General features: G+C 40.1%; 11 protein-coding genes and 1 long non-coding RNA gene across 12 annotated transcripts; 2 read left to right on the top strand and 10 right to left on the bottom strand.

The window, feature by feature from the left end:
• Nucleotides 1-6,000: 6,000 nt before the first annotated feature.
• On the bottom strand, nucleotides 6,001-9,754 carry LOC109985791 (extracellular calcium-sensing receptor-like). Its single transcript, XM_020636196.2, has 9 exons — nucleotides 9,645-9,754; nucleotides 9,058-9,352; nucleotides 8,820-8,906; nucleotides 8,373-8,642; nucleotides 8,042-8,248; nucleotides 7,687-7,962; nucleotides 7,215-7,442; nucleotides 6,985-7,108; nucleotides 6,001-6,914 (listed from the first exon to the last, which is right to left on the bottom strand). Exons 1-9 carry the CDS (start codon nucleotides 9,752-9,754, stop codon nucleotides 6,001-6,003), a joined length of 2,511 nt encoding a protein of 836 aa, XP_020491852.2.
• An 8,119-nt stretch (nucleotides 9,755-17,873) lies between these two features.
• Nucleotides 17,874-23,657, bottom strand: LOC109985790 (extracellular calcium-sensing receptor-like). The gene is made up of 11 exons (XM_020636195.2): nucleotides 23,636-23,657; nucleotides 23,043-23,070; nucleotides 22,079-22,222; nucleotides 21,497-21,791; nucleotides 21,261-21,347; nucleotides 20,823-21,092; nucleotides 20,202-20,408; nucleotides 19,848-20,123; nucleotides 19,078-19,305; nucleotides 18,865-18,988; nucleotides 17,874-18,787 (listed from the first exon to the last, which is right to left on the bottom strand). The coding sequence occupies exons 3-11, from the start codon at nucleotides 22,186-22,188 to the stop codon at nucleotides 17,874-17,876; spliced, it is 2,511 nt and encodes an 836-aa protein (XP_020491851.2). The 5' UTR covers nucleotides 22,189-22,222; nucleotides 23,043-23,070; nucleotides 23,636-23,657.
• Nucleotides 23,658-27,780: 4,123 nt separating this feature from the next.
• On the bottom strand, nucleotides 27,781-31,544 carry LOC109985731 (extracellular calcium-sensing receptor-like). The gene is made up of 8 exons (XM_065960250.1): nucleotides 31,263-31,544; nucleotides 31,025-31,111; nucleotides 30,578-30,847; nucleotides 30,247-30,453; nucleotides 29,892-30,167; nucleotides 29,420-29,629; nucleotides 29,190-29,313; nucleotides 27,781-29,119 (listed from the first exon to the last, which is right to left on the bottom strand). Exons 1-8 carry the CDS (start codon nucleotides 31,521-31,523, stop codon nucleotides 28,206-28,208), a joined length of 2,349 nt encoding a protein of 782 aa, XP_065816322.1. The 5' UTR covers nucleotides 31,524-31,544; the 3' UTR covers nucleotides 27,781-28,205.
• Nucleotides 31,545-35,291: 3,747 nt separating this feature from the next.
• Nucleotides 35,292-47,920, top strand: LOC109985748 (extracellular calcium-sensing receptor-like). Its single transcript, XM_065960535.1, has 20 exons — nucleotides 35,292-35,457; nucleotides 35,608-35,741; nucleotides 35,912-36,064; nucleotides 36,149-36,349; nucleotides 36,572-36,736; nucleotides 36,893-37,087; nucleotides 37,189-37,319; nucleotides 37,467-37,563; nucleotides 37,689-37,812; nucleotides 37,959-38,431; nucleotides 38,542-38,622; nucleotides 38,803-39,147; nucleotides 42,149-42,324; nucleotides 42,468-42,816; nucleotides 43,344-43,631; nucleotides 44,544-45,095; nucleotides 45,195-45,416; nucleotides 46,716-46,839; nucleotides 46,940-47,412; nucleotides 47,498-47,920. Exons 1-20 carry the CDS (start codon nucleotides 35,292-35,294, stop codon nucleotides 47,918-47,920), a joined length of 4,872 nt encoding a protein of 1,623 aa, XP_065816607.1.
• An 838-nt stretch (nucleotides 47,921-48,758) lies between these two features.
• On the bottom strand, nucleotides 48,759-52,645 carry LOC136180471 (extracellular calcium-sensing receptor-like). Its single transcript, XM_065960249.1, has 6 exons — nucleotides 52,542-52,645; nucleotides 52,123-52,399; nucleotides 51,181-52,005; nucleotides 50,858-51,079; nucleotides 50,615-50,738; nucleotides 48,759-49,975 (listed from the first exon to the last, which is right to left on the bottom strand). Exons 1-6 carry the CDS (start codon nucleotides 52,628-52,630, stop codon nucleotides 49,077-49,079), a joined length of 2,436 nt encoding a protein of 811 aa, XP_065816321.1. The 5' UTR covers nucleotides 52,631-52,645; the 3' UTR covers nucleotides 48,759-49,076.
• Nucleotides 52,646-54,211: 1,566 nt separating this feature from the next.
• On the bottom strand, nucleotides 54,212-57,523 carry LOC136180472 (uncharacterized). Its single transcript, XR_010667121.1, has 5 exons — nucleotides 57,340-57,523; nucleotides 56,664-56,811; nucleotides 56,429-56,509; nucleotides 55,779-55,836; nucleotides 54,212-55,684 (listed from the first exon to the last, which is right to left on the bottom strand). It is a non-coding gene; the product is annotated as an uncharacterized lncRNA (long non-coding RNA).
• A 7,373-nt stretch (nucleotides 57,524-64,896) lies between these two features.
• LOC109985747 (extracellular calcium-sensing receptor-like) lies at nucleotides 64,897-68,237 on the bottom strand. Its single transcript, XM_065960252.1, has 6 exons — nucleotides 68,037-68,237; nucleotides 67,644-67,932; nucleotides 66,694-67,506; nucleotides 66,385-66,612; nucleotides 66,096-66,222; nucleotides 64,897-65,943 (listed from the first exon to the last, which is right to left on the bottom strand). The coding sequence occupies exons 1-6, from the start codon at nucleotides 68,234-68,236 to the stop codon at nucleotides 65,024-65,026; spliced, it is 2,577 nt and encodes an 858-aa protein (XP_065816324.1). The 5' UTR covers nucleotide 68,237; the 3' UTR covers nucleotides 64,897-65,023.
• Nucleotides 68,238-68,396: 159 nt separating this feature from the next.
• Nucleotides 68,397-72,178, bottom strand: LOC109985801 (extracellular calcium-sensing receptor-like). Its single transcript, XM_020636208.3, has 6 exons — nucleotides 71,997-72,178; nucleotides 71,501-71,798; nucleotides 70,561-71,346; nucleotides 70,201-70,428; nucleotides 69,918-70,041; nucleotides 68,397-69,590 (listed from the first exon to the last, which is right to left on the bottom strand). Exons 1-6 carry the CDS (start codon nucleotides 72,098-72,100, stop codon nucleotides 68,677-68,679), a joined length of 2,454 nt encoding a protein of 817 aa, XP_020491864.1. The 5' UTR covers nucleotides 72,101-72,178; the 3' UTR covers nucleotides 68,397-68,676.
• Nucleotides 72,179-73,538: 1,360 nt separating this feature from the next.
• LOC109985746 (extracellular calcium-sensing receptor-like) lies at nucleotides 73,539-77,187 on the bottom strand. The gene is made up of 5 exons (XM_065960251.1): nucleotides 76,982-77,187; nucleotides 76,551-76,836; nucleotides 75,561-76,385; nucleotides 75,211-75,441; nucleotides 73,539-74,987 (listed from the first exon to the last, which is right to left on the bottom strand). Exons 1-5 carry the CDS (start codon nucleotides 77,185-77,187, stop codon nucleotides 73,818-73,820), a joined length of 2,718 nt encoding a protein of 905 aa, XP_065816323.1. The 3' UTR covers nucleotides 73,539-73,817.
• A 715-nt stretch (nucleotides 77,188-77,902) lies between these two features.
• LOC109985745 (extracellular calcium-sensing receptor-like) lies at nucleotides 77,903-81,164 on the bottom strand. Its single transcript, XM_020636146.2, has 6 exons — nucleotides 81,013-81,164; nucleotides 80,631-80,919; nucleotides 79,544-80,353; nucleotides 79,228-79,455; nucleotides 78,901-79,024; nucleotides 77,903-78,801 (listed from the first exon to the last, which is right to left on the bottom strand). The coding sequence occupies exons 1-6, from the start codon at nucleotides 81,147-81,149 to the stop codon at nucleotides 77,903-77,905; spliced, it is 2,487 nt and encodes an 828-aa protein (XP_020491802.2). The 5' UTR covers nucleotides 81,150-81,164.
• A 1,069-nt stretch (nucleotides 81,165-82,233) lies between these two features.
• Nucleotides 82,234-87,362, bottom strand: LOC109985744 (extracellular calcium-sensing receptor-like). The gene is made up of 6 exons (XM_029277785.2): nucleotides 85,301-87,362; nucleotides 84,927-85,215; nucleotides 84,095-84,838; nucleotides 83,786-84,013; nucleotides 83,568-83,691; nucleotides 82,234-83,410 (listed from the first exon to the last, which is right to left on the bottom strand). The coding sequence occupies exons 1-6, from the start codon at nucleotides 85,522-85,524 to the stop codon at nucleotides 82,491-82,493; spliced, it is 2,529 nt and encodes an 842-aa protein (XP_029133618.2). The 5' UTR covers nucleotides 85,525-87,362; the 3' UTR covers nucleotides 82,234-82,490.
• An 8,419-nt stretch (nucleotides 87,363-95,781) lies between these two features.
• LOC109985743 (extracellular calcium-sensing receptor-like) lies at nucleotides 95,782-100,708 on the top strand. Its single transcript, XM_020636143.2, has 10 exons — nucleotides 95,782-96,387; nucleotides 96,535-96,838; nucleotides 97,053-97,139; nucleotides 97,236-97,343; nucleotides 97,480-97,646; nucleotides 97,802-98,279; nucleotides 98,392-98,622; nucleotides 98,733-98,856; nucleotides 98,933-99,405; nucleotides 99,485-100,708. The coding sequence occupies exons 1-10, from the start codon at nucleotides 96,119-96,121 to the stop codon at nucleotides 99,923-99,925; spliced, it is 2,682 nt and encodes an 893-aa protein (XP_020491799.2). The 5' UTR covers nucleotides 95,782-96,118; the 3' UTR covers nucleotides 99,926-100,708.
• The last annotated feature ends 13,486 nt before the right edge of the window (nucleotides 100,709-114,194 follow it).

The raw sequence follows: 114,194 nt of genomic DNA on the forward strand, positions 1-114,194 counted from the left end.
AGTAGTCCAGGTGTGAAGTGATGAAGGCGTGAATCAGGGTCTCTGCGACAGGGTTGGGGAGTGAGGACCGGAGTTGAGAGATGTTTTTGAGGTGGAAGAAGGCGGATTTGGTGATGGACTTAATGTGGGATTTAAAAGAGAGGGTGGAGTCCAAGATGACGCCAAGGTTACGAACCTTGGGTGAAGGGTGGATGGAGCAGTCGTCCACAATGAGGAGGAGATCTCCAACCTTCCTGAGCAGTGCCTTGTGGGCCACAACCATGAGCTCAGTCTTGCTGAGCTTCCTCCTCAGCTCTCTCTGCACAGTCTTCATCTCAGTGATGAGTTGGATGAGATAGCGGGGAAGGCTGCTGGACAGACCTGGCAAACCCAAACGTTCAGTGCGGGTGAACTGGGACCGTCTGACAGAGAACCCTGTCCATGGGGTCTTCAACTCCCACCTCCGGAGGAATTTCTCTTTTATCCCAGGGGAGGGAAATGGAGTCCGAGTTGTCATTATTCAAAGCCTCCATTGTGGAAGCAGAGGCTAGGAGTTGCGGTCAGAAGACCGTTTGTGGCTGTCGTGGCGGCTACCTAAGAACCCGCTGGTGGACACCAGTTGTGAAGGAAGCCCAGGGGTCTCTGGAATCAGCTGAGAGGTATAGGGTGGTTCAGAGGGCTGTGGCTTCAGTGGTTGTGGAAGCAAAAACCCGGGTGTGGGAGGAGTTCAGGGAGGCTCTGGAGAAGGACTTTCGGTTGGCATCAAGGTGATTCTGGCAAACCGTTCGACGGCTCAGGGAGGGAAAACGCATTTACAGGAGGAAGATGGAGGAACAGCTGTCAGCGGAGTCTGGAAGGGCCTGGAAACCATTTCAGGTCACAAGAACTCCAACACTGAACTGGTTAGGGATCAGGAAAGGGTGAATGACCTGAACACTGACCAGGTCATCTGCAGCACAGGGGCCCTACAGGGGACCGTCTTGGCTCCCTTCCTTTTCACCCTGTACACTGCAGACTTCTCCCATAAGACACCTAACTGTCACCTGCAGAAGTTCTCTGATGACTCTGCCATTGTTGGCCTCATCACTGATGGGGACAAGGGGGAGTACAGAGAACTCAAGCTGGACTTTGTGGACTGGTGCCAACGGAACTGCCTCCAGATCAACCAAAGAGCTGGTGGTGGACTTCCGCAGGCGCAGACCTACTTCTCCCACTTCTCCCACTTCTCCCACACCGGTGAACATCCAGGGAAAGGACATTGAGATAGTGGACTCTTATAAGTACCTGGGTGTTCACCTGAACAATAAGCTGGACTGGACTGATAACACACAAGCTCTCTACAAGAAAGGCCAGAGCAGACTTCATCTGCTGAGGAGACTCAGGTCCTTTGGTGTGCAGGGAGCACTCCTGAGGACTTTTTAGGACTCTGTGGTGGCATCAGCCATCCTGTACGGAGTGGTCTGCTGGAGCAGCAGCACTAGGGCTGCAGACAGGAACAGACTTAACAAACTAGTGAAGAAGGCCAGCTCTGTCCTGGGCTGACCCCTGGACCCTGTTGAGGTAGTGGGAGACAGAAGGATGACGGCAAAGCTATCATCCCTGATGGAGAACGTTTCTCACCCCCTGCATGGAACTGTAACAGCTCTGGGCAGCTCCTTCAGCAGCAGGCTTCACCACCCGCGGTGTCAGAAGGAGAGATACTGCAGGTCCTTCCTTCCTAGACTCTGTGCAATAATAATGTTATATTATTAGATTAGATTTACTTTTATTGATCCCCGCAAGGGGAAATTTCAGTTTTTACACTCTGTAAGTCATGAAAACACACATATGCAGAAGCAGGATCCTATGGACATGCACTAATGGAGAGAAGCCAGAGTGACGAAGCAGCAACCCGCTCCTGAGCTGATGGTGGGGAGGGGATTTGCTGCCTTGCTCAAGGGCACCTCTGCAGTGCTCAGGAGGTGATCTGGCACCTCTCCAGCTACCAGACCAACTTCCATATTTTGTCCGCACCGGGACTTGAACTGATGACTCTCCGGATCCCAAACCAAATTTCCCCATTGCGGGATAAATAAAGGATTATCTTATCTTATCTTAGCTCCAGCTCCTCCCTAGCCCCATTTAACCAAGGAGTACCGCAAGGTTCTTTGCTTGGCCCTCTTCTCTTCACTATCTACATGCTCCCCCTCGGTCTGATAATCCGCCAACATGGTCTCAATTTCCACTCCTACGCCGATGACACACAACTTTACCTCAGCACCCTTCCTTTTACAGTCCCTTAAGTACTTGGTAAATACCTGGTAAATATAGGGTAAGAACAGTAAATCACTGGGTAAGTTACAAACAAGGAGGTAAATACTTAGAAACGACATCTGAATTACTTGAAAACAGTCCCTTGTGTACTGGGTAAATACGAGGCAATTTAGGTCTAGTACATAATTCATCAGGGGTGGAGAACTGTTAACTCGGACTGGGGGCATCTTTGGGAGGTGGAAAGAATACTTTGTGGAAGGAACTTTACTTGAACGAGGTTACTGAGGCGGCTGGAAAGCTCCTCAGTGGCAGGGCGCAAGGTCTGGATGAGATTCCCCCCGAGATGCTAAAGGCTCTGGATATTGTTGGGCTGTCTTGGCTAACATGCCTCTTCAATGTTGCGTGGAAGTCTGGGACAGTGCTTGTGGAGTAGCATACCGGTGGTTCAGAATCAGAATCAGCTTTATTGGCCAGGTATGCTTAAACACACAAGGAATTTTAATTTGGTAAATGTGCGCTCTTTGTACAATGGTATTACATTAAATATCAACAATAAACACAAAAATAAACAAATAAGCAAAGACTAATATGTACAAGGCTAAATAGGATAATATAAGATAATAGTGCAGTGGTGAGTAGTGCAAAGATGCCGAAGTAAACATGAGGTAGTTTTTACAGTATTTAAATTAAAAAGTGTGCGTATATGATAATTTAAATTAAATAATATATGTATATTCTGCTAGGAGAATTGTAACATTGTATATGTTCATTCACAGTGACAGTTTTGTTCCAGGGTTATTTCACAGCGACAGGTCTGACACTCTGTGACTGTTTAGCGTACATCAAAGTGACAGCCTGGGGGAAGAAACTGTTCTTATGACAGGTTGTTTTTGCGTACAGTGATCTGTAACGCCTGCCAGAGGGGAGGAGTTTGAAAAGTTTGTGCCCAGGAAGTGAGGGGTCTGCAGTGATACTACCTGCCAGTTTCCTGGCCTGGGACCAGTACAAGTCCTGGATGGGGGGCAGGTCGACACCAATTATTTTTTCTGCAGTCCTGATTGTCCATTGCAGTCTGTGTCTGTCCAGTTTGGTTGCAGAACCAAACCAGAGAGTAATAGAGGTGCACAGAACAGACTGGATTATGGACGTGTAGAACATGATCAGCAGCTCCTGGGGCAGGTTGAACTTCCTTAGCTGACGCAGGAAGTACATCCTCTGCTGGGCCTTCTTTTTGATTGTGTCTATGTGGGAGGTCCACTTCAGGTCAAGGGAGATTGTGGAACCCAGGAACCTGGAAGACTCCACAGTAGACACTGAAGTCCACTGTCATCTCCACAGTCTTGAGCGGGTTCAGCTCCAGATGGTTCTGACTGCACCAGAGAGCCAGCTGTTCCACCTCCCATCTGTAAGCAGACTCATCTCCGTTCTGGATGAGACAGATGACGGTGGTGTCGTCTGCGAATTTCAGGAGTTTCACAGAAGGATCCCCTGAGGTGCAGTCACTGGTGTAGGGGGAGAAGAGCAGTGGGGAGAGAACACACCCCTGGGGGGCGGCAGTGTTAATGGTCCGGGTGCTGGATGTGATGCTTCCCAGCCTCACCTGCTGCCTCCTGTCAGTCAGGAAGTTGGTGATCCACTGACAGGTGGAGGTCGGAACTGTGAGCTTGGTGAGCTTTACAGTACAGGATGTCCGAGATGATGGTGTTGGAGGCCAAGCTGAAGTCCACAAACAGGATCCTAGCGTAGGTCCCTGGAGAGTCGAGGTGATGCAGGATGTAGTTCAGTCCCATGTTGACTGCATCATCCACCGACCTGTTTGCTGCAGGGGGTCCAGCAGGGGACCTGTGATGTCCTTCAGGTGGCTCAACACCAGTCTCTCAAAGGACTTGAGGTCTGAGGCAATGGTTCTCTGCCAGAAAACAGTGGATTGCTCTCTTCGTGTGGAGCGTGAGTCCTTGGCCCAAGTGAAGGAGTTTAAGTATCTCGGGTCTTGTTCACGAGTGAGGGTGTGGTTGAAGGTCAAGGTCAAGATCAAGGTTTCTTTATTCGTCTCCCTAGGGAGAAATTTGTCTCGGATACTGGGAAATTTCTGCATGGACAATACATCAAAACAATATAAACACAGTAATTACAAATGTGCAAAAACATTAGCTTATTGCTGCTACAGTTTACCCAAGCGTCTACTTAAGTATCCGTACATATACACACACACACACACACACACACACACGCACACACGCACACACACACACACACACACACGCACACACGCACACACGCACACACACACACACACACACACACACACAGACACACACACACACACGCACACACACACACGCACACACACACACACGCACACACACACACACACGCACACACACACTCCTACAATCAGAGGCGCATGCACATGCACACTGTGCACATGTACACATGCCACTCTTACCCTTACGGTTTCATACATGGCTACAGTTACCGGTACATTGGGGGCCTACTGTTTTTCTGTTCATCCTCTATTATTTGCTCATTAATGAACTTAACTGAGAAAGGAACTAATGAGTTTTTGAAGCGATTGTGTTTACATAGAGGAACCCTGTACCTTCTCCCTGAGTTCAACAAAACATATTCGGAGTGCAATAAATGGGAAGTGTTCGATGAAATGCCATTGGCCTGTGTGATGGTAGCCTGCTCAAAAATATCCTGGGGGGCAAGAGGGGCACACATTCCCATGATCTTGCCTGCTGTCTTAACCAGGCTGAGGATCTGAGCTTTATATTTTACTGTTAGAATACCAAACCAGCTGTTGATACCATACCGTAAAATGGACTCTATTGTTGCTCTGTAAAAAATATTATTATAAATATTATTATATATTTTTACATACACCAGTTGAACGTGAGATAGACAGACTGATTGGCTCAGCATCGGCAGCAATGCAGGCATTGTGCTGGACCGTTGTGGTGAAGAGGGAGCTAAGTCTGAAAGCCAAGCTCTGAATTTAACGGTCTATCTTAATTTTTACCCATACCTATGGTCATTAGCTATCGGTAGTGACCGAAAGAATAAGATCGCAGATACAAGTGGCCAAAATCAGCTTTCTCTGGAAGGTGGCTGGGCTCAGCTCTTAGCCTGGAGAGAAGGAAGTCTGGTCCGACTTACTAAATGCGACCATTTGTTCTACTGTGGAGAAGCCTAAGTGTCTCCTATGATAAATTTCTATCATCATCTATGATGTTACAGTGGTTATATTGAAACATCAGAAGGCATGAAAGATGATGTAGCAGCATATTCATTTAATTATATTTTACCACACAGTTACAGTTCATAGTAATATTGCATTAAAAACACTCGATGTCCTTCTTTGGGATCAATTATGGGAGTTACATAAAAAGATGAATGTTAAGGGGGATTTTGTCATGGCTATTTTTAACAGTAGGGGCTCACATTGGGACCTAACGTGTTGTTTTGTACCAAGACATCTGTGCAAATAAATGGATTGTACGGTAGAACATGTTCAGCAGGGGATTCATGTGGCACCATTCATTTTGAGGTTTTTTCCCTGAAACTGCAGTGTTGTGTGATCAGATAGTGTACTGAAGAGCAGGAAAAGTTGGAAAACGGGTGTATGCATTGGTATAATATATTCAAGACAAACTACTGTCATGCCAAGTAAAAAGTAATCCTGTATTGTTTAGTGGTGTTAGGGTTATGTATTGAGTTTATGTATTGTTGTGTTTTTGAACAAATCAGTGTCCCTTACACAGTGTTTTATGACTTTGTAGCACCTTTTCCCATGATTGCTTTCTTTGTGTTCCTTTCTGGTCTCAGTAGGATTATGTAACATTTGGGTCCAAACAGTGCCACCAACAGACCAAAACTGGAGGAAAGAATGGCAAATACCTCTACTGCATCTGCATATTTCCCTGGTGAGTTGACATATGCAGGGACAAAGGCAACCCACACAGCACCAAAAATAAGCATACTGAAAGTGATGAGTTTGGCCTCATTGAAGTTGTCAGGGAGATTCCTTGCCAGAAATGCAAGCAGGAAGCTGAGGATTGCCAGCAAGCCAATATAACCAAGTAATACTGCAAACCCAACTGTAGACCCCACTACACACTCATAAACTATTTTGTCATTGTGATAAAGAGTGTTTTTATGAGGTGTCGGCGAGGAAGTCACAAGCCAAGCAATGCAAATTGCTGCTTGAACAGATGTTAGAACCAGGACTGTCCCCCTCTGTTGCATGGCACCAAACCACTTGAGAACAGCCCCACTTCCTGGCTTGGAGGCCTTGAACACAGCAAGAACCACCATAGTTTTCACCAGAATACATGAGACACAAAGCACAAAGACAATCCCAAATCCTGCATGTCTCAACTGGCACGTCCATAGTCTGGGGCGGCCGATAAACAGCAGTGAACACAGGAAACATAGTTTAAGTGACACTAGGAGGAGGAAACTCAGTTCGGAATTGTTGGCTCGAACCATGGGTGTGCTGCGATGATGGATGAAGATTATCAGGACGACAGCACAGAGAAATGTGCCCAGCAACGATGTGGTTGTCAAGCAGATACCCAAAGGCTCATGATAAGAGAGAAACTCGGTTTTCTTAGGAACACAGTGGTCATGCCGGTCGTTTGACCAATAGTCCTCTGGACAACTGATGCATTCCATAGAGTCTAGGGAAACAAGTGAGTTATTGTCCTTCATATTCAACATGTCTTTAAAATATTGAACATAAACACCAACCAGTCTCATTGCTGATTTTTCCCTCAGAACAAGGAACACAGTCGAAACAGCACTCAGGCTCCCCTTTCTTTCTTGCCATGCGAGTACCTGGAGCACAGCTCTCACTGCATACTGAGCGAGGTGGCTGTATGGGGGGAAAAAAATCTTTAATTCTACAAGACTGCTATAGTGACTTTCAATAGGCCTAAAAGGGAAAGGTTTTAGAAAAATAAACAGACAACAGAAATTACCTCTTTAGGTTTAAAGTTCCAGAATATTTTATTTTCATCAATTGTGAGTTCTTCTCCTTTGGAGAGTGACCTCTTAACCTCTCCCACACCATGAACTTTAGTTCTGCCATCAGGGAGCCACTGCCAGTTCATGATATCATAGATTGGCAAGGCATCACCATTTTCATTAAATGAAACATTATCACCAAATGACGTGGTGAAGTTGACCTTCTGTAAATAATGAACAAGCTACAAATGGGAAAAGACAAAGAAACTTGTTTCTGCATCCCCTATTAAAATACATATTAAATAATAAAGAAAAGAAAGAAATAAAGTTTTAAAATTCTATATGTATTTCTTAGTGTTCGGATGTCAGGCATAATTCTTTACCATTAGTATTTTTTTAACATCAACTTTCTGTGATTTAAATCCCCAAATTTGTAGTAGATTATAATTCAGTGAAGGTTTTATGAATACTAAATTTGTATCACACCTGCCATGGCTCCATTCTTTGTAAACTGGCACAGCCGTCCCCACTGAAAGGCCCTGTTCCTGGCACACAGCGCAGCATATCATCCAGGGCATATGCCAGAGCATACACAGCCTTGTACACATTGTACTCTGGCCTGAGCTCTGACGTATCCAATAACTCTGTCCCTGCACTCTCTAGATCTTCCTGCCCAGTGCATAATTCTCCCTCCGCTTCAATCCAACTTGCCGGAGCGGGTGCAAATGCACACTGAAATGTGTACTCCCAGAAATGCTTCACCTGAGAAAGAAAATACTTTTTATTTTTACATGAAATGAACTCGAAATTTGAGTGCTGAAACAAGGAAAAGGGTCATTACTAAGCTATTTCCATAGCTGTTGTTGTAGTTTTGGTCAGGACGTATTTGTAGGAGGAATTCCCTGAGACCTGGTATTTCTCCTCGACGGATGGCGATTCCCAGTGTGCCATCCAAGTAAGGCATGAGATGCGGGGTCTGGAGCACAGTGGATGCTGTCCAGGCTTCACTTGCCATCCACTGCCGGCCGGTCACATTTTGCCTCACAACCTTAAAATTTCACCATAGTGAAAATGATAATTCACATTGACATACAACTGAGTATTATGCAAGTAAATGAGCATTTAGATTTTAGTTTAATCATATCATCAAGCAAATATGTAATACTTCTTACCTCTTCCATAAGATGAATCATGTGAATCTCATGTGCAAAAACAATGACCACACGGGCTGTAGATGTTTTAATCAAATTCACAATCCTTCTAAGTTCTGTTGGGTCATTGCCCCAGGGCAGAATCTCTGTGTAGGCCAGACAACCTTGACCAGACTGTGCCAAGTCTGACTGGAAGGAGCGGGCAGCATGAAGTCCATAGTCATCATCACTGACCAGAAGGCCTACCCAATTCCAGCTGAAGTGGTTTAGAATCTGGATCATAGCACGCACCTGATTATATTGATAGAATAATGGAATTTATATACAGTATATAGTTCAGTTCTTGGCATAAAAACAAAAAGATAGATGCTTCATAAAATCCACATAAATTTACTAAATACACAAAAAAGCCCTTATGCAATGCAAGTAAATATGTACCAAAGTCTGTGCTTTGCTGATTCAATGTACCTGGAAAGTATCACTTGGAATTGTTCTAAAGAAGGATGGAAAGCGTTTTCGATCACTCAGGCAGGGACATGTGGCAAAGTAACTCACCTGTGAATGAAAAGTGAATGCACAAGGGATTTTCATTTTCATGTAGACTAGTCAATAATTAAAGACACTAAATCTGAAATTTTCTTGAAATAGAGCACATGAAAATATCCTCAGTTGGCACGTTGAAAAAGAGAGAATATATCAAACTTACAATGGGCAATTGGAATAAACCTATCACATCAGACGTGGCAATAGTAAAAGTTGAATATGAATCACCAACAATCCCCAAGACTGGATTGGACCCCACACAGGTCTCATCCAAAAGAATCTGCTCCTCTTGACCACTGGCCAGTGACAGAGAAGCACGAAATGCTATTCCAAGTGTGGCACAGTTGTCATAAAGACTGTATCCCAGAGTAACATTAGGTAGCAGGTTGGGGTTTTTGTTGATCTCATTTATAGCAAATGCCATGGTTTGAGCATGCCTGAATCCTAGAATATCAAAGCTAACACACAGAATGGCACCATTAACAAAAAGCAAATTATACATATCCCTCATCATCATCATCCGTGCATGAGAACCTGGTAAAACATACACCAAACAGGCAGGCATTTGTTACTTTCAACCATCTGTAAACCTTGGTAAAAAAATTAATGAACACATTTTAACACACTTTATATTCATACTTTATACATGTCATTTATTGAGCAGTTCCTTTAACATCACATCTCACCTAAATACATAGGTTATAGAAGAATAAATGAAACAATTACATGATGTGAATTTGTACAACTCACCCTTGGCACCTCGGCTGATTAGGCTCAGAGGTGAAGGAAAGCTCAGGAAAGATGGATGAGTAGTGGACCTCAAACAGTCCACCAAGAACAACATCGCCCTCCATGTGCATACCAATGAGATTAAATTTTTTCCGTAATTTACAAAGTGGGGAAAAAGAGTGAATTACAGGTAGAAAGAAAGAAGAAGAGAACATCAAAACCAATGGGAGTATGTTAGCAAATGCACCCATAGCTTGTCTCCTCCTTCGACCAGTTTTCTATCCGTTTGCACATCACTTTATTTTATACATGGAACTATGTCATCCCCTTTCATTTAACGTCACCATTTGTTTAATTTGTCAAACCAACCAGTTTTGCAGGATGTTGTAGAGGGAGGACCAATGTCAAATTTTGTTTATATATAATATATTTTTATTTATTAAAATATACTGTATGTATAGAAGATTGCTTCTGTATCTTTAATAAATTCTAAATGGATTTGATCGTTATAGCTTAAGATATCAGTATCCAATTGTTATGTGCTTTCCTGGTAGCAAGTGGTCAAGCACATGATGTTTTTACGAGTGTCATTGGGAAAAAGTATAAAGTTTTGTGATGGGATAATCTCATGTATTTTAAGTGACGACAGTCATCTTAAATACCGTATTTTCCGCACTATAAGGCGCACTTAAAAGCCTTTAATTTTCTCAAAAAACGACAGTGCGCCTTATAATCCGGAGCGCCTTATATATGGATCAATTGGTTAATTGGTTGATCCATACTGGTTGTACACGGCGCTCAGCGACACTGACTCGGATAATGACGAGAGGGAGCCGGGCATGTTGGATGCCGTACTCGCCCAACTGTTCAATTCGGACACTGAAGAAGAAGATTTCGAGGGATTCGTGGACGGGGAATGAACTGAAAAAGTGAGCTTTAGGTGTTATACGTAACTGAACAATGTTGAGTTATGCACTAACACAGGGGTGCCCAACCTTTTTTGAACCAAGATCTACTTTTAAAGTTACCAGTCTGCCGAGATCTACCAGTCCACATAGTGAGCCATAGCCTTTACCAACAGCCTACAAACGCATTTAATACTCACACAACAAACAGAAAATAATAAATGAGAGTTCTGTAAAAAATAATGCAGACTACAGACTACAGCAGGCTGCTGTGAGATGATTTTGCTTTTGTTAAATTAGCTGCAGACACGGTGAGAGTGAACGGAGTAAAGTCCAACCGACTGTTTGACCGGGTCACGTGTGTTCCCACCTCGGTCCGTACGGATCACGGATCAACTGTGTGCTGTAGCACTAAAAGTAAAAAGGTTCGCGTGGTGGCTGGCGCTCCAGTGCAAGTGTGTGTGTGTGTGTGTGTGTGTGTGTGTGTGTGTGTGTGTGTGTGTGTGTGTGTGTGGGTGTGTGTGTGTGTGTGTGTGTGTGTGCACGTGTGCGTTTGCGTTTGCGCTGTTTGTTGGTGTGTCTCGTCCCCCGCGATGCTCACAGTCATGACAGCAGAGAGGAGCAGAGAAAAGTAGCTGCAGCTTCATCAAATGCGCTTAATACTCGTAGCATAGTTTCTATATATGACTTTTTGGTAAAACATTTACCCCCCCGGTTTTACCTGCACGTCATTGCGCATGCCTGCACTCTCTCTTGCGCGCGCTCTCTCTCTCTCTCTATCTCCGCCGCTCGCTCTCTCATGCACGCAGCAATTTCATGAATAAATGAAAAATTAATTACACACAGGTCGGAAGTATACTTGGGTTCCCAACACAGGTATCGTGTGTGGGAAACAGTGCAATGAGATGAAATTGAAATCACTTTTCTATTTTACAATTGTATTTTATATTGACAAAACATCTCGCAATCGACTGAGAATCAGTCAGCGATCTACCTGTCGATCGCGATCGACTGTTTGGGCACCCCTGCACTAACGTTTGACTTAGCGGTATCAGACTGTGTTTCTTTCACGTGTTTACAACTGAACAAGGCTGGGAGATATTGTGAATATGCACATTAACGTTTGAACAACGTTGAGTTATTGTGAATGCACTACGTATAAAACTACGTTTTGGGAGTTAAGAGAAACGTCAAAGAAATAATTTATTATTTGGGGAAATCGTCTTATGTACTTTTGTTTTTGTAGTTTTATACGTTACGTTTTATACGTATTTATATTTATATATTCACAATATCTCCCAGCCTTGTTCAGTTGTAAACACGTTCTATTCTATGCGCCTTATAATCCGGTGCGCCCTATATATGAAAACAGTTCTAAAATAGGCCATTCATTGAAGGTGCGCCTTATAATCCGGTGCGCCTTATAGTGCGGAAAATACGGTAATTGAGACCAAATATCAGCAATGTTCAGCAAGACCGATCAATAAGCGTAAAACGTAGCACAAACTAACCTTGAAGTCCAGTAGGTGGGAGCAGTATACCAAGGCATTCTGTACTGACTCTAATTTCAGAAAGACTGGCAAGTAAATACTTACATTAGTATGTTTTTTTTTTAAATACTAGCAAAATACTGAGTATTTTTGCTAATACAAATCTAATTCATCAGGGTGTTAGGTGTTTCATTTAAACTCCTAAAATTATAAAATGACTGTGATTCTCACAAAATCTTTGAATTGTCTCTTTGGTTATCCGGTTTATAGTCCCTGGCACCTGGTAGATTTAGATTAAGCATTGGGTTTAAGAGTTTTGTTTAGCAACCGACTTATCAAACCAGTGTGATTAAAGGAAAGATACACGATACCATCCTTGATTGGTACCATCCTCTATTTCAACCCTGCTCAGAACAAGCTATTTCTGTGTCTATGGCGTTAAATGCAAGTGAGCTGTGTCTGACCACGCCCCTCTAGATTTGTTTGGGTGGCTTGGGCTCTCTTGCACCATGCCCTGTTGTTTACAGTGAGAAGGCTAATTCAAAGGGTAAACAACAAGCTGTGGGAGTGTCATCTACCTGGGGGAGGGGTTACTTCCCTTTTTGATGTCACAAATGGGAAAATCTCACAACAATCTGTTTGAGCACACATTTTCAGAAAATTGGAGTAGTCAAAAGACAGAGAGGGCGTACTTTTCTTGTAACAAGGGGGTTTGACTAGGGACACATATTACTGTTCAAAAAACATTGTAAAGTGTATTTGTATAATATTTGATCTTTAACCATGGAAATAGAAACTGGCTACAGATTGAAAAGTATATGAAAACAGTTAAAGTGAATGATACAACTGAGCTGTCTGGAACTTTTTTGAAGTAAAATGAGTCATTAAAAGGCACAGATTTGTTGTTTATTTCCATCACTCACTAGACACTACGGTGGATCAACTAAGGTGACAAAATGGCATGCGATTATTTGTATTAAATTATTCTAATAATAATAATAAGAACTTAGATTTATATAGCGCCTTTCATGAAACCCAAGGACGCTTTACAAAGTGTGTGTGTGTGTGTGTGTGTGTGTGTGTGTGTGTGTGTGGGGGGGGGGGTGTTTGAGGAGGTTTTTAAAGATGACCAGGGATGCAGCAGTGTGGATTTCGGTGGGGAGAGAGTTCCAGAGGGTGGGGGCTGAGGCACTGAAGGCTCTGTCACCAAAAGATCGCAGTTTGGTGTGGGGGGTGGAGAGCTGGCCTGTGACTGAGAACCGCAGCTGTCGGGACGGGGTGTAGGGATGGAGGAGGTCGGTGAGGTACGGTGATGCTAGACCATGGAGAGATTTGTAGGTGAGTAGGAGGAGTTTATATTGAATGCGGGACTTGATCGGGAGCCAGTGGAGGTTAATGAGGGTGGGGGTGATGTACTGCCAGGGCTTGGTGCGTGTAAGGACCCTGGCAGCGGAGTTTTGGATATATTGGAGTCTGTTCAGGGCAGTGTTTGGTAGCCCGAACAGAACTCCATTGCAGTAGTCCAGGTGTGAAGTGATGAAGGCGTGAATGAGGGTCTCTGCGACAGGGTCAGGGAGTGAGGACCGGAGTCGAGAGATGTTTTTGAGGTGGAAGAAGGCGGATTTGGTGATGGACTTAATGTGGGATTTAAAAGAGAGGGTGGAGTCCAAGATGACGCCAAGGTTACGAACCTTGGGTGAAGGGTGGATGGAGCAGTCGTCCACAATGAGGAGGAGATCTCCAACCTTCCTGAGCAGTGCCTTGTGGGCCACAACCATGAGCTCAGTCTTGCTGCTGTTAAGTTTGAGGACATCCAGGTTTTGATGTCCTGCAGGCAGTTGACTAGTGACTGGGGGGGGAGCATAGTGGAAGGAAGGGTGCTGAGGTAAAGTTGTGTGTCATCGGCGTAGGAGTGGAAATTGAGACCATGTTGGCGGATTATCAGACCGAGGGGGAGCATGTAGATAGTGAAGAGAAGAGGGCCAAGCAAAGAACCTTGCGGTACTCCTTGGTTAAATGGGGCTAGGGAGGAGCTGGAGCTAAGATAAGATAAGATAATCCTTTATTTATCCCGCAATGGGGAAATTTGGTTTGGGATCCGGAGAGTCGTCAGTTCAAGTCCCGGTGCGGACAAAATATGGAAGTTGGTCTGGTAGCTGGAGAGGTGCCAGATCACCTCCTGAGCACTGCAGAGGTGCCCTTGAGCAAGGCACCAAATCCCCTCCCCAACATCAGCTCAGGAGCACCCGCTGTGAGCTGCTTAGTCACTCTGGCTTCTCTCCATTAGTGCATGTCCATAGGATCCTGTTTCTGCATGTGTGTGTGTATTTCGGCCTATGTGTGTGTTCATGACTTACAGAGTGTAAAAACTGAAATTTCCCCTTGTGGGGATCAATAAAAGTAAATCTAATCTAATAATATAACATTATTATTGCACAGAGTCTAGGAAGGAAGGACCTGCGGTATCTCTCCTTCTGACACCGCGGGTGGTGAAGCCTGCTGCTGAAGGAGCTGCCCAGAGCTGTTACAGTTCCATGCAGGGGGTGAGAAACGTTCTCCATCAGGGATGATAGCTTTGCCGTCATCCTTCTGTCTCCCACCACCTCAACAGGGTCCAGGGGTCAGCCCAGGACAGAGCTGGCCTTCTTCACTAGTTTGTTAAGTCTGTTCCTGTCTGCAGCCCTAGTGCTGCTGCTCCAGCAGACCACTCCGTACAGGATGGCTGATGCCACCACAGAGTCCTAAAAAGTCCTCAGGAGTGCTCCCTGCACACCAAAGGACCTGAGTCTCCTCAGCAGATGAAGTCTGCTCTGGCCTTTCTTGTAGAGAGTTTGTGTGTTATCAGTCCAGTCCAGCTTATTGTTCAGGTGAACACCCAGGTACTTATAAGAGTCCACTATCTCAATGTCCTTTCCCTGGATGTTCACCGGTGTGGGAGAAGTGGGAGAAGTGGGAGAAGTGGGAGAAGTAGGTCTGCGCCTGCGGAAGTCCACCACCAGCTCTTTGGTTTTACCCGTGTTGATCTGGAGGCAGTTCCGTTGGCACCAGTCCACAAAGTCCAGCTTGAGTTCTCTGTACTCCCCCTCGTCCCCATCAGTGATGAGGCCAACAATGGCAGAGTCATCAGAGAACTTCTGCAGGTGACAGTTAGGTGTCTTATGGGAGAAGTCTGCAGTGTACAGGGTGAAAAGAAGGGAGCCAAGACGGTCCCCTGTGGGGCCCCTGTGCTGCAGATGACCTGGTCAGTGTTCAGGTCATTCACCCATTTCTGATTCCTAACCAGTTCAGTGTTGGAGTCCTTGTGACCTGAAATGGTTTCCAGGCCCTTCCAGACTCCGCTGACAGCTGTTCCTCCATCTTCCTCCTGTAAATGCGTTTTCCCTCCCTGAGCCGTCGAACGGTTTGCCAGAATCACCTTGATGCCAACCGAAAGTCCTTCTCCAGAGCCTCCCTGAACTCCTCCCACACCCGGGTTTTTGCTTCCACAACCACTGAAGCCACAGCCCTCTGAGCCACCCTATACCTCTCAGCTGATTCCAGAGACCCCTGGGCTTCCTTCACAACTGGTGTCCACCAGGTAGCCGCCACGACAGCCACAAACGGTCTTCTGACCGCAACTCCTAGCCTCTGCTTCCACAATGGAGGCTTTGAATAATGACAACTCGGACTCCATTTCCCTCCCCTGGGCTTCCTCCTCAGCTCTCTCTGCACAGTCTTCATCTCCTCCTTGTCTCCTGACTTAAAAGCCCTCTTTTTGTCCTTGAGGAGGACCTTTATTTCAGGAGTAATCCACGGTTTGCTGTTGGCAAAACAACGTACAGTCCTGGTGGGTATGGTGTGATCCACAGAGAAATTAATATAGTCTGTAATGCAGTGTGTGAGACTGTCAATGTTCTCCCCATGGTCATCACAGAACACTTCCCACACAGTTGTCTCAAAACAGTCCTCGGGGAGAACGGGGACACCTGGAGGCGGGTGACTGGGAGGAAAGGCCTGCCCGATCTGAACCCGAGTGGTGTTTGGTTGTTGTCGCTAGTCATGGATTGGCCATAATGAACACCATATTCGAACATAGGAATGTTGATAAGTGTATCTTGTACCAGAGCACCCTAGGCCAAAGATCGATGATTGACCTTGTAGTTGTTTTATCAGATCTGCGGTTGTTTGTTCTGGAGAGGAACAGGGCTTTTAACTGATCACCAACTGGTGATGAGTTGGATGAAATAGCGGGGAAGGCTGCTGGACAGACCTGGCAAACCCAAACGTGTAGTGCGGGTGAACTGGGACCGTCTGACAGAGAACCCTGTCCATGGGGTCTTCAACTCCCACCTCCGGAGGAATTTCTCTTTTATCCCAGGGAAGGGAAAGCAGGGTTGCCCCAGGCTGTTATTAGCAGGGGTGGAGAACTGCTAACCCGGACTGGAGACACCGTGGGCTGTGGAAGGAATACTTTGAGGAACTCCTGAATCCAGACTACACGTCCTCTGAAGAGGAGGCAGAGAAAAGATCAGGGGGAAGCCCTACCACTAACCTTGGCAGAGGTCACTGAGGCAGTTAGAAAGTTCCCTTTAGAGGTCTTCCGGGCACGCCCAACTGGGAGTAGACTCTGGGGCAGGCCCAGAATACGCTGGAGGGATTATATATCCCCTCTAGCCTGGGAACTCCTGGAAATCCTCCAGGAGGAGCTGGAAACGTTGCTAGGGGAGAGGGAAGTCTGGGTTGCTGCTGCCACCGCAACAATGATTCAAGCTTTTTGCCAGGTGTTAAACTATTCTACAAGATCTTGGATAGTTGCGACAATGTCCACACCATCCTGCAAGATCTTTTCTCTTTAGTTGGGCACTCCAAAGATATGAGGATGAAGACAGGGATAGCCATATTTGGTACTGTAGAGTGACCATACATTCAGATGACTGGACATAGTCGAGCCCCAGAAAGAGTCTGGCCAAGTATTACATCATACTATACGTGTACTGTTAATGACATTTCTCCTTAATCAAGTAATAAATATTATTTTTAGTCTCTTGAGTCCTTCTTCTTATTGTCAAGCTTCATGAAAATGTCACTGTATAATAGAACAGCATTATATGTTTTGGAAACACTTTTTCTGCCAAGAAGACAATTTCTAATGTGAAAATATTGAAGGTGTGACTCCATTTTGGCAAAAACATCAAATTCCTCAAACTGACATCCTAGATCTTAACTAAAAATCCATGGTGTGTAATAGAAGCATGCAAAAATAGATGCATATTAGAATTTTATCAAGTGTAATTGGTTATAGACTGAGGTACTGACACCACAATGTGACCATGTATTCTACTGTGGAGAAGCCTAAGTGTCTCCTATGAAAATGTTCTATTAGCATCAATGATGTTACAGTGATTATATTTAAAAGTCAAAAGTCATGAAAGATAATGAAGCAGCATGTTCATTTAATCATATTTTAGGACACAGTTATGGTTAATAATAATATTGTATCAAAAACAGTGGATGTCCATCCTTGGGATCTATTATTGCAGTTACATAAAAAGATTAATGTTGAGGGTGATTTTGACATGGCTGTTTTTAACAGCGGTGCTCACACGGGTTATGGAGAAACCCTAGGAGTGTGATATGATCTGAACTAATGTGTTGGTTTGTAACTCAACTTCTGTACAAATAATGGATTATATGGTAGAACATGTTCAGCAAGGGATTCATGTGGCACCATTCAATTTGTGGTTATTTCCTCTAAACTGCAGTGTTGTATGATCAGATGGTCTCCTGAAGAGGATATGTAAGAAAAACTACTGTCATACCAAGAAAAAAAATTACCCTTATTGTTGTGTTTATGTAAAGATTTTGTACACAGTGTTTTATGACTTTGTAGCACCTCTCCCCATGATTGCTTTCTTTGTGTTCCTCTCTGGTCTTAGTAGGATTATGAAACATTTGGGTCCAAACAGTGCCACCAACAGACCAAAACTGGAGGCAAGGATGGCAAATACCTCTACTGCATCTGAATATTTCCCTGGTGAGTTGACATAGGCAGGGACAAAGGCCCCCCACACAGCACAGAAAATAAGCATACTGAAAGTGATGAGTTTGGCCTCATTGAAGTTGTCAGGAAGATTCCTTGCCAGAAATGCAAGCAGGAAGCTGAGGATTGCCAATACGCCAATATAGCCAAGTAATACTGCAAACCCAACTGTAGACCCCACTACACACTCATAAACTATTTTGTCATTGTGATAAAGAGTGTTTTTATGAGGTGTTGGCGGGGAAGTCACAAGCCAAGCAGTGCAAATTGCTGCTTGAACAGATGTTAGAACCAGGACTGTCCCTCTCTGTTGCATGGCACCAAACCACTTGAGAACAGCGCCACCTCCTGGCTTGGAGTCTTTGAACACAGCAAGAACAACCATAGTCTTTACCAAAATACATGAGACACAAAGCACAAAGATAATCCCAAATCCCGCATGTCTTAATTTGCACGTCCATAGTCTGGGGCGGCCGATAAACAGAAGTGAACACAGGAAACATAGTTTAAGTGACACTAGGAGGAGGAAACTCAGTTCGGAATTGTTGGCTCGAACCATGGGTGTGCTGCGATGATGGATGAAGATTATCAGGACGACAGCACAGAGAAATGTGCCCAGCAACGATGTGGTTGTCAAGCAGATACCCAAAGGCTCATGATAAGAGAGAAACTCGGTTTTCTTAGGAACACAGTGGTCATGCCGGTCGTTTGACCAATAGTCCTCTGGACAACTGATGCATTCCATAGAGTCTAGGGAAACAAGTGAGTTATTGCCATTCATATTCAACATACAGTATGTCTCAAAAATATTGAACATAAACACCAACCAGTCTCATTGCTGATTTTTCCCTCAGAACAAGGAACACAGTCGAAACAGCACTCAGGTTGCCCTTTCTTTCTTGCCATGCGAGTACCTGGAGCACAGCTCTCACTGCATACTGAGCGAGGTGGCTGTGTTGGTAAAAAGTATCTTTAATTCTAGAATACTGCTATAATGACTTTCATTAGGCCTAAAAGGGAAAGGTTTCGAAATAAATTACCTCTTTGGGTTCGAAGTTCCAGAATATTTTGTTTTCATCAATTGTGAGTTCTTCTCCTTTGGGGTGTGACCTCTTAACCTCTCCCACACCATGAACTTTAGTTTTGACATCAGGGAGCCAATGCCAGTTCATGATATCATAGATTGGCAAGACATCACCCTTGTCATCAAATGAAACAATATCACCAAATGATGTGGTGAAGTTGACCTTTTGTAAATAATGAACAAGCTACAAATGGGAAAAGACAAAGAAAAATCAGTACAACAAACTATTTTAAAAGAGTAAACATTTTCAAGTTACTTGGTCTGCATCACCATTAAAACATATTACAACGTTTGTATTTGAATGCAAGTTGTAAAAGTCTACATCCACTTTTCTTGTGTCAAACAAAACATTTAATCAAAAACAACATAATACTTAAACAAATGTTTAATTAATTGATGAAAAGGATAGATTATTATGAAGTTGTTCCACGGTACTTTAACTTGTACAGTAGGCCTAATTCAGGAAAAGAGTCACTTCATGTTTTACTTGCGGCTGTTATTGATACGAACTTACATTTCTAGTGGACATTGAAAAATATATTTCAGAAAGGAATAAAAGTCTATATCCACTTGTTATTGTATTTTTGTAAATGTTTTTAAGCCAGACATTATTCTTTACTATTATTATTATTTTTTTTACAAGAACTTTCTGTGATTTCAAACGCCACATGTTGTGGTACATCATGGTGCAATGCAGGTTTTATGATGACTAAACTTGCATCACACCTGCCAAGGCTCCATTCTTTGCAAACTGGCACAGCTGTGACCACTGAAAGGTCCTGTTCCTGGCACACAGCGTAGCATATTATCTAGGGCATGCCCCAGCGCATACACAGCCTTGTACACATTGTAGTCTGGCCTCAGCTCTGACGTATCCAACAACTCTGTCCCTGCACTCTCTAGATCTTCCTGCCCAGTGCATAATGCTCCGTCCGCTTCAATCCAACCTGCCGGAGCGGGTCCAATTGTGCACTGAAATGTGTACTCCCAAAACTGCTTCACCTGGGGAAGAAAATCAAAAAAATTTAAAATGACATAAATTTGAAATTTGAGTGCCGAGATGAAGATAAGGGTCATTACTATGCTATTTCCATAGCTGTTGTTGTAGTTTTGGTCAGGACGTATTTGTAGGAGGAATTCCCTGAGACCTGGTATTTCTCCTCGCCGGATAGCGATTCCCAGTGTGCCACGCAGGTAAGGCATGAGATGCGGGGCCTGGAGCACAGTGGATGCTGTCCAGGCTTCACTTGCCATCCACTGCCGGCCGGTCACATTTTGCCTCACAACCTGTGAATTGCACCATACTGAAAATAATAATTCACATTGACAAGCAACTGAATGTTACGCAAGTATCTAAGCATATATATATATTAGTTTAATAAAATCATTAAAGGACAGTTTTAAACCACTGTCATATTGATTTTCTTTTGGTTAAAGAAATTCAATAAATTAATCATAATAAAATAATCATAATCAAAATTTACAGTAGTAACTGGCACTAACATTTAATAGCTAAACGGTCAAATTGTAAAACAGTCATTAATGCAAATATCTGTTTTATGCATACAAGTGAATATATACATGTTTTACATTCAATCATCAAAACTTTTATCTGCAAAAAGTAGTAACTCTATTCTTACCAGAGAAAATATATCACACTCTTTAAATATATTAATCTATTTTTATATGAATATTTCTAACCTCTTCCATTAGGTGAACCATGTGAATCTCATGGGAAAAAACAATGACCACACGGGCTGTGGATCTTTTAATCAAATTCACAATCCTTCTAAGATCCATGGGGTCATTGTCCCAGGGCAGAATCTCTGTGTAGGCCAGACAACCTTGACCAGACTGTGCCAAGTCTGATTGGAAGGAGCGGGCAACATGAAGCCCGTAGTCATCATCACTGACCAGAAGGCCTACCCAAGTCCAGCTGAAGTGGTTTAGAATCTGGATCATAGCACGCACCTAATTATAGAGACAAAATAATGGAATTCATATAAATAGTTCAATGTTTGGGATAAAAAAAAATTATATCCTTCATCAAATCCACATAAATTCACTAAATACACCTACTGCTCTTATGCAATGCAAATAAATATGTACCAAAGTCTGTGCTTTGCTGTTCTAGTGTACCTGGAAAGTATCACTTGGAATTGTTCTAAAGAAGGATGGAAAACGTTTTCGATCACTCAGGCAGGGACATGTGGCATAGTAACTCACCTGTGGAAGAAAAGTGAACGCAAAAGCAGGTTTTCATTTTCATTCAGGCTGGTAAACCATGACACTAAATCTGCAATTTTCATTAAAATAGAGCACATGAAAATATTCTCAGTTGGCACGTTGAAAAAGAGAGAATATATCAAACTTACAATGGGCAATTGGAATAAACCTATCACATCAGACGTGGCAATAGTAAAAGTTGAATATGAATCACCAACAATCCCCAAGACTGGATTGGACCCCACACAGGTCTCATCCAAAAGAATCTGCTCCTCTTGACCACTGGCCAGTGACAGAGAAGCACGTAATGCTATTCCAAGTGTGGCACAGTTGTCATAAAGACTGTATCCCAGAGTAACATTAGGTAGCAGGTTGGGGTTTTTGTTGATCTCATTTATAGCAAATGCCATGGTTTGAGCACGCCTGAATCCTAGAATATCAAAGCTAACACACAGAATGGCACCATTAACAAAAAGCAAAATTACAGATATCCATAATCATCATCCGTGCATGAGAACCTGGTAAAACATACACCAAACAGGCAGGCATTTGTTACTTTGAACCATCTGTAAACCTTGGTAAAAAAAAAAGAAGCATTTTAACACACTTTTTATTTATACTTAAAACATGTCATGTACTGAGCAGTTCCTTTAACATCACATCTCACTTAAATATATAGGTCATAGAAGAATAAATGAAACAATTCTATGATGTGAATTTGTACAACTCACCCATGGCACCTCGGCTGATTAGGCTTAGAGGTGAAGGAAAGCTCAGGAAATACGGATGAGTAGTGGACCTTAAACAGTCCACCAAGAACAACATCGCCCTCCATGTGCATACCATTGAAATTAAATTTATTTCGTAATTTACAAAGTGGGGAAAAAGAGTGCATCACAGGTAGAAAGAAAGAAGAAGAGAACATCAAAACCAATGGGAGTATGTTAGCAAATGCACCCATAGCTTGTCTCCTCCTTCGACCAGTTTTCTATCCGTTTGCACATCACTTTATTTTATACATGGAACTATGTCATCCCCTTTCCTTTAACGTCACCATTTGTTTAATTTGTCACACTAACCAGTTTTGCAGGATGTTGTAGAAGGAGGACCAATGTCAAAATTGATTAAACTGCACAATAATATATCAAGATTGATTCTGTATCTTTAATAAATTCTAAACTGATTTGATCCTTATGGCTTGAGATATTAATATCCACTTCCTACAATTCTACAATTCACTTAGCAGACGCTTTCTATGTGCTTTCATTGTATCAAGAGGTCAAGCATATGATGTTTTTACAAGTTTTATTGTTAAACAGTACAGAGTTGTGATGGGAAAATGTCATGTGTTTTTAATGATGTTAGTCCTCTAAAAAAGTGAGACCGAACATCAGCAATCTACAGCAAGACTCTTTAAGAAGCATTTATAGCACAAACTAACTTTAAAGTCCAGTAGGTGGTAGAAGTATTCCAAGGCATTCCATACTGACGTCTCCAATTTCAGAATGACTGGTTAGTAAATACTCACAGTAGTATGATTTATTTTTATAGCAAAATGTTGAGATTTACTTTTGCTGTAACCCTTCCTTTTACAGTCCCTTAAGTACTTGGTAAATACCTGGTAAATATAGGGTAAGAACAGTAAATCACTGGGTAAGTTACAAACAAGGAGGTAAATACTTAGAAACGACATCTGAATTACTTGAAAACAGTCCCTTGTGTACTGGGTAAATACGAGGCAATTTAGGTCTAGTACATAATTTACTGTTCAGTAATTCAGCTGTGGTTTCTAAAAAATCACATCCCTGTTTCTAACTGTAATTACCCAGTATTTTACTTTTCTTACCCTATATTTACCTGGTATTTATCCAGTACTTAAGGGAAAACAGGACTTGCCCCAGGCTGTAATCAGCAGGGGTAGAGAACTGTTAACTCGGACTGGGGGCATCTTTGGGAGGTGGAAAGAATACTTTGAGGAAGGAACTTTACTTGAACGAGGTTACTGAGGCGGTTGGAAAGCTCCTCAGTGGCAAGGCGCAAGGTCTGGATGAGATTCCCCCCGAGATGCTAAAGGCTCTGGATATTGTTGGGCTGTCTTGGCTGACATGCCTCTTCAATGTTGCGTGGAAGTCTGGGACAGTGCTTGTGGAGTAGCATACCGGTGGTTCAGAATCAGAATCAGAATCAGCTTTATTGGCCAGGTATGCTTAAACACACAAGGAATTTTAATTTGGTAAACTGTGCTCTCTTTGTACAATGGTATAACATTAAATATCAACAATAAACACAAAAATAAACAAATAAGCAAAGACTAATATGTACAAGGCTAAATAGGATAATATAAGATAATAGTGCAGTGGTGAGTAGTGCAAAGATGCCGAAGTAAACATGAGGTAGTTTTTACAGTATTTAAATTGAAAAGTGTGCGTATATGATAATTTAAATTAAATAATATATGTATATTCTGCTAGGAGAATTGTAACATTGTATATGTTCATTCACAGTGACAGTTTTGTTCCAGGGTTATTTCACAGCGACAGGTCTGACACTCTGTGACTGTTTAGCGTACATCAAAGTGACAGCCTGGGGGAAGAAACTGTTCTTATGACAGGTTGTTTTTGCGTACAGTGATCTGTAACGCCTGCCAGAGGGGAGGAGTTTGAAAAGTTTGTGCCCAGGAAGTGAGGGGTCTGCAGTGATACTACCTGCCAGTTTCCTGGCCTGGGACCAGTACAAGTCCTGGATGGGGGCAGGTCGACACCAATTATTTTTTCTGCAGTCCTGATTGTCCGTTGCAGTCTGTGTCTGTCCAGTTTGGTTGCAGAACCAAACCAGAGAGTGATAGAGGTGCACAGAACAGACTGGATTATGGACGTGTAGAACATGATCAGCAGCTCCTGGGGCAGGTTGAACTTCCTTAGCTGACGCAGGAAGTACATCCTCTGCTGAGCCTTATTTCTGATTGTGTCTATGTGGGAGGTCCACTTCAGGTCAAGGGAGATTGTGGATCCCAGGAACCTGAAAGATTCCACAGTAGACACTGAAGTCCACTGTCATCTCCACAGTCTTGAGCGGGTTCAGCTCCAGATGGTTCTGACTGCACCAGCAAGCCAGCTGTTCCACCTCCCATCTGTAAGCAGACTCATCTCCGTTCTGGATGAGACAGATGACGGTGGTGTCGTCTGCGAATTTCAGGAGTTTCACAGAAGGATCCCCTGAGGTGCAGTCATTGGTGTAGAGGGAGAAGAGCAGTGGGGAGAGAAAACACCCCTGGGGGGCGGCAGTGCTAATGGTCCGGGTGCTGGATGTGATGCTTCCCAGCCTCACCTGCTGCCTCCTGTCAGTCAGGAAGTTGGTGATCCACTGACAGGTGGAGGCCGGAACTGTGAGCTTGGTGAGCTTTACAGTGCAGGATGTCCGAGATGATGGTGTTGGAGGCCAAGCTGAAGTCCACAAACAGGATCCTAGCGTAGGTCCCTGGAGAGTCGAGGTGATGCAGGATGTAGTTCAGTCCCATGTTGACTGCATCATCCACCGACCTGTTTGCCCGGTAGGCAAACTGCATGGGGTCCAGCAGGGGGCCTGTGATGTCCTTCAGGTGGCTCAACACCAGTCTCTCAAAGGACTTGTAGTCATTAAGTCCTGTGATGGCGGGTTTCTTCTGGACTGGAATGGTGGTGGAGCTTTTGAAGAACGAGGGCACTTCACACTCCAGCGATGTGTTGAAGATCTTTATGAAGATGGGGGCCAGGAGGGGGACACACCGTCTGGTCCTGGAGCCTTTCTGATCTTTTGCTTATTGAAGAGCTGGCTCACATCCCTTTCACAGATCTTCAGTGCAGTGGGGGGTCAGTGGGGAGGGGTTTTGTGGGGGGGAGCAGGTAGATCAGAGTCTGAGTGTTGGGATGGTGTTGATGGGCTGTTTGATGGGTGTGAAGACCTGCAGTAGAAGCTGTTGAGGTCTTCAGCCAGTCTATTGTTACTGGCAGGGTGGGTCTCCTGTAGCTTGTTACTTCTCCAGCAGGCCTTTCCAAACTTCTGAAGGGTCGTTAGCTGAGAAGCTTTGTTTTAACTTCTCAGTGTAGCTCCTCTTAGCTACCCTGCTCGCCTTTGTCAGTTTGTTTCTGGCCTGCTTGAACAGGTCCTGGTCCTCACTCCTGTAGGCCTCCTCCTTGGCCTGACGCAGCTTCCTTAGATGACGTGTAATCCAGGGCTTGTTGTTTTTGTATGTGCAGAAGGTCTTGGTCTGCACACACATGTCCTCATAGAAGCTGATGTATGATATCACAGTGTCAGTGAGTTCATTGAGATTTTCTGATGCAGTTTCAAAAACACTCCAATCAGTGCAATCGGTTTGCAGTTTATGAAAAAACTCTCCAGATTTGGGCTACATGACTGCTTCAACACTGTGACATCTGTACACCAACCTTCGTTTATGTAGAAGCATACGCCGCCTCCCCACATCTTCCCAAAAAGCTCCTTTATGCGGTCCGCTCTGAGGAGCTGAAAGTCCGGTAGGTGAAGTGAGCTGTATGGGATGTGTTCACTGAGCCAGGTTTCAATGAAACACAGGGTGGCGGATCTGCAAAAGTCAGAGTTTCTGGTATTTAGGAGCAGCAGTTCGTCCATCTTGTTAGCAAGGGAGCGGACATTCGCCAGATGGATGGATGGGAGCGCATTGTGTAATCCCCGCTGCCTCAGTTTAACGAGCGCACTTGCTCGCTTTCCCCTTCTGCAGCTTCTCCGGCAAATTCCATAGAAAGCTGCACCTCCTCCGGCAAGAATCTTCCTCTGTGGGAATATGGGGCCCCAGGCCCGTTGTTACGAGCCATCTGATCCCTGTATGGCCAAAGTGGGAGCTGTGTTGGCATCCTTGGCACAAAAGTTGGCACACTCACAGTCCGTGTTGGCCTTTGCCAATGATACAATCTCTGCTTTTTCCAGTTGATGTGGTTTTTATGGCTTCCTCATGCTGGGGCCTCCAGCAGGTATTGGGGTGGTTTGCAGCTGAGTACGAAGAGGCCGGGATAAGGGGCACCACCTCTAGGTCTGAGGCAATGGTTCTCTGCCAGAAAACAGTGGATTGCTCTCTTCGTGTGGAGAGTGAGTCCTTGGCCCAAGTGAAGGAGTTTAAGTATCTCGGGTCTTGTTCACGAGTGAGGGTATGGTTGAAGGTCAAGGTCAAGATCAAGGTTTCTTTATTCGTCTCCCTAGGGAGAAATTTGTCTCGGATACTGGGAAATTTCTGCATGGACAATACATCAAAACAATATAAACACAGTAATTACAAATGTGCAAAAACATTAGCTTATTGCTGCTACAGTTTACCCAAGCGTCTACTTAAGTATCCGTACATATATATACACACACACACACACACACACACACACACACACACACACACACACACACACTCCTACAATCAGAGGCGCATGCACATGCACACTGTGCACATGTACACATGCCACTCTTACTCTTAAGGTTTCATACATGGCTACAGTTACCGGTACATTGGGGGCCTACTGTTTTTCTGTTCATCCTCTATTATTTGCTCATTAATGAACTTAACTGAGAAAGGAACTAATGAGTTTTTGAAGTGGTTGTGTTTACATAGAGGAACCCTGTACCTTCTCCCTGAGTTCAACAAAACATATTCGGAGTGCAATAAATGGGAAGTGTTCGATGAAATGCCATTGGCCTGTGTGATGGTAGCCTGCTCAAAAATATCCTGGCGGGCAAGAGGGGCACACATTCCCATGATCTTGCCTGCTGTCTTAACCAGGCTGAGGATCTGAGCTTTATATTTTACTGTTAGAATACCAAACCAGCTGTTGATACCATACCGTAAAATGGACTCTATTGTTGCTCTGTAAAAAATATTATTATAAATATTATTATATATTTTTACATACACCAGTTGAACGTGAGATAGACAGACTGATTGGCTCAGCATCGGCAGCAATGCAGGCATTGTGCTGGACCGTTGTGGTGAAGAGGGAGCTAAGTCTGAAAGCCAAGCTCTGAATTTAACGGTCTATCTTAATTTCTACCCATACCTATGGTCATTAGCTATAGGTAGTGACCGAAAGAATAAGATTGCAGATACAAGTGGCCAAAATCAGCTTTCTCTGGAAGGTGGCTGGGCTCAGCTCTTAGCCTGGAGAGAAGGAAGTCTGGTCCGACTTACTGCGCTTGCTGCCACCGCGACCCGAGTTTGGATAAGCAGAAAAAGATGGATGGATGGATGACAACATGAGACCATTTGTTCTACTGTGGAGAAGCCTAAGTGTCTCCTATGATAAATTTCTATCATCATCTATGATGTTACAGTGGTTATATTGAAACATCAGAAGGCATGAAAGATGATGTAGCAGCATATTCATTTAATTATATTTTACCACACAGTTACAGTTCATAGTAATATTGCATTAAAAACACTCGATGTCCTTCTTTGGGATCAATTATGGGAGTTACATAAAAAGATGAATGTTGAGGGGAATTTTGTCATGGCTATTTTTAACAGTAGGGGCTCACATTGGGACCTAATGTGTTGTTTTGTACCAAGACATCTGGGCAAATAAATGGATTGTACGGTAGAACATGTTCAGCAGGGGATTCATGTGGCACCATTCATTTTGAGGTTTTTTCCCCGAAACTGCAGTGTTGTGTGATCAGATAGTGTACTGAAGAGCAGGAAAAGTTGGAAAACGGGTGTATGCATTGGTATAATATATCCAAGACAAACTACTGTCATGCCAAGTAAAAAGTAATCCTGTATTGTTTAGTGGTGTTAGGGTTATGTATTGAGTTTATGTATTGTTGTGTTTTTGAACAAATCAGTGTCCCTTACACAGTGTTTTATGACTTTGTAGCACCTTTTCCCATGATTGCTTTCTTTGTGTTCCTCTCTGGTCTCAGTAGGATTATGTAACATTTGGGTCCAAACAGTGCCACCAACAGACCAAAACTGGAGGAAAGAATGGCAAATACCTCTACTGCATCTGCATATTTCCCTGGTGAGTTGACATATGCAGGGACAAAGGCAACCCACACAGCACCAAAAATAAGCATACTGAAAGTGATGAGTTTGGCCTCATTGAAGTTGTCAGGGAGATTCCTTGCCAGAAATGCAAGCAGGAAGCTGAGGATTGCCAGCAAGCCAATATAACCAAGTAATACTGCAAACCCAACTGTAGACCCCACTACACACTCATAAACTATTTTGTCATTGTGATAAAGAGTGTTTTTATGAGGTGTCGGCGAGGAAGTCACAAGCCAAGCAATGCAAATTGCTGCTTGAACAGATGTTAGAACCAGGACTGTCCCCCTCTGTTGCATGGCACCAAACCACTTGAGAACAGCCCCACTTCCTGGCTTGGAGGCCTTGAACACAGCAAGAACCACCATAGTTTTCACCAGAATACATGAGACACAAAGCACAAAGACAATCCCAAATCCTGCATGTCTCAACTGGCACGTCCATAGTCTGGGGCGGCCGATAAACAGCAGTGAACACAGGAAACATAGTTTAAGTGACACTAGGAGGAGGAAACTCAGTTCGGAATTGTTGGCTCGAACCATGGGTGTGCTGCGATGATGGATGAAGATTATCAGGACGACAGCACAGAGAAATGTGCCCAGCAACGATGTGGTTGTCAAGCAGATACCCAAAGGCTCATGATAAGAGAGAAACTCGGTTTTCTTAGGAACACAGTGGTCATGCCGGTCGTTTGACCAATAGTCCTCCGGACAACTGATGCATTCCATAGAGTCTAGGGAAACAAGTGTGTTATTGTCCTTCATATTCAACATGTCTTTAAAATATTGAACATAAACACCAACCAGTCTCATTGCTGATTTTTCCCTCAGAACAAGGAACACAGTCGAAACAGCACTCAGGCTCCCCTTTCTTTCTTGCCATGCGAGTACCTGGAGCACAGCTCTCACTGCATACTGAGCGAGGTGGCTGTGTGGGGGGAAAAAAATCTTTAATTCTACAAGACTGCTATAGTGACTTTCAATAGGCCTAAAAGGGAAAGGTTTTAGAAAAATAAACAGACAACAGAAATTACCTCTTTAGGTTCAAAGTTCCAGAATATTTTATTTTCATCAATTGTGAGTTCTTCTCCTTTTGAGAGTGACCTCTTAACCTCTCCCACACCATGAACTTTAGTTCTGCCATCAGGGAGCCACTGCCAGTTCATGATATCATAGATTGGCAAGGCATCACCATTTTCATTAAATGACACATTATCACCAAATGACGTGGTGAAGTTGACCTTCTGTAAATAATGAACAAGCTACAAATGGGAAAAGACAAAGAAACTTGTTTCTGCATCCCCTATTAAAATACATATTAAATAATAAAGAAAAGAAATAAATAAAGTTTTAAAATTCTATATGTATTTCTTAGTGTTCAGATGTCAGGCATAATTCTTAACCATTAGTATTTTTTTAACATCAACTTTCTGTGATTTAAATCCCGAAATTTGTAGTAGATTATAATTCAGTGAAGGTTTTATGAATACTAAATTTGTATCACACCTGCCATGGCTCCATTCTTTGTAAACTGGCACAGCCGTCCCCACTGAAAGGCCCTGTTCCTGGCACACAGCGCAGCATATCATCCAGGGCATATGCCAGAGCATACACAGCCTTGTACACATTGTACTCTGGCCTGAGCTCTGACATATCCAATAACTCTGTCCCTGCACTCTCTAGATCTTCCTGCCCAGTGCATAATTCTCCCTCCGCTTCAATCCAACCTGCCGGAGCGGGTGCAAATGCACACTGAAATGTGTACTCCCAAAACTGCTTCACCTGAGAAAGAAAATACTTTTTTTTTTTACATGAAATGAACTCGAAATTTGAGTGCTGAAACAAGGAAAAGGGTCATTACTATGCTATTTCCATAGCTGTTGTTGTAGTTTTGGTCAGGACGTATTTGTAGGAGGAATTCCCTGAGCCCTGGTATTTCTCCTCGACGGATGGCGATTCCCAGTGTGCCACCCAAGTAAGGCATGAGATGCGGGGTCTGGAGCACAGTGGATGCTGTCCAGGCTTCACTTGCCATCCACTGCCGGCCGGTCACATTTTGCCTCACAACCTTAAAATTTCACCATAGTGAAAATGATAATTCACATTGACAAGCAACTGAGTATTATGCAAGTAAATGAGCATTTAGATTTTAGTTTAATCATATCATCAAGCAAATATGTAATACTTCTTACCTCTTCCATAAGATGAATCATGTGAATCTCATGTGCAAAAACAATGACCACACGGGCTGTGGATGTTTTAATCAAATTCACAATCCTTTTAAGTTCTGTTGGGTCATTGCCCCAGGGCAGAATCTCTGTGTAGGCCAGACAACCTTGACCAGACTGTGCCAAGTCTGACTGGAAGGAGCGGGCAGCATTAAGTCCATAGTCATCATCACTGACCAGAAGGCCTACCCAATTCCAGCTGAAGTGGTTTAGAATCTGGATCATAGCACGCACCTAAGTATATTGATAGAATAATGGAATTTATATACAGTATATAGTTCAGTTCTTGGCATAAAAACAAAAAGATAGATGCTTCATAAAATCCACATAAATTTACTAAATACACAAAAAAGCCCTTATGCAATGCAAGTAAATATGTACCAAAGTCTGTGCTTTGCTGATTCAATGTACCTGGAAAGTATCACTTGGAATTGTTCTAAAGAAGGATGGAAAGCGTTTTCGATCACTCAGGCAGGGACATGTGGCAAAGTAACTCACCTGTGAATGAAAAGTGAATGCACAAGGGATTTTCACTTTCATGTAGACTAGTCAATAATTAAAGACACTAAATCTGAATTTTTTTTAAAATAGAGCACATGAAAATATCCTCAGTTGGCATGTTGAAAAAGAGAGAATATATCAAACTTACAATGGGCAATTGGAATAAACCTATCACATCAGACGTGGCAATAGTAAAAGTTGAATATGAATCACCAACAATCCCCAAGACTGGATTGGACCCCACACAGGTCTCATCCAAAAGAATCTGCTCCTCTTGACCACTGGCCAGTGACAGAGAAGCACGAAATGCTATTCCAAGTGTGGCACAGTTGTCATAAAGACTGTATCCCAGAGTAACATTAGGTAGCAGGTTGGGGTTTTTGTTGATCTCATTTATAGCAAATGCCATGGTGTGAGCATGCCTGAATCCTAGAATATCAAAGCTAACACACAGAATGGCACCATTAACAAAAAGCAAATTATACATATCCCTCATCATCATCATCCGTGCATGAGAACCTGGTAAAACATACACCAAACAGGTAGGCATTTGTTACTTTGAACCATCTGTAAACCTTGGTAAAAAAATTAATGAACGCATTTTAACACACTTTATATTCATACTTTATACATGTCATTTATTGAGCAGTTCCTTTAACATCACATCTCACCTAAATACATAGGTTATAGAAGAATAAATGAAACAATTATATGATGTGAATTTGTACAACTCACCCTTGGCACCTCGGCTGATTAGGCTCAGAGGTGAAGGAAAGCTCAGGAAAGATGGATGAGTAGTGGACCTCAAACAGTCCACCAAGAACAACATCGCCCTCCATGTGCATACCATTGAGATTAAATTTTTTCCGTAATTTACAAAGTGGGGAAAAAGAGTGCACCAAAGGCAGAAAGATGGAAATAGAGAACAACATCAAAACACATGAGAGTATGATAGCAAATGCACCCATAGCTTGTCTCCTCCTTCGTCCAGTTTACTATCTGTTGGCACATCACTTTATTTTATACATGGAACTGTGTCATCCCCTTTCATTTAACGTCACCATTTGTTTAATTTGTCAAACCAACCAGTTTTGCAGGATTTTGTAGAGGGAGGACCAATGTCAAATTTTATTTCATTTCATAATATTATAATATATCAAGATTGTATCTGTACATTCTAAATGGATTTGATTGTTATAGCTTAAGATATTAATATCCCCTTCTTATCTGCTTTCATGGTATCAAGTGGTCGAGCACATGATGTTTTCATTAGTGTCATTGGGAAAAAGTACAAAGTTTTGTGATGGGATAATCTCATGTATTTTAAGTGATGACAGTCATCTTAAATAAGTGAGACCAAACATCAGCCATGCTCTGCAAGACCAATCAATAAGCATACGTAGCACAAACTAACCTTGACGTCCAGTAGGTGGTAGCAGTATACCAAGGCATTCTGTACTGACTCTAATTTCAGAATGACTTGCAAGTAAATACTTACATTGGTATGATATATTATTAAATACTAGCAAAATACCAAGATTTACTGTTGAGGTTAAGATTAAGATTTACTTTCATGTTTTTATACTCTGTAAGTCATGCAACACACACAAATATACACTGAAATATACACGTCAGAGTGATGGAGCTGCCCACAGCGGGCGCTCGTGAGCTGGTGGTGTGAGGGATGTTTGGTGTTTCATTTAAACTCCTAAAATTATAAAATGCCTGTGACTCTCACAAAATCTTTGAATTGTCTCTTTGGTTATCCGGTTTATAGTCCCAGGCACCTGGTTGTAGATTTAGATTAAGCATTGGGTTTAAGAGTTTTGTTTAGCAACCGACTCATCCAACCAGTGTGATTAAAGGAACGATACAGGATACCATACTTGATTGGTCAACTGTCAGACCAGCTTCAAATGAGCAAGGGCCCAACATTATTATGTCTTTTTAAAATTATTTGTAATGTTTTTTTCTTTTGCACAACCCAGGGCACTTTCATACAACATTTGTTTTTTGTATAATTCTAATGAGTGGTGGTCATATTACCGCAACTTATATCACTTTAATTTATTATTACAATTATCATTGTAACAACCATCGTTATTGGCCCCCAATTGGCCAAATATTTAACTATAGGTTACCAAATGATATGTTAGGATATGATACCATATCATAAGATACTACGGTATATGACATTACATTACCGTTACAAAACGGTACAATATGAAACGATACAATTAGGGCTGTTAAACAGTTTTATTTTTTATTGCAATTAATTGTCATCACATTTATGTTATTATCCATTATTTTGCATTTCAAACAGTTTTTATATGCTCTTATGTTGTACTTTATACCGTCTTAAATTTGGTTTACTTTGTGTTTGGAGAAAACTTTAATTTTGAAAGAAATGAGGAACTTCTGTAGACCAAAAGCAATGACATTAACTTTAAGGTCACATATTGTACTCCTTTTCAGCAAGTTTAAATAAGTCTCAGTGCTCTGAATCTGTATTTTATCATGCCTATAAACCCTTTATTTCAGTCCTGCTAAGAACAGGCTGTTTCTGTGTCTATAACTGTAAATGCAAGTGAGCTGTGTGTGACCACGCCCCTCTCTGGAAGAGTTGGGGGGGCTTGGGCTCTCTTGCATCATGCCCTATTGTTTACAGCGAGAAGGCAGACTCAGAGGGCAAAACAAACACCAAGCTGTGGGAGTGTCACCCACCTGGGAGAGGGGTTACTGCCCTTTGTGATGTCACAAAGTGGAAAATCATTTTCTGAAAAGTGGAGCAGGCATGTACTGTACTTTTCTTGTAATTGGGAGGTTTGAACATGGACAAAGGACACATTTACAAAGGACACTGTTTGAAAAACATGGCAAAGTGTACTTTGCATAATATGTGACCTGTAACCATGGAAATAGAAACTGGAAATAGAAACTGTCTACAGATTGAAAAGTAAATGAAAACAGCTAAAGTGAATTGGTAAAGGGTAAAACATTTGATGTTCACGAGGTGCAGGAGGAGTACTTTTCACCCTCAACTGAGCTGTCTGGAACTTTTTTGAAGTAAAATGAGCCATTAAAAGGCACAGATGTGTTGTCTATTTCCATCACTCACTACACATGGTGGATCAACTAAGGTGCGCTGAAAGGGACAAACTGGCACGCGATTAATTTGATTCAATTAATCGATGCATACATTTCAGACCTTAATATTTTGTTGAACATGTTGTCATTTTTCAGGGAGATCTTATTATTTAATTTCCCTGTAGATAATATGTCTAAACATGACAACCCAAACCCTTCTTAGTAGTTACCCTGTCTATTATAATTTAGTAGGAAATTATAGTAATGTCAGAATTAACCATGGAGGAGGTTAAAATCGTTTTTTTCTCCTAGTCATCTCTGGCGAGACTGTTCATGTGTCTTTTCATGTGTGTCCTCTCCTGCTTGCTTTTGCTTTTCATTGTGATTGGTTCAACTGCTGATGACTCATATGAATTTTGAAATGAGGCAAGCATCTGAGTTTTTAAATAATGTATTTCATTGGCCTTTCAAAGACTATGTTGGAGAACATTCTTCTCCAGCAGCACAGATAGCCTTTATGGGGTCAGTATGGAGGACACTGCCTTCTCCCTTACTGTTAATTTTGACATTATTTATTTTAATTTTTCTTGTTTTCTGTGATAGTACTCAGAGTGTGAGCGAAAGGAAAGAACTATATTTGAAGAGAAGTGTGGTGAGGGAAGAGGAGTCTGTATCAGCAAGACTGGGAGGTTTGAGTGATGTTGATTCTATCTCATCTCAGTGTATCAAACTTAGCTACAGTGAGCCTCCCGCCCTGCAGTCTGAAGGGGATGTTGTGATTGGAGCGTTTTTTCCTCTACATTTTCTGGCCCCGCAGCCACAACACAGCTACCAAAGAAAACCTCAGCTCACACCTTGCAGCGGGTGAGGGTATTCTTGATATCTTGTTTAGTCATACATTAAAAATATAAAAAAAATGAGTGACTATTACCCCCTTACTTTGATTTGATCAAAATGTTGTTCATAATCTGTTGACATGGTCAGATTTGGATTATTCTGATTTGATTCTTTCCATCTTGTGATGAATTATAATGACTACATCGAACTTTATTGGATTTTCTGCAGCTTTGACTTCAGAGCATTCCGCTGGATGATGACTATGGTGTTTGCCGTGGAGGAAATTAACAATAATTCAAGCTTGTTGCCGGGTGTTAAACTAGGCTACAGGATCTTGGACAGTTGCGACAATGTTCACACCAGTCTGCAAGCTCTTTTCTCTTTAGTTGGGCACTCCAAAGATATGCTCAGTGACATTGGTGCTAGAAAAGAGGGGGTAAAGACTACAGAACAAAAGAGGCAGAAAATAATTGTCACCACAATGAAGAATAGAGACACTGAAATAAGTACAACAAAGACAGACATGCTTGAAAACAACAGAAATGACAGATGGGAAAATGTGACTGCAGAGAAAATGTATGATGCAAAATCTGAAACATCCTCGTGTATGGCTGATTCTCCTGTGCCGGTTGTGATAGGCCTGGCGTCCTCTTCTCCTACAAGAGCTGTGGCTCAAACTCTTGGCCCTTTCAATATACCACTGGTAAGACGGGAATTGAAACAAATACAGTAATGATGCACAGTATTATAGTTTTCACAGGCTGCCTTTCCTTCAAAATGTGTGTGATAAGCCACACAACAATGTTGGAAATGTTTTTTAAATGTTTTTGAGTTATGTCTCATCTCTGATGAAGTAAATTTGTTTCCCTATAGGTGAGTTATTTTGCCACTTGTACCTGTCTCACTGACAAACACATGTACCCGTCATTCTTGCGCACTGTCCCAAATGATCTCTTTCAAGTTAGAGGTCTTGTTCAGCTCGTCACCTTCCTCAGTTGGCTCTGGGTGGGCACAGTAGGGACCCCGGTGAGATAAAGAGCTTTGAATGATCATTCAAAGTTGGTTAAACACATAAGCATCATTTACAAGTCTTTTCTCTATATATTCCAGGATGACTACAGTCAATATGGTATCCAGGCTTTTTCTACTCAGTTTAAACAACAAGGTGGGTGTTTGGCATTTCATTTGACCATCCCCAAATCACCCACAGCTGCTGAGATTCAAGAATTTGCAGACACGCTGCAGAGCTCAACCACACAGGTAGTGGTGGTCTTTGCAACTGAGGGACAGTTGGTGGATTTGTTCTTAGAAGTAAGCGCTCTGCAACTCAGTAAATGTTTATGACTATGTATTTATTGAAGATCATTATATAAAGAGTAGATATCTGTTGGATTTCTCAACCTTACTTTATTTAAATCTTACTTATTTTTCCAGTTGGCTGATAGAAATGTGACAGGGATCCAGTGGGTAGCGAGTGAGGCCTGGGTGACTGCTACCCTACTGACCTCTCCACACTTCCACCCTCTCCTAGAGGGCACACTCGGGTTCTCCTTTCCTGGAGTCAGGATCCCTGACTTGGAGGAATTCCTGTTAAATGTCCACCCCTCTCCCAAGCCCGGGATGGAATTGGTCAACATGTTCTGGGAAGAGTTGTTTGGCTGCAGGCTAGAGTTTAGAGATGGCAGATCTAAAGACAATGTCGCAGACACAATGGATATGTTTGTGGAATTGCATGCTCTTGATAACAAATCTGACTTTCAAAACATCTCTTTGCCTCTGGTAGGTCAGATTGTTGAGAACACAAGTTCATTCAAAGAATTGGTTGATAAAAACTATGAAGATGCAAATGAAAAGCCTATATGTAGTGGGTCAGAGGATCTGAGGTACACTGAAAGTAGTTACACTGATGTTTCTCAGGTCAGAATATCTTATAATGTGTATAAAGCTGTATATGCCATTGCCCATGCTCTGCACACATTATTGAACTGCGATTCTGAAGGAAAGAAACAGGGAATGTGTGAGAAACATATATTCTTTACTTCAAAGCAGGTACGATTTACAACTATATACAACTTAATATTTGATTTCCCTTGTTTCTCATGTTGTGCATTATTTTTACCTGATGTTTTTTTCTTCATCCTTCAATGCAGTTGCTTCATCATCTGCAGACAGTGAATTTCACCAACCAGTTTGAGGAAAAAGTTTATTTTGACTCCAATGGAGAGCCGGTCCCTCTCTACGACATCATAAACTGGCAGAAAGACAGCACAGGTGAAATCAGGTAGAATAATGTTTCCAGACACAACAGTAAAATGTCCAATTTAAACATTATGCATGATTTTTGACATTTTAAGCAGTCTGGGCATAGGGCTAACTGTGACACAAACTGTATCATGGCCCAGTGGTTTAAATGTTATGTTGTGGTTAGATTTGTCAAGGTGGGGAGCTATGATGGTTCAGCTCCTTTGAGACAACAGTTGCAGCTTGAGCAGTTCATGATTGTATGGACAAAAGGACAATCACAGGTGGGACGAATAAATTATTGACTATCTCTTCATATTCTAAAGAATCTCACCAAATGTAACCTGTGATAAATAATCAAAATCCCTGTTATTTTTCCTTCTTTAAAGCAATTTTCTTTTCTGTTCAGGTGCCTATATCTCAGTGTAGTGCTCCATGTAGACCGGGCAGCAGGCAGGCCAGACGGGCAGGGGAGCCCCACTGCTGCTTTGATTGTTTGCCGTGTGCAGAAGGAGAGTTCAGCAACCAAACTGGTAACGAATAAATGTTTTCTTCATATCCCCTACTGCTTTTAGAAGCAAAATGCTATTAATACCACATAAATGTTGTACAGTGAGAAGTCATCAAAGGATTTTGTGTGAAGGCAAACATTGGGTGTGTCCACATTCTGTCTCTAAAGGTTCCACTGAGTGTACTAAATGTCCAGAGTACTACTGGTCTGACAAAGACAAGGTCAAATGTGTGGCTGGGGTGGAAGATTTCCTGTCTTTTAATGACACCATGGGCATCATCCTGGTCGCACTCACACTTCTGGGTGTTGTCTCAACCACCATCATCACCACTGTCTTTCACCAATTTCGTTTCACACCAATCGTCAAGGCCAACAACTCGGAGATAAGTTTCTTGCTTCTCGTGTCACTCAAGCTCTGCTTCTTGTGTTCTCTGGTGTTCATTGGCCAGCCATCTGTATGGACATGTAGGCTACGCCAGGCAGCATTTGGCATCAGCTTTGTCCTCTGTCTGTCCTGCCTCTTTGTTAAAACCATTGTGGTTCTCTTGGCCTTCCGTGCTAATCTACCTGGTTCCAGGGCTCTGAAACAGTTTGGTCCCTCTCAACAGAGGACGCTGATCCTCTGCACCACAACTCCTCAGGTTGGAGGGCTGTAGAATTTCCATTGTCACCAACTTTAAACATAACTTTTGACTATCATAAGTAATTTTGTGCTTTTTAAAAAGAGCGTATCCTTCTCTATTGGCAACAGGTTTGTCTCTGTGCTGGCTGGCTCTTGTGTGCACCTCCCTTCCCATTCAGAAACCCAACATATCAAGCTGCAACTGGCAAAGTAAGAATAGCACTGTACTGCAGTGTTTTTTTTAATACCATTAGAGGACACCAAAGTCTGGAATGTACAAATTTAACTTTAACTTTAACACAATTACATAACATTTGTTATTCCACACCTTGATGCAAACTGTACACTATCTTTTTTCATTTGTACTCTTGTATTGTTTAACATAATCAGATTGTGTTGGAGTGTAAGGAACCATGGCCCCCAGGATTTTATCTCGTCCTTGGCTACATCGGACTACTGGCCTTCCTCTGCCTCCTTTTGGCATACCTTGGACGCAAACTGCCAGATACCTTCAATGAGGCAAAGCTCATCACTTTTAGCATGCTTATCTTCTGGGCTGTGTGGATCTCTTTCATCCCAGCTTATGTCAGCTCTCCTGGGAAGTTCACTGTTGCTGTTGAAGTATTTGCTATATTAGCCTCCAGTTTTGGACTGTTGTTATGTATATTTGTGCCTAAATGTTACATCATTTTACTGATGCCTGAAAAAAACATCAAGAAAGGCATTATAGGAAGATATAAAAGATGAACTGGGCATTAAGGTTGTATCTGGTTATTTGAATCAATATGTTAAAATGTGAAATAAAATGGATTGCCACATAAAACACGCTTTTGTGTCTTGATTATGACACTATTTTTGGAACAGTGTCAGACTGAAACTAACCCCTTTGATAACGATTAACTACTGACACGGTTGGGTATCTTCCCTTTTATACTGCATAGTGTCTCTAAATAAAACTTTAGTCGGCAAGACATTTTTTTTTTTTTTTTTTAATCTTTTAAGTACTAGAACAACAAAAAAGTGTTCTTGCTTCCCTATACAGGTAATGGACAATTCAGAGTCCTTGTATGGGAAATCCTACTTGACAATATTTCTGTAGTACTTTTCTCCTGAAGACTTTGTCAATTATGAGTAGGGACTATGAGCAGAGGCATGAAGGCTCCCCCGGTGACTCATCATCCATCTACTGCAGCTTAAAAAAATTGGCTATAATGACTGGCCTTGATGCACCTAATTACCAATTGATCCTATTTTTTCTTAGATCCTGAAAGACAGGGACTTTCCGTGTCAAGCAGGATTGCTCTGACGTCCTAACACTGATTAATAATTGATCCTATTTTTTCTTGGATCATGAAAGATAGGGACTTTCCGTGTCAAGCAGGATTGCTCTGACGTCCTAACACTGAAGTCCAGGACCAACCTTTTGAAAGACCTCGGCCCTTTGCTGCATGACATCCCCAACTCTCTCTCACATTTCCTGTCTTTCTTAAGATGCCCCTTCTTATCAAGTCAAAAATGGACCAAAAATAACTTTACAAAAACCCACAATAGTCAATCAATCTTTATTTGTATAACAATAAATGTTATCTTGAGATACCTTACAAAAAGCAGGTGAAATACCGCACTGATTGTTATATAATATACAAAAGAGAAGGTAAAAATAATGGGAAAAATCAATAAACCTTAACAGGTGAACAATGCAGTGTACAGTGACATGGTGGTTATAGGGCTGCTGCCTCATAGTGAGATGGATCCAGGGTTTGAACCCCATATCGGTTTTTTCCCTTTGTAGCTAGAATGTTCTGCCTTTCTCAGTGTGTAATTCTGGACCATGTTTTTGAATGACAATGAATTGGAAACTAAATAAAAAGGGACATTCTGCAAGGCATTCCAGTGGTGTGGTGATTACATGTGACAAAGTGGGTGAGATGCTCTTTTCTTATTCAACACTTTGTCACTTAAATCTTCATTTATTATCAAATCATATTATTCTTTACAGTTGTGTATTTTGCTGTAATGTATTATTGCTTGTGTAACATTGCAGCCCTTACTATCTTGTTTGTCTGTGTTACATTTCACATCACAGTCTTGATTTAGTTTACTCGTTTTTATTTAGTCTGGAAGTAAAAAATATCATAGTTCATCTCTTATCCATACTTATCTTTGTTTGTTTCATTGTTCAGTTCACCATGTGGTCCAAGGCAACTAGAGGGGCTAGTCCAGCACTTCCTGGGTATTTATCAGGTTTATGATGTCATCACTGACATCACTGGGGCAGACCATCAGAAGGGGTTTGTTTCTGATAAATGTTTTCTTTCTAATCATTTCTTTCAGATTTAAGTTATAGGTATAATATAATTTTATTTTATTTTATTTAGTTGAGTAAATGATGCGATGTTAATGTAAGGGTTGCTATTGATTTTTTCGCTTTTAGAGAAAAGTGAAACCCCCTATGTGAGTTGTGCTGAATCCAGCTGCGGCCATTTTGTAAATGCGGCCATCTATAAAGCCGGGAGGCATTTGGTCCTGCAGGAGGAGAGGTGAGGACGTGTTGCCTTTAACACGAGCCTTAGTATGATTTAACTATGAGATATTTTCTTTATTTCCATTGAACTTTTTTTTTTTTTTTTATTAAGTTAACACGTGTTTGTTTAATTACTGTAATTAAATACTCAGCTCTTGGAAAAATGTCATCTGCTGAGTTGCCTTTCTACACCTTCCTAACACACGTGCTAAACTACTTTACAAAACTTCTCACAAACACATGTAGTCTGGAATATGTTTTTGAATAAGCTTCATGAACTGAAATATAAAAAGGCAAGCAATGCAAGGCAGCACAGTGGTTAGAACTGCCACCTGACATGAACTTAAATATTTTAATGGTGTGCATTGATTTGTGGATGTTTTTCAGTTAAAAAAAACAATCATAAAACTGTAAAGTATTGGCTTTAAAGTTCCAAAACACACCCATAGAGCGTCCTGCCTCCATCACATCAACCTAAGGTAAATGACTAGTTTTCTTTAGATTAAATGCTAGTTATTTCAAAAACACTAATACATGTGTACATGAATTAAAAGTTATTTATCATGAAGGTCCAGGGTTTTAATCCAGTGTAGGCAGAGGGAGAGAAGAGAGAGCGAAAGAAGAGAAGATGAAAGGGGAATTAAAAAAAGGTTTTTATCAGAAATGGATAGATCAGAAATGTCAGTAAATTACAGACTTCACTTATTCAGTGAGAATGAGCTGCTTTAAACGCTGATGTTAGGGTTTATTCCTAATTTACCAGAGACCCCCTTGTTATAAGAATCCCAGGGGAATAGTGCTCATGGCTCTGATACTTGAACACAATAATCCACATTGCTGGTTGAGTAAAGCTTCAGTACTGACTGACATTTGAGTAAATAATTAATTGTTCAACACAGGCCTGCCTAAAGTATCAATTCTCTCATCTTGAAGTGTATCGTTATAGAAAGCTTTGTACACTCTATCCAAGCCACCTAAGGTGTTACCTGTTATGATGTTACAACTATTGTACCTGGGCGTTTCCTTTGCCATCCATAGCAGTATTTAAACCAGCCGTATCCTGAAGTATCATAGTCATTTTTACATCACATGAAAGGTCAGATTCTGTGTTTAGCCTTTGAAATATTCAACATTACTGAGTTGTAGATTTTTCTCCAACCTGACACAGCAATGGCTATGCTCTCTATCCTTTTTTTACTTTCTCTTTTTAAGGGAAACTGTGTCTCAACTGCTGCTCTGGACGACTGTGTTTTCTTAGGGAAAGAAGAAAAAAACAGTCTGTATGAAGATGGAGATGTAGTTATAGGGGGCTTGTTCCCTCTACACTACAGCTCTGTATCCTCTGTTCCGACTTACAAAGCAGAACCAACACCAACTATGTACAAATAGTAGGTGACCTTTTGAATGTATTTGATAGCCCTAGGCCTGTGTGCAATGCATGGTGTGACATTTTCTTGTATTTCTGTTTAGGTTGTTTTTGTATACCTAAATATGTTTTCAGATGAACAGCCTTTCAATTCTGCACATGTAGTTTCAGCTCTCGTGCCTTGCGCTGGATGCAGACCATGACATTTGCAATCACAGAGATAAATGAGCGCAGTGACCTACTCCCACAGCTCAAGCTGGGTTTCCACATCCGTGACAGCAGTGATGACATACCCGTGTCTCTAAGAGCATCCCTGCTGCTGGTGAACGGCCAGCCAGAGAGAGGTTCCACAGCTGAGAATGTGACAGGAAACAAAAATCTCAAACAAAACCTTGGTGCTAATTTAGGCTGTTCCGCTGTACAAAGGACTGTGTCCTCAGTAATCATAGGTGATGCTGCCTCTGGAGTGTCTATGGCACTGTTAAGAAGCCTGGGTTCTTTCCATATTCCTCTGGTGAGACTGTCTGACTGTTTGAGCACTGCTGTTGAGATAATACCAGGGATATGTGTTTCTGTCATGTTTGATAAGTCTTTTACATTTCCTATATATGCTTGAGTTCTGAATAATTGTTGTACAGTGAAAAGAAAAGCCCCATTTCAATGCTTTTAAGTTTTATTTTTTTATAAAGCAGGTCTTACTGCTCAAACATTCTCTAAAGAAGTATGATTATTCTCAACGCAGAGAGAAATGTTTAATTTTTTAATTAAAAAATGAAATTGCTAAATTTTCTTTGCACTCATGAAATGTGTTTTTAAACTGGATGGCAAATTTAAAGTGCTTTATTTTTAAAGGAACCAGTATAATGCGTATTGTACAACAAAAGGCCGTTTTTACAGCTGATAGTTAGGCTTTTAGCTTCCCCACCTCTTAAATGCCCTCCTTTAAGTTCTAAAAAATGTTGGGTTTTTTTGGGTGTAATGCGTCGCTTGTTTAAAGGCCACAGTGTACTAGAGGTTAACTATTGTTTGTTTTAATACCAGGTGAGCTATTTCGCATCCTGCAGCTGCCTGAGTAACCAAAGGGAGTTCCCCACATTCATGCGCACAATGCCTAGCGATGCCTTCCAGATCAAAGCACTTGCCCGGCTGGTTAGTTATTTTGGCTGGACTTGGGTGGGAGTCATCGGTGTGGAGTCAGATTACGCTCGCTTTGCCATTGAGCTCTTTCTGCAGGAATCGGTGCAGTACGGTGTGTGTGCTGCCTACACTCACTTTTACCCTGTAACCCTTAATCAGCAGGCTTTAGATGAGCTTCTGGATGTGATTCAGGTAACTGAGTCATTATAGATTTTTGTGTGGAATGAATTGAGTTTGTGGTGTTGGATTAAGATAGTAAAAGAAAGCAAAGGCAAGAGGGTTTAGAGGGGAGCAAACAATGACATCTGGGGTCTCCATATATACACATGCAATGTAATTTAGTTCTAAACAACTATATTACCCTATTAATGATCACATTTTAACTTAAATCGTCTTTGTGTCATCAACAATCTAATCAAGGAATTAGAAATGTATTAAAACTTAAGAAAATAAATTTCTCAAATCCAACTTAATTTTATATCACTAACAGTATGTGATGTTTAAACCACTCATCACAAACACAGCACAACATGTAACGTAATGATATTGATTTCATTCATTCTTATTTGTAATATTTTGCATTACACTAAAACGATCAAAGCTTTTTAAGTAGGTCAGTAGAATGCTTAGCATTGAAATACAATAAACTATATCCTGATACCACTAGTATTAAACAACTAAATTCCAACTAAATCTGAAACATTTCAGACTGATACACTGGATTGTATTAACAAGTAATTGTTTATATGTCAAAAATATATTTCATCACTTTTGTATTTACATATTTTATTTATTTGTTTATTTGACATGGACATACAGTCACATTGGTGCTGTAACATTTAACCATGCACAAGTCCCAGATGCACTGCTCTGAGTGTTTTTAGCAAAATGCTAATTTGCAACACCTGTTCCATCCCCCTGACAATGTGACCATTCATTTACTGATTCAGTACTGCATTTAAGTGCTATAATCTTACAGGTGCTTGAATCTACTATGAATCACATTTAATGGAATGTTAGAGAGATCAACATACCATCATTTTATTAAAGATTTGAAAATAGCTTAAATATTTTATTAACCATACCCACATTTTCTCTGTTTAGATGGCGTCCTCAAAGGTCATCATTAACTTTTCTGGTGAGTCAGAACTTCAGGGTATTCTGGCAGCAGTCCAGCGCCGGAATATAACCGGTCTGCAGTGGATTGCCAGTGAGGCTTGGGCCACTGCCTCATCTCTCTGGGAAAAGTTTGGAGAGCTCCTGATGGGAACACTGGGATTTGCCATCCGTAGAGCTGATGTGATTCCAGGGCTGAAACAACACCTCACCAGTCTCAGAACACCATATATTCAGAAATCAGCCTTTTTAGCAGAGTTCTGGGAAGAGCTGTTTAACTGTCGGCTGAACGGGTCAGTGAACAGCCATTCTCATGGGGGTGACAACTACCTCAACAGATTTCCATGTAAAGGGACGGAGGATTTAAGTGAAGTTTACTCTCCTTATTCTGATGTGACACAGCTGAGAGTGTCCTTTAATGTCTACAAGGCGGTGTATCTTGTGGCCCATGCCTTGCATGATATGAGTGACTGCATAGTAGGACAGGGGCCCTTTCCCAATGGCACCTGCACAGACCCTAAGAACTTTGAACCATGGCAGGTGAGACTGTTTGTAGGTTGAAAACTATTTTTTTCAGGAAAAGGTAAATAATGCATAATATGTATGTGTTTATATAACATCTTTTCTACCCCTCTTTAGCTCATCCACTACATGAAACAGGCAAATTTTTCTGCACTGGGAGAGAAAATCAACTTTGATCAAAATGGTGACCCTATTGCTTATTATGATCTTTTGAACTGGCAAACGAGACCTGATGGCTCACTTCGATTGGTAAAAGTAGGTTTCTATGACGCCTCCATGCCTGCTGGACGCAGCCTGGTCATAAATGACTCAGTGATTGAGTGGCCTGTTGGAAAGCAGGTGTGTTCTCTGCAAATGGGCTTGAGACCATGTTCATCTCTTAGACTGCTGTATGTACTCTTGATCAACACATCCGTGAACTTGATTTTAATGGTGTGCAATTTTATTGATTGTTAAACAAACAGAGGTAAATGTTGACAAATATACATTGATTGCACACAATGACTGCAAAAATGAATCACCATTTATTGCCCAATATTGATTACAATTTGTAATAATAGAATGAACAAAAAAAAGTTAAAGAGAAATAGCTGGGCTAATTAAAGAGAAAAAAGGCATTTGAAACAACCTGCATTTTTTTTTTAGAATATGGTTGACATGTGGATAACTGAGAGAACAAAGTCTGACATTTAAAATTCATTATGAAAAATATAAAAAACTTAAACCAAGGAGGTAAAAGTTGTACTATTATAGCAAGTTCAAATTATTCTTGAAAACAAAATAAAAAGTACTCATCTGTAGATTAAAGCTAAAATACTGTTATGTTAACAAAGGCACATCTTTAAAAAAGTAAAACTGTCAGTTGAACTGTGTTCACAATGGTGCATGAGCATCCTTCTTTTTTTGACAATTTAAATAATTTAACCCCATACATAAAGCAGCTTTCTCACAGTCTTTTGGGAACAGGTCAGTGAAAAAACACCCAAAGAGGAATGAAAACTGCTTCATTGCTGATTTTACATTGCAATCTCTCTTTTACCATAGCTTAAAGAACAGTATTCATGTTTCATTGTAATACATTTAATTTTCAATTTCAATTTTATTTCAATTTCAATTTTATTTGTATAGTGTCAACTCATAACAAGTGTTATCTCAAGATACTTTACAAAAAGCAGGTAAAAGACCTTACTTATTGCTATATTGCAAAGACCCGGCCTATCCATCATGAGCACTTTAGCAAAGCAGCAAAAGTAACAGTGGTAAGAAAAAACTGCCTTATTAAAAGGCAGAAATCTTCGGCCGGATCCCCGGCTCATGACGAAACAGCCTTCACAGTCCTAGACTGCGCCGGGCTTGGAAAGGGATAGGGGGAGAGATGGGATAAGATGCAGGAAGAGGGATAGGGAGCAAGGGGGTGGGGGGAGGCAAACCGTCCATCAACAATCCGGTGGGGGGGGGGGGGGGGGGGGGGTTATTCTGGCATAGATCATGCTGAAATTGGTTTGCATGCTTGAATCTGTTATTCTGAAAAAAAGTTGGATCAGAACTGTAATGTTTAACAAAGCAGAGGCAGAAGGCCTTCAGGTGAATTTTGATATATAACAGTGATTTTTTGAGTGGCTGAACTTTGCCTCTCAGGCTTCCCGGTCTGTATGCAGCGACAGCTGTCCTCCAGGTTTCCGTATCGCGAGGAGGAAGGGGGAACCCATCTGCTGTTTCGACTGTGTCCCTTGTGCTGAGGGCGAAATTAGTAACAAGACTGGTGTGTTGAGTTCTGTCTTTCTCGTATTGTCCAAATATAAACTTAAACTTGTGATTAAATGTGGCTTTTCCAAACCGTTTTCTTCTATCCCCATCTACAGATTCTTTAGAGTGCTCACACTGCTCTGATGACTCATGGCCCAATGGAGCCAGAGATCTCTGCCTCCTCAAGACTATTGAGTTCCTATCTTACCACGAGTTGATGGGTATTGTGATGTGTGTCGTAGCAGTTCTTGGAGCTTGTATCTCTCTTTCAATACTTGCCATATTCTTTACATATAAAGACACACCACTGGTTCGGGCGAACAACATGGAGTTGAGCTTCCTTCTCCTGGTGTTTCTTACTGTCTGTTTTCTTGTCAGCCTGCTGTTTATTGGCGAGCCCTCGGACTGGCTTTGCCGAATCAGATACCCAGCATTTGGGATCAGTTTTGCCCTTTGCATTTCATGCCTGCTTGCCAAGACAGTGGTGGTCCTCATGGTTTTTAGGTCTACACTGCCAGGAAGTAATGTCATGAAGTGGTTTGGACCCAACCAGCAGAGAGCTAGTGTGCTTTTAGGCACAATTATCCAGGTAGAAACACTTCACTACTTTCCTTTTTTTAATTTTTAATTGTGACACTAATAAAAGATACATCCTGTTTTTTCTCTTCACTTAGGGAATAATCTGTTTCATCTGGCTGCTCAATAATCCACCTTACGCCAACAACAACACAAATTACCACAGTGCTACCATTATTATTGAGTGTGTTGCTGGTTCAGAGTTTGGCTTCTGGTGTGTTCTTGGATATATTGGCTTCCTGGCCTGCATGTGTTTCCTAACGGCATTTTTGGCTCGGAAGCTGCCTGATAATTTCAATGAGGCTAAATTCATCACCTTCAGCATGCTGATATTCTTCGCAGTGTGGATTACTTTTATCCCAGTGTATGTGAGCACAGCAGGGAAATACACAGTGTCCGTCCATATTTTTGCGATTTTAGCCTCGGCTTTTGCTCTCCTCTTTTGTATTTTTGTTCCGAAGTGCTACGTTATCATTCTGAAACCAGACAAAAACAGCAAAAGAAACATGTTGCAAAGATGAAAACTACAATTTAATAAAAAAGTATATTATATTAATGGATAAAATATCTTAATTTGTAACAAGGCTTGTAAATGAAATGTTTATTATGTAGATTCATGCTTAATACAATTTTAGAAAAGATTCTCTAAAATACTGTTATCAAAGTGCTAGCTAAGAGCTTTTTTTTATGTCAGTTTGTTTTCTGATAATGCAAATATTTGCTATATTTCATAGGTTATTAAATCATACATGTCTAATTTGATTTTTAATTATAATTGCTTCAATATACCAAAACAGAGAATTATGAATTATCAGAATTATGAAATAATAAACATACTGTAAAGCTATATAGATGGGTTATCTGTGTTTTTTGTTTTTGTTTTTGATGTATGCATGCAAATCTAAAAACATTAGAGTATTGAAGAAGATTTAGTATGATGACATTTAAAGATGATAAAGATAATGGCCTTAAATATGTTAAATAGATGCTCACCTTGACACGGGTACAACAATGACACTAACTAATCAATAATATACAAAGTTGTACACTCAGAAAGAAAAAAAAACACTTAAATTTATTATAATAAAATAAAATAAAACACAATTTCCTTTCCAGGTTCCTTTAACTTCATATGAGCAGCTGAATATGTTGTAACCATGTTACTCTCGTAGCTTTCGAGGACAATGACCGTCAACTGTACGCAGGTTTTTTATTCCAGTTCAATGTGTATGACATGAAGACAAAATATAAAAACTGAGTGGAAAAAGTTTAACTGCACTAAAAGGACTTCTTCTACAATGTACTTTTAAGTCAAAATGTTCCCAACCAAATACAAGTGTGTAGCTCTTGAGGATTTTATTTCACAACACAGGTTTAGCGACATACACAGCACACAAAAAAAGTGAACAACATGTGATAAGACATCACTTTAGATTTTTTCCAAGTAATATTACAATAACAATTAAATATACAATTAATAACATTTTTTTGTCCATTACTTATGAACTCTGCATTTATTAATAATTTATTTTAATCCTTATTTAAAATACATCTTGTGCATCTTGGATGTAACCTGATAAAGAAAATGTTTTTATTTTTCCTTTTATCATTGTATTCTACTTTTACCTCACATACTATAAAGTTTAACAGAATGATTATCTGTATATGACAATTTATTTACAGTTTTCCCATGACATGTTTCTTAGTATTTTTCTCTGGCTGAATCAGTATTATGTAACATTTAGGTGCAAAAATACTTATTAATAAGCCAAAGGCTGAAGACAAAATTGCAAATATTTCCACAGCAACAGTGAACTTTCCAGGAGAGCTGACATATGCTGGGATAAAAGTGACCCAGACTGCACAGAAGATCAGCATGCTGAAGGTGATGAATTTAGCTTCATTAAAGTTATCTGGCACCTTTCTAGCTAGAAAAGCCAGAACCAGACATATTACTGCCAGAATCCCTATGTACCCTAACACTGCATAGAAAGCAGCCTCAGAGCCTGTGTTACACTCTAAAACAATCTTCTTATTGCTGTGTCTTAAAACCATGTCTGGGAAAGGTGGCTTTAATTTCAGCCACAACACACATACCACTACCTGTATTAAAGTGCAGGAACAGACTATGATCCTTTGCTGTACAGGTCCAAACTTTTCTGCTAAATTCTTTCCAGGGAATGTGGCCTTGAAAGCTGTGACAACAACAATAGTTTTTCCCAAGACACACGATATACAAAGTGCAAATGTTACACCAAAAGCTGTATGGCGCAGCATGCATGTCCAGACTGTGGGTCTGCCGATAAAAGTGAGGGGACAGAGAAAACACAAAAAAAGAGAAAACAGGAGGAAACAGCTGAGCTCGGAGTTGCTAGCCTTTATGACAGGAGTTTCTCTGTAGCGGATGAAGACAATCATTGTTGCTAGAGACAGGGAAGCCCCAAGCAGGGATACAAGTGTGAGAGCTATTCCCATCGGCTCATTATATGCCAGGAATTCAATGGTTTTAGGAAAACACTCATCTTTCCTCTCATTGGACCAGTATTCCCGAGGACAGGCTGTGCAGTCGGCTGCATCTGTTAACATTAACACAGAGGATCAGTAATGGGGCTGCACATCTTAAAAAGAGATTAAAAAATATTCAAATTAAGAAGTTTACTGTATTTCAAAGCCAGAGATTCAATTGAAGTGCAATCAGACTGATTATTTTTGACAGTCATTGTGCAAAAGATAATTCTAAAATAACAATACTCATTGGATGAAAAAAACCCTTTCATTTACACTGAACTTTTACACTGTTTTGACGTGTAGTTTCTCTTACATCTTCACATTAAACCAGTGGTTCTCAACTGGTGGGTTAGGACCAGAAAGTGGGTCATGGAGCAGTTTTAAATGGGCAGTAAATGTGTGTTTTTTAAACTATTTTTTTTTGTGCCGTCTGAGGTTCAAACTGCACAATTTTAACTAAAAGAAAATCAGAAATTTCTCACGATTTCTCATTAGACTAGACGAATTGAGAACCACTGTGGTTCCTTGACCAAAAAAAAAATCTCAGTTTAGTACCCCAACCCCAGTTCCCAAAGTTCTGTACGTTTTCCCTTAAAGGCCTTACACAGCTAATACTGACAAATAGTTAAAACAAGCAGATATACACATACACAAACACACATTGGATCATAAACCTTTTTAGTATGCCATTGAAATGATTTTGAAACCTGTTGCATTGGCTATGGTTCCATCAGCACAGGGGATACAGTCAAAACAGCAGGTTGGTTTTCCTTTTATTTGGGCTTTTCTGGTTCCTACTGGACAAACTTCAGAGCATACCGATATCGGAACCTGTGGAAAAAAGGTTGGAAAATGCAATTATCATGGATAAATATTCTTCTGATCAAATTCTCAAACTGCACACATTAACAAAACAAATTAACAAGTTATATGAAAGATATACTTTTTACCATTTTCCCTGTCCTCCACACAATGTCTTCTTTCTTGATGCTGAGCTTATAAGTGCTGTTTGCAGCAGAAGCAAATTGACCCACTGTGACGTGTTGGACCTGCTCATCTCTAAGCTGCCAGTTAATAATATCATAAGAAGCGGGAGGGTCACCATTGATATCAAAAAACACATCATCCCCAAATTGATTCATAAAATTCACACGTCGTAAGTGAGCAGTGACCTGAAGAGAAAGCAGACCATTTAGTTCATATGAATAATATGCTGACTTTGTTATTTTTACACAGTTGGAGAATGGTGGATTGTAATGGCAGTATTTCTCACCTCTTTGGGTTTAATTTCTGATACATTCAAACATGGGCTCACTATTTTTCCATTAACTGGTTGACAGAATACCAGCTGATGTAGGGCATGAGCAATGGCATACACTGCTTTATACACATTATAAGACACTCGGAGCTGTGTAACATTGAAGAACACATCCTGGGAATTCATCAATGTCTCAGTCCCTGTGCATACTTCATGTGCTGCCTCAGTACCTGAGTGTTCCTCAGTTGAGACAGGTCTACAGCCCATCATAATCTCCCAGAAATCTTTCACAAATGCTGCATTGAGGTCAGCATAAGGGCTAATGTGTGTAAGGAATGGTTTTAGTTTTGGAATTGCCATCTTCTTCACCACAAACCCTAGAGCTCCACCAAAAGCTCGGTACATTTCTGGTGTCGAGGGTCGAGCTGCTGTTATCCAGGCCTCACTAGCAATCCATTGAATTCCTGTAATGTTCTGTTTAACGACCTCTTTCATCAAAGGATAAAAGTCCCCCTCTGGGACAAAAGCAAGGATGACTTTGACAGATGACTGCTTGATCATTTCCACAACATCCAGAATTTTATCGATGGTATATGTACGTAAAATTGTCCCAATGAATGCAATACAAACCCCATGCTTTTTAACCTCTTCAGTAAAAGCTTGGATCCCATTCCTGCCATATTCATTGTCTGACTGTATTGCCCCAATCCATTGCCAGCCAAAACGTTTGACCAGTGTTGCCAAAGCTTTAGCCTGGAAGTAGTCGCTGGGGATTGTCCGGAAAAAAGTAGGATATTTGGTTTTATCACTCAGGCAGGCACATGTTGAGAAGTAACTTACCTATCAAAAGAACAGCAACAAAGTGGTCTGAAAAAACACCACAAAACAATCACTACAAAAGCACCACATATTAAAAAAAACATTAACGCAATACAATATTACATTTTACTCTCTTACTATTGGCACTTGAAATGGTCCAAGAGCTCCAGCAACAGCTAGAGATTGAGTCGATCCTGACTCTGCTATTAATGCAGATATAGCTGGAGGACAAGGTGAAGTCTTCTCCGATCTACTTGTCAGTGTCAGTGCAGCACGCAAAGTATTTGTAGGAGATGCACAAGAGTCAAGGATCCTATAGCCAAGAGATATATTTGGCAGCAGAGCAGAATCATTGTTGATCTCGTCAATTGCAAATATCATCACTTGGGTCCACCGAAAAGGACGCAGGTCAAAGCTAAAAAAGGCATTTTTAATTGAAAGAGGTTGTTAAGTTTTAGTCTCTGCTGTAGACACATATTTTGCATTCAATTGAAATTTGATAGAGAGTAGCAGAGTAAAGTATGAAGTGTTTAAAAGCTAGATGTATTAAAACTCACCCCATGCATTTAACTCCAGCCGGTTTGCTCTTGAACGTAGAGGTGCTGCTTATCTCTTTGTTGAAAACTGGGAAGATTCCACCGATCATTATGTCTCCCTGCTTGAACAAACTTGGCATGTTAAACCTTCCTATCAATTCACAGCCAGAAACTGTGTTCAAGTACAGGAAAAATACTGTTAAAATCATGGCTTTCTGCAGCTCATGCGTGTGCTCAGCATATCTTGAAAGAGATGAGAACACAGCTCTTATAACAGCTTTGAAACTCATATGCAGGTAGATTTTGCTGCTCACAAAAGTTGGTTTATTTCCCACAGGACAAAACAATTGCAGATTGGCAAGATTATTACAACAGGGAAAGGATATTATCACAGATAGGATACAAAGTACACCGACATATACGCACACACATGTAATGTAGACAAAGGGGGCGTGGGGAATCAAAAACAGAATTCTAATGTCTATTATAAAATGATAATTGTTCATATATTTTAGTTTTTCCCGATTAGACTGTTTTGGTAATTGTATAAATGTTTCATTTTTAATACTGACTATGACTGCATTGGATTAATGACAGCCTCATTTAGTTTACCCAAAAATGAGTTTGATTTGTCGCTACCATATTTCAGTACTTTTCATAGGAAAGGTAATTATTTATTTACAGATCGGCCAAGTGAGATCACAATGGTAAATCAAACTAAGAGCAATACACATATTGGGGATTTGAAGGATTTGAGCAGTAGCTCAGTCTGAAAATACATACTGAAAATAGTGAATCTAAGGTTTGAAAGTTGATAGTGTAAAGGTCTATGGGAGCAGATAAAGTTAGAGGTGGAATTTAGTGTCCCCCAGTGGAAAGATTGGTTGATTGTTACTGTCATGGTATGAGTTTCAATGCCAGCACAGACTTTATTGTAACAGATTAGACCAGAGTGTCTGATTGGTCAACAGTAACATACAATTTACTCATGAGCTAAACCCAAGCAATCTGTATTTCAATTTTCATACGAGCCAGTGAAGTATGTGGTTTGTGTTTAACATCTCTGTATGTGTGGGCACTAGTAATGGCTAAAGTATTGCAGATGCATTGAAAAAGACATATCCTTAAAATAGTTCACACGCTGACATCTGCTGGGCAATACTTGCTTTCACGTTGGTGAAGGATGGAAAAGAAACCTTGTGAAGGACAGAATTAAATCAAACTAACCAGTGAGAACATGTCAAGAAACATAAAAAAAAGAAAAGAAAAAGAAAATCCTTTTGATTTGGTTAACCGGCTTATATATAACCATTTGATTCATAAAATTATGCAACCATAATGGTTTGATAAGAATAAGTAGACAATCTCATATGCCATTACTTGATTATTCTATCCCCCAGTGTCCCATTAATGTAACCAAGTTATATACTTTTTATGCTTTGGGTTTTTAATTAAAGCTTAAAACATCAGAAAAAATTGCTGTGTGAAGACTAATTTGAAAAACAATGAACTATGTTAGTTGGATGTGGGGTTAAGTGTCTTTCCCATGGACACATTGGACATGTTGCTCAGCTGGGGATCAAACCTTTGACCTTTCGGTTGAGAGGCGACCACTCTACTAACTGAGCAACAGCTGCCCCTACAAGCTGCCCCTACCTCACGTTTGTCCCTTTAGGATGACGCCTTTTCAAAAAGCGCCTTTTCAAATAAGCCTTTTTCAGTTGAATGATTGAAACTTTTCAGAAAAGCGCTGGGTGACGTCAAGTGCCTTTAACACTTTCCATGTTTAAAGTGGAACATTGAAAATAATAAGAACATCTTCATTGACTCCATGAAACATTTAATGCTTGAGTGTACTGGCATTGAAAAAAAAGTTTGGAATCAGCATTCAAATAGCTGCTTATGCAAACATACATACATTTGTATCATACAACTGTTCAGTCATACTAAATTTAATGTTTGAAAAGGTCAGTACATACAACTTTTTCTACTTAAACACATTTTCAAACCCTTCCTAATCCACTTTTGCTGGGATATTAATTCCGACATTAGAACAGTTATTGCTTCACTGTGATCATTTGATTGATATATTATTGTGTAAGAAGGCCAAACTAAAAATATATTTCTCTAAATAAAATGAAGACATGTTTGAAATGTTTCAGTGTATTAACCAGTGTATTTTAAATAGAAATAGCACACAGGACACATTTCCTTCTTAAAAAAGCATCTCTGTTGTCTGTGTAGGTTGTCAGTCATCCAGGTCATGCTAACTTTGAAGCTTGATCCAAATGGAACTGGTTGGTTGAAGATTTTCAAGTTTTTCAACCAGTCCAGTTGGCTTTGCATCAAGCTTCGAAAGAGCGCTGTTCAAACTAGTTTGGGGAGGGCAGGGGGATGATGAAGAAAATAACATCACAGAAATGTAACATATTTGCATTTACATTTTCCCATTAAATTTGAAATGTGATGTTTTCTTTATACTAACGTGCTGATCCTAATAACCAGTACATACTTTGTTGGGACCATTGAAATCCGTAGACAGTTTAGTAGTTGCACATTTAACAGAACAATCAAAACATGTATATTTATTAGAACGGATTTTAGCAAACTTGAAAATGAAACAAAAACATAGAACAAAGTTGCAAATTGCTCTACCTGCCCTATCACAGTCCAACATTTTAATGTTGACCCCACACTTCCCTCAAAAGGTAAGTCTTCAAACCACGTTTTGACACACTTATTGACAACAAGGGCGCCGACAGTTAACCACATGCAAGACATAATAGTAGGCACAGCCCTAAATTGCTGGTGTGTGTTACCACACAGTTGAATGACACTAAAAGCAGTCCTGCAGGCAATTATCAGCTGTAGAGTTTTCCCCAGAGCACAAGAAAGGGACATGACAAAAGATATCCCAATACCATTCCGGGACCACTCAGAGGGCTGATTGATGGCCGCAGATGGTGAAAAAGAGTGCAATGTCATGGAAAAAAGCATCATCACTGTCGAGGTACTAGCATGAGCAGGACTGACTCTGTTTGGGGATATGTTTAGTCTTCTTATGTGGATTCCAACCACCAACACAGCAGCCAGAAAAAATCTTGCAACCCATGTGGTAGATTCTGTGGGCTGCAAAATCTCCATCCTGGTACATTCTATGTCATCTGAGGAGAAAAGGTTTTATAATAAATTGTAATTTTGTCAAAAAAAAATTAAGAATGAATAGCAATGAATGATGTATATATTTTTTTATCTTACCAGCTTGTGTTAGATAGTCTTCTTTCGGGCTGTGCGTTGCATATAAAGTTGATGGGCTCTGGGGACACGATAATATGAAAATCGGTTACCTCACACTGATCACACATTCACAAAAGAAATGTTGGCTATTCATGAGTATTCTGATGATATAATTTGATTATCAGTCAGTCTTTCCTATACTATTTCTATTGTGTTTACTATCCCATTTTTCTTATAGTATACAATATTTGTATCACTGTATATGAATTCACTGGATGAGCTACAAAAAGTTCTGTATCTAACAGATCTATAACGAATGTTTGTTCAGATTCAAAATGACGTAATACATCACAATATATTTATAAAATATGCAATAGCACATAACAGTATTTTAACCTGCTTGGACACATACATTTTTTTTACTTTCCTCATATTAGCAGAAAGCTTGACATTCGTAATCACCCACCTATCGCTTTAATAAAAATGTGTAATGTATTATCTTTTACAAGTATGATCATTAACAGCAAAAAGTAGGCCGATGTTTTCAGTTTCAGTATCACTTGGATCTCAAACAGGATGAAGATTCGATTTTTTTTAAATGCAGGGCTTTCCTTACATTTACAGAAACAATACAGTGTTTCCCAGTGGTTGAATGAAACAAGGGTAATGACCTGTGAGTGAGGAGCCTCAGATTTCAGACGACCCGATGAGACACAGATATTACTGTAATTCCAATGTTTGGAATTGTCCATCTTTACCAGCGTTAAAGGAAATTACAGATAAACACAAACAATTGTAATTAATTTCTTATCAATTGTACTGCACTGCTCTGATTTCAAATTGTACTTAATTTTTACACATTCAAAAATAGATCAAATTCCTATTTACATCTCATCAGGCACTCACCTCTGTAAGCACTTGAATAGAGTTTCTCCTTGACAAGGAATACAGCAACAATTGCTGGATTTTACACTTGCAGAAATGGGTCTTCTGCATATCTCCATTCTCTGTTTTCTTCAACCTTTGCAACATGTTCATACAGCCATAGATCACACTGTTCACACAAGGAAAGAGAGTACAGTCTTTTTTAACCTGGTTTTGAAAAAAAAAATCTCTTTAAGGCAGCGCTTGTTTCAGGGCATCTCATCAGAAAAGGTTGCATAAATCACAATTTGTATACACTGAATCAATTACACATTGTCTTAACATTGTATCCAAACAGTGACAATTAAAAAGCAAGAATCATTTTCAAATGAAACATTGCGACAGGAAAAACAAGACATCTGTGAGACTGTTACTTGGTTTATAATTACACTAAATTAACTTCAAATCGTAATCGACCCACAAAAGCTACTCTAGATATTGTCTAATTATCTTTTGGGGTGTCTCAATATGGCATTTAGTTTCCAATAATTCAGGCTGGATCCCCACTGAGGCAATCATTTAACTAAAAGCTAATTACAGTTGAGCGTGTGAGCCACACTGGGGTATCCAGTTCTTGACAAAAAAAAGCAATTAGATGAGCAAGACACAAGTAGAGGCATTGAAAAACAAACTGAAAATATACCATCAATTTACTCACCTCGCACATGTCTGTGTCAGTTTTGCTTGGTCATGAATAACAGCATTTTTGCATGTTGCACTTGAGATGAAGTGCTTTGGTTCTTCATGCCCATACTGACCCACTTCAGTACACTGGGCCCATCTGAGACATGTGCTAGACGACACCATCCAAGTGAAGAGGATAAAGAAGGTATATGTGACTGTTGTCATCTCAGAGCCTTGCCTTTAGCACAGGCATGGGTCTTGGAAAGATGTGCTTTATAGCTTCCTATCTGCTATTTAGGAGGTGTAACGGGCAACTAAGTGAGCCATCCTCTGAGGTCCGTGCACACTTTTTTTTTTTTGCATAAGACCCTGAGGATGTTATGCATGAAGATTAAATCTGACAAGAATACCTATTGGCCCCATTTACCAAATAACAATAGAACTTATAGGCTAAAATTATTTTCTGAAGCCAACTGAGATGGTTTTTGATAAGTGATTTAGAAAAAAACGTTATTTCACAAAAGTCAATTCAACTTTATTTATATAGATCAAGGCATAGGCATAACACATACAATTATCATGCATAATGCAAGATGATAACACAATACTATAGATACAATGCATGTGATCAAACTTACAATGCTAAATTAATGCAACAAAAAAGAAACAAAAACATTTGAAATGGGAGGACAGAAGTTTAAAAGTGAAATAAAAGTTTTACCAACTAATCACCAAACTGAAACCTAACCAAAATCTTGTGACAAAAGATACGTTTTAGTACCCTATTTTGATGCCGTGAGGTGAAGCACAAAGTGATTTGGGGCATGTCCGACTACATTTTACTAGTTACTGTACATGGTGCACAACATGGCCGGGCGCTGAGCCGGGCGCAGAGCTGGGCAGTCGTGGTTTACTACGACATTTACAATAGTTTTCCAGGGAATGGAAGGTTCGAGATAGGTTGGAAGTCTTCAAGAGAGAGAGAAGGGATTTATTAACTATTTCAAGCACATCATAGTAGTCTTCCAAGCGGGCGGCCCAGGTTCAAATCCAACCTTTCCCGCATGTCGTTCCCTACTCTCTCTCTTCCTGATTTCCGACTCTATCCACTGTTTTATCTCTCCATTAAAGGCACAAGGGACCCAAAAATAAATCTTTAAAAAAATAAAAAAAAAACCTGTACAAATTTTGTCTAAAATGTTAGTTTTGCCATTACTGTAAGAAATTAGTGTCTGTAGTGACCAATAGGTCCATATCACACCCCTAGACCTTGTGATATATGTCCTTTTGGAAGTTCAGGAATTGTGTTTAAAGAATTTATTTAAATTAAAGGACAATCCAGACTTTAATTGGAGCTGTTTTGTAAACAAAAAAGAGCATAGATCTACTGATACTAGAATAAGCTGAATAGGACCAATCCATTCAAATCAGTTCTATCTTACGTATTTCTGTGCTGAGAGCAGGCGGTGATGTCTGTATTAGGCTGCACTGGCTTCACATTGGCACTCACATGTCAGCTGATCGCTGATACAGCTTCTGATTGGTCCACAGACCAAAACAAGATGGCAGCGTCCACATTAGCCGGATGAGCTAACAGGAACTATACTATTTATACTTAAATGTATACATAAATCATCATGTATTTCATTCATTTTTATGAGTAATGGATCCAGATAGTCACTGAATATACACAGATCTTCTCAATGGGATAGAAAGCCCCTGGATAACGCAGACATTGGAAACTAGATTATAACCAGGCAGCAGCCGAACTGGAGAAGCAGGAACTGATGAAGCAAGTGAATTTCACAGTAAGTTGCTATGTCGTACCGTTCTATTTATAGATCTGATGATGTAAACACAACCCCATTATGTCGCATGACTTGTTGTGGCATTTTTTGTGCAGTAAAACATTTCTTACTTAAAAATCTTGGATGACCCTGATGAAGGCCACAAACTGAAACGTGTTGGTCTAATTTGTCAATAAACTTGATTTTTTTGAGATTTATTTTTGGGCTTCTAATGGAGAGATAAGATAGAGTCAGAAATCAGGGAGAGAGGGGAACGACATGTGGGAAGGAAGCCACAGGTGGGATGTGAACCCGGGCCGCCCGCTTGAGACGACAGCCTCCATACATACAGCCCAATAGACTTGATCTTTATACTTGAGCTTTTTGACCTCTTCAAGCCTTTGACTCTTCAAGCACCTTGTTAGTTGGTGAATTTGTGCCAGAATCCAACTCTGCTTCCTTAAAAATGTCTCAAAAACTTAAAAAGAAACCTTTCTTGCTTCAGGTGCTTCCAGTATGTGACATTTTTCAACAAAAGCCAACAGAATGCCGTAACCCTCATAGTCTCTTCTATCCCACTTCCTGTGATAACCTTTTTCATGGCTCTGTTACCTTTTGCTTAGTCACAGGCACTTTAGCTCTTTGATGGACATGAAATATGACCTGTATGGGCACAGGAAATACTTAATGCAAACTTTATCTTCCTTGTGAAGCTGGTGTAAATGAGGTGATTCTGTTATCAACATAGTCTTTCCAGATCCTCTCATCTATCTGCCCATTGTGCCTGTTGTCCAAATCTAATTTCAGACTTTATATTATTTTTTAATCCAAATGAATTATCTTCTAGCCATGTGGAAAGCTTGATTTGTTGAATTTATATTTGGTGCATATTTAGAATATCTAACAAGCACATAATAGATCACTGCATCCTTACTCCCGGTCTTTAAAGTGTGGAATGTTTCCTCTACTTGCATTACAAGGTGTTAATAGCACCACCAAAGAAGTCTCAGGGGAGCTGGCCGGTGATTGTGCTCTCTCTTGAGCCATCACACAGTGAGTGCCCCCCCCCCCCCCCCCCCCTTTCCGGTCAGAAGAACCAGGAGGAACAGCTCTTTAGGCTGACCTCTTTTCCTCCGGCCCTTGGTTTTTAAGACCTGGCCCTATGGCATTTTATGCTAGTCCATCCTGCATGTCCATTAGCCTGCTGCTTTGGTGTAAAAAAAAAACGAGATTGTGTCTTTAGAGAAATAAATGCCAAACATGATGGAAGAGATATTTACCCCAAATAAAAGGTTCCACAAACGCAGAACAGTGTATTCAAGCTATTAATCTGAAACAATAATAATAATAATTAAAAAAAAGATACCAAGCAGGCTCTGTCTACCTGTTGGGTCTTATTCCAATCTTTCAGTGAATCTCAGCTACAATATGTCTGTTAACATGAGACATTATCTTCATCTTATGAGCAGAAGTGACACGTCAATCTCTCACAACAATCAAAAAGGTGAAATCTTTTTGGAATCATCAGTTTCATTTTTTAATAATATAGTGCACCTTAAAGATTGTGCTGCTTCTGAAACAGTAAAGAGTATTTCTCAGTGGTCAGAAAAGAAATTGCCTTTGACTAATTGTTTAGAATTATTTTGGTTGAAAAATCCAGCCTTAAATTAAACCAGATAATAATAATAATAATAACAGCTTTATTTATATAGCACCTTTAAAAACAAATGTTTACAAAGTGCTGTGACAGACAAAGCAAATACAGCAACATGACAACAGAACAGAGATCAACAGAGAGGCCAAACAGAGAGGGCAAAATTGTATAAATGCAAATAACAGGAATAAGATAAATACAACAGGCAGGTAAATCAACCAGGAGAGAACAAAATTAAAATTGAGGGAGAGTGGGACGACATCACATCACAGGCTGTAAACACAGAATGAAGATAAAAAGAAGGGATAAACGAGACATTGGTTAAATGAATAAAGAAACAGAGAGCTGAAGAGTTAAATGATAGAAGGAGTAGGAGTTTAAAAAGACTAAGAGCAGTAAAATTAATACAGGAAGGGATACATTTAAAGGCTAAAACATATAAAGAAGAAAAAGATAAAAAGGTTAAAAGCAATACAATTAATAAAAGGAAGGGATAAAAAGAAGAGATAAGAACAGTATGTTTACAGTTGAGTGTTCTTCATGTGCAAACATGCAGGCCTTCAAGATTTAAGACTCAACAAACTGTATTGTCTCACATAGGGACAATGACCTTTGGTTAGAGGCTCAAATAACATAAAAACCTTCACACCCATGAGAGCATCATGAAATCATGCCTGCTCAGACATCATTCACAGTATAATGCTTGAATGTAAAAACTAAAATCAATCAATAAAAAACTGTAGAAAGGAGGTATTCCTTGAATTAAAATAGTGTGTGTTTGAGATGCTTCCTTGGAATGGGATACATGCAGTTGTAGTAAAGACAAGAAAAAGAAAACAAGTTTCTCTCTTTAGACAATAAAGAAATCTATTTTTTTCGCCGACTGGCTCTTCTTGGTTAAGGCTTTATGCTGTAATGATTTAAAGTGTGTTATGGCCATGCTGTAAACGTAAAGGCATTTGAATTGTTTAACGAGGAGGTTTCTATCTTGTCTTTATATGCTTTAATGTTTTTCTGAAGATTTGATTTGACTTTCTCTACCCAGTTACTTTGCAAAATAGCTTAATGTGTGCTATCAGAAAAAAGTCAGAAACATTGGACAGTACGTTTTAGGGCCTTTATATTCCTCACATGTTTTTTTTAACCAAAGAGTTATTAATCTCTTTTCAACAGTGTTACATTTTATTATTCTGTGCCAAACTGTTTGAGAAACAATTAATTCAGACTTCTGACAAGTGGGAAATAACATGGCAGTGCAGAGCAACAAACGAGAGGAAGGAAGCGATCAAAACAAACCGCTAATTGATTTGAAATGTAACTATTGGATGTTGTGACAAAATCCTTAATTGATATGGGCCCATTATTTCTTCTTGAAGCAATATGCCACCTGTTGTTGTGTAAGAGGATGAAGCAATCTTTATTGTTGGTCTCTAGTGTTTGCGTCGCGGGGCCCTGCTACAGCTCTCCCACAGGAGTCCAGCCACTGAGTAATGAAGTGGAGCTCTTAACAGATGGGGACTTATTTATCTTCCACTGTTTTTCTTCTGTGTTGTTTTTGTCTATGCACAAGTGCAACCTTGTTTTCTGTGTTGCATCAGAGTGTTTTTTGAACTTGAGAGCATCAGTGTCAATGAAAATATGTTTGTTTCTTTAAATGTCAAGGGTTTTCTTGGGCCAGGTGGCAGGCCTAATTGAACCAGAATCAGAGTGCGAGCATAAAGTTTTTCATTTACTTAGTTTAAAAAAAAAATCTCCATAATAGTTTCTCCTGACCTGCTTTTGGTTTGCATCACATTCTCTATAACTAAATGGTATTGAAAGCATTTAGACAAAGTAAAACTAAATTGTATTATCGTGATAAATCCTGGCCGGGCTACCTTGTTTAAATCTGACTGATCTTAGCCCAATATTGTCTACAAAGTGGAATGACCAAAGATTCCTCTCAGGACTGAGGTCACTCATCTTCTTTTGCATTTTTTAAACTATGTATCAGAGAAAAGAAAAGTCTCATATACCCTATATTCACCACTGCTGCATTTTTACATGTATGATTTGTTTAAGACATTGCTTTAAGAATGTAATAAAAAGTTAAAAACAGCCTTATTTTGATATAGATTTTTTAAATAATACAAATATAACCAGAATTGTGACGGTTTTACTCACTTTTGTCAGTGTTGTTTCATATCAAATATGGTCATCATGACTATATCAGCTTTCTATAAGAAGCATACAAAAACACATATTCTAATAGAATATGCGTAATATTATTACAGATGCACTTCAGATCAACAAGGACGAAGCTTTAATAAAGTCAAAGAAGCCTTTTTAACATGAGTACATACTCCAGTCCTGTAGGTGGACAGTTTATTTATTGGAGAGCGTATGACCAGGCACCGGAAGTGTTGTTATGTGGGAAAGTTGCATCGTGGACCCACGTAGAATGACGTCAATATTACAGAAACAAGGAGATTTAAAATGAGTCTGGCCTAGATTTTAACAACGGGGACGAGACAGCCGAGCAGGGGTTCCATGGCTGCGGCCCTGGGCTGTCTAGTTGCTAGCTCTGGGGCTAATGAGCTCGGCTTCGTCCTTTGTCTGTAAATCTGTAAATCTCTTGGCTACAGATAACCAAACTCCCCCTGCCCTGGGTTCTGACAAGTTTAGTCTCCAGGCGGCCACTCATGCCTGGCAACAGTACCGGTAACCGGGCAGCTAACGTAGGAACTATCTGTCAACCGGACATCATTTCTCAATGCTGTGTGGGTGTTTTGTTATAAAGTCTTGTTCTGGCACAATAAACAGTAGTGCATAGCCCTACAGAAAGGCCATTATCAGCATGTAGTTTGATAAAAAATGTGCTTCCCCGTCTCCCTTCCATATCTGACAGTGTCCATCTCCACAGACTGCCTGGTCTTACAAACTGTCCCACAGAGCGCCCCTACAGGCCTGTATGTAGATCTGTTGAAAAGGCTGAACTATTTCTGAAAGTGTGTGTGTTTTTGACTTTTTTGCAGCTTTTTCAAAGTTAATGCAGCGCATTTGTTACTTTTGCAGCGCTTGCAGTTGTTTTGGATGTTTGCATTAGTTTCGGGAGTACAACGTTTCTGGACGTGCTGCACGTTTATCTAAATGTACGTTGTTTCAGCTGCTGCTGAGCCTCTGCACCTATACTGACCACCTAATGCAGGAGAGATGATTGTGATAACTGTACTTATGTACATAGACCTGCAAAAGTGTGAACCTTTTATTTTGATGCCATGAAGTTACAAAAAAAAGTTACGTCAAAACTATATATACAATAATATTCAAAAGCAGTTTCAAATCAATCCCTAATATCCATTGTTTGAGGCCTTTCCACAAAAGTCAATATATTTTAGTCAACAGTTTTATTTTTTTTATCACTGGAAGTGTGTTTTTAAAATTAGTTTAAAGTTTTTATACTACATATATGAAATTGATATATTGCAGATACATTTGTACCATGAATGAAATGTTCTTCCATTGCTGTAATTCTAACAACATTAATCATACACATACTGTTGAACATGATGAATACCCCCACACATAAAAAAAAAATGATTTGACAAACAAAACTGTGTAAAAGCAGTTTATGTTTTTGGGCAGCTCAGTGGAAGAGTCAGAGATCTCTCAGATCGAGGGATTGATCCCAAGCTCCTCCGGTCATCTGTCAAAGTGTCCTCGGGCCAGACACTGAACATCGAATTGTCTGCCATCAGTGTGTGAATGTGGTGTGAATGGGTGAATGTGCCATGTAGTGCTAAAAGCACTTTGAGTTGTCAGAATACTAAAAAAACACTAACCAGATCCATTTACCAAATGTGAATTATCAAATATTTGTGTTTATTGAGTCGGGCTACAGAACTAAATAAATCCCTTTTATGAAACCAGCTCTCCTATTCGATGACTTCCTACTACTTAACAGTTGCTTTAGGTCCCACTAATTAAACCAAAGTTGTGTCGTTCTTTGAGGCAGGAAAACATGTCCCCCAAGTTCTATTTATTAGTGATCATGATGTTTTTTAATAGACAATGCTTTCTTCTTTCAAATATTTTTAGTGTTGGAAGGGATTCATAAATGCATATAAATAACACACAACAGCCTTCAATAAAGTTCAAGATTTATTTGCAGAACATTTTTTATAATTAAACATTAAGGAATAATAGGATACAAAAAAGACCTAATGTAACATTTTGGTTGCTAGAAAACATTGGTTAAAAAAGTCAAAACACATGACAGTTCTTTTTTAAGACATTTGTTAAAAATGTACATCATTATGAGAGGTCTTCCCCATTATGTGTCTCTTTGTGTTCTGCTCTGGTCGAAACAAAATGATGAAACATTTTGGAAGAAAAATGCAAAAAAGTAATCCATAACTTGAAGCCAGAATGGCAAATATCTCCACAGCCACAGTGAACTTTCCAGGAGAGCTGGCATACGCTGGGATAAATGTGATCCAGACTGCACAGAATATCAGCATGCTGAAGGTGATGAATTTAGCTTCATTGAAATTATCAGGCAGCTTTCGAGCCAGAAACGCCAGAACAAAACACAGGATAGCAAGAAGTCCTATGTATCCTAACACAGCCCAGAACCCTACAGGTGATCCAAGGGCGCACTCAAGGATAATCCTGTCCTTATAGATTTTCATATTTTTGAAGGGAAAGGGAGGATTGATTGTCAGCCAAAGTATGCAAATTAAAACCTGTATTAGAGTAAAAGCCAGAACACTGAGTCTCTGCTGTGCAGGCCCAAACCATTTCATCATATTAGTGCCTGGAAGTGTTGCCTTGAAGGCCATCAATACAACTATAGTTTTCCCAAGAACACATGAGATACAGAGGACAAATGTGATGCCGAATGCTGTGTGCCGCAGCATGCAGGACCACTCAGAGGGCCGGCCGATGAAGGTCAGAGAACACAGGAAGCACAGAGTCAAAGAGAAGAGCAGCAGGAAACTCAGCTCTGAGTTGTTGGCCCGGACTAGTGGTGTTTCTTTGTGGCAGTAGAAGACTAGTGTTGTTATGATAGTTAAGAAAACTCCTAGCAGGGAAAATAAGACCAACAATAATCCTAGGATTTCATTATATGCCAAGAATTCGATTGTTTTTGGGATGCAGGCGTCTCTCTGTTTGTTGGACCAGTACACTGGAGGACATTTCATACAAATAATTGAATCTGAAAAAGAACAGAGTACAGAGAGGTACAGGTAAATTGATTTGGAAGTTGCATTTCTGTTTTTGTGTTAGGTTTTCCACTTTTGTCGACACAAATCACTCATTGTATTGCATTTAATATGGTGAATTAAGATATTTCATATATTTATTTACCTGTTACATTACTGATCTCGCCTGAGGGACACGGTATGCAGTCATAACAACACACTGGCCTGCCTTTCTGGAGGACCTTGTGTGTTCCTGGGAGACAGCTCTCACTGCACACTGACACAGGCACCTCCTACACACACAAACACACTTCACTAACTCAAGTTGTATTTCATCTGCATGGCATGTTGAGTTAACGTGGGCATCAATCATGATAGTGAAAGAAATATTATGCATATGAAAATTTTTAGAGCACTCTTAAGTGAATGAATGATCATTTAAGTGGTCCATATACCTGGGTCAGACCATTTCCCCACACAACTGGGATGTTATTTGTGATAAACTGATGGCTCTCTGGAAGAGATGCATCATAAATACCAACTGTGACCCCTTCCATGGTCCCTTTGTTGGTCATTTGTAAATTAACAAGTTCATATCTGGCCGGTGAGTCTCCATTCCTGTCAAAATAAACTCTTTCCCCTTCCTGAGTGGTAAAATTCACAGAGTCCAGATACTGCAAGACCTGAGGACAGAAATGAGGAAGTATTAAAGATCAGTGATCTTTGATTCATCACTCCATCACACTTAAATGGTGGACCCTCACCTGCCACGGTTGAATGTTTTTAATGTCTGCACAGCTGCTGTTTAAGAACGGCCCTTTGCCCTCTTCACATTTGATCAGGTTATCAAGAGCATGAGCCACTGCATAAACAGACTTGTACACGTTATTAGAGAATCGCAGCTCAGACACATCAGTGAACTGCGAGTCAATATTTTGCAAGCTCTCCAAGCCGGTGCATGGCTTTTTCTTTGTGTTTTCAGTTGCATTCAGGGCACAGTCAAACACATCTTCCCAGAAATCCCTGACAAACTGACTGTCGGGAAACTGTGAAGGGTGGAGCTGCCTCAGGTGCTCCTCCAGCCCGGGGATCTTAGCTTTACTGACAGTGAATCCTAGTGAGCCCACCAGGATGCTGTGTCCCTCACTGTCAGTCAGAGAGTGATCTGTGACCCAGGCGTCACTGCCAGCCCACTGCAGTCCTGTTATATTCTGTTTGTGCAACTCTTTTGCAAGCAACTTAATCTCTCTGTGCGACATAAACGCCAATATCACTTTGGATGTTGCATGTTTAATTATCTCTATTAGCTTCTGCAGTCTCTCAGGTGGATCTGATGATGAAAATGCTTCAGAATATTCAATGCACACTCCTAGTTCATGTGCAGCCTGGATAAATGCAGATATGCCATTCAAGCCATATTCATTATTCACAGCTATAGCCCCAATCCAGGTCCAACCAAAGTGTTTGACCAGCTTTGCAAGGGCTCTGCTCTGGTAGAAATCACTGGGAATAGTTCTGTAAAAAGTTGGATATTCTTTTCTGTTGCTCAGACAGGCACAGGTTGCAAAATGACTGACCTGCAGACACAAACGAGAAAAAAATATACACTTATTGTTTCTCAGAACATTGATCTTAATTGTAGACATTAAAAACAGCTCACTTATATGATACAATTATACTTAACACTGTCTCTAATGACCCTTTTTATACTTACCACAGGTATATGAAACTTTCCAACAACTGGTGCAAATGCAATAGTTGGACGTGATCCTGAATGTCCCAATATAGCCTGCACTGTGTCAGTTTTAGTGCAGTTGTTGTCAGAGACTTCTGTCGTCACATCACTCACCAGTGCTAGCGCAGCTCTCAGTATGTCCATCGTTCCACAGTCACCATAGATCTTGTAGCCCAGTTTCACATTGGGGAGCATGTCAGGATCTTTGTTGATCTCATTTATAGCAAATATCACAGTTTGAGCAAATTTGAATTCTCTAAAGTTAAAGCTGGAGTGATAAAAATAGAAAGGAGTAATACATCTAAATGTTAGTGCCTCAAATACATTACAAAATACACATAACTATAAAAATCTAGGTTTAACAACACATACTTTTTGCATTTCCGTACACCTGGAATTGTCTCAAATGTGTTAACTACGTAGTCCTGCCCGGTGCGAAATGAAAAAATGCCTCCAATAACAAGGTCACCATCTTGGGCAAGTTCAGGTGGCTGTGCTGAGCCTTGCAGTCGACACACAGAGTCTCCCTCTCCCATTAGCAGAACCAAGAGGATGAGCCTCAACAATGGCATAGCTCTGCTCTGCACTCAAGGCCAGGCCAATCAGCCCGACAGCTCACTGCAGGGCTTTATACACTTTCAATAACAAGTGGGGAAGTTGTCATGGTTTAACTCAAGCCTCAGGAGACCACAGGAAACCAAACAACTTGAGCCAAATATGTTTTTGTCCATGACACTGAATTTTATTTTGGATTACAGTTTTACAAAATCAGCAAGGGATTAGATATTGTGTTAATGCATTTTCTTTGTGCAGTATATTCACATGATTGTCTCTTACATTACATCGAGTTTTATCTGAGCATGCTTTGATACAAATTCAATAATAGACCGTGACAATTTTTGTTATTGCAACAGGTCTTCAGCGCGATTAGAATAAGTGTCTAATACACAGAGTAGTAAATGTAAGAATAATTGCTACTAGAAGGTCTATGCTACCGTTTTATTTGATGTGTTCAAAATGACTTTGGTGCCCCCTTCCCCATTAGATTCCTCTTTGTATTCCTCTCTGGTTTAAGTAAGATAACATAACATTTTGGAATGAAAATACAAATCAGCAATCCAAAGCTGGAGGCCAGAATAGCAAAAATCTCCACAGCAACACTGAACTTTCCAGGAGAGCTGACATATGCTGGGATAAAAGTGATCCAGACTGCGCAGAATATCAGCATGCTGAATGTGATGAATTTAGCTTCATTGAAATTATCAGGCAGCTTTCGCGCCAGAAAAGCAAGAACAAAACATAACATGGCCAGAAGTCCTATATACCCAAGCACAGCCCAAAAGCCCACAGCTGAGCCAAAAGCACACTCTAATATGATTTTGTTCTTGAACTCCCTTATATTCTTAAAGGGGAAAGGGGGAGAAATTGTCAACCAGAGGATGCATATGAGTATTTGTATGAGAGTAAAGCCGAGAACACTGAGTCTCTGCTGTGCAGGCCCAAACCATTTCATCATATTACTGCCTGGAAGTGTCGCCCTGAAGGCCATCAACACAACTATAGTTTTCCCAAGAACACATGAGATACAGAGGACAAATGTGATGCCGAATGCTGTGTGTCGCAGCATGCAGGACCACTCAGAGGGCCGGCCGATGAAGGTCAGAGAACACAGGAAGCACAGAGTCAAGGAGAAGAGCAGCAGGAAGCTCAGCTCTGAGTTGTTGGCCCTCACTATGGGGGTGTGTCGGTGCCTGAAGAAAATGAAAGCCACAACAGCAGTCATGAGTGTTCCTGAAAGCGAGGCTGAAGTGAGGAGTGCTCCCAAAATCTCTTTAAATGATAGAAACTCTGCCTCCTTCTTTACACAAGCATCTCTTCTCTCATTTGACCAGTAGTCAGACTCGCATTGTTCACAGGTAATTGAATCTGAAAAGTAAAATTGAAGCAGAAGTTAGAGATGGACACTAAACTATTTGATGCTTGGTATTTATTTGTATGCGGACACTGAACTTGGTCTTTTAATTAACAATTGATTCAATCCTTTTTCACTCATAACCTCCTGACCTTGATGTGCATTTCTAACATTGTTCATAGATTTAAGTATTTGTTTTTGTTCAGGCATTTCATGTTGACAGTATTGATTAACTATGATGCCTGTAAGTAGCTGGTACATGCTTTTAGAATCTGATTACAAAACTATGCCATTTCCATAACTAAGTGCTTGAATATAGCATTATTGCATATTTACTATACCTGCAGTGTTGCTTATTTCTCCCTCTGCACACCTTAAACAGTCATAACAGCAGACTGGCTTCCCTTTCTGGAGAACCTTGCGAGTTCCTGGGGAGCATTTTTCACTGCAAACTGATCGAGGCACCTGCATGTACGAAGTGCACAATGTGCATGGGTATTTGTAGCTCTTTAAGTAGGCACAATTTTTTTACTTTAACGCATGAAAAGCAAACATTTTGAAACAGTTTCGAATAGGATAAAAATAATTTAAAAAACATATACATTCATTGTGATGGGAGGTTACCTTTTGTGATTTTTGTGCCCAAATTAAGGACGTGTTTTGCAGAATGAGCTGTTTCTCTGCAGGTAAAGATGCATCATATAGACCAACGGTGACAAAGTCCACAAAGCCATTTTCTTTTGGCTGCCAGTTAATAACTTCATACTTTGCTGGTGGGTCTCCATTTTCATTAAAGTAAACCTCATCTCCTTCCTTTGTTTTGAACTGAATTGCTTGTACGTGCTGTAAAATCTGAGAAGATGTGCAACCATGTAAAATGAATATCTGCGGTCTCCACAGCTACATGCACTTACTATGATAACTTGAACCTTTTTTCTTAATGTAAGGAAAGGCTTTAATTTAAACTGTTGGTGTTTAACTTACCATAAATGGATCTAGCTGTGCTTTGTTGTTGCATGTGTTATTGCAGTTGAGAATCTTATGAAGTGCATGGGCCACAGAATACACTCCTTTATAAACATTGTTGAAGATAGGCATTAGAGACATATCAGTGAAGCTGTTTTGCACTCCAGTTAGACTTTCCTGCCCAGTACATTCTCCCTGCGTTTCTGCTGTTTTCTTGAACTTACAGTTAAATAATGTCTCCCAAAATACTCTAAACATTTGATTACTTGATGAATTAAGCGGCTTCACATCCAACATGAACTCTCTCATACCACTCACATGTGCTTTAGGGATTGACAAGCCTACAGCACCATCCAGAATGTGATGCCCGCCTGTGGCTGCAATTTGGGAGTCAAAGATCCAGCCCTCACTGCCTACCCATTGGTACCCAGTCAAGTTGTGTTCAGACAACTTGTGTGTTAGCATAAGCATATCTGTGGCAGAGAGGAAAGCAACAATCACTTTGGAAGTGGCAGCTTTGATAATGTCAATTATCTTTTGTATTTTGTCCGGGGGATCGGTTCTAAAGATTGACACTGAGTACTCCAGACAAATGCCCAGCTGCCGGGCTGTTGCTGTAAAAGTGGCCATGCCATTATTGCCATAATCATCATTTGTTCTTATAGCACCAACCCAAGTCCAACCAAAGTGCTTTACCAACTGGGCCAAGGCCCTGCTCTGGTAGTAGTCGCTTGGTATTGTTCTGAGGAATGACGGGTACTTGGTTTTATCACTTAGACAAGCACAAGTAGCTGCATGGCTGATCTATATGGGGGGAAAGAAGCCCAATAAAAAGATCAAACCATATCAAACTTTTACAATTATTCTTGAACCACTTTGACTATGACCAGCGACAAGACTTATAGACTAACAATTCATTTTTTATAAATATAATTGGAATTGTACCTATCTCACTCACCAGTGGGATATGAAAGGGTCCAATGACAGTAGCTATAGCCATGCAAGGAGAAGAGAAGGTCTCTCCCATGATGGCCTGCACTTGAGCAGGCCTTGTGCATGGTTCCTCAGCAGCTGCAGATACCAATTTATTACCATTGACCAAGGCCAGAGCTACTTTCACAGCTCGAGCAATGGACCCACATGAATCATAGATCTTATAGCCCAGAGTGAGTCCAGGGAGTAGGTCTGTGCTGTTGTTAATCTCCTCTATGGCAAAACGCATAGCCTGTGTATACTGGAAGCCCCTGAAATTCAAGCTTAATCCAAACAGTTACAAATAGTGACGATCTTGAAAAAGAAACAATAGCATATTAAAAGAAAGCATTTGAAGACTCTTATTCACTCAACTTGTATTTCTTATTTAAATGCCTAGTTTGATAACATCCATTTTGTTACTGTTTTAAATCTCTACCCTCATTCTCCTAATTATATTAAATCTATATAGAATAATTTACCTTATGCACTGAAGTGGCAATGGTTTGTGCCAGTAGGTATGCTGTCCTTCTTTCCAGCGACTGTGGAAAGAGAAGATTCCCCCCAACATAATGTCCCCATCCATGGACAGCTGGGGGAATTCCAGATCACCCCTCCGACTGCACACTGACTCCTCAGCCTGAGAGATATATACAACCCACGACAACAGTAACAGTGCCCAACCCTTCTCCAACCACCTCTTAGTCAATGTCATACTGTCTAAGTCCTCTAAATTTAGAGTGTGCACTGGTATTTATACATTTTGTAGCAGTGTGAAAAGTGTTATCACAATAGCGATGTGTAATCTCTGAGGACCTATGGATGAAAAATGGAGCATGCCAAAAAGTAAATGAGTTTGGGGCCTTGGTTTATTACAAATATCATAGCTGTGTATGCCAGCAGCTACAACTATAGGGCTGCACCAAATGTGTAATGTTAAAGCCAGAGGAACAAGTCACACATGCGTGAATTAATAATATATGTAAATAGTGAAAACACTGAAAAACTGCAGAGGATAAGTGTGGTAGAAAGTTTAAAATATTAGACATTGTAGGCTCATACCTTGTTAAATTATTTCATACTCATTAGGGGTCATGCTTGTGTCCCCTTGTTGGTGCAATAATAGGCTATCCCTGGTTACCCCTGTTTTGGCCCCCACCAAATATGAAAACCCTTCTTCATGTTTGGCTTCTTTGTGGCAAACAACCTAATTCTCTGAACACAGCTGCTATAAAGCCCCTTGCACAAAATAATAATATAGCTGCCTCCTTAATAAACAACTACCAGACTCATATTCAATTAATAATTTCTTCACACACTCAAAGGAAAACATGTATTTTTAATCAATATATTGTTCCATTCAATGTCAAACAGTTTTTTGATGACTTAAGTCTACTTGTTTTTGTAGCTTTTAGCAATGTTTGAATTTGTTTTGTTTTTTTAGGGAGCCTTTTATAAAATCTGGCCAGGGACAACAGATGAAAATTAGCCTTTTGGCTAACTTTGGCATATTTACTGAAATGTTTATTAATATGCAATATCCCTGTAAAATAAAAATAAATAAAATAAAATAAGTCAGCCTATTCAGCTCAACACAGTACTGAAATAGCTATAATTGCTGCATTAAAAGCATAAGCCTGGGGCGCTGGTGGCGCAGTGGTTGGTGCACGGGCCCCATGTATGGAGGCTGTGGTCCTCCAGGTGGGCGGCCCAGGCTCGAATCCCACCTGTGGCTCCTTTCCCGCACGTTCCCTACTCTCTCTCTTCCTGATTTCCGACTATATCCGCTGTCTTATCTCTCCATTAAAGGCACAAGGGACCCAAAAATAAATCTTTAAAAAAAAAAAAAAAAAGCATAAGCCTAAATAATGGTAAAAGCAAAAGCATCAGTCAAAGTGTTATTGGATTTAAGTGCAGCATGGTTCATGGTTATATAGTGTTTTGAGTCTTGTACAGTTTTGTACTTTTGTTCTAACAACAAAAGTTACTGATTTTTAAATACACACATTTTATAGCACATTTTAAGTATTTTATTTAGTTCCTATACATTGTATATACAGAGCATTGAATCAATTTTAAATCATCAACACACCACAGATGATTTATGTGCAATGCTTTTTATTTTTCACTACACCATTAAGACTCAGCCCTTAAAATAAACCGTGATTTATGTGACCACACAATTTACACATGTTCAGAAATATATATTTACATGTGAAATGTTTATGCATTAAATAAATACAGGCATAAAAACTGGTAAATAATTGATTTATAAGTGATTAATAAATGATTTGACAAAGATCTCAAAGGAATTTTGGCCTCACTTTACTCATCAAATGTTTCCTGGTATTGTTCTCAGGCTTTAACAAGATGATGTAGCACTTGGGCAAAAAAATACAAAACAGCATTCCATAACTAGAAGCAAGAATGGCAAATATCTCCACAGCCACAGTGAACTTTCCAGGAGAGCTGGCATACGCTGGGATAAAAGTGATCCAGACTGCACAGAATATCAGCATGCTGAAGGTGATGAATTTAGCTTCATTGAAATTATCAGGCAGCTTTCGAGCCAGAAACGCCAGAACAAAACACAGGATAGCAAGAAGTCCTATGTATCCTAACACAGCCCAGAACCCTACAGGTGATCCAAGGGCGCACTCAAGGATAATCTTGTCCTTATAGTGTTTCATATTTTTGAAGGGAAAGGGAGGATTGATTGTCAGCCAAAGTATGCAAATTAAAACCTGTATTAGAGTAAAAGCCAGAACACTGAGTCTCTGCTGTGCAGGCCCAAACCATTTCATCATATTAGTGCCTGGAAGTGTTGCCTTGAAGGCCATCAATACAACTATAGTTTTCCCTAGAACACATGAGATACAGAGGACAAATGTGATGCCGAATGCTGTGTGCCGCAGCATGCAGGACCACTCAGAGGGCCGGCCGATGAAGGTCAGAGAACACAGGAAGCACAGAGTCAAGGAGAAGAGCAGCAGGAAGCTCAGCTCAGAGTTGTTGGCCCTGACAATTGGAGTCTGCCTATAGTGGAAAAATATCAGGGCCATTGTCATTGCCAGGCAGGCCCCAAAGACAGAAAAAGTGACTAATAGTATACCCATCAGTTCCCTGAAGGTGAGGAACTCAATAGCTTTCAAGTCACAGTGATTCCTCTCTTCATTGGACTTGTACTCGGGAGGGCATTTGTCACATTTCACTGCATCTGAAAGCATAAACATGTTTAGGCTGTACAGCACACACATCTTCAGATATACCAATAAAGTGCTGGCAGTGATTTTACCCAAAAGAAACACAATAAGTGCTAAAGTAAAGGCTAGGACTCCTGCTGTCTCACTTGTACTGTTGCTGAACTCCCCATCAGCACAGGTGATGCAATCAAAACAGCAGATAGGCTTGCCCTTGACAAAAGCCCGACGGGTCCCTGGAAGACAGCTCTCACTGCAAACAGACCTCGGCACCTGCTTAAGATTGACAGAATCAAAAAACAAACATTCAAATGTATTTATTCAAATTCAGGATTTATAATCATGTAAATATGGTAATGCAATGCAGTTTACTAATTAAAATATGTATTTAGAAATCAAAAAGGTGATTTGTTGTAATGTATTTCTGATAACGAAAGGAGGGTTCTGAAGTCCACACTAACTCTTTATTTTTAAAAGCTCATAAAGATTTAACTACCTCAAGATTCTCGCCTGCCCAGATGGCACTCACACCTGCTTTCATCTCAAACTGTTGACCTTCAGGCCTGGAGGCATCATAGTAACCAATGGTCTCAAAGAGTATGTAACCTGTCTCATCCATCTGCCAGTTCACCAGTGCATAACGTGCCACTGGGTCCCCCAACTCATCAAAGAACACATTTTCCCCAATTTTGGTTGTAAAATTGACCTTCGTTAGGTAATGCAAAACCTGCAGAAAAAAGAGTGATGCTATTTAGATACACATTATATATAGATATTATAGATATAGAGAGATTACATGTGGAGTTTTGTTTATATTTTTTGATTTAGGCATCTTTCCATGTTTACCTTCCATGGTTGCACATTTGCCCTGTCAGCACAAGTATTGTTTTCAAAAGGCCCCTGTCCATCTTTGCACGTAAATAACATGTGCAATGCATGAGCAACAGCGTATGTTGCCTTGTAAACATTATTCAGCAGGCTGGCATCTGAAACATCTGTGAAACGTGTGTTTGTATCCCACAGAGACTCATTCCCCCTGCAAGCTGCAACTGAACTCTGAGCTCCAGTCTCTGCGCTGGAAGTCAAGGTGCAGCCGAACACTGTCTCCCACAACTCCACCAGTCCCTGGTCTCTGGGTGTGGTGGATGGCCTGCTGTTAGCTAAGAAGTTCTGCAGTCCAGGGATGTGAGCATTTAAGGCTGCAAAGCCCACTGCCCCTTGCACCACTGCATAGTTCACCGCAGAGGCAATGTAGCGATAAGTGATCCAGCCCTCACTGCCCACCCACTGCAGGCCTGTCACATTCTGAGCATGAAGCTCCTTAATGAGTATGTCAAGGTCTGTGCCATCAGCAAATGCAACTATTACCTTAGAGGTGGATGTCTTTATAATGTCCACCACCTCTAAGAACCACTTTCTGGGATCAGTTCTGTAAATAGCCAAAGAGTACTCAACACACACTCCCTCCTTCTCTGCTGCTTCCAAAAAAGAGGCCATCCCATCATTCCCATAGTCACTATTAGTTCTGATAGCCCCAACCCAGGTCCAGCCAAAGTGTTTCACAAGTTTTGCTAAGGCTTGGCTCTGGTAGATGTCACTGGGTATGGTTCTGAAGAAAGAGGGGTAGTCTCTCCTGTTGCTAAGACATGCACAAGTGGCTGAATGACTGATCTGAAACACAAGCGAAACAGAGAAATAGCATACTTTTAAATTACATTAGTCACTCAAAATAATCACATATGCCACAATATACTTTTTACACATGATGTTACTTTTCACTGAACAAGAAAAATCCAATTGACAGTCCATGTGTGCAGAAAGCATGGATGCACTCACCACAGGAATATGAAACGGTCCCATGGTGCGAGCAATACCTATCGTCGAGGTGGAAGTGGTTTCCCCTATGACAGCATGCACGTTGGAGAGTGTGCTACAGCTGCCTTCCTTGCTCTCATACCTATTCATCAGGTTAAGTGATGCCCTGATGGACAAAGGGATACTTGGACATGAATCAAATATCCTGTAACCCAATGTCACTCCCGGCAGCAGCTCTGAGCTGTTGTTGATCTCCTCTATTGCAAACATCATAGTGTATGCATACTGAAGCTCACCTGGGTCCAGTCTGTGACCAGGAGAGGGAAATAATTGTACAATTTAAAAAGTGTATAAAAAAGGCAAACATACACAAAAGTACCACATTGATTTACATTCACACATGAGTAAGAATTACATTAATAACACAATTTCACTTTTACCCTTACCCTTACCCTTCACACTGGATTGTTCCTGGGTTGACTTGGAGAGCAGGATTGACCCTGACTGGGTTCTGATGAAAGGAGAAAATGCCACCAATGTTGATGTCACCCTCCTTAGAAAACTGAGAAAGTTCTTTAGTCCCATATGTTTGACACATGGGTTTCCCTCCTCTGATTGCCAGGAAGGAAAGAAGTAGCAGATCTGCAATTAGCAGCATAATTGCTCAATACTACCCAAAGAGCAAATCACTCAACTCTGAGCATTTTATAGGGCTTTTCTTTTTAGTTATCATAAAGCCCCAGGCGCTTAGGTGCAACCGAGAAAAATAACGTGTTTCTCACAACCAATCACAGTGCTTATTCTGTGACTGATGCATAAAGAAGCCAATAAGTATGACTTTTGAATATTGTGATAACGAGCTCCTGTCAGTAACATTTTCCAATGTGTGGGCATGTCTTTGGGGATATTTGAGCAATTGTTGTGTATTGTAGGTTTTATTGTAGTTCTTAATTTTAGCCATGAGCTGAATGATTACATCAATTCTGGACACTGGATAGACATAAGAAGAAGATCATTTCCATTCCCCAATGACGCTAAAATCAAATGTGTTATTTTCCACAAGGATAAATAACTTGTCATATATGTCTCAGAGTAATAATTGTCTGATACTGTAAAAGTGATTGCCTTCAAGTAAATTGTATCATATATAAAAAGTGTATATTTATTTTACAGCTTTCCTTTTCAGGAAAATTAGGTAAAGCTTGAATAAATGTAGAACTTATTTTCAAGGATGGCAATGCACTTTTATAGTGTATTACATTCAGTAGATTTTGCTAAACTATGTATAGGGCCAGTTAATATGTTTACCCTGATGAGTTAATATAAAAATAGCAACTTAGACATTTTGCTGTGACAAATCATGTAGAATTATCTCAATGGTGTCTCCCCAGCATTTGTTTTTTGGTATTCCTCCCTGGTTTCAAAAGGAGAATATAACATTTTTGTGCAAATATACAAAAAAGCAACCCAAAGCTAGAGGCCAGAATAGCAAATATCTCCACAGCTACAGTAAACTTCCCAGGAGAGCTGACATACGCTGGGATAAAGGTGACCCAGACTGCACAGAATATCAGCATGCTGAAAGTGATGAATTTAGCTTCATTGAAATTATCAGGCAGCTTTCGAGCCAGAAAAGCAAGGACAAAGCATAGCCCAGCCAGGAGTCCTATATATCCCAAAACCACCCAAAACCCAATAGGCGAACCTAACTCACACTCAAGAATAATCCTGTCAACGGCATGAGCTGTGTTTTTGTGAGGGTAAGGTGGAGCAAGTGTTAACCATAGCACACAAACTAAGACCTGCAGCGAAGTACAACTAAGAACACTTGTTCGTTGAAGTGCAGCTGAACATTGAGGAACTGTGGTCGACGGCCTTTTAGCCTTAAAGGCATTAATCACTGCTATTGTTTTAGCTAACAGACAAGACATGCACAAGGCAAAAGTGATGCCAAAAGCTGTATGTCGCAGCATGCAGGACCACCCAGTGGGTTGGCCAATGAAGGTCAGGGAACACAGGAAACACAAAGTTAAAGAGAAGAGGAGCAGGAAGCTCAGCTCAGAGTTACTAGCTTTGACAAGAGGTGTGTGACGGAAGTGAAAGAAGACACATGACACCACCAGAGTTAAACTTGCTCCAAAAAATGAGACAGCAGCGAGGAGGACCCCCATGGTTTCTCCGTAAGATAGAAACTCAATTATCTTTGGAACACATTGGCTATGATCCTCATTTGACCAGTACCCCGTAGGACAAAGTGAGCACTCTGCAGAACCTGAAAGAAAACGAAAAACATTTAATTGTGTTCATTCTTAGTTTAGCTTATTTTTGAAAAATCTTTATGATACATTATGTTTGGAACACGTATACTCACTGCTGGAGTTGCTGATCTCTCCAGCAGCACAGGCAATGCAGGAAAAGCAGCAGATGGGTTTGCCTTTAATCACAGCCTGACGGAAACCTGGCAAACAACTCTCACTGCAGACAGACTTTGGCCTCTGTAACAGCAACACAACTCCTCAGTTCATAGTTTATGCTCATTTAACACTCTTATTTTATATATTTTTTTCAGCAATATGGTATTCTTAACAACTCTTGGTTAAGTTTCAACCCTTGATTTTACACATACATTCCACACTTGGCAAGTCAGCCTGAATAAACTGTACCCGAACGAGTATGCAATACATAACATTTTCAACACCTTATGAGATTCTTTAGCCCAGGTTATGTTTCTTCCATTTATAGTAAACTGCTTTCCATTGGGTAGTGAAGCATCATAGCTCCCTACAGCCACAAACACTGTGCCTCCTGCTTGGTTTCTCTGCCAATTGACCAGCTCATAAGTTGCTGCAGGGTCACCATTTTCATCAAAATACTGCTTCTCTTCTGACTGGAGAGTGAAATTTACATCTTGGAGGTATTTCACAACCTACCAATGGAGAAGAGTGATGAGATAGATTAAAATACTGGGAATGTAAATCTGATTATTCACACAAAACATGAAGGCAACCTTTTACCTGCTTTAACTCAAAGTCAACTTTCCAGAGACATGACTGGTTCATCGCTTCTCCACTCTTTCCACATTTTAACATGTTGTGCATGGCATGAGCTACAGCATACACAGCCTTATACACATTGTTCGATATCCTTAGCTCTGACACATCTGTGAAAGGATTATTAATATCCTGTAGTCTCTCATAACCAGAGCACTGGGTCTGCTGATGCTGACTGGATTGGAAACTGCAGCCAAATGTGACTTCCCAGAACTGTCTGAGCAGATTATTTTGTGGGTTCTGACTTGGGTTGACCTTCCAAAGAAACTCTTGCAGGCCCTTAATCTTCGTCTTTCTAATGGTGAAGCCCAGAGAACCCATCAGGATTCCTGAGTACCTCTTATTGGCCAGATGGCCTGCTGTTATCCAGGATTCACTGCCCACCCATTGAAGCTCAGTCAAATTCTGCTTCAGAGCTTCCTCAAGCAGAATATCCATTTCACCCTGGGCGAGGAATGCAATTAAAACCTTTGAACTGCTGCTTTGGATCACTTTGACCACCCTTGCAACCTGCTCACTGCGATCAGCTGTCCTTGAGATTGCCTCTGAGTACTCAATACAAACCCCTTCCTGACTAGCTGCTTTAATAAAAGTTGCCATGCCATTGTTTCCATAATCATTGTCACTTCTAACTGCCCCAACCCAGGTCCAGCCAAAGTGCTTAACAAGTTTCGCCAAGGCTCTGCTCTGGTAATGGTCACTAGGTATGGTTCTGAAGAAGGAGGGGTACTCCTTTCTGTTACTGAGGCAAGCACAGGTGGCAAAATGACTAATCTAATGGAAGAGAAAAGGAGGGGGGAAAATCAGTTCCTTTCATTCAAAAGTTCAAAGGCTGACACTTTAGTTATAAAATATAGGCAAAAAATGTATTGTTGAATCCATGATTTGTTCATCCAAACATTAGAACAGCCTTATAAGAAACAAACAAACAACATCATAGTAAGATGTACATTAAGCTCTGATATGACCAGACAGTCAGATCAGCCGTCATCAGAAAAAAGGAAATATTGGGTCAAATCATTCAAACATAAAACACAACATAAATATTTACCACTGGTACATGGAATATCCCTAAAATTTGTAGCATCACAATCGTTGAAGAGGACTCAGAGGCTCCAATGACAGCATGAACCGATGACTGGCTTGAACAGTTTTTTCCCATACTCCTGTCTTGTCCATTCATTAAACTCATGGCTGCACGTGTGGAAGGCAGCGTTGAACCACAGGTGTCAAATACCTTATAACCAATTGTAATATTAGGTAGCAGAGAGCTACTGTTGTTGATCTCCTCAATGGCGAAAATCATTGTTTGAGCAAAACGAAATTCTCTGAAATTTATCCTGAAAAAAGTGAGAACAGTTTCCACCAGCAGTTTTCAGACAATATGTGTGTTTAAATAACCAACAAATAAGATCTGAGACAACAAACTGTACCTGGAGCATGTTAGTCGTTCTGGAGTTTCTGTGAAAAAGAGTGAAGGCTTTGAGATTTGGCTATGGATGGAAAAGGCTCCTCCAATTGTGATATCTCCTTTCCTAGATAACAGAGGAAACTCAGGGCTTCCAAGCATCTTACAATGTATGATATCTTCCTCTGCTCCGAAGGTTCCAACAAAAAGCAAAAACAGAAACATATTGACACTGTTACACATCTGGTATAGGTGCACAAGAACCTGCTTACTAATAAGCCCTTCTATCTTTAACTAAAATGTGTCTCTCCTTTAATGGGAAGAGTTTATACTTGATGATGTTGACTTTGGTCCACTTTAAAAAAAGGGCTTCGTGATGACGTCAGACCGATGTGTTGAGATAATGTGTTCTGTTTATAGATGTTTTTGTCATTTGGCTTCTCCAAATTTGCCTTGGGCAACTGTAGTTCCTAATAAGGTCTCAAATATCTGTTATTTAAAATAAATCGTCAGTACTTTATCTAATACACATTTTGCAGGGCAAATATTGCAGATTGCAAAAATCATCAAGAGCTGTCCCATTTTTACAAATGCAACTGTGAAATTTATTTTTTCTTTTGTTCTGATCCTGCTATAGAAATAATGAAGTCGAACCTCACTTTTGTCCAGCAAATATTTTTCATATGTTTATCAATTTATTTATTTATTACATATTTTCTGGTTTGTATGAACAACAAGTCTGAATTCTGTCTTGCTATTCTGAATGACATTTAAAAAAAAAAAAAAAGCTAAGAAAATATCAAATACTAATAATAACCTACTGTGTACTTGTTTGTGACTTGTGATTTGTCAGTTCAAACCACGACCAATGATTTAGCCATGAGCAAAGCATTAATGTCACTTCCAAACTGCTCTATTGGAGCTATGCAGAGGGCTACTGATATATTCATAGCTTTATTGGATAGACAGTAGTTACTCATGCTCTATTTATTTATCTATTTTGCTTAATAAATACTAAGTTTGTTTTGCTATGACTCATATGCTTATGTACAATATGGGCATTAAGCTTGTGTGAGGAAAGTGTAAGTGGATATGCAGTGGAGAGCGAGAAGTGTCACCCACACTGTGAAGGCCCACAGTATCATGAAATACAATCTAAAAGACAATCGGCTAGTTTTAATAATAGATTGCTAAATGAAAAATGACACTCATCATAATTATCAGTTTTAAAAATATCCCTCTTTATTGTAAATTGTATATGTAGCTATTAACTTGGACAAAAAAAGAGACTTTACATTTCTGTATTTATTACCAGATATGATTCTATAAATTTAATTAAGTCATGTAAAAAAGTGTTCTAGCACAGTTCTAGATTCTAGATTTACATTCATTTCTTACATGCTTCTCTGTGTTACGCTAAGGTTTGAGTACAATAATAACATATTTTGGTGCAAATATAAATGCAAACAAACACTTGCTCAAAGAGACAAAAACCCAGATTTGTTAAAAATGTGTATCATTATTAGACGTCTTGCCCATCATGTGTCTCTTAGTGTTCTGCTCTGGTCGAAACAAAATTATGAAACATTTTGGAAGAAAAATGCAAAAAAGTAATCCATAACTAGAAGCCAGAATGGCAAATATCTCCACAGCCACAGTGAACTTTCCAGGAGAGCTGACATACGCTGGGATAAATGTGATCCAGACTGCGCAGAATATCAGCATGCTGAAGGTGATGAATTTAGCTTCATTGAAATTATCAGGCAGCTTTCGAGCCAGAAACGCCAGAACAAAACACAGGATAGCAAGAAGTCCTATGTATCCTAACACAGCCCAGAACCCTACAGGTGATCCAAGGGCGCACTCAAGGATAATCCTGTCCTTATAGATTTTCATATTTTTGAAGGGATAGGGAGGATTGATTGTCAGCCAAAGTATGCAAATTAAAACCTGTATTAGAGTAAAAGCCAGAACACTGAGTCTCCGCTGTGCAGGCCCAAACCATTTCATCACATTAGTGCCTGGAAGTGTCGCTTTAAATGCCATCAATACAACTATAGTTTTTCCAAGAACACATGAGATACAGAGGACAAATGTGATTCCGAATGCTGTGTGCCGCAGCATGCAGGACCACTCAGAGGGCCGGCCGACGAAGGTCAGAGAACATAGGAAGCACAGAGTCAAAGAGAAGAGCAGCAGGAAGCTCAGCTCTGAGTTGTTTGCTTTCACCAATGGAGTGTCCTTGTGTATTATGAATAGAGTCACAACGATTAAAGTAAGGGACACACCAAACAAAGTAAAAAATATAAGTATTACACCCATAACCTCAGTGTGTTGGAGGAACTCAACGTTTTTCAGTACACATGCATCTCTGTTTTGATTGGACCAATACTCTTCAGGACACTTTTTGCAGTCATTTGAATCTGTAATAGAAATATTCCTGTTATTTCAGTTTAATGAGTTACATCTGAAACACATAAATAATAGAGCGCACAATAACAAACTTTAACATGATGCACAGATTCTGGAAAATAAACATTGTAATCCAAGTGCCATACCCAATGTCTTTAGTACATATACCTGTGTTGTTGCTGATTTCTCCCTCTGCACACAGAATACAGTCATAGCAGCAGACAGGCTTCCCTTTCTGAAGGACTTTATGAGCTCCTGGGCGACAGCTCTCACTGCACACTGATACAGGTAACTTTAGAGGTAAAAAAAAAAACAATCATCAAACTGCTAGATGACAACTGTAGAAGTCTTTTAAAGGAGTTTTTGCTGTCAGTGATGATATTTGCCTCTCTGTTTCCTCCAGGCCACGTTATGGCTTCAGTATTGAGGACAAACTTCTGTCCAGGAGGGAGGGAGGCATCATAAAAGCCAACAGGTTTAAACTGGACTGAGCCGTCCGATCCCCTCTGCCAGTTCACCACTTCATATCGAGCCACAGCTGCGCCAGTGCTGTCGAACCACACCTGATCTCCGTTCTTTATGGTAAAATTGACTCGCTTTAGAGACTCCACAACCTGATAAACAGTTAGAGGAAATTACACAGTAATACATGACAAATCTTTTAGATTTACAGGGAAGGGATCAGTTTGTTTTACCTGCTGGGGAGTTACTTGGACAGTCTTGTCACATCCCTGACTTTTTGAGCACTTTAGGAGGCTGTGCAGAGAATGTGCCACAGCATAGATGGCTTTGTATATGTTACTGGAGTATCTGAGCTCAGCCACATCATCAACATAATCTTTGAGCTCAATTAGATCCTGGTTTCCTTTGCATGGTGATAATTCTGTTGTTGTGTCCTTGCACCTAAACTCTGTATCCCAGAAATCTTTGATTAAGAAATCATCTAGGCCGCTTACATTGACCTTTTGCACAGCGAAACCCAGTGAGCCTCCCAGCACTCTAAAGCTGGTAGGAGTCACAAGACTGTTGGCGGTGATCCAAGCCTCCACACCAATAAACTGCCGGCCCGTGACATTGTGCAGACTCAACTGCTGTAGAAGGTTGTTCATCTCAACGTGGGCAAGGAAAGCAACGATGACCTTTGCTGTGCTCTTTCGGATCACTTCTACCACTTTCAAGAGTTTTTCCGGCTCTTCCCTATGAAATTTCTCTATATACTCCACACACACTCCTTCCTCCTGCGCTGCAGCAAGAAAGATGGCCATGCCATTGTTGCCATAGTCACTGTCACTGTTAACTGCACCGACCCAGGTCCAGCCAAAGTGCTTGACCAACTGGGCTAGGGCTTGGCTTTGGTAGAGGTCACTGGCAATGGTGCGAAAGAAGGAGGGATACTCGTTCCTGTTGCTCAAACACTCACAAGTGGCTGAATGGCTTATCTGAGAATACACAACAACAGAGAGACCAAATAAGGAGGGTTTACATTTACAATGTATACACATTGCTACACACAGATATCCCTCTTACCACTGGTATCTTGAACGGTCCAGTAGTGCGTGATAGCACGATGGTTGAGGAGGATTCAGACTCCCCGATAATAGCATGAACAGCTGATTGACCAGAGCAAATCTTTCCCACAGTCAACTCATCATTGTTCATCAGGCCCATCACAGCACGCATTGATGATAACGTCGAGCCACAGTTGTCATAAATACGATATCCAATAGACACATTAGGGAGAATAGATTTACTTTGGTTTATTTCTTCGATCCCAAAGATCATGGTCTGAGCGAATCGAAACTCCCTGAGGTTGACCCTGAGATTAAAAACAAATCATACAATTTTGTATTCAGTGTGACACAATAGAACAGAAAATACTTAAATACAGTTGTGATAGTTACCTGGAACATGTTAGACGTGTCGGTTTCTCTGAAAAGGAAAGGGGAGGTTGTGTGATTTTGCTGTGGATTGAAAATGCTCCCCCAATCATTACATCTCCGTCTTTAGACAGAAGAGGGAACTCTGGATTCCCCAGTATCTGACAGAAAGGAGCATCCCTCTTCTCTGCAGCTCCAAATGCAAACAGAAGCCCCATAAAAATCTGCCCTGTTATCACATGTGGCATTTTCCCCTCCCTATGAATGATGGGGCAGAGCCACCCAGGTCAGGAACGAACTAAACTTATATACTGACTGACCTTTTATTAACCAATCAGAGATAAGAATGTAAGGGCAGTTTCGATTGTGTGTTGAAATAATAGTTTGAAATGATTTCGTGGTAAGTGTAGTACAATGCTACTTTACATATTAACTTTGTCGAACAACAATATATAACAGCTTATCACATATGGAGCATTTGTTAAGACTAAACTGACCAAAATGAAATATTAAAAACAGAGTTACACAGTAACTTTCTGCAAAACATTACATATATGACATCACCAACAATAACAGTCTTATGTAGTTCATATTATAATTTATCTCTTGAGGTGCCGTTGTGCTTAATTACTTCCTTTGCTTTGAATACTTTACAGAGATGCATAGATTTGTTGACAATTCCTCTGTATTTAAATTTAAATAAACTTGGAAATACATGTCTTTCACTTGGTAAAAACATTTTTTAATGTGTATTTCACGTGTTATACTGATATAGCTTTTGACCGTCAGTAGTAAAACAGACACCAGGCCAGGGTCAAAATAAGAACAAAATTTTGCAGTTGTAATTTTTGTTTGTAAGTATCTTTTGGGTCAGCTTGCTTAGTGATATGATATGAAGCAGCAGTTCTTAAACTTTAAATTGTCCAATCAAATGTCGCTTTTCTTTCTTATGTGTAATTTATTGATTTCTGATTGACCTCTGACATTTCATCGAAAGATCCACTTAAGAGATAAAGAAAGGACGGGGTGATGCTGGTTAGTACCTGTCCACTTTATTTAATATGTAACTTATCAACATTTAGGGCAGTTATCATCTAATCAATCGGCTGCTACAACATCAAGTAGGCCGCTGTCAGCAGGTCAAATGTTTCAATACATTGTTAGAGACTGCCTTGCAAGCAATCTTGCCATTCATGAGCAGAGGCAGACATAAAAGTTAATGTTCTGATTTGGTCTGAAGATTCAGTAGAATGGACTGGTGAATGTCTTTTGATTTAGGAACAAGCGTTTTTATTTTTTCCATTCAGTGCAGTGTTGCACATCCAAAGCAAATTTAGTTTTACCATATGAACAGATGAGCAGCTATGTAAGAAAGGGTTAAGGTCATGCTATCTGTGCTCAAAAATGTGGGGACAATACGGCCTTATACTATCAGATACAAATGTATAGCTCTGTCTTTTCTTGTTTGTTCTTTTCAAATTAAGGTCAATTATGGTTAGGAATATTTGACATAATCTTCTAGTCAGATATGTTCAGATACAGTCTTGAACAAACATTTCTGGTAAGGAAGGCTTTAAACTTCCTGTCCTTCAAATATGCTGTGCCCTTCACACTTGTGTTTTTTACATCATGCAACAAGGTTTTAGTGCTCCATGACATATTTTTAACTGCAACACCATATGCTAAGTACTGTCAGTAAAGTTACTGGACATCTGATAGATTTACACAAATATAAACCCCAAAAGTAAGCAGAAGGTTTAAATTCATCACTTTTGGATTAATTTCCCATTATCATCCTGACATTTTCTTCCTTGTCTCCAATATGTGCATGATTAATTTAACCTATACCATAATTTACTGTCTAAAACTTTCAGCATGTTCCACTTAGCTCTTTTATTTGACCGGAGTTGCCATATCAGTATTAGGAAATTACATTTTGATACAGCATTTAAGTTAACATTTTGACAAATGATCAAAATAGATGATTCAACACACATGACTTAGCAAAGCATCGGGCCATGTGATATTTAATTTGGTGTTATTGTTGTTTTTCAACCAAAGACATGTTTTGTCAGCTGAAACTCCATGTAGGTCCTCTTTAATTAAAAAGAAAGTGTTGTTTGTGTGTTTTTATGGATACCTGTCAGTGTATGAAACACTTAAAAGCTCTCCTGGGGGTTTGTCTTTTGGGAGCTGATTTGGTAACAATACGGGAAGTGCAGGTGTATCAGGCCTGATCATGACTTTAACCTTAGGCTCTTTCTACTCAAAGACACAACAAACTAACACACTCCCTCTGGAGTTCAGTGTCTCCTGTCTGCTTCCAAACCTCTCCTCTTTGTGTACACCGGAAACTTCCCTTCGGGGCTGTTGCATCACGATCCCCCTATGATCTCTTCTGGAGAACGGGACTGTGCCCTGGAGCTCAATATCAAACACTTTAGTTTGAAGTTGTTGTTTGAAGTCAACAAAGATAACTTCAAAAAAGGAAAGTAATAGGTGTGTAAGAGATGTACTACACATAATCAATAGAAAACATCCAATCCAAGATCAAGTTTAAAAGGTGTTTGTTTTAGTAAGATCATGGATTCTGTGGCATCCTTAAGCAAAAACAAACAGGGATGGCTTAATTAAATTAATTCTCACTAACTTAATAATTAGATAAATAACAAGTTACTTAGAATTAAAAAAATAACCTAACCTAATCCCTGTAAACCTTTATCATCTGTAGATCAGTTTACTGGCTGGGTGGTCAGCACTGCCAGTCTGTGAATAATTAGTTTAATGCTTTACGAGGAGCTCAAGTGTTTCAGACAGATATTAATATACTAAAGCATAAAGCTTGGCCTTCATAATACTCACACAGACATCAACATATCTCAATGTAAGGCTACAGTGTCCCAAGTATCAAAATAATAATAATGTTAAAGAGATAACTCACAACAATGTTACCTCAACAGGACCATTAAAACAATATCAAAAAAAGGATTCATGGTAATTCAAGTAATGGTTCATGTAAATATATTTTATTGTATCCCATTGTTGTTGACATCCACACCGACTCTTAATCACAGATGTAGTCTTTGCTTTGTGAACTAAACAGCATACCCAAACCGAGGACAATGTTGCCATCTCCTGGCAATGTTTTGCACTTGCTTTGAAGCTTTAAAAAAAACTGCTGTTTGTGCTAAGTAGTTACAGTAGTAGAGGTATATGTATTATCACAATAGCCAAAGTAGAAGTAGAAAAAACAGGGGCAATAATTGATTTGCATTTGTTGACAGAATGAAAATAAAATTCATAGTTTAAGGCAATTAACCAACACAGGTTAAGGGAAAAACAATTTAAATGGAAATATAGATTCATATGAGAAATATAGATGTACAAGCACAAAAATTTAAATGGACCAGTGTTTAAAATGATAGAAAAGTATGGAATGGTGCTATTAAATAATTTTCATTAAATTGATGATACAGGATAAGAGGCTGGGACTGCCTAAAGACACAAACAATAAAAGGATGCAAAAAGGCTTCTAATGGTTTCATGTGTTCATGTATTTATTGGAATTGGAAGAAAACCTTAAACTCTCCATTCACCTACTTAGGTAAGCCAGTTAACTCATCACATTGCATCATGGGTAGAAAAAGTGAATGGTAAGGGTAAATGGACTTGAGCTTGAAGAGCACTTTTCTAGTCTTCTGACTACTCAAAGCGCTTTTACATTGCATGTCACACCTACCCATTCACACCCATTCACACCCATTCACACACTGATGGCAAAGGATGCTATGTAGTGAGACCATCAGAAGTAACTAATTCTATTCATATGCATTCATAATTCCGTATTGTCTCCCTCAACTTTCCGGTTGGGAGACGACGACTCTACCAACTGAGCCACAGCCGCTACTTACGCAGCAAAATGCTGCTAAAGTGGCGGCAAATTGTGTTGCTAAAGAGTAACCAATTGTAGTTCTCGAGTAGAAAGCAGTATACCAATGTGAATTCCAATTCAGGTCTATACTAGCAATCGCTTATAACAGTCAAAACAGTTTGTAGGTCTGAGCCTAAGAAAGTTGTCAACTATGTGGACAAGTTGCTCAAACAATATATCTTGAAATGTATAATACAACGGCGACAGTCATAATGGTAATTATTTTCTTGTCAGTGGTATTATTATCAAATATTGTAAAACAATAATGATATTTTTTTAGCATATTAATATGTTGAGGCAACTCACAAGAGATATTCTGTGGTGTGCACAGCCTTACACTTGAATAGAAAAATCTCCAGGAAATAATAAGGGACAAAACATGACCCTCAGATAAATAAAGACAAACATCAGATGTTGTGAGGTACCTCTCAGAATCCCAGACTGAAATCTCAAAAGGCACACAAAGCTTTGTTTGCCAAAGACCAGTAGAGGACTTGGGAAAGGTCATCTTTTGTGATGAGCCTTTTCACTCTGCCTCACACCTAGCTGTCTGGTGATATTGAAGACACCTGCAAAGGCCCTAAGCCTGAGCATGTTGTACCAAATATGACATTTAGAACAGGGTGTGTGTTGTGATTCAGGCATGCTTTTGAAAAAGCTCATTTATTTTTCTCAAGGACGCATAACTTTAGGTTATTAACAAAAGGGTGTTCGCAAGGAAACCTGCATGCCCTCCAACGCTGATGTCCAGGTGTAACAACAGGACAACTATGTATGCCATACAGCCAAATGAATTGCACATTTTGAATGGACAAAATTGCTAGTTAGTTATTAAGACCATACTGTTAGCTGACAGTTACATTTACATGTCAGCTAACAAAGCTAGAAAAGTATGTCCAAAGGAAGGACCCTTAAGTGATGGTAAGAGAGCAGGTCAAGATTACGTAAAGCTGTAATAAACGACAAAACTTTAGCAAGAGAATTGTAACATATTTAATGGATTAAGCCTTTATTTGTTTTGTTTTACATTATACATTGCATATAAGCAGGTTTTATACTTATGGTAATCTGAACTTCTAACAGATGAGATTGTTATTTTAAAGCTTAATGATGTGATTGTTCTAAAAACCATACTATGGAAAGATAAATCATAAAATTGATCAAGTGTTTGTATAGTTTTAAACAGTCTTTACCCGATTTGTCACATTTGACCTAAAGTTTATTATTTATTCCATCGTATGTCAAACTAATTAGTGTAGCTTGTACTTCCTAATGATTCTTTCATGTGCTTGCTAATTAAAATGAGGACTCTGTTTTGAAAGAGACAGGCTTACCTTTCATTAAAACCCTGCATTAATGAATCTCTAACAAGACACCTGGTGAACTGTTGTGTCATAGCCTCAGGCCCAGATGTCATCAGTCTTGTCGGAAATTTTTGCTTGTCTTTGCTTGCCTGGCTGTCCCCTTGTTGCTGCCTCAAGCCCCCGGAGGCAGAGTTCAATTGGCAGGTTTAGGATGATGCCATGACTCCACCTTCCTTTCAGAAGAAAATACAATAACAGGGTTGTCCCAAGTGTGTGTCGCGCTCCAGTGCATTTTGTTTTTCATGCCTGATTTAAGATTAAAGTTAAAACAACACTATGTTCATTGGATATGCCTATGTACAAGTTAACTACCCCTCCCCCTCCCCCTCCCCTTTCCCCCAATACGCTCACAAACATTTAATCAGGCCCTTTGTTGCGCCATCTGTGGCTACTTAAAAACAAAGTTAATTAAAAAAGTAAACTTGGATTATGATGTGACAAGCACCAATATTCTATCTGTTTTATAAAAAAACATTAAAATCTGCTCCTTAAAGTAATGGTTAGGATACATGTTTTGCTATTGGGTAAAATGAAGAGACATCTGTTAAGATTATTACAAGGACAGATTTCATTTTATTTCTCCAAATTCTCTTTGATTTCTGATCCTAACACTTTACAACAGCCTTGAGGTGCGATTCTTGAATTACAGGTATGATTATTTTAATCATTGCCTTTTCAGTTCTGAGAAACTTTTAGTGAACCCTCCATGAAGTTACACAAACACAATTTTACCATCAACCTTTTTTAAGTATTGTCAATCTTTAACCAATGACCATTAATACGAAACATATTAACATTGTGAAATTCATTGGATACTTAAATGATGATAAGGGTTTTGTAAGCGAGATTTTTCAAACCCAGAATGTATGATAACTTAAGAAAGTACAGCTTTATATTTAGAATGGAAATGAAATGCCTCAAGAGTTTTTGCAAGACATACAGGGAGAATCATGAAGTTAGTGAGCAGGCTTGTTGGATAAACACCAAATAGTAATCAGTAGAAAAGGTAGTTTTTGTACCCTTGTTGCCCCTGTTTGGCCTCTATACACCATTAGTTTGTAAATCCTAGCCAATGGGCTTTAGACGCTCTAACTTCGGCATGTGGCAGGAGAAAGTGTATAATATTCTTAACAGCTTAGGCTATTGCTTGCTCATTGTAATCTTAGCACAGGTTTCGCTTTGCCATCTTCACAGGTAAGATTTGTCAATCTTATGTTGTATTTAATCTCTTTTCTCCAAAGCATACAGACAGGCAAAATTTTGGGGATTCTCTTCCTTCATATTTAGTCCACATAACTTAATTTCTGAGGTGGAGAACTGTAATCACTGTTGTCTTTTCGGATGTTTTTGTTTTCTCTTTGTGAGCTAACGCTATCTGGCAAGCCTCGGCTCACATTACTCTCATAAGAGGTACAATATTAAATTCAGAGTCTCGTGAGATTAAAGACGCTAAACAAGGTGATGGAAAGCAAAGCCTCAGTGAACCAGTTCACAAGTTTAAAACCGGGCCACTGACTGGTTCTCAGTACGTTTTTACCGATCCAGGGCTCTGTGGACTGATACACTCAAACCTTCAGTGTTTGATTCATTACATATTGGGATCGGTTTGTCTTTCAACCCCAACTTATGGCTCATAAGAATGTGCTTGACCTCTCGGCAAAGATGTGGGCACTGCGTTTAATCATGTATGTAATTCAAAGTAGCTCGACAACAGCAATATTCTCCATAAGTAACCCGAAGGGACATGATTTTAATTCCTCTCCAATTCAGCACAGCACACAATGACTGAATGGGCATACTCATATGGCTGAAAGTAACTTTTGAAGTTATCGAAGTATCAAATTACATTTAACAACCAATTGTATGATTGATTAGATGAAAGGGATGTGAATTTCAAGCATATTGTGATCAGTTTTACGGCTAAAACTCTGACTATTAGGATATCATATCGGTAAATAGACTTAAGCCTGTATAGCGCTTTCTTCTGACTACTCAAAACACTTTTACACCTCAGGTCAAAATTACCCACTCACGCCTATTCACACACTGATAGCAGAGCGGCTGTTATGCAAAGTGTGCATCATGTTAACTAATCCATTCATATACATTCACATGGCTGACAAGGAAGCGGTAGCAACTTGGGGTTAAGGTTCCTCCCAGCATCTGTGGATCAAACCCACAACCTTCCGATTGGGAGACGACCGACTCTACCACTGAGTCACAGCCACTTGGTCAGCTGTTACCAGACAGCTTACACTGCAGTGCTAGATCAGGCATCAGCTTTCTATTTTAGGGGAAGTTTCTGCTCAGTGCCATGTAAATGCAGTCCATTTACCATTGACTGTATCATCAACCTTCAGATTCTTCTTCCACATCCAACTGTGGTGAAGCTGTTCACCCTTCAAATGATCATGTTAATCATGTTAGAGTGTCCATGTAGTAAACATGTGTCTTGAGGACCTGGAGAGCACGTAATGACCGCTATTATATTCACAGTGAACATGGTTATTAATGAGTCTTTCTGTCCTTGAATCATTGAATTGAGAGCACTGCTTTCATGCTTGGCAGTAATGTAAGCACACTCTTAGTTGTACCAGGTTTTTGACAGATTTTTCTGCCAGAGTTTGGAGCGTTCCCTGTTTTATAGTTTAAGGACTTTCTGCAGAGTCAAGGCTTTTGATTTACAGGTCAATCTACATTCACTCAGTGGTCATTAGCATTGGGTAAAGACTAAATGAATAGGATCATAAAAACTAGCTGCAAAAAATGTGTCCTCTGTGAGATGCACAGAACGGTTGAAATAGTGAGCAGTGAGATACTTGTTCCCAAGACGAGGTGATTCACACATCAAATCTGCCTTTGAAGGTAGTCCAGCACTTTCCCAGGACCAGAGAACAGTCTGAGGACTATCTCATGATTATAGCTTTTGTACTATAAGCAGTGCACAGTAGTTGAAATCACACCACTTACATGGATTTGCATAAAGTTTTCTGATTGCAGGAAAGTTATTTCTTGATTGCCTCAAGGGACCTCTTCCAAACCCAAAAGTTTTTGATTCTGCAAATACGGATTCTGCTAATCTGGCATCCAGGATTGAGTCTGTTGCCCTAAAGGACATCTTGAGCTGGATGGCATCCTTGTGTGGGTGTAGTTGGTTTGGTAACAACAAATAAGGAACACAGTTATCTTCTCAGTTTCCATGTGCTCATCCACAACTCAGACATAAATATGAAAATGAGTCAAATTCATGACACAGTTACAATTTCTTGATTATAATTTTTTAAGGAAATGGTAGCCATTTTATCCTTTATCCTTGAATTCCCTACTCAAATGCATCTTTAGAGATACAGTACACTGAGTTGGATTTAGCTAATTCTAGTAGGAATAATTCTGTATTATTTGAGGTTTTCAGGATTAAGTTTACAACTAGACTAGAATTATTATTATTCCACTTTAATTCATTGCACTTTTAGTTTTATGTTTACATGTGTAAAACTAAGGCGTAACATTTAAGTTACTATTTTATGTCTCCTTGCCTTGTTGGGAATATTTGTTCCTACCTGTCATAGTTTCAAGAGGGACGCTAATTAATGTGATGGTGTAGAGCAGCTTAAGCACACTGCAGTTGTTATGATTGCTAAGTAAACACGCTGCTGTACTGTCTTCCTTTATCAGAGTCAATTAGCGTTGAATGAAGAAGACAGCTGTTGAAGACATATTGTATAGCCCGCTTATCCCCACAGCCTGAAGAACTGGAGGTTAACAACCCAGAAAATAGGGTTACAGTACCCATCACCATTTCTCTTTCCCTTAACTCCTCCTTATTTGTTTCTCTTCTTGCTTGTGTTTGTCAGCTTTTTTTCCCTGTGCATCTCCAATCTCCCTCTCTCGCTGTCTGCAGTTCTCTATAAATATTTAGCCTATGTCTTTACTTAGCATTTACACATAATACTTCTCATGTTGATTGACTGCTATATAATTATATTTCTCAGTTCAAATCTATTAAACCTCATCACATTGTGTTTATGGCTGTACATCTGCTTTATCTGTACATCTGTTTTTCTTTTTTTTTCTGCCTCTCTGTCTTCTGACAGTTTGTTCCTCTGCACATTGAAGGCTTTTACAGAATACAGTGACATGTCCAATCCGCTGTGGAATTAATTACCTTGAATCAGATATCCCTGTGAGGAATACTCAGACACAATTGCAATCTTATTAATTTTCACTTTTCATCAGCTTTTTTTTTTCAGAAACAATAACAGGGGCACCTTTCCCCTGAGAGCATTAGATCCTTTGACTCTGTATTATTTTGTGAAAGAGCTGACTTATAAGAAAAGGAAATCACTATTTCATAACACTAACATTCTATCCTGGGGCCCCTCTGTCCTCTTGTCTGAGTGTCACAAAGGGACATATTAAGATAATAAGGAGACCTACATGGCCCAAGGCATGACAACATGTTTCAAAGTGGTCTTTGCTACACACTCTGAAGTGCTGTGTTTTATTGCCTGTGGGGTTATTTTTACTAATGATGTTCAAAAAAGCATAACAACTTATTATTTTCACCGTATTAAACCGTATTAACCCCTAAAGATATCTCATGCATAAACAATGAAAACTGGAATAAAGACTGACAGTATGTAAAAGCAATCAAACATCAGGAAGCACTTAAGAGAAATATCTGGAAGTAATTGACAGTAAATCTGTATTTTAGCCCGCACTTTATTGCCCTTTCCAATCAATATAATTCTCATCTTTGACCATTTCTGTGTATCACTGTGAACAATATTGACATGGTAATGCCACATATTGGAAGTTCCCCTCTCACTATAGTTCAGCGTTAGTATCAGGGTTGTTTGCCTGTATGTGTCTATGTGTTATTGTGTTTGAAAGGTCTGTAACTTAGTAAAGCAGCCCCTTGTGACATGGGCCTTCTGCCTGCCACTTCACATCACTGGAGGATGAAGTAGGCCTAGTCAGGCATGACTTTGCCACACGACACAGCTCATGTCTTTCACCATTAGGGTCAAGTGCTCATTCCCATGACTTGTTTTCATTGTTACTTACTGTGAAACTGTGGGCTCTTTTTCCATTGATCGGAAGCCCATGGGAAATTGAGGCATTCAGTATATAAAGGCTACACTGCAGCAACTCATACTTGATACTTAAAACCAGCTAGTTAGTCTGTGTAGTCTAAATGATAGGGAGATTCAGATGGTTTAAAGAGTTTGATGAGTTTGGATAAAAATGGGGCTTTATCTTATAGATATCAACTTAGATTGATGCTGAGATGTGTTTTATTAATTGGCTTGGGTTAAATGAGATTTCTAAATATAGACTGAATATTCTGTGTTTGTTTTAATTTCATGTGCTCTACTTTTTTCTTTTTACTTACCACTATCAAATATTTTCATGCTCTTTAAGTTTATAGTGTGCTTGTTTGGCTCATTTTCCACAGTTTGTGTAGGTTAACCAATCATTTTTTTGGCATGCAACTGTACTGACAGGTAATTCAAAGTTTATATGGTGAATTGACCCAAGGGAGTGATGAATCACTTTTGGATGGGATCTGAAATGCAGAGTCTTTCATGGAGAAGCTCTCAGCTTATTTTTTTGAGTCTACTATTGTGTGTGATTTTTCCAAACTCCGACCAAGACCAGATCCAGCAATGTGATATTATCCAAGGTTCAATTTCCTTACCTGTGCTGGTCAAAAATGGGGACATCACCTTGGGGGGACTCTTTTCTCTTCATGACATGGTGGAGGAGCCAAGTCTATCCTTCACCTCTACGCCTCCTCCAACCCAGTGCACCAGGTAAGCTATTTCCTTACTTGTCTTCAAATTGCTTTAACTTTGGACTTGTTAAATAAACAACAACTGTATCATGTCTCACAATTACAATATTGTTCAGTATCTAATGCACTCCACTTTGCCTCTGTCATCTTTTTTTTCTTCTCCCAGATTTAACTTTCGGACATTTCGTTGGATGCAAACTATGATCTTTGCCATTAAGGAGATCAACCGAGAGGGCATACTGCTGCCCAACATCACCCTGGGTTATAAGATCTATGATTCATGCAGTACACCCCATCAGGCTTTGAAGGCAGCCATGGAGTTAATGGGAAGTGAGAACGGTTCAATGGTTGAAGGAGTGACACAGGGTATTGGTACATGTCATGGTGCCGTACCAGCAGTGATAGGAGACGGAGGCTCTACTCAATCTCTCGTTGTGGCCCGTTTCCTGGGAGTTTACCAGGTTCCACAGGTAAAGCAGTTGTAGATTTTCTATATCTGTGTACCAGAGATTTGATGTATATAAAAGCTTCTGGGGAAATAGAGATTGCAGTGCGTTTTGCTTCTTGCGACAGTTGTTCATAGCACTGGGGTCAAACACAACAGCCAGTATATATTGTTTCTCGTAGTAATTTACTGTAAATTTAACAGTGTACTAAGTTGGCAAATTTCCTTCCTCCATCTAGGTTAGTTATTTCTCCAGCTGTGCCTGTCTCAGTGACAAAGATCAGTTCCCTGCATTTTTAAGGACCATGCCTAGTGACTTTTTCCAAGTAAGAAGCAGAAGACAAACAATGAGATGCATTGAAATGTGACGACCTCCATGAAACACTGTGAAACAGCCCCTTCCTCTTTGTATGTGTCCATAGGTAGATGCACTGGTACAACTTGTCAAGCATTTTGGTTGGACCTGGGTTGGTGTGATTGCAGGAGATGATGCCTATGGCCAAGGTGGGGCAAACATTTTTGCCTATAAGGTTGGTCACAGTGCCTTGATTGAATATCTTTTTGGAATTAATTATTATTTTGTCATATTTTAATGTATAACTAATTGAGCATACTGTAAATTTAGAAGATGTAAGTTGTCATGTACCTCCTCTTTTGCTATTTTAGGTTAGAAAGCTTGGTGCTTGTGTTGCCCTCCATGAGATCATCCCAAAGAACCGAGCACAGGCTGCCATTTCTTCCATCATTTCAAAGATCCGCTCCTCTGGGGCTCGGGTGATTCTTGTGTTTGCTGTGGAACAAGATGCAGCTGCCTTGTTTGATGAAGCGCTCAGGCATGATATTTATATATAGACTCCATCATTATAATATGATTTGAATCCTGTATCAACATTTGGTTCTGAAAACTTCTCACTGATTGAAATCTCTGAAGTTTTTCAATCCCAAAAGTTATCTAACAAAATCTCATTTACATGTCTCTTGAATTTAGAGAGGAGCTCACTGGTATTCAGTGGCTGGCCAGTGAGGCTTGGAGCACTGCTGCCGTCCTCTCCACCCCAAAAAAATACCACCCCATCCTCCAGGGTTCAATGGGATTTGCCATTCGACGAGCAGACATCCCAGGATTGCAAGACTTTCTGCTTCGTTTGCACCCATTGAACCCAGATGCCCTGGAAGATCCATTCTTGATACCTTTCTGGGAAGAGGTGTTTCAGTGCAGCCTCGGTGTCCATGCTGAAGGTCAGGAACGCAATGATGAGGGTAAACCTCCATGCACTGGAGAGGAAGAGCTTGGGAGTGTAACCAATATCTATTCAGATGTGTTACAGCTAAGGATTTCCTACAATGTCTATAAAGCTGTGTATGCCATTGTTCATGCACTCAAGGCCATGAGAAGCTGTGTGAAAGGAAAAGGGCCATTTCCTCAGCAGACCTGTCCAGATGTAGATAATATACAGCCATGGCAGGTAATATTCCAAATGTTCACTATTTCAGTCTAGAATAAACAGAGTTCAAGTAAGACGTCTAAGTTTTATCTTTTGATGTTGTAAGATGTTAATTTGTACTTTTCCCCGTTAGCTTCTTCATTACATAAAACAGGTGGATTACTTGAACTCTTTTGGTGATGAAACCAAGTTTGATGAGAATGGTGACCCTGCAGCCATGTATGACCTGGTAAACTGGCAGCTCAAACCAAACGGGAAAATGGAGTTTGTCACTATTGGCAAATTTGATGAGACGACTATAGTTGGAAAGCAAAAACTCCAGATCCAAGAGCAGAACATAATGTGGAATGGCAACCAAACCCAAGTAGGGATCTTAATACAATTAACCCAAATGTGAATAGCATTCTTTCACTACTTACTTCATTATGGGACTGTGTTGTGACCAGTGTAGCGTGCGTTTCCTGTCCTAATTAGGTTCCCTTGTCAGTATGCAGCAGCATTTGTCCCCCTGGTACCCGGAAGGCAATTAGACCTCACTTCCCTATCTGCTGCCATGATTGTGTGGTGTGCACAGCTGGGGAGATTAGCAATCAGATTGGTGAGGAAAGGCCAACTGCCCATAATATTTTTGAGAATCTGACAATTATTCAAAGTTGTCTTGTCTTTCCCTTTAGATGCCATAGAGTGTGTCCGCTGCCTTCCAGAGTTCTGGTCCAATGATGAGAGGACAGCCTGTATACCCAAACAAGTGGAGTTCCTCTCCTATAGCGACACCATGGGCATCACCCTGACGGCTATTTCGCTTATTGGTTCCTTCTGCACATGTGTTGTTTTCTTCATATTCTCCTGGCACCGAAACACCCCTATTGTGAGAGCAAACAACTCCGAGCTGAGCTTCCTGCTGCTCTTCTCCTTGACTTTATGCTTCTTGTGTTCTCTGACCTTCATTGGCCGGCCCTCTGAGTGGTCTTGCATGCTGAGACGCACAGCATTCGGCATCACATTTGTCCTCTGCATCTCCTGTATTCTTGGGAAAACTATTGTAGTACTTATGGCCTTCAGATCTACAATCCCAGGTAGCAATATGATGAAATGGTTTGGGCCTGCCCAGCAAAAGGCAATCATCACTTTTTGTACACTTGTCCAGGTAAGGACTTTTGACTTGTAAATTACTTATAATAATTCATCATTCCAATGTTCCAAAATTAATATGTATTCTGTTGCAGGTAATTATCTGTACAGTCTGGCTGGTTGTTGCTCCTCCCACTCCACGCAAACTCATGCCTCGAGAGAGCGCGATTGTCATTCTTTTATGCAGCGAAGGTTCAACTGTAGCTTTCGCTCTGGTCCTGAGCTATATTGGCCTGTTGGCCTGCCTCTGCCTTCTCCTGGCCTTCCTTGCAAGGAAGCTCCCAGATAACTTTAATGAGGCCAGACTCATCACCTTCAGCATGCTAATTTTTTGTGCCGTGTGGGTAGCCTTTGTTCCCGCCTACATCAGTTCTCCAGGGAAGTACTCCACAGTCACAGAGGTGTTTGCAATCTTGGCCTCTAGTTATGGACTTCTCGGCTGCATTTTTGCCCCAAAATGCTACATAATCTTACTGAGGTCAGAAAAGAACTCGAGGAAACACCTGATGTCTAGAGGTTCCACTGACAAATTTTAGGAGACCATACTTAAATATGGACTTATTTTATTGCCAAAATAAAAAAAAATGCACATGTATATGTTAACCTCAGTACACTTCCATGTTTTTTTTAAAGAGACTATATTTGTAAGCCTCATGTCCTTGAAAATGAGAAGTCAATTTATACCACCAGGTGGTAGTAGTGTGCCTTTCATGACATTTGAACTCAGGTAATGTGCAACCATACTGTCACACAACTTTATTCTTATCTACAACTGTCCCTATGTGTTTGTTTATTTTCTTCTGCAACAAGTTTGTTACAGATCTACTTCAACCTTATTAAATGAAAAGATAAATAGAAATCAAGATAGACACGGTAATTATAGAAATCATTTTTACACTAATATGTAAAAAAAAAAAAAAAAAAAGAACAGAACAACCATAATTGTCTTGAATCAAATGGTTTTATTGTTCTAGCAACATGACACTCCTTTGACGCTCTCAGTGATAATGTGAAAGACAGCTAAAGGAAAGCTCTGAATGGGATTTGGCAGCAGTGTCCATGCTGATTTGGCCCTGAGATAGAATGATGAGGCCCAGAGTCTCTGAGGTATGCTGTGGAAATCCCAGCTGTCATTGGTTAATTAAATCCTCATACTCCAGAGGCCTTTACATACAAACATCACGCCTGGCTATTCCCTACAATAACAAACTAAAAACGTCAGACATTTTTCCCCGCTGTACACAGCTGCTTTCAGACTAACATTGATTATCCAACACTGATTGATCTGTTGTTCCTCCCATGGCGGGAGAATAAATTGGAAGATGGAGAGATTGTGTCTCTGACGTCCAATCGGGGACAGACAGGAGAGGGGGCGGGGGGGGCAGCACTTTTCTATGCAGTATTTCTCTATTTACATTAATTGTCGACCTTCACTTTTCTTAACCTTTGTTTAATCAACCCATGTCTGCCCAGCAGTTTGATTTTCTCTTCAAACTGCACAGTGTTAGAAATAATATTATAATAATCAATAATAATAATTCATAGCACTATTTACATGTTAAATAAACTAGATACATTATATTTAAAATTGGAAGAATAAAAAAAGAGACACCCTTCATTTTAGTTTTTTTTAATAAAATGAAAAGGCCATCAAAATGATAAAATGCTTAGAGAGATTCAAGGATGTGTCTCATGGCTTGGCTAAATGCCTGTTTGGAGAATAAGTGAAGAGTTCATAAAAATCCTTTGTAGACACACTTTAGGTTTGTTGACAGTGTATGAATAAACACAGGAAGGACACTGAAAGATGTAATGAGGGCATGACTTCTACCGACATATTTACTAAATCTTGTCATCGTTCTGTTTTTTATACGGAGCAAATGATGACCAGATGTTATTCATTGATGACGCGTGGGTGTTCACCTAACAAAAGACAGAGGTAGGAGCTGTTGTACAAAATTATTTGTCATGAATATGAAGTAATTTATGTCAGCTTGGGTTGAAATGAAGTGCAGGCGGTTATTAGACCACAAATACAGGGATGATAAAATCACACAAACACACTTCTGGGAAATTCAGCAGCCATGTTGTAAGTGTTAATTCTAAGCAGGCTGTAATGATTTGGTTGTTTTGACAGTGTCCAAAGTGTTGCTTCAACTTAATGTCTGTTTCGAATCAGCTCTTTTGTTTAGCAAATATTCTGACTTTCTGTTAGCCCGGTCGAAAATCCGCTTGTGAATTTTATTTGGCAATTATTCTACTTTTCTACCAACATTAGTTTGAGTGTTTGCAAAAAACACCAGTAATTAAGGAGCGTAAATCACAATTGAAGAAGCAGTAGTTACCAAATGACATCAGTTTCAGTCAGACAAGGGCCATAAAAGTACGTTTTCAATGCAACATTATTGGCAGCAGGATAAAAAGAGGCAAAATATGTGAGCCTTGGATGTTTGATTAGACCAAATAACAAAAAAATTAGGCAGTAAAGGGTAATGGAAGGGAGTGAAAACTATAACATCATAACATCATTAACCAAAATACAAATAAGTGTATATTTGCTTAACTAACCCTAAGGGGACCATAAAGTTGAATCAATAGGCCCATAGCCTGAAACATAAGAGCCTTTTAACGCAGCTGTAGGGCTATTGCATTTACTGTGAGGTACAATAAGTCTGTTGAAAAGGGTTTTTGGTCGAAAAGAGAAGTGTAAAAAGTCAATGACTTTGGCTTTGCATGTTGATTAGGCTCCAGTGCTGAGTGACTGATCCATGTCTTGCACAGATTTCTCTCATTCTCTTTTCATGATGATGGCGTCTCTTTCACCATAATCCCGGCTGTCTGTAATTTTTCAGTCTTGAAACCATTTCTTCTTCGGGTAGCCTTTTTTCCAGCTTTCATTTTACCTATTATGTAGAGAAAGCCAAAGTCACAGAGGATGGATACCATAGAAACTGCAGCCGAAACTAATGGTCTCGCCATAATAGCACCATTCACTCAGGCCCATGTGGTTGCCTAACACAGGGCAGGGAATGATCCAGAGATCTCAGAATTACTCAGAATTTGAGAAAACTGCAGTGATGATGGCTTTTTTTATGTATGGGATGAGTCACTATGCTAATCTAATAAAGAAATCAGATCCATGTTTGGGGTTTCTAAAATTGGAGGAAAGCTAAGTGATGAAAGGATGCAACAGAGAGATGCCGAGATTATCATGCTGAATAATAAATGTGAGATTGAACAATTCTCACATTTGGCAAAGCAAACACACATTCACTGTCTGATGACTGCATGTTTATGATGAGCTGTCAGGATGGCACCACTTTAACTCATAAAATGCTAAAATGAATGCATATGTTTATTTCAAATACATATATAAATACACATCATTTTCTAAAGTATGTTCAACTAGAAGGTTTTATAACTGTGAACAAGTTATGTGCTAACACACACACAAAAGAACAATTATAGTAGAGAAAATCAGATGTTGTTATAATATAGAAAATACAGTTCTCAAAAGTTGTTTTGGCAGATTGGGATTTTTAATCCTTTCTGCCTTTACCTTTATTTTTCCAACTATCTTGCCATCAGCTGTTTTAATGTGTTTCCTTAATAATACCAGCAGGTCCCTGAGGTCCTCTGACCAGGGTCTGCTGGCTGTTCCTCGCATGAGGATAAAGACCAAAGGAGACTGTGCCTTTGAGGTTGTGGCTCCCACATTTTGGAACTTTCTTCCCCTAGAACTTTGAGTGTTGACCTCTGTGGACACTTTTAAAAAGCAGCTAAAGACCTATCTGTTCAGACTTCGTCACTTTGTGACGTTCTGCTCTTGAAAGGTGCTATATAAATAAACTTTACTCACGTACTAAACTTTACTTCAGGCCTCAGAAGAAAAATTAAACACTTTGAGGCAAAGGTACAAGAAAAAGGCTTTAAATTGAGGCAAGGGTGGCAAAAATCTTGTCTGCAACAATCTACTTCTAGAGCTAATGGTTTAAGGCACAGAGGACACCAGACAATTCAGAAGATCAGCATGCTGATGCTGTCATGGGGTTTCCTTGTGAGGAACGAGGAGGTGAGACTGGCCACAGCCCAATTAGGTCAAAAAAGAGGAAGTCCCAGCACAGAGCCCTTAGCTCTTTAAAGAATGATCTTGGGTCCCTTGTTGTCAATGATGCCTCTTTCTGCAGGTTGAGCAGGTGCCAGGGTCAGCCACAGCACAGAGATCAGCACCTCTTTACAATAATGATTCTCTTTTAAACTCAGATCCCCTTTACCATGGTGCAGAGAGATTCCCATGACACTGCTGTCACAAAAACTACCATGGTGAGCAGGGCACAGTATACAGTATACAGTACAAAACCACCTATGAGTTGATGGGAGCCTGAGCTCACAAGAAGCACAAATCTAGTGTGAGCAGGGGCATGAATCATACCTCTGTGTTGTTAACTTCTACATTTAAAAGTAAGGGGACGCAGTGATAAATTAGAGTGTGGTGTTGGAAGTGCTCTTCTTTTAAATGTGATGTTAATGGATCAGGAAATAGCAAGATCACTAAACTGTTATTCTCATAGCATGATGAAACAACAACATAAGAAGTGATCTAATGTCATCTGGGATGGTACCACACATTATCAGAGGTGTGTGTCACTTGTAAAGAAAGGTTTTGCCATTGTCAGCCCTGCTCCAACAACTCTGGTGATGAGGATGTCTCATGGTGCATTTGTTAGAAAGAACAAAAGAACACATCTTCAAAATTCATGTGTAAAATACTGAAAATATAATATGCTCATGGCAGCAATAATGTAGGTGTCTGCTGCTCTTTCCACATTAAGTTGTGCACACCTCTGGGACTATTTTAAGGTTTTGTATGTTAATTTAGTGCTAAGGTCTTACATGGAAATTACTTATAATTAAATCTTATATAAATATAATTTTCATGGTTTTTAGGCTGTTGTATTCTTTTGTGTTGTTCTTTCATGTGACCAGTGTTTGGATAGGCCTATTCAAGCGTGGCTCTACGTTGTATGACTTAACCACCTCCAGGGACAGTAGGGGGCCCCAGTCTCTGGCCCCCTTTTTTTGGAGTCAGGAGCTGGAAAGTTTGGGAACTCTAGCCTACTCTAGGCAGCACTAGTATAATTAGCTACGTCTCTGTTTTAGACCTCCACTAGGTATTATTCTTTAGTAATTTGATGGAAGGTTCTACAGGCCTTAGACTTTTTATGTATGCCTTGTCAGGTTTATCTATAAATGTATGTAACCTTTTTATTATGTGCATTTTTTTAACTTCCATAACCATTTGGGATATGAAGGCTCCATGCCCATGAAGTATTTAATGCCTGCTGTGTTGATAGGATAGATTTTTATTTGATGTAGTGTTTACCTTCTAGTTCAAGTTATCTTTTGAAAGCTTGAACTATATGGGATGCACTGATTGTGATAGATATAGATGATAAGAATAACAATTTAGTCAAATTGCTAAAAATGGCTTCTCTTTGTCACCCACAATTTGAGATTTGAAGTCTAGCTGCAGTATATAACGTTTGAAATCGAATATGTTAGAGCTAGTTTGAGTTGTTTTATCAAGCCCTTGTACTGTATGAGAAGAAATGCACCTCCAGGGGAATGTAGACTGTGTGGTTTTAGTTCTTAAAGAACATGTTCCGCTATGATTGAGACGGACAAACTGAGAGACAGTGAGTAATAAAACAGAAGCAGACACACAAATTGAGTCATGGTTATCAGTCCTGGAGATATTTGATTCTCTTCCATTCACAATATTCTGTACTATTTTTGGGGCAAGTTGCTTTGTTGAAGTTAATTGTGTGTATAAGTTCTTCATGGAAGGTCCAGAAAAATAACATAGTTAATACTACACAATCATAATTTTACCAGGAGCATTATCCTTCTCACTCTGAAATTCCATCTTATAGCCTGTGTTGCTTTAGCAGAACAGGGATTAGGCCCACCATTGCTGCATATCTTGCCTGATTAACTCTACCTGGATTAGACTGTGCCATCAGCAGGCAGGGCTCTCCTCCAGCCAGGCAGCAGAGTAGCAGAGCACATATATGCATAACTGAGGAAGATAGGAACACAGCAGGGGGAATTCAAATGAAAGGCAAAGTATAAACTGTGTTGATTAGTTAACAGATCAGGAGTAGCACAGGTCAGAAGAAGCCTCCTGTGGTGAGATGCAACACATTTTCTAAAAGAAGTGTTGTATTGTATTTTTGCACAGAACACATGCTGCAACGAGGTAACAGGCATGGATGCTTGAGTAACACAATGGTTATACGGGTCTTCTCTCGCCACGGCAAAGGAAGGACGATTAAAACAACACAACTGATCAACAGAAATCACAGCCACATGGGAGGGAAATGGGATTGCAAGAGGAGAAAATTTGATTGTTATTGAAGGGAGAAAATAGAGGGTACAGTCATTTGCAGATAACAGTAATGGAGCAAAACCCAGGTGTATTCAATCAGAACACCAGGGATAGCAGTTTCAAAATAGATGACGCAGATGTAATTGTCCTTGTCTTAATATGAGATACTGGAGCTTTGGCAATAGTTTTTCTCTGATTATTGCACTTGTTTTGAAAGATCATACAAAACACCTGAGTACACTTTGGATCTTTGATTTTCATCAACAACCAGACTCTCCACGGAGAGCAAGGGTTGAGTAATTCCATGTAATCATGCAATCAATCTGAACTCATCTCTCTCAAACTCCAGTATACTGATGATGATGTTGATGACTATATGTGGGTGTCTGATGTAGAAGTACAAATAAATTAGAGAGGCCTTTTTTTAGGAGTTGCGGGGTGAAATAAGAGAGCTGTCATTTTCAGGAGCAGACCCTGTCAGTGACAAGTATTCATCCAATTACACCCTGAGTGTCCACTCTCTTCCGCTCTCTCTTTCTTCTCTTCCTCTCGTGCTTCATGTGCTCTCCACTTTCCAGACCAGCTGATCTCTCTTCCCCTGCGCTTGTCCTTCAGCCTTTGTTAGCTCTTAAATAGTCTCCCGTAATTATAGCTTTATTCCTCTCGTCTTCTTTTTCCTCCCCCTCCAACTCTCCCTCTCCCCTTCTCAGCCCTCCTTCTAGGCTTAAAGTCTATGGTCTGAAAATGCATGAAATACACAGTGCAATAAACCATGTGAGTTTAGAGTAGTTGGTAGTACTGTAGGCAGGCTAGGACAAAGACATACCAATGACTCTAGTCCTGTTCTTCCTCTTTTATGCTAACTTGCTGCTAGGTGTATTTTAAAACCATAGACAATATAAAACATGGACATAGTCTCAGTGACGACCCATTGGTTTCTGAAGTGTGTTTTGAAGCCCAATAATGGTGGTGGCCATATTGGAGATACCTGATGACTTTACCTAACTTTGCATTAATTTAGAAACAAACAAGCAAGGTGGAGCTGAAGCCAGTCAGTCCATTCAGCCCCTGTCCTATGCAAATTTGTGTTTGACTCTTAGCGTGAATATTATCAAAACGGATGAGTTATAAAAGAACCCACCCCACACACACACACAGCTGTTAAGAAGAAAGAAATTAGCTATTAAGACCCAAACTGATTTTGAACAAGGCTTTAAACGGGTTTACTTCTGCAGTAAAAAAAAAATAGCATTTTAATATGGCACCCAATGGCGATTCCTTGGCTTTAGGAGCCTCAAGTGGACAATTGTTGAACTACAAATTTTTGCACTTCCGCATCAGCTTCATTGTTCAACATTGGAGGCTTGCTCAAAACTCATCATTTGAACTAATGAGAGTGGTATTGATGATCAAGCTCTTTGAAGGAAAGCACATTTTCCCAAATGTCCGGCCAAAATTCTTAACAACTAGGTCCTTAAATAAGTTTATGCTTAAGACTGATCAAAATCCCCATTTAACACTTTATCCATGTCCTTATCAAGCTAAACAGGGAACTTGTGCTGTCCACTGAAAAGTTTTTTTTTTCTGAGCCCTCATTCTGACCTAAAAGAAGACACACTCTAATCTCTAGAGACAAATTTGCCAGCCCCAGCTGCAGCAGCTCCTCCAGGGGGGGATACTAGGAGAGCTGCTGCAGGGCCCAGTGCAGCTGGGACCAGGTCCACAGAGAGAAGGACGTGACAGGAATGGCTTTACCTTCAAAAGATGAGGGGAAATGTAAGTTTATGTTAGTTATAACACTGTTGATGAATATCCAGGAGCAGAGTTAAGTCAGATTTGAGCTATGAAGGGCTAGAAATGGATTTCATTCCAAGTCCATCAGAAAGGTTTCACCCCAGGCTGCCGGATGCCAGTATCAGCCCTTCACAGCATGGAGTCTGGCACTGCACCAATAACAACAAGACGATTGGTGTACAGAGAGGTGCCATATCCACGAGAGGTAAGAAATCCACATTCTACCCCAGGAATGATTCCCATTTTGATTCCATTGAGCTTTCCACACCTTACCAACACTTTGTCATAGTTTCTTTAATTGTGTCTTTAGATGTGGGTGCACCAGCCTCTTCCCAAAAACTCTTCCCTGTTTTGCTCATCGTAGGATGGATTGCTGGATGCACAGCTGTTGTCTACTTTGTTTTCTTTTTTCCTTGGGAAAATGATCCCATCTTTAAAGTATGTATAACGCTCATATACAAATATGATACATAAAGATGTGTTTGTATGCCTATATGTACATTTTCTGATCTCCAAGTATGATATATAACGCCTTTGGTGATCACCAAAGCCCAATGTTCCAGTACAACACTGTTGTTTGAATACAACTTTGACCATAGCCATTTAATTTTGGCAAAGACATTAATTTGTATTGCCTTGCATAACTATAATATCGTAACTGACATTTTGCAAGAAAATCATATAATGCGTCATAATATCTGATTAACTGAAGAATAAAAAATACTGAAGTCCAACACTGTCCCACTGCCTTCATCTTCTTTTATTCCACTGTAAGCTTCTATTTTGCACAATTTACTGCAGTCTTCTGACCCTAAAGGTTATTAGTAATTAAATCAGTGACGCAGTAGATCAAATTGATAGGGAAATCTGTCCAATGCGCTTTATTTTTCACAAATTAAAATACGAAAATGAAGCACCAGTGATTACATAACTATTACACAACCACAATGATATATTGCTGCGTCAATATTTTTGTCCCACCCTCATTAATAAGTTTAGCAATCATTGAGATCTTCATCTTTCTATCAGCTGATGAGGTATAACAGCCTAAGCTCTACTTTATACCTCATCAAAGTTTAATGTGCTAGCACAGTAAGCTATGATGGAAAAACAGGTAAAGATAATACTTAACCTACGTCAGGATTTTCATTGTTAGCACGTTAGCATGTACCTCAATGCTTCACTGTTCTAGTACGATGCCTCGTAGAAAAGATTCTTTATAGGATTAAAAACAAGGGGTCATGGGGTGTTGGTGGCGCAGTGGCTAGTGCGTGCGCCCCATGTATGAAGGCCATGGTCCTCCAAGCGGGCGGAGGTTCGAATCCAGCCTGTGGCTCCTTTCCCACATGTCATTCCTCACTCTCTCTCTCTCTCTCTCTCTCTCCCTGATTTCCAACTCTATCCAGTGTCCTGTCTCTCCATTAGAGGCACAAAAAGCCCACAAATAAATCAAAAAAACAAAACAAGGGGTCATTACATAGTCCTTGGTGAAGGCAGCTCTATAAAACAGCATCTAAGTTCCTATCAGCAATAACAGCCTTTTTGAACTTCATAAGGCAAACTCTACCAATAACTGCATCCACTCAAGTCAGTGTATCGAAGCACGTATCAGAAAAATAGTGGACTGCTCCAATGCTATTACTATACCAATAAAGAAAATCACATTGCTCATTTCTCAAAACGTACAGCCTGGCTCAGGCTTCAGCCTGTGTTTTTGTTCTACTAATGGATTGTTTTTTTTTTTCTTCTGCAGAAAAAAGGTGTGCGAGGAAGAAATTGACTCCTGAAAATATGGTCTATTGCAAGATGACACGGGGAAGAAAAGATCTCTGTTATGTTTTGGCATAAATTTAGTGTACTATTTATTCTGTAAACTAGTTTGAGAATGCTGTTGTTAAATTGAGGATGAATCTCTGCAAAGGTCCAGTGGTAATGATGGGCTCTGAAGAAATTTTATTTTGACATGAGTAATCTTCTGTCCTATTGTTAATGAATAAACTAAGCATATATCAGTGATTTTTTTCCTTTTGATTTATGTAATACTTCAAATAATCATCTCTGCACTGTGAATAATAACTCGCTTAGTCATCATCCATTAACTCTACCATCAAATAAAGGTCCTAATGAGAACACCCAGTTTCTTCTGTTGACAATGGCAGATGTGACACATTTTAGTATTTGTATATCCAGGCTGTTACACTCCACCCGGTTGTGCTCTTTAAAGCCTGAACAAAAATAAGAGTGTCTTTTGTAAGGTGGTACAGTGAAGAATGGGTATAACTGTGTGTGTGTGTGTGTGTGTGTGTGTGTCCTCAGTGTATTCATGTCGCACTACTGGGCATCAAAAGTATAGGGTGGTGGGATTAGCAGTGTCGTTGCCATGGCTACCACGAGTCTCTCTGCTTTTTTTTTTTGAGTGGTCCCGAACTGTCAGAGGATGTGAGCAGAAAAACAATGCACAGAAAATTGGGTGGGGACTTGCACTTTCTTTAACTCTTTTAATTGTTATTTGCAGTGACGGCCTGGAGGGATTTTTTGCTCGTAATTTGTTTTATTATGTAACGTAAGCACTTGATGAACTGTTTTGCTTTCAGCACATCACTGGACTAAAGATTAAAGCTTTATCAGGCACCGGCTCTAAGATTTTGACCATTGTTTGGATTCCAGCTTGAGGTAATCAAAAAACAAATGTTTGCCTGACATGTCAGCTCATAGCTTGCCATTACAGTTGAGCCTCCAAATCTGTAATAGCAGCGGCATCAGCTTTAAAGAGCATTTCGAAGTCTGCATTTAATAACAGGGAATTAGATTGTCTGGTTGTGACTGCAGGTTATGCCACAACCACTTTCCAGTAAGCAAGAGATGTAAGCCCCATAAGCCTGCAAAGACTAAATAAGCCCAAACACTCGTTGTTATGTCAAACATGTGCTCCAGATGCGAACATCAGTTTGACAAGGTAATGAAGTTTAGATGGAAACTTTCAATACCACAGCAACACTGTAGGATTAGCAGAAACACATGTGATCCAATCAACTCTTGCACACACATGTTCTCGAAGGCAAACGTGCTTACACAATCCCTTTTTTTCTGTCCTACGTAGCTTGTACCAAATACAGACTCTACTTCATTGTAATTCATCAGCATCAGGTTCGTTTTAACTGGTGGAATAATCATGTGTTTGGCTGTTAACATGCACGATCTGTTAAAAAAAAAAAACAGTAACCCTGCCAGCCAGCATCAATTTGGATTTTCTGTCCTCAGATAGATCATTATGCAGGTATACCACATGGTTGGTAGTATAATAAGATGTTTTCCAGATGTGATACACATACTCTGTGTGTCTACTATTTAGATTATAGCCAGGCTACTCATTTGGTGACAATATGGAATATATGTGGTTCAGGCCCTGGAGATACGGTAGATGTTCCTTCCTAGGATGAGGCTAATTGGTGTCACAAAAAGTTTAGACTGTGCTAAAACACCACAAAATTGACTTGCATGTAATTCAGCTTTTTTTGTTTTAATGGTACAGTTGCTTTTCTTGTTTCCTCTGATATTGGTCAAAGCAGCAGCACTGCAGGTGTTTGTGGATGTAGTAGCAGTACCACAGGTGTTTGCCTCTGCAACAATGTGGCCTAAGGCAGGTTGTTTCAAGGCCCAGCAGTGTTGAGAGCAGAGACAGGTTTCCATTGGTCTTAAACTTGTTTTTGCGGCCACAAAAAGGGTCCTGCTTGTGAATCTGATTTTTTTTCTGATTCGTGGGGAATTCTAGAGTTGTTTATAACGGTATATAGCTTGAGGCCAGAACCAACTGCACTTTAAAAGAAATCATATAAACAAACCTTAAAATATATTCAGATGCTGCAAGCAACAATTGCAGTAATGTGATTTTGTCAGCTGCTACATTTTGATGTAAGCGTTACAACTGCCTAGTCTGCATGTTAGGAAATAAAAAAAAACAGAATAATCTCTACTGAGCATTCAAAACCAGAAAGCTTGCATGTCTCTCTTTTAAAAAGGCTACTTTTTTTTTCCTTAAATGATAAATCGACCGTGTGTTACAGTGCAAGGCACTTCTTAACTTCAGTTACTAAGGACTATTTAACCTAACAAAGGGAGTGGAAATTGAATGTCAAATCAAGGCATGACATAGAGAAGCCCCACAGAGTACTGCATGTCAAAGGAGTGACAAAAAAGTTGGTTGTATCGGCTAAACCAATTCAGTGCTTTGACCTTCATGCCTATCCAAAACTTTGAGCACTTAATTAGACTTGCATCGTCGACACTGACACTGACTGCGCTAAGATGTAAAAGTAATGAAACTTCTGCTCAAGAGGATCAATGGTTACTTTAATGGCTAAAGTCTCTGCAACTGTATTTACTTTTAAACAAGATAAATGTTGTTTTGACCCATCAGAATTCCTGTCTAAAGCTTTAGTCATTGGTATTGAAGAGATTTATTCCCCCAAGAATGGGGGTGTGGCTGAACTTCTACATGATTGAGACAGGTGCACTGAAGAAGGCTGGTCAAAACGTGAGGAGAGAAATAATCAAGGTCGCTGAATTATACAAAGTGAGCTATCAGTAAGCCAGAACATGTGTCCTTTAGTGCATTAAAGCAATGGAATGTGTAGTTTAAACTGTGGAAAAGATCCGACGCAGAAAAACAGATGGTTTATATGAACTACGTAAGGACTCTGTTATCCTTTTTGGTGCTTTATATTGGTGATGTAAGTCAACTCAATCAATCACCAAAGACTCTATTGAACAGCAGAGATATGTTAAACAACCACATGATGTCACTGTTTTACATTAATTATGGAGGGCGCACATGTTTCTCTGTGAAGTTATGAAGTGTTTATTCTTACATAGATGAAGTGAAACATTTTTGTTTCTAGTTATTGAAAACATGTTTAAAGTGTTGTCATTACACATGAGTGTAAGATTATATTTTGGATAAGCCTTTCTTTTTTCATCTTTTGAGTGCAAATGTTTGTCGCTTTTAGATGTATTTGAATTTTTATTATTTATTATGATACATCTGAAGGCAAAATTTTATTTTAGGTGCACAATGGGTCACTTAGGAATACATTCAATATGAGTCAGAAAAAGAACCCTTACAAGTTGTCCTGCTTCCCTTTTTCGGCCTGTGAAATCTTATTCAAAGTAATGAGCTTTAAATGATCAGTTTGGGCAGGTGGTTGTTCAACATGAGTCTGCTCGAGGGTTTCTGCTTTTAAAGGATTTATTTCATTGCCATTGTAACTTAGCTAAATGTTGCAAAGTGCTGTGTTCCTGGTGGATTCATGTTCATATACGGAAATAAAACCAAGAGTAAGGTCTAGACCTGCTTTTTGTAAAGTGTCTTGAGATAACACCTTTTATGAATTGGATCTATGCAAATGTTTCTTTATCGATTGATTGGTTGATTGATTGATTGATTAATTGATTGGTTGAAATCAAATCGAATAAGTCGAATTTGAGTATGGAAACGAGCAACAATAACGGTAAGAATTTAAAAAAGGTGAAGACAAAATTATTCACTTTTCTTCTGTACCAGTGCTAAAAAAAGTTTAAAAAAAAGCCATGTCAATTAAAACTTTTACAATAAGAATAAGAGGCCTTTAACAATAAGAGCACAGTGAGAGTGTACTTCATGATAAGAGCTCTTTTCAAATCAAATGTGCACTCGCACAGTGGCCATGCTAATTGCCCAGCCGAAACACTTTCTCACAAACGATTGGAATACATTATTTTCACATTATTACGAATGTATACATGCATCATTTTGTGCACGTGGTCTTTAAGGTGTGCACACTTTTATGTTTAGTTCCCTCTCCATACACATCAGTGTCCCCAACTACACACACACACACACACACACACACACACACACACACACACACACACACACACACACACACACACACACACACACACACACACACACACACACACAGCCTCACATTCCAGAGGCCACAACCTCGCCATCCACACTCTCACACACATACCACTGGACCCACTGTTAGAGTCGCCCAAAGGTCACTTAAAGGAAAGCTGAATCGTTTAATGACTAGAGGGCAACAGAGGGTTGCATAATTCTGTATTATGGCCCAAAAACAAAGGAGTCTAGCGTGAGTGAGTTTCTAAAATAAAACTACAAGATCAAAGGTTTAAAACACAGAGGTGTTAATTGTGTTTTTCTTTCACTGGCAGATACATTTTCAATCAAGTTATCTCTCTCACCCCTGTGCAGTTAAAAAAAAATCCAAACATCTCCTGTACTCAGTGTTACTTCAGGATAAATCATCCACTGTCTAGAGTGTGCAAAGTGCAAAACACTCTGTTCAGAACCCAGGAACATGCTGAGGTGTTGTAATGTTAGCTGTGATGTTAGCAGGCATAGCTGCTAATGACAGGGAGGGTGAGACCACGAGGAAAGTGGGTGGTGTGAACTTTCAGTTATGTGCCTAAGTGCTACAGCCAGGGAGAGCCCAAGGAAAAGCCAGACAGTAAATAAGCAACTGCAACTGAGATTCAGCGGCAAACAGTACTTGAAGGAGTTCCAGAGAGGTGACATTGCATTCACTCACAATCAGACATGCCTTGATAATATAACTTCA

The sequence above is a fragment of the Labrus bergylta genome, chromosome 11, assembly GCF_963930695.1.
Source record: "Labrus bergylta chromosome 11, fLabBer1.1, whole genome shotgun sequence".
Taxonomy (NCBI): Eukaryota; Metazoa; Chordata; class Actinopteri; order Labriformes; family Labridae; genus Labrus; species Labrus bergylta.

Coding starts and splice junctions, on each gene's coding strand:
- LOC109985791 (XM_020636196.2), bottom strand. CDS start 9,754: ATGCACATGGAGGGCGATGTTGTTCTTGGTGGACTGTTTGAGGTCCAC. Junction 8,249..8,372: donor TGATTCATCTTATGGAAGAG/GTAAGAAGTATT, acceptor TGAAATTTTAAG/GTTGTGAGGCAAAATGTGAC. Junction 7,963..8,041: donor ACAGCTATGGAAATAGCTTA/GTAATGACCCTT, acceptor TTTCTTTCTCAG/GTGAAGCATTTCTGGGAGTA.
- LOC109985790 (XM_020636195.2), bottom strand. CDS start 22,188: ATGCACATGGAGGGCGATGTTGTTCTTGGTGGACTGTTTAAGGTCCAC. Junction 21,792..22,078: donor AATCAGCCGAGGTGCCATGG/GTGAGTTGTACA, acceptor TCTGTGTGTTAG/CTTTGATATTCTAGGATTCA. Junction 18,989..19,077: donor GGAACTTCGAACCCAAAGAG/GTAATTTATTTC, acceptor TTACCAACACAG/CCACCTCGCTCAGTATGCAG.
- LOC109985731 (XM_065960250.1), bottom strand. CDS start 31,523: ATGGCATTTGCTATAAATGAGATCAACAAAAACCCCAACCTGCTACCT. Junction 29,630..29,891: donor AAAGAATGGAGCCATGGCAG/GTGTGATACAAA, acceptor CATTATTTACAG/AAGGTCAACTTCACCACGTC. Junction 29,314..29,419: donor GGAACTTTGAACCTAAAGAG/GTAATTTCTGTT, acceptor CCCCCCACACAG/CCACCTCGCTCAGTATGCAG.
- LOC109985748 (XM_065960535.1), top strand. CDS start 35,292: ATGATGACTATGGTGTTTGCCGTGGAGGAAATTAACAATAATTCAAGC. Junction 45,096..45,194: donor AGAACTTTGAACCATGGCAG/GTGAGACTGTTT, acceptor ACCCCTCTTTAG/CTCATCCACTACATGAAACA. Junction 45,417..46,715: donor AGTGGCCTGTTGGAAAGCAG/GTGTGTTCTCTG, acceptor TTTGCCTCTCAG/GCTTCCCGGTCTGTATGCAG.
- LOC136180471 (XM_065960249.1), bottom strand. CDS start 52,630: ATGATCGGTGGAATCTTCCCAGTTTTCAACAAAGAGATAAGCAGCACC. Junction 52,006..52,122: donor GACCATTTCAAGTGCCAATA/GTAAGAGAGTAA, acceptor TTCTTTTGATAG/GTAAGTTACTTCTCAACATG. Junction 51,080..51,180: donor CAGAAATTAAACCCAAAGAG/GTGAGAAATACT, acceptor CTTTCTCTTCAG/GTCACTGCTCACTTACGACG.
- LOC109985747 (XM_065960252.1), bottom strand. CDS start 68,236: ATGCCATTGTTGAGGCTCATCCTCTTGGTTCTGCTAATGGGAGAGGGA. Junction 67,933..68,036: donor GGTGTACGGAAATGCAAAAA/GTATGTGTTGTT, acceptor TTATCACTCCAG/CTTTAACTTTAGAGAATTCA. Junction 66,613..66,693: donor AAAACATTCAACCGTGGCAG/GTGAGGGTCCAC, acceptor TTCTGTCCTCAG/GTCTTGCAGTATCTGGACTC.
- LOC109985801 (XM_020636208.3), bottom strand. CDS start 72,100: ATGGATGGGGACATTATGTTGGGGGGAATCTTCTCTTTCCACAGTCGC. Junction 70,429..70,560: donor CACAGCTAGATCCATTTATG/GTAAGTTAAACA, acceptor ACATCTTCTCAG/ATTTTACAGCACGTACAAGC. Junction 69,591..69,917: donor AGAAATAAGCAACACTGCAG/GTATAGTAAATA, acceptor TTTACTTTTCAG/ATTCAATTACCTGTGAACAA.
- LOC109985746 (XM_065960251.1), bottom strand. CDS start 77,187: ATGCTGCTAATTGCAGATCTGCTACTTCTTTCCTTCCTGGCAATCAGA. Junction 76,837..76,981: donor GGAACAATCCAGTGTGAAGG/GTAAGGGTAAGG, acceptor TCCTGGTCACAG/ACTGGACCCAGGTGAGCTTC. Junction 74,988..75,210: donor GGGCAGGCGAGAATCTTGAG/GTAGTTAAATCT, acceptor AATCTTAAGCAG/GTGCCGAGGTCTGTTTGCAG.
- LOC109985745 (XM_020636146.2), bottom strand. CDS start 81,149: ATGCTTGGAAGCCCTGAGTTTCCTCTGTTATCTAGGAAAGGAGATATC. Junction 80,920..81,012: donor GAACGACTAACATGCTCCAG/GTACAGTTTGTT, acceptor CACTTTTTTCAG/GATAAATTTCAGAGAATTTC. Junction 79,456..79,543: donor TTGACTTTGAGTTAAAGCAG/GTAAAAGGTTGC, acceptor CTCCATTGGTAG/GTTGTGAAATACCTCCAAGA.
- LOC109985744 (XM_029277785.2), bottom strand. CDS start 85,524: ATGCCACATGTGATAACAGGGCAGATTTTTATGGGGCTTCTGTTTGCA. Junction 84,014..84,094: donor TCCAAGTAACTCCCCAGCAG/GTAAAACAAACT, acceptor ACTGTTTATCAG/GTTGTGGAGTCTCTAAAGCG. Junction 83,411..83,567: donor AGAAATCAGCAACAACACAG/GTATATGTACTA, acceptor TTTCTATTACAG/ATTCAAATGACTGCAAAAAG.
- LOC109985743 (XM_020636143.2), top strand. CDS start 96,119: ATGAATCACTTTTGGATGGGATCTGAAATGCAGAGTCTTTCATGGAGA. Junction 96,388..96,534: donor CCTCCAACCCAGTGCACCAG/GTAAGCTATTTC, acceptor TTCTTCTCCCAG/ATTTAACTTTCGGACATTTC. Junction 98,280..98,391: donor ATAATATACAGCCATGGCAG/GTAATATTCCAA, acceptor TTTCCCCGTTAG/CTTCTTCATTACATAAAACA.